Below are 143,735 nucleotides of genomic sequence, written 5' to 3'. Positions count from 1 at the left end.
ACAGGCCTTCGCCAGCCAGGGTGCCCTACTGGGCCTACACGATCAGCTGCTCAGAGACGTCATGGAGAACCTCCGTGCCCTGTCCGAGAATGTAAAGAAGGTCAGTGAGCAGGCCGACCGAGTATCCGCTCCTCTTACTCCGTCCTTTCCGAGGACCCGGTCTGACCAGCTTGCACAGCCTGGGATGGCAACGCCCGATGGGTCAGCAACACGATCAGCAAGACAGTCGCACGTACCCAAACTGTACATCATGGGGTTGTTGCGAGGGAATGCCTTAGCATGGGCCACTGCGATTTGGGACAACCAGCCAGAGACCGGCTCTTCTTTTCCCACCTTCATCTCTGAAATGAGGAAGTTTTTTGAACATCCCATTCTCGGTAAGGATGCTGGTAAGCGCCTACTGACTCTCCGTCAGGGCTCACAAAGTGTAGCCGAATACTCCATAGAGTTCCGGATATTAGCAGCCAACTCGGGGTGGAATGATGAGGCAATCCGGGGAGTATTTCGACAAGGCCTCTGTGACAGGATAAAAGCTGAATTGGCAGCAAAGGATGACACAAACAGCTTGGACTCTTTGGTCTCTCTAGCCACCAGGCCAGATAACCGACTTCCAGAATGTCAGAGAGAGAAAACCGGTCGCCCCACTCCTCAAGTCACCCCACGGCCCATCCTCGACCAGCCCTAACCCCTCTCTTCCTTCCGTCCTAGCATAGCTCCCGCTCCAACCGTTCCCACAACCCTGGTGAGCCAGACGACTCTCCCTTCAGTTCCCCAAACCTGGATGCAGATCCAAGCTACTGTGAACTATTGCCAACAATCTCTGTCTCTATCCACCTTGGTGAACTCCGGTGCTGAGGGAAATCTGTTGGATGAGGTCATAGCCTCCCAGGCCAGAATTCCTCGGGAACCATTAAATACCCCTCTGGAAGCCCGGGCGCTGTTCGGAAGACTTCTGGCCCGAGTCACCCACTGTACGCCACCCCTGACTTTGATTCTGTCTGGAAACCATTGGGAGCAGGTACAATTTAATCTAATCCATTCTCTTCAAGCCCCCGTAGTTCCAGGGATACCCCTGGTTGAGCCACCATTATCCCCACATGGACTGGTCTACTGGGAGGATAGCCAGCTGGAGACCATCTTGTCACTGCACCTGTCTTCAGTCAGCCCTTTCCCCTGGGGAGGTCAATAGACAATAGACAATAGGTGCAGAAGTAGACCATTCGGCCCCTCGAGTCTGCACTGCCATTCTGAGATCATGGCTGATCATTCACTATCAATACCCAGTCCCTGCCTTGTCCCCGTATCCCTTGATTCCCCTATCCATCAGATATCTATCTAGCTCCTTCTTGAAAGCATCCAGAGAATTGGCCTCCACCGTCTTCCGAGGCAGTGCATTCCACACCTCCACAACTCTCTGGGAGAAGAAGCTCTTCCTCAACTCTGTTTTAAATAACTGACCTCTTATTCTCAATCCATGCCCTCTGGTACTGGACTCTCCCAACATCTGGAACATATTTCCTGCCTCAATCCTATCAAATCCTTTAATTATCTTAAACGTTTCAATCAGATCCCCTCTCAATCTCCTCAATTCCAGCGTGTACAAGCCCAATCTCTCCAATCTCTCTGCGTAAGACAGCCCTGCCATTCACCACGACCTTGCCTATCATGGAACCCCCTGACTAGTCCAGGGTTCCAGAAGAGTACCACGACCTGGGGCAGGTGTTTAGTAAACCACAGGCTCTTTCCCTGCCTCCACACTGACCATGATTGTGATACCGACCTTCTCCCCGGGCCTCATTATCCACCAGTCGGTTGTATAACTTGTCCCGGCCTGAGAGAGAAGCCATGGAGGAGTACATCAGTGAGTCTCTCACTGCAGGCATTGTTCGGCCCTCATCCTCCCTGGTGGGTGCAAGGCTCTTCTTTGTGGGGAAGAAAGATGAGTCACTACATCCCTGCATCAATTACCAAGGCCTTAACAACATTACCGTTAAAAACAAGTCCCCACTGCCCCTTATAAAATCGGCATTTGAACCGCTTCATGGAACAACCATCTTCTTAAAGTTGGACCTACAAAGTGCCCACCATCTGCTCAGATTAAGGGAGGGGTACGAGTGGAAGATGGCATTTAATACCCCTCTAGGCCACGTTGAATACTTGGTCATGCCGTTTGGCCTCACCATTTTTCAAGCCTTGATTAACGACGTGCTTTATTAACCGCTTTGTGTTTATCTATCTGGATGACATCCTGATCTTCTCCAGCAGTCTTCAGAACCACATTCATCATGTCTGTCAAGTCCTACAGAGGCTGTGGGAGAACAAATTATTTGTGAAGGCTGAGAAGTGTGAATTCCACATCCTCTTGGTCAGCTTCTTAGGTTACATCATCGAGAGCGGATCCAGAGAAGATCCGGGTGGTGGCAGAGTGGCCCAGACCCATGACCTACAAGCAATTCTAGCGATTTCTGGGGTCTATCGCCAGTTTATCAGGGGTTACAGTCGGGTGGCGGTGCCCCTTACCCAACTTACTTCCCCTGCAACACCTTTTCTTTGGGACTCCGAGGCTGACTCAGCAGTCACTGACCTGAAGAGGCATTTCATGTCAGCTGCCATCCTGGTCCAACTGGACCCCTACTGTCAGTTCATTATGGAGATCGACACCCCTGACTCCAGGGTGGGAGCGGTCCTGTCCCAACGTTCTGGATCTGATCAGAAACTTCATCCCTGTGCTTTCTTTCTCGCCGGCTGTCTCCTGCTGAACAAAATTATGGTGTGGGGAACTGGGAGCTACTGGCAGTCAAACTGGAGTTGGAAGAATGGAGGCACTGGCTGGAGGGGACGGAACACTCATTTATCGTCTGGATTATTCACAAGAACCTTGCATATATCCAAACTGCCAAACACCTGAATTCCTGCCAGGCCAGTTGAGCATTACTTTTTGGTCGGTTCAGATTTACACTCACTTATCATCCGGGGTCCAAGAACGGGAAATCTGACGTGCTCTCTCGTCAATACAATTCCAAGGAGGACTTTTTCAGCCCGAAGACCATCCTTCCGCCATCTTGTGTGGTGGCGGCCCTCACCTGGGAAATCGAGGCCATAGTGAAAAAGGCCCAATGGGCTGAACCTGACCCCGACAATCGCATTTTTGTGCCCGATTCTGTTCGATCTCAGGTTCTCCAGTGGGGACACACGTCTCATTTCGCCTGCTATCCCGGGAGTGAACAGACACTGTCTCTTCCGAAAGGACACTTTTGGTTGCCTTCCATGGACGTTGATACCTGTTCCTTTGTGTCTGCATGTTCCGTCTGTTCCTGTGGAAAAGCCTCCCACCAGCCACCTGCTGGATTACTACGTCCCCTACCTGTCCCTAGTTGTCCTTGGTCTCACATAGCACTGGATTTTGTCACGGGATTACCCCTTCACATGGGAACACCGTCATACTCACCGTGGTGGACCGTTTTTCCACGACTGTGTAATTTGTAGCCCTCCCTAAACTCCCTTCTGCTCTGGAGAGCACAGACCTTCTCGTCCACCACGTCTTCCGCATTCACGGAATTCCTTCCGGCATTATCTCCGACCGGGACCCCCAATTCATTTTGCAAGTCTGGAGATCCTTTTGGTGAGCCCTGGGTGCCTCAGTTAGCCTGTGGTCCGGCTTCATCCACTGACGAACGGGCAAACGGAACGGGTCAACCAGGATTTGGAGGCAATGCTACATTGCATCACACCCGTCTAACTGGAGCAACCACCTCGCGTAGGTAGAGTACGCCCACAACTCTCTGGTCAGCACCACTGCCGGAAGGTCTCCTTTTGAATGCTCTCTTGGTTACCACCCCCCGCTGTTTCTCACTCAGGAAGGGGATATTGCAGTGCCGTCTGTTCAGGCCCATGCCAGCTGTTGCCGCAAGGTCTGTGAAGGCACATGCATGGCCCTGCTCCTCTCAGCCAATTGCCATCGGACTCCTACACCTGAGTATTGACCTGGGCAGAAGGTGTGGCTCTCCTCTAGAGACATTCCTCTCAAGAATGAGCCCAAGTAGCTCGCTCCTTGCTTCCTGTGACCTTTCAAGTTTGAGAGTATTATCAATCCCATGGTAGTTCGATTCAAACTGCCTAAATCTATGCACATCCATCCTACATTTCATGTTTCCCAATTAAAACTGGTTTCTGTCAGCCCCTTGTGCCCTCTGTGCCCTCTGACCAAACCTCCTCCACCTGCCCGAATCATCGATGACCACCCAGCGTACACCGTCCAGCAGTTACTGGATGTGCGCCGTTGGGGCAGGGGCCCCCTGTACCTAGTCGAGTGGGAAGGATACGGCCTGGAGGAACATTCCTGGATTCCCCACTCCTTCATCCTGGACCCTTCCCTCATCCGTGACTTCCATTGGGACTGTCCAAACAAGCCTGGGCAATCGCCTGCAGACTCCCGTTGAGGGAGGGGTACTGTCATGATCCAGTCTGGCTGTCCCCCATCTCGCTCCTATCTCCTTGACTATGCCTTAGTTTCAGTCGTTAGATTCCCAGTTGCTGCTAGTTCACTTAATTACAGCACACCTGGTGTCCATCAGAGACTGCAGGGTAAGAACTCTGAAATCACAACCACAGGTTGCCAGATCGTTGGTCTATTCCCATGTAATAACTTCATTTCCCGACCGCTTAGAACCGTTAGTTCTAAATTCAGCTCTAGTTTCAAGTTATTCCATGAAAACCCCGTCTCCGTGTCAAGACTCCATATCAGAGCTCCATGTCAAGATTCCTCCTGGTTATTTGTTCCATGTTCGCAATTGTGCAAGCACCTCTCAACCCTGTCTCCATGTCTGTGTCCAGCACTTGGGTTTGCCCCCAGTTGCTGCATGTAACACTGGCAGTTCAATATTCCAGGGTTCTGCTGTTTTAGGCATGATGGAGGAGGAGTGCTGAAAGGGGAAGAGAGGTGTTAATAAACAGGGAAAATATCCAGGACAGTCTGGAGGGATCTTCCAGTGAGACTTTACGAGTAGAACAGAAGAAAAAGAAAGGTATGACCACGTTAACGGGATTATCATAGAAACCACAAAACAATCTGTGGGATTAAGAGGAGCAAATTTGTAGAGAAATAGCAGACTGTTGCAGGAAATAGACTGTAGTGTGTGGCTAGGCAGAGCTCAAATGCCTTCTATAAAATTTGCTGATGATAGACACTACTGAGCCCTAATTCAGAGTATTGTGTGCAGTTTTGGTCACCTACGTAGAGGAAAGATATCAATAAAATTGAAAGAGTGCAGGGAAACAAGTTGAATAAGTTAGAAAAAGGTTGAACAAGTTAGGTCTTTATTCTTTGGAGCATAGAAGGTTGAGGGGGGACTTGATAGAGGTATTTAAAATTATGAGGGGGATAGATAGAGTTGACATTGATAGGCTTTTTCCAGTGAGAGTAGGGGAGATTCAAACAAGAGGACATGAGTTGAGAGTTAGGGGGCAAAAGTTTACGGGTAACATGAGGGTGAATTTCTTTAGTCAGAGAGTGGTAGCTGTGTGGAGCGAGCTTCCAGTAGAAGTGGTAGAGGCAGGTTCGATATTGTCATTTAAAGTACAATTGAATAGGTATCTGGACAGGAAAGGAATGGAGGGTTATGGGCTGAGTGCAGGTCGGTGGGACTAGGTGAGAATAAGCGTTCAGCACGGACTAGAAGGGTCAAGATGCCCTGTTTCCGTGCTGTAATTGTTATATGGTTATAAATTTTACATGCTTGTTGCCAGCACTTGAGGACCTGAGGGAAAGATTGAATAGGTTAGGGCAAATGCAAGGAGGTTTTTCCCATTGAGATTGGGTGAGACTAGAACCAGAGATCATGGGTTACGGGTGCAAGGTGAGAAGTTTAGAGAGAACGTGAGGGGAACTTCTTCACTCAGAGTGCAGTGAGCATCTGGAATGGGGTGTAAATGCAAGTGGTAGATGTTGGTTCACTTTCAACTTTTAAAAGAAATGGTATTGAATTGATTTAATTGCTTACATCTTTCATATAAATGAGGAGTTAAAATCTTTATGTTATGTCTCTGTCTAAATGTGCAATGTGCAATTTATAGTAATTTATATTAAATAGTATGTACAACAATATAATATAGAAATATAATTGTATCAGCATGAATTAATCAGTCCAATAGCTTGGTGGAAGAAGCTGTCCCGGAGACTGTTGGACTTGGCTTTATACTGAGATACCATTTCCTGAATGGTAGCAGCTGGACCAGTTTGTGGAAGGGCTGACTGAGCTCTCCTGAGATCCTCTGGGCCCTTTTTACACACCTGTCACTGTAAATATCCTGAATATTGGGAATTTCACAACTATAGATGCGCTGGGCTGTCCGCACCACTCTCTGCAGAGTTCTGCGATTGAGAAAGTACAGTTCCCAAACAGGCAGTGATACAGCCAGTCAGGATACTCTCAACTGTGCCCCTGTAGAAATTTCTTGGGATTTTGGGGCCCATACCAAACTTCCTCAACCGTCTGAGGTGAAAGAAGCGTTGTACTTTTTTCACCACAGACCACTTGAGATCCTCAGTGATGTGGATGTTGAGGAACTTAAAGCTGTTCACCCTCTCAACCCCAAATTCATTGATGCCAATAGGGGTTAGCCTATCTGCATTCTTTCTGTATTCCACAACCAGCTCCTTTGTTTTTGCGACATTGAGGGGGAGGTTGCTCTCTCGACACCACTGCGTCAGGTGATGACTTCTTTGTAGGCTACCTATTTATTATTTGAGATTAGGCCAACAATGTAGCATCGTCAGCAGATTTACATGGCTTTTACATGGTACATTGATGGGGAAGGTATAGATAGCTGTGGTATGGGTGAAAGTCAATGGGACTAGGCAGATTAATGGTTCGGCAAGGAATAGATAGGCCAAAGGACTTGTTTCTGTACTGGAGTGTTCTCTCACTCTTTGACTCTGATGTAGAGAGACTGCTTATAGAATGATATCGGAACTCCAGAACAGCCCATGCTGTAATAGCTTCATGCTACACTACCATGGCATACATGATGTTGGGACCATGTTTCTGCTGGTAGAAGCATCTGGATTTCAAAAGACCCTTCTTCCTCCTTACCTAAAATGATGACAGTTTATTTCTGTCCATAATTAATGCCTGATCTATTGAGTTCCTCCAGCAGTTTGTGTGTCTTACTCTGGAATTCCAGCATCTACAGAATTTCCTGTGTTTATGATTTCAGACAATCGATGCATCGGTAAAATGCACTGTTCGGAATTCCTCAAGAGGAATGGGAAGTGGACACGCAGAATGGAGAAAACTGCCAATAGAGATGAAAAAAGCAAGAGGGGTTTGATTAAGACATCGTGTCCTAATGTCATGACAGTCTAGTCATGACCAACCTCTCAAAGCATTTCATCACTGTCGATGTGAGTGCTACCGGGTGATAGTCACTAAGGCCACTCACATTATTCTTCTTTGGCGCTGGTATAATTGTTGCCTTTTTGAAGCAACTGGGAACTTCTGACCATAGCAATGAGAGTTTGAAAATGTCCTTGAATACTCCTGCCAGCTAGTTGGCACAGGTTTTTAGAGCCGTACCAGGTACCCCATTGAGACCTTCCGCCTTGCAGGGGTTCAACCTCTTTAAAGACAGCCTAACATCGGCCTCTGTGACAGAGATCACAGGCTCACCAAGTGCAGCAGGGAGCTTCACAGCTGTAGTTATATTCTCCCTTTCAAAGCATGCATAGAAGGCGTTGAGTTCATCTGGTAGTGAAGCATCGCTGCCGTTCATGCTATCGGGTTTTGCTTTGTAGGAAGTAATATCTTGCAAAGCCTGCCAGGGTTGTTGTACATCTAATATCACCTCCAACCTTGCTCGAAATTGTCCCTTCGCCCTTGAAACAGCCCTCCGAAAATCATTCCTAGTTTTCTGGTTCAGGCCTGGGTCGCCAGACTTGAATACCACAGATTTAGCCTTCAGCTGATGATGTTTTTCCTGGTTCATCCTGGTTCCATTCCAAATGAAAGAGTCTCATCTTGAAATGCTGAAGGTTCATTCCTCTCCATGGACCTGCTGAGTTCCGCCAGTATTTTGTATGTGTGATGCCTGGCCTGTGAAAGATTCTAGTATTTTCAAAATTCTATAGAAGAACACTTTTGTACACATTAATGTTTTATACCTTTACATACAAATGTGTGCCTTACTGTCATATCCAAGAGAAAAGCATGGTTTGTGTTGCCAGCATTTGTGAAGAGCATGGTTATGTCAAGATTCCCTCAGGATAAACAAGAAATAATCATCGTTCACCAACCAATGCTGAATCAGGGTGGTTCTTGATTAAAAGAAGCCTCCCTCGTGCCCTTCTTCTTTCCTTTTCTTCTATGTCCGCTTTCTTCTATTGTCAGATTTCTTCCTGTTCAGCCCTTTAGCTCTTGTACCTGCAATCTCCCAGCTTCTCACTTCGCTCCCCACTCTCCCACTCACCATCCCCCTCACCTGGTCTCACCTACCTCATCTGCCAGCTTGTACTCCTCCCTTTCTCCCACATTTTATTCTGGCTTCTGCCTCCTTCCTTTCCAGTCCTGAAGAAGGGCCTTGGCTCAAAATATTAACTGTTCATACCCCACTGTAGATGTTGCCTGACATGTTGAGTTCCTCCAGTACTTTGTGAGTATTACTCTGGATTTCCAGCAGAATTTAATTTGTCTTTCTGTATTTTATTTGCTCTTGTCAGAAATCAAAGAGCAGTTGGTAGGTGAAGTCTTCCCATTAGCAGCAAGTAAATCACTTTGTGCTTTTTTTGATGTTAACTCAGCCCCTACAACAGAACCAAAAAGAATTTCCGTGCCTCTAACTTCAGTTCTTGTGTAACCATAGACAAATCTACATTCAGTGGCCACTTTATTAAGAACTTCCTCTACCTAATTAAGTGGCCACTCTGTGTATGTTCATGGTCATCTTCTGCTGCCATGTGGCATGCCTGGTGGTTGTCCATCGTATCCAACAATGACACAGTTTTAAGTTGAAAAGCTCCATTCTCTCACCCTCAGAGGTCTAGGTCCAGTGACATGAGCAAGTGTCACAACCTGGGCTCTTTCTCAATTGCAGTAGATGATCTTCTGTGCTCTCCACAGAGCAATGCAGTCCTGCCCTCCTGGCTGTTGGATCTCATAGAGATACCATCTGCCCGTTCCACTGGAGCCGACTTCGTATGCTAGGACAGGGATGTGTCCTATCTCGCCTGGGCATGAGGCTGCCGGCTACCCTCACCTGATTCAGGCCACCTGTCAGAGCGGTGTACCGGGGTATGGCCGCTTTCACATGCAAACAGCTACTTGGAGCCACAGGTGAGAGATGAGTGTGGGTGAGTTGCCCAAGCATGGACATGACAAACCTCTTCACCAGAGATGCTACCCTCTCCCTCGACACTCTACCTAACCTATATGAGCCCTTCAGGATGTTATAAATCACCCTACGACAAAGGCTTTTTTAAAAACCCACATGATAGATATATGCATTAAGGAGCCCGGTCTACAGGTATACTGAATAAAATAGTGGAGGTAACTAATCAACTATAATATTGTAATAAACTGGCCACTGAATGTAGATAACTAATTGACTATAATATTGCTGCTGCTGTACCTTTGACCACAGTTTGTGAACATTTTCAAAAAGAATGCCTCGAAATTAACAGCAGCAGACATCGTAGATTTATGTCACATTCAGTGTAGACCAAAAGCAAGATTAAGTGACTAGCACAGTAGTGCTGGGGTGCCACAGTAACATTGAGATGACAGAGTAATGTAGGAGTAGTGTGGAAACAGGGGTGGGGTGGTCAGATTGGGTTAGTGCGATAACGGGTGAGGTGGTCACGTTGAGGCAGTGCGGTAACAGGCATGGAGTGGTCACGTTGGGGTATTGGGGTAACGGTAGGGTGGTCACGTTGGGGTATTGGGGTAATGGTGGGGTGGTCACGCTGGGGAATTGGGACAGGTGGGTGGTCACGTTGGGGTAGTGTAGTAACAGGGGTGGGGTGGTCATGTTGGGGTATTGGGGTAAACGGGTGGTGTGGTCACGTTCGGGTAGTGTGGTGACAGTGGTGGTGTGGTCATGTTTGGGTATTGGGGTAACAGGGGTGGGGTGGTCACGTTGGGGTAGTGTGGTAAAAGTGGTGGAATAGTCACATTGGGGTATTGGGGTAACAGGGGTGGGGACTCACATTAGGAAATTGGGTAACAGCGGTGGGTTGTCACATTGGGGTAGTGTGGTAACGGGTGGGTGGTTGTGTTGGGGTATTGGGTGGGTGGTCACATGGGGGCAGTGCAGTAACAGGGGTGGAGAAGTGACATTGGGATGTTGGGGTGACGGGTGGGGTGGTCACATTGGGGTATTGGATAATGGGTGGGTGGTCACGTTGCCGTAGTGTGGTAACAGGGATGGGGTGGTCATGTTGGGGTAGTGTGGTAACTGGGTTGGGTGGTCACATTGGAGTAGTGTATTAACAGAGGTGGGGTGGTCACATTGGGGTATTGGGGTAATAGGGGTTGGGTGGTCACGTTGGGGTAATGTGGTAAAGGTGGTAGGGTAGTCACATTGGGGTATTGGGGTAACAGGTGGGTTGGTCACGTTGGGGTATTGGGGTAATGGGTGGGGTGGTCATGCTGGGGTAGTGTGGTAACAGTGGTAGTGTGGTCATGTTGAGGTATTGGGGTAACAGCGGTGGGTGGTCACTTTGAGAAATTGGGTAACAGGATGGGTAGTCTTGTTGGGGTATTGGGGTAACAGTAGTGGGGTGGTTACATTGGTGCAGTGCAGTAGCAGGGGTGGAGTAGTCACATTGGGGTATTGGGGTAATAGGTGGTGTGGTCACACTGGGTATTGGGTAGCAGGGATGGGTGGTCAAGTTGGGGTAGTGTGGTAACAGGGGTGGGGTGGTTGTGTTGGGGTATTGGGGTAACATGGGTGGGTGGTCACATTGGCACAGTGTGGTAAGAGGGATGGAGTGGTCACATTGGGGTTATGGGGGTAACAGGGGTGGGTGGTCACATTGGGGTATTACAGTAACAAGGGTGGGATGTAATTCCATGGGGTGGTCACGTTGAGGTATTGGGGTAACAGGGGTGGGGTGGTCACGTTGGGGTACTGGGTAATAGGGGCAGGGTGGTCACTTTGGGGTATTGGGGTTGTCACGTTGGGGTATTGGGTAACAGTAGTGGTGTGGTCACGTTGGGGCAGTGCAGTAGCAGGGGTGGGATAGTGTGATGATTTCTATATTTAAGAAAAATTTGGATAGGTACGTAGAAGGAGGGAGCAGGGTGGGTTAAATGAAGACAATGCTCCAGATAAAGTTTGATTGGTCTATGCAAAATAACAATTTGTCATGTATTAGATAGACCAAAGGACCTTTTTCTGTGCTGTTCTTTTCTATGGTGGTTATGAATTAAAAATTAAAAGTACTGAAACTTGCAACGGAATTTCAGCCAGCTGGGAACTACATTGGGAGTCATCCATGCTTTCGGGGATCCAGTGTAGTTGATTGTGAAAGAGACCCAAGGGTTTCCTTTGGTGTTGTGTTCCCATCAGGTTACACCTCCCACAGGTTGGTGATGTTCCAACAAACTTGCAGGAAAGAGCATGTGTGCAGATTTTTGGATTGGTCTGATGCGAACGGCAGAGGTGCCAGATGGAATCTGGCACTGTGTGATGGTGGTCTGTGGTTGGGAGACATGTGAAAATGTAAACAGGAAGAACAAAGCTCAACACACCCATTTATAGTTTATTGAAAGAAACTGGCTTCCGACAAGGATTGATGTATTTTGAAATAAACAGCGGAGGATTCAGCAGCAGAGAAGCATTTTGGGCATCTGTTTTCCTTGTGCAATAAAGATACAAGTCATAAGCTGCCTTTCCCACATCTTTAATGTGTACATTAAAGATCTGCCTGCAGATCCCGCATTGGGTAAAGTGAAAACAGTTTTCACATGGATGGGAAGTGATCTCATTTCAAGTGAATCTCTAGCTTTTTGACCCGAGCTTGACGAAGATTGGCGAAGCACTTTGAACCCATACCAAAGGAAATAGTTACAGCAGCAACACAGTGGAAGCAGATGAACAGCTATGTGTTGTCACAGCAATGGGTAACAAAACTCACTCTATTTTTTAACCATTTAAAATGTTGATGTTTTAAGTCCGGACTTTTTTTTATGTATTGCTAACTTTTTTCTGTATAACTGAGATACATTTTCTTGAAGACATTCACAACAGAGCAAAGGAACACAATAGAATCAATGAAAACTGTGCAAATACAAAAAAATATGAATAATTAAATAATACTGAGAATATAATTGTAGAGTGTTTGAAAGAGAATCTATAGATTGTGGAATCAGCTTTCAGTTGGCTTTGAGATATTTATTTACTCTGCTAAAGGTGCTATGTAAAATAAAGATGTGTTTCAAAGCTGGTTTCACCAGTGAAATGGCCACAAAAGCTGCTGTTATCTGTTTTCACTTACAAGATCTGGACAAGACTGACAATTGCAGTATTATCTTTACTTAATTAAGCTATTTTACTGCCTGTGAAAATAATTGCTCTTTGCTTTCACGTTGCTTTTTTGCCCTGAGCTCAAAAACTGAAACATGAGGTAGTCTGTTACAAAATCAGGAGATTCTGCAGATTCTGGAAATTCAGAGAAAAATAGACAAAATGCTGAAGGAAAGGGAGAGAAATAAGGAGTCAACATTTCAGACCAAAGGGCCTTGGCTCAAGGTGCCTACCGGTTCACCTATCCATTTTCCTCTCATCCTTCACTGCAGATCCTATTTCTGAATCTATCATAGTTCACGTTAGGAGTTTTGGTCACCTCTGCCTGTCACCAGTATCACCTCCCCCCTTCCCAAATTTGGGTGCAATTGACTATCTTAATTTTATCTGCCTCCGTCTATCTTCCACCTGCCTCAAACCACACCCCTCAAACAGGTCAATCAGCAAGCAGTGTGGCAGAAGCAGCTTTCGAACAGCAGGTAAGTTAAGCCTTCACATTATACGTGTTCCACTCTCCTTTCCTGTCTGATTCCTTTTGCTTCAGCCCTTTGCCACTTCCACCTATCAACTCACAGTTTCTCACTTCACTTCACCTACCTACCTTCCCCTCCCTCTACCTTCTTAATCTGGCTTCTTACCCTTTTATTTCCAGTCTTGATGAAGGGTCTCAGCCCAAAACATCAACTCTTTATTCCTTTCCAAAAATGCTGCCTGACTTGCTGAGTTCTTCCAGTATTTTGTGTGCATCACCATGAATTTTTGGTCTTTGATTGATATTCCAAAATTATATTTTGCAAACAGTAGCGAAGTCTTCAGAATGTAAGAACAGGCTCTGAAGAAGAACCTAATGTATTTCTCAGCATTTGGATAAGTGTGAGTTGTTAAACACATCCATAATCTTTTTCTGATGTAATTACTTATTCCAACCACCACGACGCTCAGCTGAGCTATGATACTCTTCCATTTGCTTCTGAAGGCCCAAAGAGCAGGAATTGTTCTTTTTGTCCATTGACCTGAAAGTGACAGCTCACTCTATACAAAGCTCTGCATACACTATATATCCCAGGATATCAACAATTTCTGAGATACGTACACCACCCTGTCTAGCATCAACAATCACTCCGTGGCCTAAGTCGCTTAGATCAGATTTCTTTTCCATTCTGACAACTGAACCTCTTGACCATGTTTGTATGCTTTTATGCTTTGAGTTGTTGCCATATGATTGGCTGATTAAATGTGTGCATTAATGAACAGCAGTAGAAGTAAATCTAATAAAGTGGCCATAGAGTGTCTAGTGAAATAGGTCGTTTATGTCAGATCAGATCAGTGAGGATTGTGCTGGGTAAACCATAAGTATCACTACGCTTCTGGCATCAACATAGTATGACCACAACTCACTCACACTAACTCGTACATCTTTGGAATGTGGGAGAGTCACCCGGAGGAAACCCACATGGTGACGGGTACAAACTCCTTGCAGACAGCAGTGGGAATTGAACCCTAATCGGTGCTTGCGCTAACGGTGCCATCCAGGAAAAATTGCTTAATGCCATTAATACTGGCACTACAACCATATGTAATTTTCAGAATTGTAGCAGCAGTATTTTCCGCACTGCAGAAGCAGATTTCCAACCCAGGACGTTCACACTGTGGTTGAGTATCCAAGCCACAGATATGGATAGCTATTTGTGAAGAAAGGTTAAGTTAATGGAAAAACAAATGCATTCCAAATATGGTAAATTAATCTATTGCAGAAACATCTTAAGACAAACATTCCAAGAATATAACTGACAATGAAGAGACCACTTGTGGGAAAATGAAGAATCCACATTAGTTATCAGCATGTATATGCAGAGAAACATTGTCACTCCATCAGCTTAGCTACAGGACAACATCACCACTATGTGGTCTAAACTCTTGGCCATCAGAGACCGTTTTGTCATGAGTAGTCATACAATCATCGAGTCGAGCATAGTGTTCTTCTGAAGGGTTATTCAAAGTGCGTGACTTTATTTAACGTGGTGAGGCTGTGGCACAAACAGTCACCATATGGTCCTTGATAGAAACATAGAAACATAGAAAACCTACAGCACAATACAGGCCCTTCGGCCCACAATGCTGTGCCAAACAAGTCCTTAACTTAGAAATTACCTAGGCTTACCCATAGCCCTCTATTTTTCTAAGCTCCATGTACCTATCCAGGAGTCTCTTAAAAGACCCTATCGTATCCACCTCCACCACTGTCACCAGCAGCCCATTCCACACACTCATCATTCTCTGCATAAAATAACTTACCCCTGACATCTCCTCTGTACCTACCTCCAAGCACCTTAAAACTATGCCCTCGTGTTAGCCATTTCAGCCCTGGGAGAAAGCCTCTGACTATCCACATGATCAATGCCTCTCATCATCTTATACACCTCTATCAGGTAACCCTCCATCACTCCAAGGAGAAAATGCCGAGTTCACTGAGCCTATTGTCATAAGGCATGCTCCCCAATCCAAGCAACATCCTTGTAAATCTCTGATAGATCAGAGCCAGGGTCAAATAACAAGGAATGCAAAATGACTGGAGGTCCCTTCATTGCTGCAGCTTCCCTCTGCCTTTCACCAACTCCACCGTTGAGATTTTGGTTGGATCACTCTTTGTCTGGAACCTCTCCCTTGACCTTACCACCATCTGTGACCCTACCAGGAGCTGAACTTCACACGGCACCATTCTCAGGATTTCAGGAACACAGAAGCCTCTCCATCATGACAAGCTGATGATCGTCAGAGTAGTAGATTACCAGTGGCTGGGTGTAGGTGACTCCGCATGTCACCACTGCTCTGTACCAAGCACTCCTGTGCCACCCCAATCTCAGTTGCAGGACACCTTCTCTGGAGAGTCTAGTGGACTTCAAGTGACAGTGAAGAGGAAACTGACAGACATTCAAAAGAAAGCAACACATAGCAGTTTAGAAAATAAACACATCAGATTCAGATTTGTTTGTCAGCGAAACAGAGTGAAATGTGTCACTTGCTTTAACGGCCTACATACCCAAAGGAAGCCACAAGTGGTGTCACATATCACAGCTCCAAAATTGTACAGTGGCCTTCTTGCTTCTCCTGAAATACTCCGTTTATGAGATTCCCCACCCCCAAATCACAACCATCTCCCATTACTGACATATACACTCTCACTTCATTAGTTCCTGTACACATGCCCCAGCTTTGTATGTGCTTTGCAACTGTTACATCTCTGACAATTTCATCCAATAATGACGGAAGTGTATCAACCTAAAGCTTGTCTCACACTCTCAAGAAGCAGCAACCTGTTGGGTATTCCCAGCAATGGGTTTTGCTCATGATTGCTTTGCAAAGAGTAAGTTAGATTGTATTTAGTTTCCTTTCCTGACAGCTTCGGCTTGCTCATTGTTTCGACTTGAGGTTTATTTCTCTGAGTGTTGTTTGTATGAGGATGGGAGGAGCATGTTCTAGGTGTTAGTCAGTGGGACAAGGCTGAAGAACAGTTCAGCATGGACTTGATGGGGCCAAAGAGCCTGCAGTGCTCCATGACTCTATAATATTTCAAAAAATATTTGTAATTATAGTTTCTCCTGTAGCTGCTTTACCCTTTGTGTCTATTCTATCTATTTCTACAATTGTCTAGTCTTTAGCTTCTTGGAGGTCAATGAAACATTGTGCATGTCACCACATGAAAAGCACCAACCAGGATAATAATAGAAACAGAAAATGCTGGAAATACTCAGCAGATCAAGGAACACCTCTGCTTCTCCCTCCACGGATGCTGCCTGACCCATTGAGTATGTTCAGCAACTTGAGTTTTGATTTCCCATTTCCAACCCCTACTACTGGGGTAGCATGATCATGTAACGATCTGCAAAGTGCTGTTACAGCACCAGCCATAAGATAGAGTTTCATTCCCACTGCTGACTGTAAGGGGTTTGTACATTCTCCTCGTGACTGTGTGCATTTCCTCCATTTGCTCCACTTCTCTCCCTCATTCCAAAGATGAAGGGGTTAAGACTAGTAAGTTGTGGGAACGCGATGTTGGTGCTGGAAATATGGTGACACTTCCCAGGTGTCTCGGTGATTTGATTTGATGGAAATGCTGCACTTTGCTGTGTGTTTCAATGTACATGTGACGAATAAAGTTAATCTTTAACACAAGAGATTCTACAGATGCTGAAAATCCAGAATAACACGCTGGAGGAACTCAGTAGGTCAGGCGACATCTATGAAAATGAACAAACAGTTGATGTTTCAGGCCAAGATCCTTCTTCAGGACTGAAGGAACATGGCTGGAATATAAGTTGGTGTTACAAGTGTTCTCAAATGCATAGTGAGCTAGGACTTGACTCTTTGGAGGGAAGGGGGATGAGAGGTGACTTGATGGAGGTGTACAGGATGATAAGAAAGATAGATTGACTGGACAGCCAGAGACCTTTTGCAGGATGGAAATGACTAATACGAAAGGACATAATTTTAAGGTGTATGGAGAAAAATATAGGGGGATGTCAGAGGCAAGCTTTCAGTGATTGCTTGGAACATGCTGCAAGGGATGACAGTAGAGACAGATACATTAGGGGCATTTAAGAGAGTCTTACATAAACACATGGATGCTAGAAAAATGTGGGTTATATGGGATGGAAGGCTTAAATTGATCTGCAGAATATCTTGCATCTAAGGAGCCAATTTTAGTTCCATGTTGCTGATGCACCATCAATAACTCACTCTGAGACGTAAAGGTGAGATATCGGCTTTTATTGACTGGAAGAAGGAACCAGCAGTGAGTGAGCACCATACCACATCCTGGAGACTGAGAGGCCGGGCTCAGGCCTCAATCGCCTTTATACAGGGGTCTGTGGGAGGAGCCACAGGAGCAGTCAGCAGGGGGCGTGTCCAGACAGATATATGTAATTCACCACAATTGCCAAAATGATTGTAATGAGAGTTTATCAGAACGCATTGGACACATGTATAGTGAGGATTTTATTCCACGTGTAGATACAGAAAATAATCCAGTGACATAGTGTCACAAGTTAACTGTCAGATGAGTCAAATTGTCACATATTCTTCAAACAGACAAACATTAGCAGGAGTAAATTAGTGGGAAAGGCCCCGAAAACTGCACCTTTAATTCCTCTATATATGTAAAATAGTCTTCCAAAGAGGGAAAGCAGTGTGTCGATTTTTGTTGTGTCACAAGATAATCAGTTGTTTGGCTGATAGTAAATGTACACATACAGTATTATGAAGTGACTTTATAACTCCTGGAAACTACTGTATATGGCATTCCCAACTCTGGAAGTCTGGTTCATTCCCAATTACATGATACTGTAATACAGTGAAGAGAGATTGCAGATGAGATTAAGGATCTGTATTCTACCATGTGTTAGAATGCATATCAGACATTCCTTAAAGCCTATGACATTGATCAAGTTTCTGACCATCTGCCTAACAACTCAATTAAAATTTTGCTTGATAACATTCTTGAACTGAGGTGCTACCTGTCTATAACTTCAAAACTGATGCCCGGTGAAGAGTTTACTGCCTGGCTACATCAGAGCCTGAAACAGAAACACCAATGCCCTTGAATGGAAAGGCTTGAAAAATGTAATAGATACAGCCCAGTCCGTCACAGGCAACACCCTCCCCACCACAGAGTACATTTCTAAAGAGTGCTGTCTCAGGAAAACAGGGCCCCCACGCTCTCTTCACCACTGCCACCAGGAAGAAAGTGCAGGTCTCACACCACCAGCTTCAGAAACAGTTCTTACCTCTCAACCATCAGGCTCCTGAACCAGCATGGATAACTTTACTCACCTTAACCTTGAACTGATTCTATAATCTATGGACTCACTTTTAAGGACTCTTCAACTAGTCTCTTTGATATTTATGGCTTTATTTATTTATTATTTATTTTTTTATTTGTTTCTTGTCTTTTGCACATTGGTTGTTTTTCTGTCTTTGTTGTCTGCAGTTTTTCATAGTTTCTATTGTGCTTCTGTATTTATTGTGGATGGCCACAAGAAAATTAATCTCAGGAAGTACATGAGAACTCCGGCTGCTGCCTGCAAGGTGTTTGTTCCTTCTCTCTGTGTCCCCTTGGTGCCCTGGTTTCCTCTCACAGTCCACAGTTAGTAGGTGAATTGGTCATTAGCAATTGTCCCATGATTATGCGAGGATTAAGTCGGTGTTGGCCAGGCAGAGTAGCTCAAAGGGCTGGGAGGGCCTGAATGTCAATAAACAATAAATAAATATTACACAGTACTATGCAAAATTCTTCAGTGTCTATAAAAAGTATTCACTCCCTCTCTGAAGTTTTCATGTTTTATTGTTTTACAACATTGCTTAACAGTGATTTAATTTAGATTTTTTTTTGACAGAAACAGAATCTTTTGTGTCAAAGTGAAAAACACAGTGGATTTAATTTGGCTTTTTTTTGACACTGATCAACAGAAAAGACTCTTTCGACAAATTGGTCTATATTGATTGCATAGTTTCTCATCCCCTTCAAGTCAGTATTCAGTAGATTCACCTTTGGCAACAATTACAGCCTGGAGTCTGTGTGGATAGGTCTCTATCAGCTTTGCACATCTGGGCACTGCAATTTTTCCCCATTCTTCTGTACAAAACTGCTCAAGCTCTGTCAGATTGCACAGGGATCATGAGTGAACAGTCATTTTCAAATCCAGACACAAATTGAGGTCTGGATTGAGGTCTGGAATCTGACTTGACCCATCCAGCACATTGGGTTAGTTGTTCTTAAGCCATTCCTGTGCAGCTTGGGCTTTATGCTTGGGGTCATTGTCTTGCTGGAAAACAAATTATCTTACGAGTCACAGTTCTTTTGCGGACTGCATTAGGTTTTACTCCAGGATTTCCCTGTATTTTGCTGCATTCATTTTACCCTCTCCCTTCACAAGCCTCCCAGGGCCTGCTGCAGTGAAGCATCCCCACAGCATGATGCAGCCACTACCATGCTCCATGGCTTACATCAAAAACAGCATTCAGTCTGATGGCAAAAAAAGCTGAATTTTGTTTTCATCAGACTACAGAGCCTTCTTCCAGCTGACTTCTGAATCTCCCTCTTGCCTTCTGGAAAACTCAGGCTGAGATTCCATGGGAGTTTTTTTCAACAGTGGTTTTCTCTTTGCCACCCTCCCATAAAGCTGCATCTGGTGAATCACCCGGGCAACAGTTGTTGTATGCGCAGTCTCTTCCATCTCAGCCACTGAAGCTTCGAGTTGTCATAGATCTCTTGCTGGTCTCCCTCACTAGCCCCCTTCTTGTGCAGTTACTCAGTTTTTGAGGACAGCCTGCTCGAGGCAGATTTACAGCAGATCCAGGCCATTCTGCCCATCGTGTTGCTCCACTATGCCATCATGGCAGATTTATCAACCCTCTCCAGAGCTTTCTGCCTTCTCCCCTTAATCTTTTTGACACTGGACCATTAGACCATAGTTTTCAAGCAGCAGCATATATTCCCTCCCTTTTGCCAACTGCACCAACACAAGGGTCTGGATGTGCCTGTGGAGGTTTGAGTGGAGGTGGTCACAGTTACATTGAAACACAGTATGACACGGTTACAGCTCTGGAAATCGGAGTTTGTTGTTCAATCCCAGACAGTAAGTTCGTATGTTCCTCCCCCGACCATGTGGGTTTCCTCCCACAGTCCAAAGACGTACTGGTTAGCAGGTTAATTAGTTGTTGTGAATTGTCCTGTAATTAGGCAGTGGGTTGTTGGGCTCAAAGGCCTGTTGCGTGTTGTAACTCTTTTTAAAAATGAGAAAATACAGTGAAATGGATCATTTGCATCAAATCGGATCAGCAAGAATTGTGCTGGGCAAGTATCACCAGATGAACAGCACCCAAGGTCAGGGTTTAAGCTGAGTGTTTGAAACAATGAGGTAGCAGCAACACCACTGTGTTACACACCCATTATTTCATTGTCAGCATGTGGGATTTAATGTATTGTCGTATTAGAGATTCGCTTGATCTGTCATATGTAAATCAAAATATATCAGCGAAGACTCTGCCTTGTGTGTCACCATACTTTCAGTGCCAACGTAGTGGACCCGCAGCTCATTCACCGTAACGCTACGTCTTTGTAATGTAGGAGGAAATCCGAGCACCCAGAAGAAACACACAAAGTCATGGGGAGAGAACAGGCAGCAGTGGGAACTGTGAAGCAATGCACTAACCACCTCGCTACCCTAGACAATCAAGACAAGTTCGTTGTTTTTAATGCACAGGTGCAATGACAACTGTTACTAGCAGCCCCATCACAGGCACATAGCATCACATAAGCTGCATTGACAAGAAAAGTATTAACATCAATTCTATTCAATTTTAACAAGTAATAGCAAAAATAGAACAGAAAGAAGAGAGTGTTTATTCCAGTAAAAGTGATGGCATTGCCTCGCTGTAGTGATTAGGGTTGTGCCAATGGTTGAAGGAACATGGCCAGGTGGGTTTAGGCTGATGACACCAGCTTGGTGGGCACTATGACGGGCTTATTCCATGTTGGGTTATGCTGTGACTCAATCACTCTATTCTTTCTTAAGTGAGAAATCAAGTATTGTCTCACCAAGGCCCTGTAAGATGACATCCTTTGTTGTGTAAGCGAAACTTCTTACAATGAAGGTCAAAATATCATTTGCCTTCTTCACTGCTTGCTGCCCAACAGTTGGTACCCTATTGGAGAGTAGTCGAACACCTCAGAAAAAGGCCTTGATCCTGGCAAAGTAACAGCTTGGAACAGTGGTCATGATAGCTGATGAGGGGGAAATGGGGGAGGGAAGGAGATGAAGGGGATAGGTGGAAGAAGCAAAGGGCTAAAGAAGGAGGCATCTGATAGGAAAGGAAAGTGGACCATGGGACAAAGGGAATGAGGAGGGGCACCGGAGGGAGGTGACAGGCAGCTGAGGAGAAGAGAAGGGAAGTAAGTGAGGTGCCTGAATAGGGAATGGAATAAAAGAGAAGGGGGAAGCTGGAGAAATTACCAGAAGTTAAAGAAATTGATGTTAAACCCATCAAACAATCATATTCCCCGGATCATAATAACAGTGACCTCTTTCTCAGGGCCGACCAACTTTCCTTCAACTGCCAATTTTCCCAGAGATCTTGGATTGCCAGTGTTAGCAAAGCAATCTACCAATTCATATTTAAATGAGGAAGGTGGGTCAAATTGAAGGTGCACAGCCTCATTAAAATATTTAAATGAGAGACACATCCTCTTGGAGCTGATTCATTCCCCACACCCTTCGTTGTCCTGCTGCTAAAGACAAAGATGATATACAGTAAGTTGATTTGTCACATGTTCTTCAAAAGTACAGCAGAATATGTTGTCAGAGGTGGTGGATTTCAAAAGTTTAAAGTAAATCTATTATCAAAGGATGTATATGTCACCATATACTACCCTGAGATTCATTTTCATACAGGCATTCACAGTAGAACAAACAAATAAAACTGAATCTATGAGAAACTCCACAGAAACAAAAACAAACAAACAACCAATGTGCAAAATAAAGACAAAACTGTGCAAAAACAAAAAGAATCAATCAATAAATAGATGGATGGATGGATATTTTGATAAATAAATAAATCAGTCAATAGGTAAATACAAACTTTGTATATAGATATGTAAATAAATAAATAGAAGGATAGATAAATATGTATACATTTATAAATTTATTGTTGTCGCGCTGATACGCAATGAGTGAAAGCAACACAATGAGTCAAGCAGGGTCTGGTTGAACTGTTTCAATCCGCATGCGCTTAAGCATCCCCCGCTCTTTGCGGGGCAGAAGTGACGTCGGTTTCCAGGCCGAGGTCTTTTCCGCACTCAGAGCTGGCTGTGGACTTGCCCACAACTACTGGAGCCGGTTCGCTTGCCACGTGGGCGAGCTGCCACATGACACCCCCCCCCCGCCCCCAGAACCAGCGCTAGGAGGTGCAGAGTCCACAGCCTGCACACTGTTGGTTCTTTCAGGCGGCTGGCCTCATCGCCGGAGGGGTGGCACCGCAGCCGGGCATTCAAGGTCTAGATGCGCCAGTTTCTTCGATGGTAAAAGTCTCTTCATGACTGCCGATGTCGAGAACGCAGGTCGTCCCATTATTTCGCACCACCTTGTAGGGTCCTTCGTATGGTCGCTGCAGGGGTGGTCGGTGCGCACCTTGGCAAATGAAAACATACTTGCTCTGTTGTAGGTCCTTGGACATGAAAGAGGGTGTTGTTCCGTGAGGGGACGTCGGGACTAGGACAAGTGTTCCAAGCCGCTCCCGGAGTTTAGTTAGGACCGCCATAGGTGTGTCCTCCTGGCCACAGGGTGCCGGCAGAAACTCACCAGGAACTGTGAGCGGGGAACCATAAACAAGTTCAGCCGATGATGCAGCCAGGTCGTCTTTGGGTGCCGTGCGGATGCCAAGCAGCACCCAGGGGAGTTTGTCAACCCAGTCTGGCCCTCAGAGGCGTGCCATCAGGGCTGACTTCAAGTGCCCGTGGAAATGTTCCACCAGGCCATTGGACTATGGGTGGTAAGCAGTCGTTTGGTGGAGCTGGGTTCCGAGGAGTTGTGCCAGTGCAGATCACAAAGCCGATGCGAACTGCCCACCCCTGTCTGAAGTGACATGGGCTGGGAGTCCGAACCACGCCACCCAGGTGGTAATCAGGGCTCTGGTGCATGTCTCCATGGCCCTGTCAGCGAGTGGGACAGCTTCCGGCCACCTCGTGAACCCGTCCACCGTGGTGAACAGGTATCCTGCTCCTCTCGAAACCGGCAGTGGGCCGACGATGTCCACGTGGACATGTTCAAACCTCCTGTGTGCCAGCTGGAAGGGTTGCAGCGGGGCCCTCACATGCCTCTGGATTTTGGAGGTTTGACAGTGCGTGCGTGTCCTGGCCCAGTGCCCGACCTGCTTGCATAGGCTGTGCCACACAAACCTGTCTGCAATCAGCCGGATGGTTGCCCGGATGGAAGGGTGGGCTAAACCATGCAAGGCGTTGAAAACGCGCCACCTCCAAGCGGTTGGACACATCGCAAAGGAGCTCATTACCTTCGGGCCCAATGGGTATGTCTTCGAGGCGGAGTCCTGAGACTGTGGTTCGGTATGCCGGCATCTCGCTGTCCAATCGTTGTGCCTTAGCTAACGCCGCATAATTCACCCCCAGAGACAGAGAGTGCACTGATTGGGCAGTTTCCACTGGCCTTCAATGAGCTGCTCGAGCAGACTTCCTGCTGCTGTGTCGGAGGCATCCACAGTGAGGGCAGTGGGGACATCGACCCGGGGGCAGACCAGGAGCGTGGCGTTTGCTAGCATGTTCTTGGCTTGTTCGATAGCTGCCGTCGCCTCCTCTGTCCAGGTGACCTCTTTGACCTTGCCAGACATCAAGCCGTAAAGGGGCTGCATGATCTTGGCCGCTGAGGGCAGGAAACAGTGGTAAAAGTTAACTGTCCCAACAAATTCCTGCAGGCCTTTAACAGTGCTGGGTCTGGTGAATTGGTGGATGGCTTCAACTTTTGCCAGCAGGGACACAGCTCCATGGTGGTCGATCTGGTGTCCCAAGAAGTCAATGGCGGGTACACTGAACTGGCACTTGGCGGGGTTGATAGCCAGGAGTAGTCGCTCAAGCGTAAATGTGCTAGATGTACTTGGCAGGAGTGGCTGGTGGTAAGTATGTCATCCAGGTAGATGAACAGAAAGTCCAGATCTCTCCCTACTGCATCGATCAGGTGCTGGAACGTCTGCGCCACGTTTTTAAGCCCGAACGGCATCCTGAGGAGCTCGAACAGGCCAAAGGGGGTAATGAGGGCCATCTTGGGTACATCATCTGGGTGGACTGGGATCTGGTGATATCGTCGGACCAGGTCAATCTTTAAAAAGATGCACTCCCCGTGCAGGTTGGCCAAAAAGTCCTGGATGTGTGGTACCAGATAGCAATCGGGTGTAGTGGCATCATTTAGCCTCCTATAGTCACCGCACAGTCTTCACCCTCCCACGGACTTGGGCACCTTATGGAGTGGGGAGGCCCACGGGCTTTCGGAACGCCACACAATCCCCATCTCCCCCGTCTTCTTGAATTCCTCTCACGAGGCGGAGCTTGTCGGGCGGTAGCCTGCGGGCCTGGACATGAAGGGGAGGTCCCTGTGTGGGGATGTGGTGTGGTGCATCATGCTGTGCTTGGGGTCTGTTGAGCAAAAATACGGCGTGATGATAGGTGGGAACCGGATCCGATAACACTCTGGCGAACTCGTTGTCTGAATACGTGACGGAGTCCAGGTGCGGGACGGGTAACCTGAGGGAGAAAGTCTGGAACGTCTTTGCATCAACCAATCGTCGTCCCTTCAAGTCCACGAGCAGGCAGTGCGCGCGGAGGAAGTCCACACCCAGCAATGGCTGTGATACTGTGGCCAGCATAAACGTCCATGTAAAGAACTGCAAGGGGATGGTTCTTGTGCCGTAGGTGCGGATGGCGCTGCTGTTGGCTGCCGTAAGTTCCAATCCTGTTCTTCTAGTTCGGGTATCGTGGTTCGAGGGGGGTAGGACACTGACTTTGCCCCCTTTTTCACCAGGAATCTATGCCTGGGGTGCTTGTCCCAAACGTAGAGGAGGCTATCACAGTGACCAGCCGCCGTTGCCATCAGCAACGGCTGGTCCTGGTGTTTCCCTGGAACGAGTGTGGCGGTTGGCAGTGGCGGGCCCCGGAACCCCACCTTTGATGATAAAAACACCAAGACTCAGACGTGGTGCCGTCCCTTGGTGTGGGTGTTACGTGCTCCACTGCTGGGGTGTGGGAGGGCTGGGCTGTTGGACGTGCTGCAGCACATATTCCGATGGTGGTTCTGCCATTTTGTTTGGCCAAAGCACGTCCGCGCGGGCAGCCACCCTGCGTGGGTCTTTGAAGTCTTCATCTGCCAGCAGGAGGTGGATGTCTTCTGGCATTTGCTCCAAGAAGATCTGTTCAAACAGGAGGCAAGGCTTATGGCTGTCTGCCAGTGCTAGCATGTCGCTCATCAGGGCTGATGGTGCGCGGTCGCCCAGGCCGTCCATATGCAGTAACCAGGCATGGTTCATGGCGGGAGAGCCCAAATGTGAGGATTAATAGGGCCTTGAGTGCCTTGTACCTGTCTGTTGCCAGGGGCTGATGCAGAATGTCGATAACGTGGCCCGCTATCTCCTGGTTGAGGGTGCCCACCACGTAGTAATACCTGGTGGCGTCTGAGACTATTTGCCTGACCTGGAACTGGGCCTCTGCTTGCTTGAACCAGACCAGGGGTTGAGTGGTCCAGAAGGTTGGCAGTTCAGGGGAAACTGCATTCTGCAGAGCCCAGTCGTTCATGCTGGGTCCAAATGCCGTTGGACCGTTGGGGTCACCAATGTGGTCGCACTGATACGCGGCAAGTGAAATCAACATACTGAGTCGAGTAGGGTCTGGTTGAACTGTTTACTGTTTCAATCCACGCACGCTTAAGTGCCCGCTCCCAGCATCCTCTGCTCTTTGCGGGGCGGAAGTGACATCGATTTCCAGGCCACGGTCTGCCCTGCACTCAGAGCCCTCTGAGTTGCCACTGGCTGCGGACTCGCCTGCGACTGCTGGGCGAGCCACCACAATATATAAATGATAAATAAATAGATAAATAAATGGATTGATGGGCTGATAGGTAAATAAATAAACAGAGAGATAGTAGATAGATAGATTCCTTTGAGAACAGGAGGTGTAGAGTCCTTGAAAAAGAGTCTATAGATAGTGAAATCAGTTCAGCATTGAGATGAGTGAAGTTATCTGTCAGAAACACACTGAGTCTCAGCAATTTGCAGAACGGTAAACTTTATTTTTCGAGTCTGCAGAGTCGGACCCAACCAGCTCCTGCTAGATTGAGTGCCGAATTACACTTTGCACAGTTTTTTTATACCCTAGTTGTTTACGACTTTGTGAGTTGCACCCATGTGAGGTGCAGACATTCTTCCTTAATCTCATTACAAAATTACAAATGTGACTACCCTTTGGCCCACTTATCAGCCTCAGCGCATTAACACCGTTATTGTTCAACCGTTAAGCATGTCTTCCCGTTACCTGTATCGCTTCTTTAATCAGCAAGCTATTGTTTCATCCTGATTTTGCAAATTGGTTTATACGTTGCCCTGCAAGTTGCTTTGCACGTTCTTTCTGTGTCAGCACATTCTAAATGGACTCCTTAAGAATCATTTCTCTCAATCCACCCTTTTTCTTTTTAGAATGTGCTATCAGTTGGGCTTTTGCCACGGGTTTACATAGGCTTCTTCCTCTAGCTCTACTTCCCTTTGTAGGAGTACCTGAACAGGATCAGCTGGGGCCCCTGGTTGCATGACTTGTCTTGCCACCCTAGCTACTAGCTCCCGCAAGCAGGGGATCAGACATGGTAGCAGAAGGAGGACCATCAATCCCCCTCCTATAACCCCTAAAGCGGTTCGCCACCAGCCTCCTGTCAACCATCCGTCCAGCCAGTCCCAATACCCCAGCGGCTTCCAGGTCTGTACCGGCACGTGGGCCAGTTTCCTTATTTTATCTGATATTTTTTGAACCACCTTTCCGTTGTCATCTATCTTTAAGCAGCAGTTGGTTAGATTAAACTTTCCACATACTCCTCCTTTTTGTTGTAGTCATAACATTTCTCGTTAACATGCGAGTGTGATACAAAGGACCCTGGAAAAACCGTCATGCCCACCCTTACCGTCGTCCTGCACTTATCACATCCCCCTTCAGCGCTTCTCAACAATAGCAGTATATACATTACAGTCCCAAAGTTCATTCTGTCCGTCTTTTGAGCTTTAGCACCATCGGGTCTTCTCCCTGGACGCAAGTCCATTCTGCACCTTCTTCGGGCTTTACGGGTCCCTTGATTCTCGCGGCGTGGGTCCACCCTTTTTCTTTTGTCCTTACTGCGGCTTCGGTGGTCAGTAGCACCTGGAATGGGCCTTCCCACTGCGGCTGTAACTTCTCTGGCTTCCAAGTCTTAATCAGGACCCAGTCACCGGGCTGAGTTCGGTGGAGTGCGAAGTCCAGAGGTGGGGTTTGTGCGAGTAACCCCTTCCTGCGCAATTCTGCAAAAGAACGAGATAGTGCCTGTAAATAGTCCCTTACAAAGACATCTCCCCCTTGCAGGGAAGGATAGCCCTCCACCTTGTTCCAATATGGAAGGCCAAACAACATTTCATAAGGGGATACTCCTATATCTTTTCGAGGAGCCGTGCGGATTCTTAGTAGGGCCAGGGGTAGACACTTGGTCCAGGGTAGCTTGGTTTCCATCATTAGTTTTGTCAATTGCGTCTTCAAAGTACTGTTCATCCTCTCAACTCTTCCTGAGCTCTGAGGGTGCCAGGGGGTGTGCAGCTTCCACTGGATTCCTAAGGCGTCACAGATTAGATGGTGTGTTTTTGAGGCAAAGTGTGTTCCCCTATCTGAATCAATAGACCCCATTATTCCATATCTTGGGACTATATTTTCTAATAGGATCCGTGCCACTGTAGGGGCGTCCGCTTTAGTGGTTGGGAATGCTTCCACCCACCGAGTGAAGTGATCCACAATTACTAACAGGTACTTCCATCTCTGAACTTGTGGTAGTTCCGTAAAGTCTATTTGGATCCGATGGAACGGTCGGACGGCTAGTGTTTGTCCCCCCTTATGGGTGGCACGCATCATTTTCTTGATTACCTTTTGGCAGGTGTAACAGCCCCACACCTCCTGTTGAGCTAGTGTGAATATCGCTTTACAAACATAGTCCCTTAGGATAGTGTCGCACATAGCTTGCACTCCCCAATGGCTTTGTTGGTGTAGTTGTTGCAGTATATGACGAGTTACTTCCTTATTCAGTACTTGCCGTCCGTCGGGGGTCTTCCACTCGCCTTCTGATGTTTGTCGGGCTCCCCTATTGATTCCCCGTATAAGAACTGTGCCGGGTTACAACTATTGTTCCTTTCAAAGCTTACATCATCCCCGACCATCAGAATGGTTTCGTATTTCAGTATGCGAGAGTCCGTCAACCACCGCTGAGTTTTTTGGGCTAAGAGGGTGCTAACGGAGTGCGGGGTATACACCGTCATTCTTCCCCCAAAGGTTAATTTCCGTGCTTCTACTAGTACGGCTGCTGCCGCTACGGCTTGTATGCACGTCGGCCATCCCCGGGATACCGGGTCTAACATTTTTGATAAAAAGGCCACAGGTTGCCGCTTTCCTCCTTTTTCTTGGGTTAGTACTCCTAACGCAGTTCCTTCATTGTTTGTTGCATACAGCTGAAAGGGCTTTTCCAGTGCTGGCAGTGTTAATACCGGGGCCCGAATTAGTTGCCCTTTTATTTTCCTGAACTTCTGTTCTTCTTCTTCGGTCCAGCTGATTATTCCCCGGTCTTCCTTTGCCAATTTGTCGTACATAAACTTCACCAGGGAGGTATAATTCTCTATCCAAATCCGGCAATAGCCCACTAAGCCCAGAAATTGTCTTATTTCCTTCTTTGTTCTGGGAAGCGGTATTTTAGTTATTCCCGCTATTCTTTCTGGGGTTATTTGGCGGTGCCCTTTACTGACTCTGTGTCCGAGATATGTTATTTCCTTCTCGACAAATTGCAGTTTCTTCTTGGACACCCGCAATCCTTTTTCTCCTAGGTAATTCAGGAGTCTTATAGTATCGTCTCGCACTACCTCCTCTGCTGGTCCCGATAGTAGTAGGTCATCGACATACTGTAATAGTTGGTTCTTTTCGGTACAATGGAATCCAGCCAATACTTGCTCCAGTACCTGTTCGAATAGGTTTGGGGACTCCGTGAACCCTTGGGGCAAGACGGTCCACCGGAGTTGCTTCTTCCGCCCAGTGAATGGATTTTCCCATTCAAATGCGAACATATCTCGGCTACCTTCCTCCAACGGGCAACTCCAAAAGGCATCTTTTAGATCTATCACACTGAACCATTCATGTTCAGGAGGTATTTTGCTCATTAATGTATAGGGGTTAGGCACTACCGGGTATCGTGTTTGGACTACCGCATTTAAGCCTCTCAGATCTTGAACCATTCGATACGTGCCGTCGGGCTTTCGGACCGGTAGGATGGGGGTATTAAAGGGTGACATACATTCTTCCAGGAGTCCATCTGATACTAATGTCTCAATTACAGGTTGTAATCGTTGTAATCCCCTCCTCCCTTCCATGGCAATGGGATATTGCCGTCTTCTCACCGGGCGGCTGTTTGGCAACAGGGTGATTTTCAGTGGGGTGATGTCCAGGCCGCCCCGATTACCTTCTTGATACCAGACACTGGCCTTTATTTCCTGATCATCCTTTTCAGTCATTACGAACAGTTTCACCTGAATTTCACCTTGATATGGCACCGTCCCGATCCCTAGCAGTGCCTGCAAATCTCTTCCCAATAAGTTGAATCCGGCTGACGGAAGTAATAACACATCCTGGATACCTTCCCGGTCGTCGCATTTTATCTGTACATCTTCTATTATTGGGACCTGCATAGTTTTTCCTCCTATTCCGGAAACCCCAATGGTTTTGGTCCCAATCTTGGTTCCCGGAGGGGCTTGGATTATACTAGTTCTTTCAGCTCCTGAGTCGACCATGAAGGTTACTTCTGACCCTTGAGGACCTAATTTTAAATTTACCAGGGGTTCCTGCTTGTATCTCGTCCCCAAGGGTTGGGACCCCTGACACCCCTATTCTTCTTCCATGAGGGCATAAGCTCGGACTTCTTTTCGATATCTTGGGCACTCCCTCTTAAAGTGGCCTTCCTTGCTTTTGCTTTTTCCCTAACATCCCTCTCTTCCCTCTCCGGGTCTATTTCTTCTGTTTTTTCACTTTCTTCACGTCCTCCCTCTGCTCCCGCAAGGGGCGCAGAAGGCTGGACATAGGGAGGGGGTAAATGATCGAGTGGGTCCCACTTCCGCTCCCCTTTAATGCCCAATTTAAAACTCTTTGTTGTTACTCCTGGCCAGGGAGCCCAACAAAAAGCATAAGCAATTTCTTCCGGTTTTACATTTGGTTTTGAATTAACGTAAATGTTTAAGGTTTGTCGTACCCAATCCTCCTCAGACCCAAGCCGCGGCCACCAGACCGCAGGTTTTTCTATCGGCCGTTTCGACCAAATTAAACAGTACTGTATCATTTTTTTCTTTTGTTTCCCTTTTAGTCTTCCACATCCCCAATTCTCAAACATTCTACCGAGGGGGCTATCAGGAGGAACCCCCGGGTATGGTCCCGGTCTTCTCCGTCTCCTCTTTCTTTTTAGAGCCACCCCCTCCCATCTTATTCCGCTCTTACTTAATCAGGAGGACCCCCGGGTAGCGATCCCGGTCTTCTCCGTCCTTACTTATTCCCGCACCTTTCTACTATAATAGTAGGCACTTACCCGGTGCGTCCTGGGGACTTCCAGTACCAGGTACTGTCCCCTTCTCCCCGTTTACCGCTCTGCGCTGTCCGGATATCACTCGCTCAAGCCGCGTTGGAGCGACGAGCAAGGAGTCAGGGACCGCCAAACTCGGCGGGGTGCACCGTCTCCGATGTCCTTCCTCGTGTCCATCGCGGCCGGAGTGTGGATCCCGGACGAGCCCCCACGTTGTCAGAAACACACTGAGTCTCAGCAATTTGCAGAACGGTAAACTTTATTTTTCGAGTCTGCAGAGTCGGACCCAACCAGCTCCTGCTAGATTGAGTGCCGAATTACACTTTGCACAGTTTTTTTATACCCTAGTTGTTTACGACTTTGTGAGTTGCACCCATGTGAGGTGCAGACATTCTTCCTTAATCTCATTACAAAATTACAAATGTGACTACCCTTTGGCCCACTTATCAGCCTCAGCGCATTAACACCGTTATTGTTCAACCGTTAAGCATGTCTTCCCGTTACCTGTATCGCTTCTTTAATCAGCAAGCTATTGTTTCATCCTGATTTTGCAAATTGGTTTATACGTTGCCCTGCAAGTTGCTTTGCACGTTCTTTCTGTGTCAGCACATTCTAAATGGACTCCTTAAGAATCATTTCTCTCATTATCTATGCTTGGATAGAAGATAGTAGTTTTAAACTTAACCTCGCCCAGCCCACCCCTACCACATGTCAACCTAGTTCTTGCCCCTTACAGATGGAATTATTGTGTGTACATTGAAACATAATGAATTGCGTTATTTGCGTTAACAACCACTATACCCGGAGTGGTGCTGGGGCCACAATTCCCACAGAGCTCGGCAGAAGACAAGAAAACAAAGCAGACCAAGCAACAAAATGACAAGAGCAAAAAAAGCCTCATTTCTCCCTCCCATGTACCTATACAGTCCTCTAAACCTCCTTGATCACTTCTTTCTTTTTCATATTTCTATTCCTTCCAGAATTACTTCAGGAAGTCATGAGATGGTACCACTGAAATATGTGATTGAAGTTATTTTTCGTGTCAGCAGAGGCCCAATAAGTTATGCCTGCATCTTAGATCACAGAGGAGTGGTGAGTGGAAGAGAAATAAGTGACTATTAATTGTGCTGCTTGAACCCAGCTCGCTCATGTGATGAGTGATGTTATAACTCATGTCATAACTCTCCACTGCTAGTCTGTGGAATAACTTAGTCCCAAATGCGCAGAGCTTTCACCTCACGTTGGTCAGATTCATTTCTATTTGTTCCATTTAGAAAGAGCCCGTACCTGTGACTCTTTTAAAGGTCTGGTATGCACAGTGGGGTAAAAGAACATACATTATATTAGGGATGGCCGTGCTATGGCCATGCGCCAAAAGTGACACATTGCACCCCAGTGATAATAATAAAAAAGTAAGCCTAATGCAAAAACGGATTTGTAGAAAATAATCCGTAACAGGAATTCAAGTAGCTTAGAGCTAGAAGTAGGTTTTACTGAGAATAAATCTAAAACTTAGCAATTATTTTTAGTGATTTTATTATTTCATGCGCATCTTTTGGTGAATGTTATCTTCTTTCACATTAATCTGTTTTCAATTTTTTTAAATGATCAATGAGTCAAACTAGGAAAGGACTTGTTCTGCAGTCGTTCCGTAACTGTTCAATACACGTTTGGTACTTGTTTGACCCTGAGGTGCCGGGCGTCTGCACCAGCGGTGCGTCGCAGGTTTTTGCCAGTCAGTTTACAATTGACACTCGTGCTCTACGGAGTTGTGCTTTGTTCGTCCTTTGCAGTTTTGTACTTTTTCGAAAATTAAGCCTTGTTTTTACATTCAGTTACCAATCACAGTGCAAAAGAAAATATGCAAAAGAAATGCAGAAAGTGATAGTAAGCGTGAATTCAATGAACAGTGGGAAAATGAGTCCTTATTTATAGCAGGCCTTTCTCACATAATAGAAGACATGATCTTAATAGACACTATAAAACACAACATCAGACTGAAATAGAAGGAAAACTGAAGCTAGTGCTTGGGTCTGAGTTATGGAAAGAATATGTGATTAAGAAAAAGGAAGAAATCAAAAGAAGACAAAATATATTTGTTAGAAGTCTCATTAAGGTAAGTAATGTTTCCCTTGTTTTTATTTTAAATCAATATATCATGTAAAAATGCTAACTGTGTCTATATTAACGTATTTTTGCAAGAATTGAATGGGGGTACAAGAGTTGTATGGCGCATCTGAACTCGTGCGTGAAAAATTTGACGCATGGAATGTAAAAGGTTGGCCACCCCTGCATTATAGTGTCAATGCCTAGGCTTTCTGATTGTGTGGATGGCTGAGTGTCTCTTAGTGCATCTCTCTTCTCTCCCACTGCACCCTGAGCAGTCAGGTACCACACCTTGTGATGTACGAAGCAACAATCTTTGTTGATCAGTGTTCAAAGTGCAAAGTAAGTTTATAAGCAAAGTACCATATACTTCCCTGGAATTTATTTTCTTGCAGGCATTTCGAGGAAAATAAAGGCATATTTAACAAAGATTGACACACATCCAATATGATAAGGAGGACAAATCATGTAAATGATGAATTTTTAAAACGTAATAAATAACACCAAGTTGTAGTCCTTGAAAATTAGTTCATAGATTGTGGAATCAGTTTAGTGTTGAAGTGAGAGAAGATGTTCACACTGGTACTGAAATCTGATGGCTGAAGAGTAAATAACTGTTCTGAACCTTTTGGTGTGGAACCAAAGTTACCTTCTACCTGATGATAGTAATGAGAAGAGAGCATGGCCTAGATGTCAGGGGTCTTATTTATTCCTTATCTGTTTATTATTATTATTATTATTATTATTATTATTATTATTATTATTACTGTTGTTGTTATTATTATATCTTTTAGTACTTACACAACTTGTCTTTTGCACATTGGTTGTTTGTCTGACCTGTTGGGTGTGGTCTCTCATTGATTCCATTGTGTTTTTTTGTATTTACTGTGAATGCCTGCAAGAAAATGAACCTCATGACATATATGTACTCTGATAATAAATTTACCTTGAACTTTGATGATATGCTGCTTTCTTGTAAATGCGCTCAATGATGAGGATCGCTTTGCCTGTGATGGACTGGGCTGTCTGCACCACTTTTTGTAAGCTTTTCTGTTTAGGGGCATTGGTGTTTCCATAGCAGACTGTGATACAGCCAGTCAGAATAATTTCCACTGAGCATCTATAGAAGAGTATACAGGCACTGCCATGCCTTCTTTGTAATGGCACTTACGTGCTGGTCTCAGGACAGATACTCTGACATAATAATGCCAAGGAATTTAAAGTTACTGATCCTTTCCACTTCCGATTCCCTAATGTGGACTGGCTCATGAATCTCCAGTTTCTTCCTCCTGTTGTCAATAATCTGCTTTTTGTTTTGGTTGGGAGATTGTTGCTGTGGCACCATCCAACCATATTTTTGATCTCCATCCTATACGCTGATCCATCACCAATTTTGATTCGACCAACAGTGTCAGCACTTCCGCCATACATTTCACTTCTCCCTCACAGAGCAGCTCTGAACCCAGAAACTGCAGCCAACTGTTCACCCCAGGTTACTATCAAGTCTCCCTGCTTTTAGATAGCAAGGATCTACAGCTTGACCAGGTTAAGACCATAAGGCTATAATGCAGGAGCAGAATTAGACTATTCAACCATAGAATCTGCTCCGATATTCCTTTATAGTTGATTTATTAACTCTCAACCCCATTCTTCTACCTTCTCTCCACAACTTATGACTCCCTGACTAACAAGAATCTATCAACCTCTGGCTTAAACATATCCAGTGACTTAGCCTCCACAGCTGTCTGTGGCAATGAATTCCACCGATTCATCACTCTATGATGAAAGAAATTCCTCCTCAACTCTAGACTAAATGGACATCCTTCTATTCTGAGGCTACGCCCTCTGGTCCTAGAATCTTAGGCCTTTCAATATTGAATAGGTTTCTATGGACCCCCTCCAATATCAGTACATCCTTTCTTAGATAAGTCGCACAAAGTCACTCACAATACTCCCTGCACCAGTATCTCAGCCACTCATTCATCTGCAAATCTTCAATAGACAATAGACAATAGGTGCAGGAGTAGGCCATTCGGCCCTTCTAGCCAGCACTGCCATTCACTGTGATCATGGCTGATCATACACAATCAATACCCTGTTCCTGCCCTCTCCCCACATCCCTTGACCCCGCTATCTATAAGAGCTCTATCTAACTCTCTCTTGAATGCATCCAGAGACTTGGCCTCCACTGCCTTCTGGGGCAGAGCATTCCACATATCTACCACTCTCTGGGTGAGAAAGTTTTTCCGCATCTCAGTTCTAAATGGCCTATCCCTTATTCTTAAACTGTGGCCTCTAGTTCTAGACTCACCCATCAGCGGGAACATGCTTCCTGCCTCCAGCGTGTCCATTCCCTTAATAATCTTATATGTCTCAATCAGATCCCCTCTCATCCTTCTAAATTCCAGTGTACACAACCCCAGTCGCTCCAATCTTTCAACATATGACAGTGCCGCCATTCCGGGAATTAACCTTGTGAACCTACGCTGCACTCCCTCAATAGCAAGAATGTCCTTCCTCAAATTTGGAGACGAAAACTGCACACAATACTCCAGGTGGGGTCTCACCAGGGCCCTGTACAGTTGCAGAAGGACCTCTTTACTCCTATACTCAATTCCTCTTGTTATAAAGGCCAGCATGCCATTAGCTTTCTTCACTGCCTGCTGTACCTGCATGCTTGCTTTCATTGACTAATGTACAAGAACACTTAGATCTCGTTGTACTTCCCCTTTTCCTAACTTGACTCCATTTAGATAGTAATCTGCCTTCCTGTTCTTTCCACCAAAGTGGATAACCTCACATTTATCCACATTAAACTGCATCTGCCATACATTTGCCCACTCACCCAACCTGTCCAAGTCACCCTGCATTCTCATAACATCCTCCTGACATTTCACACTGCCGCCCAGCTTTGTGTCATCAGCAAATTTGCTAATGTTACTTCTAATCTCTTCATCTAAATCATTAATGTATATTGTAAACAGCTGCGGTCCCAGCACTGAACCTTGCGGTACCCCACTGGTCACAGCCTGCCATTCCGAAAGGGACCCGTTAATCACTACTCTTTGTTTCCTGTCAGCCAGCCAATTTTCAATCCATGTCAGTGCTCTGCCCCCAATACCATGTGCCCTAATTTTGCCTACTAATCTCCTATGTGGGACTTTATCAAAAGCTCTCTGGAAGTCCAGGTACACTACATCCACTGGCTCTCCCTCGTCCATTTTCATAGTTACATCCTCAAAAAACTCCAGAAGATTAGTCAAGCATGCTTTTCCCTTCATAAGTCCATGCTGACTCGGACTGATCCTTCAACTGCTATCCAAGTGTGTCGTAATTTCCTCTTTTATAATTGACTCCAGCAACTTTCCCACCACTGACATCAGGCTAACCAGTCTATAAGTCCCTGTTTTCTCTCTCCCTCCTTTCTTGAAAAGTGGGACAACATTAGCCACCCTCCAGTCAGCAGGAACTGTTCCTGAATCTATAGAACATTGGAAAATGATTACCAATGCATCCACAATTTCTAGAGCCACCTCTTTAAGTACCCTGGGATGCAGACCATCAGGTCCCGGGGACTTATCAGCCTTCAGACTCAACAGTCTATCCAACACCGTTTCTTGCCTAATATAAATTTCCTTCAGCTCATCCTTTACCCTAGTTCCTTTGACCACTATTACATCTGGGAGATTGTTTGTGTCTTCCCTAGTGAAGACAGATCCAAAGTACTTGTTCAACTCATCTGCCATTCCCTTGTTCCCCATAATAAATTCACCCGTTTCTGTCTTCAATGGTCCAATTCTGGTCTTAACTATTTTTTTGCTATTCACATACCTAAAGAAGCTTTTACTATCCTCCTTTATATTCTTGGTTAGTTTACCTTTGTACCTCATTTTTCTTGGCGTATTGCCTTTTTTGTTATCTTCTGTTGCTCTTTAAAAGCTTCCCAGTCCTCTGGTTTCCCGCTCATCTTTGCTATGTTATACTTCTTCTCTTTTATTTTTATACTGCCCTTTACTTCCCTCATCAGCCACGGCTGCCCCTTACTCCCCTTAGGATCTTTCTTCCTCTTTGGAATGAACCGATCCTGCACCTTCTGCATTATTCCCAGAAATACCTGCCATTGTTGTTCCACTGTCTTCCCTGCTAGGGTATTGTTCCCTTGAACTTTGGCCAGTGACTCCCTCATAGCTCCATAGTTCCCTTTGTTCAACTGTAATACTGACACATCCGATTTTCCCTTTTCCTTCTAAAATTGTAGGTTAAAACATATCATATTATTGTCACTACCTCCTAATGGTTCCTTTACCTCCAGATCCCTGATCAAATCTGGTTCATTGCACAACACTAAATCTAGAATTGCCTTCTCCCTGGTAGGCTCCAGTACAAGCTGTTCTAAGAATCCATCTCGGAGACACTCCACAAACTCCCTTTCTTGGGTTCCAGTACCATTCTGATTCTCCCAGTCTACCTGCATGTTGAAATCTCCCATGACAACTGTTTCATTACCTTTGCGACATGCCAATTTTCACTCTTCATTCAACTTACACCTTACATCCAGACTGCTGTTTGGGGGTCTGTAGATAACTCCCATTAGGGTCTTTCTAACCTTAGAATTTCCCAGTTCTATCCATACTGATTCTACATCCCCAGATTCTATGTCCCCCCTCGCAAGGGACTGAATATCATTCCTAACCAACAGAGCCACCCCACCCCCTCTGTCAGTCAGTCTGTCCTTTCGATAAGATGTATATTCTTGAATATTCATTTCCCAGGCCCTGTCCGCTTGAAGCCATGACTCTGTTATTCCCACAACATCATACTTGCCAATTTCCAACTGAGCCTCAAGCTCATCTACATTATTCCTTATACTTCATGCATTCATATATAATACTTTTAATCCGTTATTCCCCTCTCCTTTCATATCAATTCCTATTTCACTTGGCCATACTGTATGATCTCTTCTTGAGCTCTCTACTCCATTGATACTGTGGTCCTTTGTAACTTCTCTTATTTTCACTTTCCCTTTAACTCCATCCTTATATTTCCAGTTCATCCCCTCCCCCCCACTACTTAGTTTAAACACATCCATGTTGCAGTGACAAACCTGTCTGCCAGAATGCTGGTCCCCCGCCTATTAAGGTGCAACCCATCCCTCTTGTACAATTCATCACTACCCCAAAACAGATCCCAGTGGTCCAAGAATGTAAATCCTTGCTTCCTGCACCAGTTCCTCAGCCACACATTCAGATCCATTATCTCCCTGTTCCTGCTCTCTCCAGCATGAGGAACTGGAAGCAAACCAGAGATAACCACCCTGGAAGTCCTGCTTTTCAGCCTTCTTCTGAGTTCTCTGAAGTCCCGCTGCAGAATGTCCTTCCTCTTCTTCCCGATGTCATTTGTGCCGACATGCACTACCACTTCCGGCTGTTCACCTTCACCCTTGAGGATTCCCTGCAATCGGTCCGTGATGTCCGGATCCTGGCACCAGGGAGGCAACACACCATCCTTAAATCTCGCCTGTTGCCGCAGAAACCTCTTTCCGTATCTCTCACTATGGACTACCACGGCTCTTCCTGACGTCTGACTCCTCGGCTCTGCTTCTGCACCAATTTTCGGCTCGCAGACCTGTCCGCCTCTCAGACTGGCAGTATTTTCTGCCCTGATAGCTTCCAAGAGGGTGAACCTGTTTACTAGATGTACATCCCCTGGGGTCTCCTGTACTTCAACTATCCTTTCTGTCCTCATCATCGCCCCCTTTCTCTCTTCTGGTATCCTCAGTGTAACGACCTCACTGTAGGTCCTGTCCAGAAAACTCTCATTTTCGCAAATGAACCTGAGGTCATCTAGTTCTTTCTTCAGTGCTGCAACATGCTCCTTCAGAAGCTGAATCTGGACACATTTTCCACAGCTGTAGCAGTTGGGAGCACCATCGGTGTTCCTGACCTCCCACATCATGCACGTAGCACACTGAATCAGCTTAGCGGTCATGTCTTCACCCTCTCCAATTGTGCCTGACTTAGTCTCCTCCCTCAGCCTCCTCGCTGAAGACTCTCGAGCCAAAGACTAGCACTTCTCACACCAGGCACTTCCTTTGACCATGCCGCTTTCGAACAGATGTTCGAATGAAGTCAAATGCTAAGATATCGTTTTTTATCAGTAACAGCTCATCCAATAGGGTCCTCATGCATGGTTCCCAAGTGTCTGTGCATCTTTCTGCTACACAGCCCACCCACTGCACTCTGAGCTATCAGGCACCATACCCTGTGATTCACAAAGTGGCAGTCTCTGTCGATCAAAGTAAACAAAAGGTTAACTTGTAGGTTCGTTTCTGGTGAGGGAGAGAAATACAATGCTAGCATTCATTTCAAGAGGACTAGAATATAAAAGCAAGAATGTGACGAGGCTTTATTAGGCATTGGTCAGATCACACTTGGAGTGTTGTGAGCAGATCCGGGCCCCTTATCTAAGAAAGGACGTGCCGGTGTTGCAGAGGGTCCAAGGAAGGTTCACAAGGATGATCCCAGGAATGGAAGGGTTACTGCATGAGGAATGTTGGATGACTCTGGATCTGTACTCATTTTACTTTAATAGATTGAGGGTAAATCGCATTAAAACCTCTTGATTTTGAAATAGAGTTGATGAAGAGAGGATGTTTCCTATAATGGGAGTGTCTGGAAATATAAGTATGTCCCTTTAGAGCAGAGATGAGGAAATTCTTGAGCCAGAGGGTGGTGAATTTATGGGATTCATTGCCACAGATGGCTGTGGAAACTTACTGGTAGTCATCAGTCAAAGGTCATGGCGAGCAAGCAGGAGAATAGGCCGGAAAGGGATAATAAATCAGCCAAGAGGGAGTGATACAGCAGCTCAGTGAGTCAAATGGCTAATTCCACTCCTATCTTATAGTCTGAAAATGCATACATCAGGATGCTCTTCAGTGATGATAGTTCAGCATTCAACATACCATTCGTTCAAAACTAATCACTAAGCTCCAAGACCCAAACCTCGATACCTCCCTGCGCAACTGGATCTTTGACATCCTCACTTGCACAACTCAACGCTGTATGCTTACCCCCTGCTCTATCCACCTAATAGCTCGCTTTGTGTGGCTAAGCACAGCTCCAATACCATATTTAAAATTGTTGATGATGCTATTGTTATTGGACGAATCAAAAGTGGAGACAAATTGGTGAATAAGCGGGAGGTAAGAGGTTTGGTTAAATGGTGCCACAACAATAATTGCTGTTTGATAATAAATTGACTTTGCTTTCACACGTGCATCACTCAGCTCAAATAATGGAAAAGCACTAAGTTTTAGGACTTGGCCAGTGGCGGAATCTGTAAGTGATCCACCCGGCACAAGGGGTTTGCAAACTACAGAGCTCCCACCCCAGCAACCAATCCATGTATGGACTAGGACTCAGTTGAGAACTTCAGCGCGACTCAGCCCTTAGGTTCAGAGTCAGATTTATTTATCACCTGTACCTCGAAACTTACAATCAATTTGTCATTTGAACGACCAACACACCCAAGGATGTTCTCGAGGAGCCCGTAAATGTCACCACACATTCAGGCACCAACACAACATGCCCACAATGTTCAGCAGAAGAACACAGACACTATAAGCAACAAGCTCCTTTCCTCCATCTCTCTCTCTCTCTCTCTCTCTCTCTCTCTCTCTCACACTCACACAAACACACACACACACACACACACACACACACACACACACACACACTTTATTATCACCAGCACGTGACATGAGATTTGTTAACTTAGCTGCAGCAGTTCAATGCAATACATAATATAGAAGAAAAAATAATAATAATAAATAAATTACAGTATACATATATTGAATAGATTTTAAATTGTGCAAAGAACAGAAATACTGCATATGAAAAAAAAGTGAGATAGCGTCCAAGGGTTCAATGTCCATTTAGGAATCGAATGGCAGAGGGGAAGAAGCTGTTCCTGAATCACTGAGTGTGTGCCTTCAGGCTTCTGTACCTCCTGCCTGATGGCAACAGTGGACGCTGCCTTTCTGATACACGGCTCCCAGAAGATGTCCTGGGTACATTGTAGGCTAGTGCCCAAGATGGAGTTGACTAGATTTACACACACATGAGAGTCCTGATACTCCAGTCTCCAGCCTCCAACCTTCGGTGTCGAATCCCGGACTAGCTGATGATGGGAACCTGATCTCTAGGCTCAAACTGCAGACTCGCTGACTTACTGGCCCTGGTACCTCCTGCTGACGTGGACATCTGATGCAGGGAGCCGCCGACCAGACTGAAAGCCTGGACTCTGGACGGTTTTTGCTCCATATCCATATCACAGGATGCAGACTGTAGAGCGGGGGCCTAGAATCGTGACAGCCTTCACCACCCGTCCACACTGCTGCCCTTTCAATACAGAGCAGAAGCCTGATCTCTTACTCCTCCACATCTCTGTTCCTAAACCCTAATCTGGCCACTAACTTCCCTCTCTGATCCCAGAACAATCCCTACGGGCTTAAAAACCAATGGCATAATAATCAAACAAAAAACAATGAACACCAGGGATACAAAATGAAAACACAGAAACTTTAGCAAGTCCAGCACCATTTATGGAATAGGAAACACACTATATTTCCAGTTTTGGACCCCTCACTGGGATGACTGCTACATGATAGACCAAAAGCAAGCATGCATTGCTGGGCAACTTAGTGACCATGGAGGAAAACTTTACTTCCAGAGTCGTCGCCATGAAGTGGTGCCTCAAGAAGATAATGCCACCATCAAGGTAATGCCTTCTTTTCTCTGCTACCATCAGGCAGGAGGTACAGATGTCTGAACTCCCACATAACCAGACTCAGGCATTACACACTCAAAATGCTGGAGGAACTCATCAGGTCAAGCATGGAGAGGAATAAACAGTTGATATTTTGGGCTGAGACCCTTCAGCTCAATTGAAAACGCTGACAGTTTATTCACCTCCATAGATGTTGCCTGACCTGCTGAGTTCCTCCAGCATTCTATGTGCTCCTCTGGATTTCCAGCATCTGCAGAATCTCTTGTGTTTATGATCAGGTTACATCTCATGTTCTAAGTGAAAACAAGAGGTTCTGCAGATGCTGTAAATCCCGAGCAACAAAATGCTGGAGAAGCACAACAGCAGAATCTATACAGAAGAATAAAGAGTCAAAGTTCTGGGCTGAAACCCTAGAGTCCAATGGCCGAAGCCTGGAGAGTGCAAAAGCCTGACCTGCTGAGCTCCTCCAGCACCAGTGTGTGTTATGTTTTGAGGGTTACTCTCTGAATCTGAATGATTGTGACATTGCTGCAAGCGGATTTTTCATTGTGCTTGTACCTCATTCAACCTAAGTTCACATTAACATCCAACCATGATGGTGCATCTTATGATCCAAGTCGCAACTTCCACTGCAACGCAGGCAGGATCCAGCCAGTTAACACCTGAGTCCTGCATCGCACCTTTAGGCTGCTGTTGACTTCAGAGGACGTGAGCATGTTACAGCAGTCCTGTAACTTACGATGAAATCAGGCTGAGTGTCACTGGCATGTGTCGTGAAATTTGTTGTGCAGCACCAGTACGGTACACTACATAAAAAGCACAATAAGTTACAACAATAAATATATAAAAATAAGTAAGTGTTTATTTATTGCCTGTTCATATTTTATCTATTGAGATACAGCGCAGAATAGACCCTTCTGGCCCTCGAGCCGTGCTGCCCAGCAACCTTCGATTTACTGCTAGCCTAATCATAAGACAATTTACAATGACCATTTAATCTTCTTACCAGTACACCTTTGGACTGCGAGAGGAAACAGGAGGAAACCCACATGGTCATGGAGAGGACATACAAACTCCTTACAGATTGTGGCTGAAATTGAGCCGGATCACTGGTACTGTAAGGCATTGTGTTAACCACTACCATGCAGTCCCCAAGTAGTGCAAATAGTGAGGTAGTGTTCATGGATCATTCAGAAATCTAATAGCGGAGGGAAAGAAGCTGTTCCTAAAATGTTGAGTATGGGTCTTCAGTCTCCTGTACCTTCTCCCTAATGATAGCAATGAGAAGAGGACATATCCTGGGTGGTGAGGATCTTTAGTGATGGATACTGCGCTCTTGAGGCACTGGCTATTAAAGAAGTTCTTGATGGTGGTGAGGCTAGTATCTATGATAGAGATGACTGAGTATACAATCCTCTGCAGATTCTTTGGTCCCTCGATACCATTTGATGGTGCAACCAGTTAAAATGCTTTCCATAATACATCTGAAGAAATTTACCAGAGTCTTTGATGACATACCAAATCTCCTCAAACTCCCAATGAAGTAGATCCACTGGTGTGCCTTCTTCATAATTGCATCAGTATGTTGGGCCCAGGATAAACCTTCAGCGATGTTGGCATTCAAGAAGAACTGACACAATTGGCTCTTGGGTGATCTATGCTGAGGATGTGGAACCTCAGTTTATCCCATTTTAGGACAAATTTGACTGAAATGAAAGAAATGAATGTACAGACAGTGAGAGCCAGCACTATGGAGAAGCATGCAAGAACAGGCTGGCTGCTGCAAGAGTGAGATGCATTTATGGTCTCTGAGAAAGGAAAGACCATAAGACAAAGAACAAAGATCAATTCAGCAAAGTACAGGCCATTCGGTCCATTATGTTGTGCTGACTCTTAAACCCTGCCCCCTCATATAACCCTCCACCTTAAATTCCTCCATATACCTGTCTCTTAAATTTCACTAGTGTATCTGCCTCCACCACTGACTCAGGCAGTGCATTCCACACACCAACCACTCTCTGAGTGAAAAACCTTCCTCTGATAGTCCATCATAGGAAATGCCCTCCCACCATTGAGCATGTGTACATGAAGCACTGACACAAGAAAGCAGCATTCATTGTAAAGGACCCCACCATCCAGATTTGCTCTTCTCACTGCTGCCATCTGAAAGAAGATACTGGAGCCTTGGGTCCCACACCACTGGGCTCAGGATTAGTTATTTACCTTCAATCATCAGGGTTCTGAACCAACATGGATAACTTCACTCTCCTCTCACTGAACACAACATATGGATTCACTCTCAAGGAATCTACAACTCATGCTCTGTATTATTTAATTATTATTGGATTTTACACACTGACTCTTTGTCTTTGTACATTTGTTTATTGATTCTATTGTACTTCTTAGTTCTACTGTGAATTCCTGCAAGAAAATTAATCTCATGGTGGCATCTGGTGGCATACAGTATATGTACTTTGATAATAAATTTACTTTGAACTTTGAACATTGATCTGTTGAGTGTTTCCAGCATTTTTTGTTTTTATTTTAGATTTCTAACATCTGCAATCTTATTTTTTTGCAAGGCAGAAATACACACGAGCTCAATTTTGGTTTTCTTGGACCAGCAGAACTGATCCAAATTTCCTCTCCAAAGTTTGGGGAAGCAAGGAAACCAGGCAATTTAGTGGGAGAGCATTTCTATTTGAGGAAGAGGAATTTAATGTTTAAACATTTCCTTTTAAGTCTTGAGACTGACTTTTTTTTAAATCCAGATTGAATGCAGACATTATTGTAAAATAACTTGAAATAACAGTCATTTTGAAATGAATTTGAGGGTTTGATTACAGTGTGGGGTAAGAATGTACTAACACTATCACTAAGCTGCAGCCCCAACTGTAGAACATACAGTACAAGCAAATCAGGAAGCAGCTCTCAAACCACTTACATGAATCGTATCCAAGCAGCCATTGCACACAAAGATAAGAGAATCTTTTCCCTTTTTATTACACTAAAAGGCATAATTTAAAATGTCCTATTGCCTCACACTTTCCCCCTTTTAATGTCCTAATGGTATCAGAATAGACTGTATGCAATTAACTGCCCACTCAGTCTGTTCATATTCAACTGGGCTTCCATTGTATGAGTGCTCCATTGTACAAAGAAAAATAAACAAACAATGAGAACTTTTTCTCCAGCACAAATTTTTTTAACAACCAATTAACAAAGGGTCTTGGCCCAAAAACCTGAGATCCTATAGTACCAGGCTTAGGAACAGTTCATCAATCAGGCTCCTGAACCAAGTGAATAACTTCACTCACCTTAAAACTGAACTGATTCCACAAACTACAAACTCACTTTCAAGAACTCGACAACTCATATAGTCAGTTCTATTTATTTATATGTTTGTTTATTTATTACTATTTCTTTGTATTTACATATTTTATCTTTTTTTGCAGATTGGTTGTCAGTCTTTGTGTATAGCTTTTAATTGATTTCATTTTTTTATTCAACTATGAATGCCTGCAAGAAAACAAATCTCAAGGTAGTATATGGTGACATATACGTACTTTGGTAATAAATTACTTTGAACTTTGATGGACAGTTAATTGGCCACTGGGTTTGTTTATATTTAACTGGGGCTTCAATTGTGCAAGTGCCCAATTGTGCAACTAGAAGTGAAAAACAGTACAACCTCTTGTTTTTTAAGCAACCAGTTTAAAGATGACTTTTCACCAAAGGTTAACTGATCAAGACTGACAAATGTTAAAATCACTTAGAGAGAGAAATAACTGTATTAATGAACTGTATTTACATAATTTCTTTGACATAACAAAAGCTTCCTTCGTAAAATCATCAGCAAGCTTACTTTTCACTGACCCTTATAAAGCAGTTTACAAGTGAGCAGGCTGGAAGGAGTATCTCAAAGGTAATGATGAAGGGTTTCAGCCAGAAATGTTAACTGGTCATTCCACTCCCTAGATGCTGCCTGATCTGCTGAGTTCCTCCAGCATTTTGGGTTTGTTGATCTCAAAGATAAAGCATCTTAGAGAATATAAAAAAGAAGAGGAAAGGAATTCCATAGTCAGCCACCTCTCCAGTGTTAAGGCTTATTTGTCATGAATGGTGTAGTTTGGAAAAGACCAAATATTGAAAGACCAAGTTAGAGTGGACATGGATAGGTGTCTCCTATAACTGGGAAGTCTCGGATCACAGGGAACAGCCTCAGAATACAAGGATGACCCTCTAGAACATAAATGAGAAGGAATTTCATTAGCCAGAGAGTGGTGAATCTGTGGAATTCATTGCCACAGATGGCTGTGGAGGCCAAGCGATTGGGTATATTTAAAACAGACAGTGATAGGTTCTTGATAGTCAGAGCATCAAAGATAATGAAAGAAAGCAGGAGAATGGCAATGAGAGAGAAAATAATTCAGCCATGATGGAATGGCAGAGTAGACTCAATTAGCCCAGTAGCCTAATTCTGCTCCTATGTCTTGTGGTCTTATGAGCTAAAAGGTGGAACTAAAGGAATTCAAGAACTTCATGGGGTTTTCAGATTGAATTTAATAAACATGAGAAATTCTGTAGGTGCTGGAAACCCAAAGCAACAGACACAAAATGCTAGAGGAACTCAGCAGGTCAGGCAGCATCGATGGAAATGAATAAACAGTTGACGTTTTGGCCAAGACCCTTCTTCACGACTTTCCATTAATGCTAGCTGGGCCACTGAGTAATTCTGTTCTCCTGTGCATCCTTCTTTGTCTAAAGTTGCTGAGGTGGGACAAGTTCATTACCAATTCATGTTCACCGAGTCCTGATAAAGGGTCTCGACCCAAAACCTTGGACCTTGAAGGAGACTAGTGTTGAAATTGCATGGGCCCTAGCAGATATATTTAAAATATTAGTATCTACAGGTGAGGTGCCGGAGGATTGGATGATAGCTCATGTTGTTCCGTTGTTTAAAAAAGGCTCTAAAAGTAATCCGGGAAATTATAGGCCGGTAAGTTTGACGTCAGTAGTAGGTAAATTATTGGAAGGAATACGAAGAGATAGGATCTACAACTATTTGGATAGACAGGGACTTATTAGGGAGAGTCAACACAGCTTTGTGCATGGTAGGTCATGTTTAACAAATCTATTAGCGTTTTTCAAGGAGGTTACAAGGAAAGTGGATGAAGGGAAGGCAGTGGATGTTGTCTACATGGACTTCAGTAAGGCCTTTGACAAGGTCCCGCATGGGAGGCTAGTTAGGAAGATTCAGTCACTAGGTATACATGGAGAGGTAGTAAATTGGATAAGACATTGGCTCAATGGGAGAAGCCAGAGAATGGTAGTGGAGGATTGCTACTCTGAGTGGAGGCCTGTGACTAGTGGTGTGCCACAGGGATCAGTGCTGAGTCCATTGTTATTTGTCATCTATATCAATGATCTGGATGATAATGTGGCAAATTGGATCAGCAAATTTGCTGATGATACAAAGATTGGAGGTGTAGTGGACAGTTAGGAAGGTTTTCAAAGCTTGCAGAGGGATCTGGACCAGCTGGAAAAATGGGCTGAAAAATGGCAGATGGAGTTTAGTATAGACAAGTGTGAGGTATTGCACTTTGGAAGGAAAAACCAAAGTAGAATACACAAGTTAAATGGTAGGACACTGAGGAGTGCAGTAGAACAGAGGGATCTAGGAATACAGATACAAAATTCCCTAAAAGTGGCATCACAGGTAGATAGGGTAGTAAAGAGAGCCTTTGGTACATTGGCTTTTATAAATCAAAGTATTGAGTATAAGAGTTGGAATGTTATGGTAGGGTTGTATAAGGCATTGGTGAGACCAAATTTGGAGTATTGTGTGCAGTTTTGGTCACTGAATTACAGGAGGGATATTAATAAGGTTGAAAGAAGGCAGAGAAGGATGTTGCCGGGACTTGAGAAACTGAGTTACAGAGAAAGGTTGAATAGGTTAGGACTTTATTCCCTGGAGTGTAGAAGAATGAGGGGAGATTTGATAGAGGTATATAAAATTATGATGGGTATAGATAGAGTGAATACAAGCAGGTTTTTTCCACTGAGGCAAAGGGAGAAAAAAACCAGAAGACATGGGTTAAGGGTGAAGGGGGAAAAGTTTAAAGAGAACATTGTGGGGGGGGTTCTTCACACAGAGAGTGGTGGGAGTGTGGAATGAGCTGCCAGACGAAGTGGTAAATGTGGGCTCACTTTTAACATTTAAGAAAAACTTGGACAGGTACATGGATGAGAGGGATATGGGCCAGGCGCAGGTCAGTGGGACTGCAGAAAAATGGTTTGGCACAGCCAAGCAGGGCCAAAAGGCCTGTTTCTGTGCTGTAATGCTCTGTGGTTCTATGGTTCTAAAACAACATCTGTTTATTCTTTTCCACAGATGCTGCCTGACCTGCTGAGTTCTTCCAGCAATTGGCGTGCATTGCTCTGGATTCCAGCATCTGCAGTATCTCTTGTGTTTAGTATATTCATTTCGTCCTGTGTCAAATAATTGTTCTTCATGCAAGAGGCAAGGGAAACAGAAAAAAAAGAAGACTGTCAGATTTCAGAAACATTTAGTTATCACATGTATGTGGAAACATGCAGTGAAATGTGTTGTTTGCAGTAACAACCAACACAACCTAACGATGTATTGGGGACAGCCCACAATTGTCATCACACGTTCGGGTGTCAGGTGCTCAGCAGAACACAACAACAGCAAAGTTAACCCCGTTCCTCCCTCCCACCCACACCCATAGAACAGGCTATCCTTGGCCTTCAGCAGACTCTTGGATTCACAGACATTGTCTTTGACTTGCTCATCAGACTCACAGAAACTCACAAACCCTGGCTGCATATATCTTCTTAAGTATTCCCTTGGAATCAATTTGTACAATGGCCATTTGCATATCTGAACTTCTGGGAGCTCCAAAGTGCTGCACAGCCGATTAGATATGTAATCAGCAATTTTATGTGGGGACCACATCTATTTGCACACCAGAAACTCCCAGCACCATGATGGTGACCAGATGTTTAGTTAAAGTTGATTGAGGGATTTATATTGGCCAGGACACTGGGGATAATTGCCGAATACTTCTTTGAAATAGTCAGTGATTTTTTTATATCCATATTAGAGACAAAACAGAGCCTTGATTTTGCAACTCATGCAACAGATGGTAATAGATAACAGATTATTGAACAGAGGCAATCATAACAATCTCTTTCCTAAATGCTAAATATATCTGTGGGTTCCTGTCTTCAACTGACATCACTTCACTGAGATTAAGAGCATAAACTTTTGTGATTTTACTCTTTTCTAATGCAAGTCCTCCGCTGGCAAAAGAAGCCCAGCTCACATTGGATCATTTACATCAATGCATAGTCAGTCATGTACTCTCTGGTACTACATAAGCCCATAAGATATAGGTGGCTGTAGAGCCAAGTCATTGGGTATATTTAAAGCGGAGTTTGATAGTTCTTGATGAGTAAGGGTGTCAAAGTTTATGGGGAGAGTGCTGGAAAACGAGGGTAAGAGGGATAATAGATCAGGCATGACAGTATGCTGATTCAATGGACCGAATGGTCTAGTTCTGCTCTTATGTCATATGGTCACAGTCATTGACTCTGTTTATGTAAAATATTTGTAAGCACACATACACAATATAGATGTGTATATTAGGATGTTCTTTAGCAGTTACAGACACCCCTCAGAGATCTGCAGCATTCTCGACAGCATGTGGCAGAATAAATGAGATCACTGTCTTTGAAGTGAAGGCTGAGGTTGCAAAGCAGAGTTGAGGACACAAGTGTGACCAGCATAAATTGTTTTTCACCAGAGCCCATCCACACATGTACATATGTCAGTTCAAAAAGGGGTGTAGTATGTGCACAACATGCATGTTTCATGACATGGGAGCTAGACAAAAAGTCACAGACTTTACACAGTACTGACAGTGATAAGGACAATGGGGAATTGGGCTCACGTCTCATGTACAACACCTGCAGTAATACTGGAAAAAAGAACAACTTCAAGACCAACATTGTTAAACGGTCTGTATGAACTTGAGCATTAACAGGGCACAAATGTTATCTGACTGTACAATATAGTAACCAATGAGAACAGTGCAGAACTGGGCTTACCAAAGTCAAAGTCAAATAAATGTATAATCAAAGAACATATACACTCAGAGGGAACTTAATTAGGTACTGTTATCTTGTAGGTACCCCACTGAGTGTATCTTGGTGGTAATCTGCTGCAGTAGCACATCCACTTCAAGGTTTGACAAGTTGTGCATTCAGAGATGCTCTTCTGCACACCACTGTTGTAACGTGTGGTTATTTGAGTTACTGTCACCTTCATGTCAGCTTGAACCAGTCTGGCCATTTTCCTCTGACCCCTCTCATTAACAAGGCATCTTTATCCACAGAACTGAGTTTTACTGTGTTTTTTTGTTTTTCACACCACTCTCTGTAAACTCTGTGAATGACAGTTGTGCATGAAAATCCCAGAAGATCGGTCTCTGAGATACTCAAGCCACCCCGACTGGCACCAACAATCCTTTCATGGTCAAAGTCACTCGGAGCACTTCTCTTCTCCGTTCTGATGTTTGGTCGGAACAACTGAACCTCTTGACCATGCCTGCATGTGTTTATGCATTGAGTTGCTGCCACATGGCTGGCTGATTAGATATTTGCATTAACAAGCAGGTGTACATAATAAAGTGGCCACAGAGTGTATTTTTAAATAGCACAGTAACAAGCCCTTCCAGCCCAACGAGCCCGCTCCACTCAGTTTCACCCTGTTACTCTACTAACTATTCACCTTTGGAATGTGGGAGCAATCTGGAGCACCCCGAGGAAACTCATGCAGTCATAGAGAGAACACAGAGGCTCCTTACAGGTGGCAGTGGGAATTGAACCCCAGTCGCAGGAACTGTAATAGTTCTGTTTATTCATTTACAGGATGTGGGCGTTGCCAGCTAAGCCAGCAGGTATTGCCCATCCCTAGTTGCCCTTGAGAAGGTGGTGATGAGCTGCCTTCTTGAACCACTGCAATACCTGAGGTGTAGGTACACCCACAGTGCTGTAAGGGAGGGAATTGCATGATTGTGACCCAGTGGCAATGAAGGAATGGCACGATGGTGGAGGAGAATCTCCAGACCTGAGCCTGGTAGATGGTGAACAGGCTTTGGGGAGTCAGGAGGTGAGTTACACACTGCAGGATTCCAAGCCTTTGACCTGCTCTGGTAGCCATGGTGTTTATATGGCTAGACCAGTTCAGTTACCTGTCAATGGTAACCCCCAGGATGTTGATGGTAGGGGATTCAGTGATAGTAATGCCACTGAATGTCAAGGGACGATGGTTAGAGCCTCTCTTGTTGAAGATGTCCATTGCCTGGTACTTGCATGGCTCGAATGTTACTTGCTACGTGTCAGCCCAAGCCTGGACATTGTCCAAGTCCTGCTGCATTTGGCTATGAACTGCTTTACTATCTGTGGATCACGAATGGTGCAGAACCTTGTGCAGTCATCTGCAAACATGACTGACCTTATGACAGAAGGAAGATCATGGATGAAGCAGCTGAAGCTGGTTGGTCCTGGGACGCTTCTCCGACCAACTCCTGCAGTGATACCCTGAGGATGAGATGATTGACCTCTAGCCACCATAACTATTTTCCTTTGTATCAGGTATGATCCCAACCAGTGCAGGGTTTTCCCCCATTGACTCCATTTTAGCTAGGGCATCTCGATGCCATACTCGGTCAAATGCTGCCTTGATGTCGAGGGATATCACTCTCACCTCACCTCTGGAATTTAGCTCTTTGTTTCATGTTTGGACCAAGGAGGTGATAGGGTCAGCAGCTGAGTGGCCTTGACAGAAACCAAACTGGGCATCCGTAAACAGGCTTTTGATAAGTAGGTGCTGCATGATAGCACTGTTGATAACCCCTTCCATTACTTTGCTGATAATTGAGACTAGTCTGTTAGGGTTGGACTTGTCCTGTTTCTTGTGTACCTGGGCAATTTTCCACATTGCTGGCTAGATGTTGGTGTTGTAGCTGTACTGGAACAGCTTGGCTAGTGGTGTGGCAAGTTCTGGAGCACAAGTCTTCAGGACAATTGCTGAGATTTTGTCTGGACCCATAGCCTTCACAGTATCCCGAGCTTTCAGCTGTTTCCTGATATCATGTGGAGTGAATTGGATTGGCTGCATACTGGCATCTGGGATGCTGGCGACTTCTGGAAGAGGCCGAGCTGTTTCATCTACTCAGCTCTTCTGACTGTTGCAAATGCCTCCACCTTATCTTTTGTGCATGTCTGCTGTGCCCCTTTATCATTGAGGATGGGATATTTGTGGAGCCTCCTCCTCCAGTGAGTTGTTTGATTGTCCACCACCATTCACAGCTGGATGTGGCAGGACTACAGATCTTAGATCTAATCTGTTGGTTGTTAGACCACTGAGCTCTGTCTATTACTTGCTGTTTATGGTGTTTGGCATGCAAGTCGTCCTGCATTGTGGCTTCACCAGGGTGACACCTCATATTGAGGTATGACTAGTGTTGATCTTGGCTTGCCCTCCTGCACTCTTCATTGAACCAGGGTTGATCATCTGCCTGGGTGGTAATGTTAGAGTGGTGGATATGATGAGGTTACAGATTGATGGCCCACAGCACCTCATAGATGCCCACAACGCGGTGGAGGGTCTCTTCAATGTGGAGACGGTATATAGTCTCCACGAATACTGCACTGTGGTCACTTCTATCAACGCTGTCATGGACAGAAGCTTCCACGGCAGGCAGGTTGGTGAGAATGAGGTCACGTGTGTTTTTCCCTCTTGTTGGTTCCCTCACCATCGGCTGTAGTCCCAGTCTAGTGCCTATGTCCAGTAGGACCAGACCAGCTCGGACATTGAAGCCCCCACCCAGTGTACATTCTGTGCCCCTGCCACCCTCAGTGCCTCCTCCAAGTGCTGCTCAACATGGAGAAGTACTGATTCATCAGCTGAGGGAGAACGGTAGGTGGTAATCAGTAGGAGGTTTCCTTGCCCGTGATTAACCTGGTGCCATTAGACTTCATGGGGGCCAGAGTCAATTTTGAGAGTTGCCAAGGCACCTCCCTCTCTACTGGACCATCACCTCTGTTAGGTCTGTGCTGTCGGTGAGACAGTACATACCCAGGAATGGCGATGGTGGAGTCCAGAATGTTAACTGTAAGGTTTGATTCTGTCAGGTTCCTTGACTAGTCTGTAAGGAGGCTTTGCTGGGTCGACAGGGCTGGTTTGCTGTTGGTTCCAGTGCCTGGGTCGATGCCGGGTTATCCATTTGGGTTCATTCCTTATTATTTTCTTTTTAGCAGTTGGATGCAAACTGCTTGAATGGATTGCTAGGCCACTTCAGAGGACATTTAAGAGTCAACCATGTTGCTGTGGGGCCTGGAGTCATATATAGGCCAGATTAGTGAACCAGGTGGGTTTTTACAACAATCAACATGGTTTCATGTCATCAGATATCTTTATTTAATTCAAATCCACTATAGTGGAATTCGAACATGTCCCCAACATATAACTGGGTCTCTGGATTACTGATCCAGTGGTAATTACCACTATGCAAAATCTCCCCATTAGTGTTATGCTGACCATTATGCTGTCGTGCCTTGCTAACCTAGCACCGATGATGGGACTGATGATTGATGGGCTGAAGGGCCCGTTTTTGTGCAATGTGACCCTATGTGACCCTGTGCCAGAGAGACATGGGTGAATATGTTTATGTGACTTATGTCCTGCTATAATGTGTATTAAACAACAAGAACGTCATTCATGAATGGGTCTATTTAGCACTGGAACTCTGTTTGTATTATCAACCTTTGTCAAGTCCAAGCAAGGATGGCATTGTGTAATGTGTAGTTCAGTAATTAAAGATAAAGATTAGCTTAATTTGTCACACGTATATCAGAAGAATTGAAAACATACAGTAAAATGCGCCATTTTTGTCAAATGAAATCAACAAGGATTGTGCTGGGCAGCCCGCAAGTGTCACCATCCTTCTGGCTCCCACATAGTATGCCCAAAAATCATTAATCCTAACTGTACACTTTTGCAAAGTGGGAGGAAACCGGAGCACTGGAAGGAAACCCCTGCAATCACAGCAAGAACGTACAAATTCCTCACAGACAGCATCAGGAATTCGCTGGCACTGCAATAACATAAGACTAGCTGCCACACTTCAGTGGCACAAATAATTCTGACATTAACCAAAAATCAGAATGACCCTAGTCACTAAGGGCTCTAGACATTCACACATAGAGTTGATGTATACTTGAGAAGTCAGATTTTTGTGCCAAGTTTTGATTTTAAAAATATTAGGACAAAGCTTGAACCTTTAAAACACACTTGGCACTAGGTAAAAAAAAATGACATCCAAATGTTGATTGAATAAAGTAGTTACAGGCATGGAAATGTCAGAGTTTCCCCCAAAGTCTTGCTACATTTCAAGGGACGGCAGTCAGAGTCTCTGGCTAAAAATGGCACAAAAATGGCTGTTTGTGGTGTTTATCTTGGATGGCTGCTGGTTAGAGATTCGGAGATTTCCTGGTTAGCAATCTGTTGCTGTAATTGTCAATCACACCTGTTCATGCACAGCTGTTCCCCCGTGCTAGCAAGCAATTGGCCCTTTTAAGGAACATTGCAGAAATTCCTTTGGCTGCTGTTTGGCACCCTGGCACCAGCTGATGATGTCAGAGCCCTGGTAGAGTATAAATCTAGTGTGCTGAAAGGACCCGGTCTTGTTTGCTCACTAACAGACTGGATCACAACCAGAGCTACGGGAAGAGTGGAAGTGGGCTGCCATGAGAGAAGGCACACTTTAGATAAGTATTTGTATCTGGGTGTAACTTGGAGAGTTTACTGAATGTTTAGTGTCTGTCTTGTCTTCTAAATAAATAATTAATTTACCAGTAGTCAGTGTCTTCTGTCCCCTTTCACCAAAACTACGGATCTCATTTCACACAACACATTCTAATGCTGCTCTTTTTCACTTTATCAAATCATAAATTTGTTACATTTAGGTTGGAACACAGGTCAGCGCTGCGCAATGACAGTTCAATCCCACTGTTGTCTGTAAGGAGTTTGTATTTTCTATCGGTGACCACATTGGTTTCCTCCCACCATCCAAAGATGTATCGGCATTAGTAGGTGTTAGTAGGTTAATTGGCGATTGTAACTTGTCCTGTGATTATTCTACTGTTACATAGGTAGGTTGGGCTGGAGGGGCTATCCACACTTTACCTCAAAATTAAAAAAAAAATTATTAAAGGAACAAAAGGGGCCAATTTGCCCATCCAGTCAATACTTGTCTATAGCACAATCCTGTGACTTCCATTTCCTCATAGCCCTTCAATCATTCTCTGTAAATACCTACTCACTGCCCTCTTGCAAGCACTAATATTTTTTCCTACCTCCATGATCATCTGTGGCTTGCTGACAAAGCAGCTAAAACACTGCTGTCTACGTAACGTACACCATTCTTTATAACTTCTGCCTGCTGCAATATGGCCCACGACCAGCCACATCTTCCCCTCCACACCTCTTTCTGCTTTCTACGGAGATCACTCTCTGTGATTCCCTGCTCTGCTCATCCAAATCCTCCACCCATCCTCCTCTGTGACCTGTTTCAAATCCCTAGGATCGACATCTGTGAAGATCTATCCTGAGACTAACATATTGACACAATTACGAAGAAGGCTTGACAGCGGCAGCTATATTTCGTGAGGAGTTTGAGGAGATTTAGTATGTCACCATAGTCTCCAGAGATGTACTGTGGAGAGCGTCCTCTCTGGTGTTATCACCATCCGGTATGGAGGGGCCACTGTACAGGATTGGAAACTCAGCTAGCTCCATCATGGGCACTAATCAACCCACCTTTGAGAACATCTTCAAAAGGCAATGCCTCAAAAAGATGGCATTCATCGTGAAGGACCCTCACCATTCTGCAGATGGCCTCTTCTCATTTTGTTTTGCATGCCATTCTGCAAGTAATTTGAAAATCTGGTAGCTCTAAGGTAGTGCAAGGGAAAAGCAGAAACAGAAGGTGGCATTCCCCTCCATTGATGCTGTCTGCCATGCTAAGTTCCTCCAGCATTTTACGTTGCTCAAGATTTCCGACATCTGCAGAATTTCTTGAGTGCAGAGTATACTGCTCACGTTAGAGGAAGTTGTACTGCAGGTAGGCAATAAAGTGAGTCATTCTTAAAGTCTTAGCATTCAAGTTTGAAGGCATAGAATGATTATAATTGATGTAATGAATAGATCTGCAGGGAGAAGTTGGATACAGTCCTGTCCATCTCAGGCAAAGGCCTCCATTTCATTGAGCACAGTAACAAGGAGTGCGCCCAGAAGAAAGCAGCATCCATCATCAAAGACTCCACCGTCCAGGACATGCTCTCTTCTCACTACTGCAATCGGGCAAGAGGTCGCACACCACCAGGTTATTACCCTTCAAACAAGAGGCTCCTCAACTGGTGTGGATAACTTCACTCATCCTAACTGAGAACTGACTTTCAAGGACTCTGCAACTCATCTTTTCAATATTATTTATTTACTTTTTTTTTGTATTTGCTCAGTTTATCTTCTTTTGCAGATTGATGTTTGTCAGTCTTTGTGTGCAGATTTTCATTGATTCTGCTGTACCTCTTTGTTCTACTGTGAAGAAAATCTGTTATTTTGTTGTATAGTAGAAATTTGTTCTATTGTAAATGCCTGCAAAAAAATTAATCCCAGGGTAGTGTGTGGTGAGATATACATACTTGGAAAATAAACTCACGTTGAAGAGATGCCACACTTTGGCACCATTTTGGAACAGGAAATTTGAAGTGTACCATACAATGAAACTGACCAGCAACACTGCAAATTTCTCCCTTCACAAAAGTTTGTTGTTAACCATATAACCATATAACAATTACAGCATGGAAACAGGCCATCTCGGCCCTTCTAGTCAGTGCTGAATGCTTATTCTCAACTAGTCCCACCTACCTGAACTCAGCCCATAACCCTCCATTCCTTTCCTGTTCAGATACCTATCCAATTTTACTTTAAATGACAATATCAAAACTGCCTTTACTACTTCTACTGGAAGCTCATTCCACACCACTCTCTGAATAAAGAAATTCCTCCTCGTGTTACTCCTAAACTTTTGCCCCCTAACTCTCAACTCATGTCCTCTTGTTTGAATCTCCCTTACTCTCAATGGAAAAAGCCTATCAACATCAACTCTTTCTATCCCCCTCATAATTTTAAATACCTCTATCAAATCCCCCCTCAACCTTCTACGCTCATCTACGCTAAGGATTTAACCTTAATATTTATTTATGGGCATCATCAGCAAGGCTATGTTGGCTGCTGCCCCTAATTACTCTGGAATGCTGGTGACCTATTCTCTTTGAATTGGTAGAGCTCATGCGAAACCTCTCTAAATGCTAACAGCATGGCCACTGTTACTACCAACAGGGGAGGAAGAGGTATAGGAATCCCTTGACACACCCACAATATCTTAGGAACAACTTCCTCCCCTCCACCAACAAATTTCTGAACAGATAATGAACATGTGAACACTACCTCACTAGTTTTGCTCTTTGTACACACTACTTATTTATTTTAATATATATTTCTTATTTTTTAGGTATTGCACTGTACTGCTGCCGCAAAACAACAAATTTCTCAACGTGCAGTGATAGTAAATCTGATTCTGATTATGCAGCATTTTGACCCAATTGTTTTCCTCTCCACAGATGCTGCTCAGTCCATTGAATTGCTCAATAGATTGTTTGTTGCCTCAGATCTCAGGATCTATATTTTCTGTGTCTGCTCATAAATCAAAAATCCTGCCCCTTTGTAACGTGGATGTACCAGATTGACGCCTGATCTGAAAGAATTACTTTGCACATCAGGATTGCATTCCTTGGAATTCAAGAATAAGGAAGTTGTTTGAGCCTTTCAAAATTTGTAACTGATATTGCAAAATTTATTTGTGGCACTGCGACTAAAGAGCAGATTCTGATTTAATTATTACATATATGTTGAAACATACAGTGAAATGTGTATTTTTTGTTCACAACCACTACATGTGCTGCCAAAATGTAACAAGACAACAATGCTCAGCAGAACAACACAGAACACAACAAGCAACAAAACAACAACAGCTAAAGAAGTCCTTTCCTCCCAACCACACACGTGGACAGTCCTCCTACTAAAGGACAAGGTGGAGTCTCTCCAGACAGTTATATGGTTAAAGGATAGGCCTCCAGTCTCTGCAGACTTTGGTCATCAGTCTTCAACTTCCAGACTACTGATTGAACTTTGGGCTTCGACCTTCAACATCTACCTGCAGACCAGCACTCCAAAACTCCAGGCTTGAACACCAAGCATGCCGACTGAGCGACCCTCATGCCTCTTTGTGCCTCCTGCTTACACTGACTCCTTGCTACTGGCATAACTAAAAATCATAGCAAGAAGCACTTTGACAATTTGGAATTCTCTGCTTGGAGCAGAGATCATTGTTGGATCAATTGTTTTCTTAAAGTCTCTGGAAAATTTTTGTTTATTTATAGTAATGAGAGATATGTTCAATCAATGGAGTTAAGTCATTGCTCAGCATTGATTTCACTGAACAACACAACAGGTTTGGGAGGTTTGGGAAAAATGATGTGGATCACACACCAGTCCTAATCGAGGAGTCAGCAACGGGAAGGGTGAGCTGTTTCACGTTCCTGAGTACCAACATCTCGAAAGATCTCTCCTGGGCCCAACATACTGATGCAATTACAAAGAAGGCACATCAGGGACTATATCTCAGTAGGTGTCTGAGGAGATTTATTACATCACCAAAGACTCAAGCATGTATATTTATATGGTGGTGAGTATTCTAACTGGCTGCATCACTGTTTGGTATGCAGGAACCACTGCACAGGATTTGCAGAGGGTTGTAAACTCAGACAATTCCATTATGGGCATTGGCCTTCCCAACATAGAGGACACCTTCAAAAGGAGATGCTTCATGAAGGGAGCATCCCTCATGAAGGAACTTCACCATGGTGACTTGCTGTCTTCTCATTACTACCATCAGGGAGGAGGTACAGGAGCCTGAAGACACACACAGTTTCCGAGCAGCTTCTTCCCCTCGACCGTCATATTTCTGAATGGTCCATGGGTCCATGAACACCAATCACTATTTTTCTCTCTTTTCGACAATGTGGTCAACAGCCCACCCCAGCGTTCCCAGCAGCCAGTGTTACTTCTTCTATTAAAGTGCGCTCATGGAATAATGATGGGATGTTTAAGTCCATTTATTGTTATATTTTAGCTTGGGTTATACAGTTATTGCTTGTGTATTTGTGGGTCACCCTGTCTGTAACCGGGGTGTGTGATGGTCATCTCCCCATCTGAATATGCCTGAACTGGTTCTCACTGAGCGATTACACTCTGTCTGTTACTCTGCTTGTGGCAATTAAAACGACAGTTGAGGTAAATGAGCTTTTCCCATCATGGATCAAATGCTCACCACATTGGTGTCCAGAGTGGGATTAGAAATTGACTGTAATATTGAAGAGCTATGACCTTAAAACCTGGAGGAATAAGTTGAGGGACTGAGCAGTATGCCAGGCCAGGCTCCCGAAGACAGGACGCCAACCTGGAGGAGAACCTGGGAACTAACATCGTGCCTTCCCAGGGAACCCTAATGGGGGCTCCCCAAACCAGGGTACAGAGCGGAACGCATCACCCACCCCCAAATCCTGAGGCTACATCCCCTGGTGAGCAGGTGAGACTAGAACTAGGGGACATAGCCTCAAGATTTGGAGGAGAAAATTTAGAATGGAGATGAGCAGGGACTGCTTTTTCCCAAAGAGTGGTGAATCTGTGGAATTCTCTGCCCAATGAAGCAGTGGAGGTTACCTCAGCAAATATATGTAAGACAAGGTTGGATAGATTTTTGCATAGCAGGGGAATTAAGAGTTATGGAGAAAAGGCAGGTAGGTGGAGATGAGTCCATGGCCAGATCAGCCACGATCTTATTGAACGGGCCAGATGGCCGACTCCTGCTCCTGCTTCTTATGTTCTTGAGTTATTAAGTTCTCCCTCATGAGCCACAGCAGGGAAGCCAAGGCGTTACAGCCATGGGAGTACGGGCAACGTGGCAGGCACCACCAACACTGCCAGAGAAAGAGGAGGCCAAATGCCACAAAGTCCACCGTGACGAAGCGGAGTCTGACCATGCTCTGTGCCAGCCCCACCGTATGCCACGGAGTGATGGGTGTGGTGAGGCAGGCCACGTGGCCTAGAACTGCCCCACACTAGTGTCCTGCTACAGCCCAGTGCTGCCATCGGGAGATGCCACCCGAGATTTCCAGCAGAAGCTCTCCGTTGGCACCCCTCCGGGTGGGCCAATTAGGTGAAGAGCAGGCTTATACGTGGCGGAGGGCATCAGATGCCGGGTGTTGGTGGACACGGGGTCAACCATCTCTGTGTCCTCCCCAATGTGGGCCAGACATCCCCTTCAGGATGGACAGCCACAACAGTCCAGCTGGCTACGGGTCACCAGTGACTGGGAGGTGATCATAGGGAAGAGGTAGCTGTGCTTCACAATGAAGACAGACACAAGACACAACATTCAGGAGTCCTGCTTCGTTGGCTGGGTCCTGCTGCCCCGTGTGGGTGTGCCGGAGGCAACACTCTACGTCAGTGCTGAAGCAGCGGCTCTCTAGCAGGGCAACTTCAGGAAGCAAACCAGGCGTAGCAACGTCGGTCTCACAGCAGCCCACGACGGTGGCCCAGCATAGCACAGCGGAGCCAGGGGCAAACCGGTGTCAGTGCTGCAGGTGACTGTCGGCAGTGAGGTAGACCAGCGGCTGCACCGTGAGCTGGAGCACCCTACCCTAAGATCAATCTAGCCCTTCCCTCCAACACTGCCCTCTATTTTGTCAGGTGAGGAGAAGAGAAGAGGGGAGAGGGGAGCCAGAATGGGAAATAGAAAAAGAGAGAAGGGGAGAAATTACCAGAAGTTAGAGAAAGCAATGAGGCTGGAAGCTACCGAGATCATTAAACTGTCCTACAAAAAGGAATTAAAAACACACAATTCAGTAAAAGAAACATTATATTTGGGCGGCTGAGTGGAGATCACTAAGGAAGGTATAAGGTGCTCCTTCCCTCCACTAGCCTGCTGTCACCCTTGGGTGAGGTGTAGCACCTGCTTATACTCTGATCAGTGACACGTAAAGTAATAGGAGCAGATGCTGAATGGCCTGGTGAGCATATCACAAGTCCTGATTATGCAACCACTGACGCCAGGCAGACAATCTCTGAAGAGTATTAATAATGGCTGGGGTCACCTATCTTGTAAAGACACTGCCCAGAAGGAGCCAACGGAAAACCACTTGATTGCCAAGAACAATCATAGTCATGGAAAGACCATGATCACGTACCGCACAGAATGAATGATGATTATGTTATAGCTGGGCCACTCTTCGTTGCTACTTTGTGAATAAATGTTCTACAAATTATATCACTGCGTCTTTTTGACAATATATTGGCCTCGTGAATCTAAATCATCTTTATATCTGGATATTCTTACTATTTTTGATTGAATCGGGTATTGTTCATTTGTAGCCCAATTATGCTTACTCAAACCAGAAAGAGCAAGGGTAAATTTATCAGGCTCTAGTGTGGGTGTGGAAGTGGAAGTGTGGGTTTGTATATGACACAAAGGTTGGTGGATATCTTCGGTTACAAAGCGGCATACTCAGGAAGCAGAGCTGGGCTGGGAAGTAGCAGATGGACCTCAATCTGAAACAGTGGTTCACTTTGGAAGGTTGAATTTAAAGATAGAATCTAGGATTCTTGGCAATGTGGAGGAACAAAGGGTTCTTGGAGTCCATGTGCATGGATCCCTCAAAGGTGAAAATGATCACACAACATCCTGGGCCAAAGGGCCTTTACTGTGCTGTAATGTTCTAAGTTCTATTTTGTATTAACCTTACGTCAAGTGGAAGCAATTGAACTATTTGATAAACTGGGTCCTTCTTTAGATCTGGTAAGCAGCAGCCAGTTGTAAAACTTTGAACTTTGAAATTAGGAGACTGCGTCACAACAAGACAGTAGCTCCTAAAAGTCTACAGCTCACCAGATTTCTGTTTCTTTTTATAAAAGGAAAGACGTCAACAAACTCGGGACACCATGGGTGGCACGATAGTGTAGCAGTTAGCATAACACCATTAAGTGCCAGCAACTTGGGTCCAATTCCCACCACTGTCTGTAAGGAGTTTGTATGTTCTCTCTGTAACTGCATGATTTCCTTGGGGTGCTCCGGTTTCCTCCCACATCCCAAACCTGGACAGGTGAATAGTGTAATTTGTCACATGCTTGTTGGGTCCGTTACTGTGTTGTCTCCATGTAAAAATTAAAAATAAGATCAAATAAACATCCAAAGTGGGCTCGATGGCCAATGAAGTCTCCCGCTGTAATTCAGGAAATGTGATTATCAGTGTATCATTGATATAAAAAGCAAGCGACTGCAACGACAATGTGGTAATTGACCAGTTAAATCACCTTAGTGCCTTGGTCGAATGTGAAATTTGGTCAGGAGATTGTGGAGAAATTTCCTCTTCAAAGCAAATAGGGGAACATTTTATTCACTGACAAATAAGGCGTTAGTGCACATGGTGGTTAGCGCAATGCTTTACAGCATGCCAGTAATCACCGATTGGGGTTCAATTGCAAATGCCGTCTGTAAGGAATTTGTACATTGTCCCATCGGTTTCCTCTGCGTGCTCCATATTCCTCCCACCATCCAAAGACATACAGTTACGGTTAGTAAGCTGCAGGCATGCTATCTTGTCGTCATTAGTGTGATGACACTTGTATGCTGACTCCATCACATCCTCAATGCAAGAAATACATTTGTAATGGAGGAGTTGTGGGTGAGGGCTGCATCAATAGTGGAGGGAGGGAAATCCAGTTCTTTAAAGATGGAGGATATCTCTGATGTGCTGAAGTGGAAAGCCGCTTCCATTGGAGATGAAGAAACTGAGAAAAGGGAATCACATTTTTACAGGAGACAGGGTGGGAAGCGGTATAGTTGAGATAACCATGGGAAGCAGTAGGTTTTTAAAAGATGTCAGCTGACAGTTTGTCTCAAGAGGTGGAAACAGAGAGACTGAGAAAGGGGAGGGAGGTGTCAGAGACGGGAGAATTTAAGGGCTTTATGGAAGTTAGAGGCAAAGTTGATGAAATCAACAAGCTCAGCATGGGTGCATGAAGTAGAACAAATGCAGTTATCACTGCAGCACAGGAAGAGTGAGAAAGCATTACTGAGGAAGACTCGAAACATGGAATGTTCCACATAGACATGAGACAGGCAGGCCTGGATGGGACCTTGTGGGTGCCTGCAGCTACAGTTGAGTCAGGAGAAAGTGGGAGGAACTAAAGGGAAAATTGTGGAGAGTGAAGACCAGTTCAGCCAGATGGAGGAGGTGGTGGGGAAGGGGGGATGTAGCTGATTCTTTTATTGAGAGAGAAGTGGAGATGATGATGAGAGATTATAGAGGGTGAACATCCATGGTGAAAATGAGGTGTTCAGGGCCAAAGAATTGAAAGTTAATGACAAGATCGGGATCCTAAGATGTATAACGACTGTAGGTGGGGAGGGACTTAACCAAGGGGGACAGAACTGAGTCAAGGTATGAGGTCATGAGGTCAGCAGGGCTGCAACAGGCTGAAACAATAGGCCTACCTGGACAGTCAAGTTTGAGGACCTTGGGCAGGAGGTAGAAACGAGCAGTGCTGGGTAAGGGAATTACAAGTTTGGTGACAAAGGATGGGAGTTCTCCAGAGTGGATGAGGTCAGTGATGTTGTCGCAGACAGGTCTCTGATGGTCTCGAGTGGGGTCCTCCTCAAGGGACAGAAACAAAAAGGTGTCTTAGAGTTGCTGCCCAGCCTCAGCAAGGCAGAGGTCACTGTGTTAGACTACAACATTTGTCTATGGGTTTCAGGGTAAGGTTGCGACTGGTGCAGAGGCAGTGGAGGAAGTAAGTTCTTAGGGGTAAGGTTCAAGAAGGACAGAGAAGTGGTGAAGTCGAGACAATTAATGGCTCGTCAACAATTTGAAATGAAACAATCCAGAGTGAACAGAGGACCAGAGTAGAGTGTCCAAGCAGAGAACCAGAGTGGGAAGTCCAAGCGGAGAACCAGAGTGGGATGTCCAAGCAGAGAACCAGAGTGGGGTGTTCAAACAGAGAACCAGAGTGGGGTGTCCAAGCAGAGAACCAGAGTGGGATGTCCAAGCAGAGAACCAGAGTGGGATGTCCAAGAAGAGAACCAGAGTGGGGTGTCCAAGCAGAGAACCAGAGTGGGGTGTCCAAGCAGAGAAGCAGAGTTGTGTGACCAAGCAGAGAACCAGAGTTGTGTGACCAAGCAGAGAACCAGAGTGGGGTGTCCAAGCAGAGAACCAGAGTGGGGTGTCCAAGCAGAGAACCAGAGTGGGGTAACCAAACAGAGCACCAAAGTGGGGTGTCCAAGCAGAGAACCAGAGTTGTGTGACCAAGCAGAGAAACAGAGTGGGGTGTCCAAGCAGAGAACCAGAGTGGGATGTCCAAGCAGAGAACCAGAGTGGGGTGTCCAAGCAGAGAAGCAGAGTTGTGTGACCAAGCAGAGAACCAGAGTTGTGTGAACAAGCAGAGAACCAGAGTGGGGTGTCCAAGCAGAGAACCAGAGTGGGGTGTCCAAGCAGAGAACCAGAGTGGGATGTCCAAGCAGAGAACCAAAGTGGGGTGTCCAAGCAGAGAACCAGAGTTGTGTGACCAAGCAGAGAACCAGAGTGGGGTGTCCAAGCAGAGAACCAGAGTGGGATGTCCAAGCAGAGAACCAGAGTGGGGTGTCCAAGCAGAGAAGCAGAGTTGTGTGACCAAGCAGAGAACCAGAGTGGGGTGTCCAAGCAGAGAACCAGAGTGGGGTGTCCAAGCAGAGAACCAGAGTGGGATGTCCAAGCAGAGAACCAGAGTGGGGTGTCCAAGCAGAGAAGCAGAGTTGTGTGACCAAGCAGAGAACCAGAATTGTGTGTCCAAGCAGAGAACCAGAGTGGGGTGTCCAAGCAGAGAACCAGAGTGGGATGTCCAAGCAGAGAACCAGAGTGGGGTGTCCAAGCAGAGAACCAGAGTGGGGTGTCCAAGCAGAGAAGCAGAGTTGTGTGACCAAGCAGAGAACCAGAGTTGTGTGACCAAGCAGAGAACCAGAGTGGGGTATCCAAGCAGAGAACCAGAGTGGGGTGTCCAAGCAGAGAACAAGAGTGGGGTAACCAAGCAGAGCACCAAAGTGGGGTGTCCAAGCAGAGAACCAGAGTTGTGTGACCAAGCAGAGAACCAGAGTGGGGTGTCCAAGCAGAGAACCAGAGTGGGGTAACCAAGCAGAGCACCAAAGTGGGGTGTCCAAGCAGAGAACCAGAGTGGGGTAACCAAGCAGAGCACCAAAGTGGGGTGTCCAAGCAGAGAACCAAAGTGGAGTGTCCAAGCAGAGAACCAGAGTGGGGTGACCAAGCAGAGAACCAGAGTGGTGTGACCAAGCAGAGAACCAGAGTGGGACATCCAAGCAGAGAACCGGAGTGGGGTAACCAAGCAGAAAACCAGAGTGGGACATCCAAGCAGAGAACCAGAGTTGTGTGTCCAAGCAGAAAACCAGAGTTGTGTGACAAAGCAGAGAACCAGAGTGGAGTGTCCAAGCAGAGAACCAGAGTGGAATGTCCAAGCAGAGAACCAGAGAGGGATGTCCAAGCAGAGAACCAGAGTGGGATGTCCAAACAGAGAACCAGAGTGGGGTGTCCAAGCAGAGAACCAGAGTGGGATGTCCAAGCAGATAACCAGAGTGGGACGTCCAAGCAGATAACCAGAGAGGGACGTCCTTGCAGAGAACCAGAGGTGTGTGTCCAAGCAGAAAACCAGAGTGGGATGTCCCAGCAAAGAACCAGAGTGGGGTGTCTAAGAGGAGAACCAGAGTGGGGTGTCCAAGCAGAGAACCAGAGTTGTGTGTCCAAACAGAGAACCAGAGTTGTGTGTCCAAGCAGAGAACCAGAGTGGGACGTCCAAGCAGATAACAGGAGTGGGATGTCCAAGCAGAGAACCAGAGTGGGAGGTCCAAGCAGAGGACCAGAGTGGGATGTCCAAGCAGAGAACCAGAGTGGAGTGTCCAAGCAGAGACCCAGAGTTGGGTGTCCAAGCAGAGAACCAGAGTGGGGTGTCCAAGCACAGAACCAGAGTTGTGTGTCCAAGCAGAGAACCAGAGTGGGGTGTCCAAGCAGAGAACCAGTGGGGTGTCCAAGCAAAGAACCAGAGTTGTGTGTCCAAGCAGAGAACCAGAGTTGTGTGTCCAAGCAGAGAACCAGAGTGGGACATCCAAGCAGATAACCAGAGTGGGACTTCATTGCAGAGAACCAGAGGTGTGTGTACAAGCAGAAAACCAGAGTGGCATGTCCAAGCAAAGAACCAGAGTGGGGTGTCCAAGCAGAGAACCAGAGTGGGGTGTCCAAGCAGAGAACCAGAGTGGGATGTCCAAGCAGAGAACCAGAGTGGGAGGTCCAAGCAGAGGACCAGAGTGGGATGTCCAAGCAGAGAACCAGAGTGGAGTGTCCAAGCAGAGAACCAGAGTTGGGTGTCCAAGCAGAGAACCAGAGTGGGATGTCCAAGCAGAGAACCAGAGCAGGATGTCCAACCAGAGAACCAGAGTTGTGTGTCCAAGCAGAAAACCAGAGTTGTGTGACAAAGCAGAGAACCAGAGTGGGATGTCCAAGCAGAGAACCAGAGTGGGGTGTCCAAGCAGAGAACCAGAGTGGGATGTCCAAGCAGAAAACCAGAGTTGTGTGACAAAGCAGAGAACCAGAGTGGGAGGTCCAAGCAGAGGACCAGAGTGGGATGTCCAAGCAGAGAACCAGAGTGGAGTGTCCAAGCAGAGAACCAGAGTTGGGTGTCCAAGCAGAGAACCAGAGTGGGACGTCCAAACAGAGGACCAGAGTGGGGTGTCCAAGCAGAGAACCAGAGTGGGGTGACCAAGCAGAGAAACAGAGTTGTGTGTCCAAGCAGAAAATCAGAGTTGTGTGACAAAGCAGAGAACCAGAGTGGAGTGTCCAAGCAGAGAACCAGAGTGGGATGTCCAAGCAGAGAACCAGAGAGGGATGTCCAAGCAGAGAACCAGAGTGAGGTGTCCAAGCAGAGAACCAGAGTGGGATGTCCAAGCAGAGAACCAGAGTGGGGTGTCCAAGCAGAGAACCAGAGTGGGATGTCCAAGCAGAGAACCAGAGAGGGGTGAGCAAGCAGAAAACCAGAGTGGGATGTCCCAGCAAAGAACCAGAGTGGGGTGTCTAAGCAGAGAACCAGAGTGGGGTATCCAAGAAGAGAACCAGAGTTGTGTGTCCAAACAGAGAACCAGAGTAGTGTGTCCAAGCAGAGAACCAGAGTGGGACGTCCAAGCAGTTAACCAGAGTGAGATGTCCAAGCAGAGAACCAGAGTGGGAGGTCAAAGCAGAGCACCAGAGTGGGATGTCCAAGCAGAGAACCAGAGTGGAGTGTCCAAGCACAGAACCAGAGTTGGGTGTCCAAGCAGAGAACCAGAGTGGGATGTCCAAGCAGAGAACCAGAGCGGTATGTCCAACCAGAGAACCAGAGTTGTGTGTCCAAGCAGAAAACTAGAGTTGTGTGACAAAGCAGAGAACCAGAGCGGGATGTCCAAGCAGATAACCAGAGTGGGATGTTCAAGCAGAGAACCAGAGTGGGAGGTCCAAGCAGAGGACCAGAGTGGGATGTCCAAGCAGAGAACCAGAGTGGAGTGTCCAAGCAGAGAACCAGAGTTGGGTGTCCAAGCAGAGAACCAGAGTGGGGTAACCATCCCGAAAACCAGAGTGGGACGTCCAAGCAGAGAACCAGAGTGGGACGTCCAGGCAGAGAACCAGAACTGTGTGTCCAAGCAGAGAACCAGAGTTGTGTGTCCAAGCAGAGAACCAGAGTGGGACGTCCAAGCAGATAACCAGAGTGGGACTTCATTGCAGAGAACCAGAGGTGTGTGTACAAGCAGAAAACCAGAGTGGCATGTCCAAGCAAAGAACCAGAGTGGGGTGTCCAAGCAGAGAACTAGAGTGGGGTGTCCAAGCAGAGAACCAGAGTGGGATGTCCAAGCAGAGAACCAGAGTGGGAGGTACAAGCAGAGAACCAGAGTTGGGTGTCCAAGCAGAGAACCAGAGTGGGATGTCCAAGCAGAGAACCAGAGCGGTATGTCCAACCAGAGAACCAGAGTTGTGTGTCCAAGCAGAAAACTAGAGTTGTGTGACAAAGCAGAGAACCAGAGCGGGATGTCCAAGCAGATAACCAGAGTGGGATGTCCAAGCAGAGAACCAGAGTGGGAGGTCCAAGCAGAGGACCAGAGTGGGATGTCCAAGCAGAGAACCAGAGTGGAGTGTCCAAGCAGAGAACCAGAGTTGGGTGTCCAAGCAGAGAACCAGAGTGGGGTAACCATCCCGAAAACCAGAGTGGGACGTCCAAGCAGAGAACCAGAGTGGGACGTCCAGGCAGAGAACCAGAACTGTGTGTCCAAGCAGAGAACCAGAGTTGTGTGTCCAAGCAGAGAACCAGAGTGGGACGTCCAAGCAGATAACCAGAGTGGGGTGTCCAAGCAGGGAACCAGAGTGGGATGTCCAAGCAGAGAACCAGAGTGGGGTGTCCAAGCAGAGAACCAGAGAGGGATGTCCAAGCAGAGATACAGAGTGGGGTAACCAAGCAGAGATCCAGAGTGGGACGTCCAAGCAGATAACCAGAGAGGGACGTCCTTGCAGAGAACCAGAGGTGTGTGTCCAAGCAGAAAACCAGAGGGGGATGTCCCAGCAAAGAACCAGAGTGGGGTGTCCAAGCAGAGAACCAGAGTGGGATGTCCAAGCAGTGAACGAGAGTGGGAGGTCCAAGCAGAGGACCAGAGAGGGATGTCCAAACAGAGAACCAGAGTGGGGTGTCCAAGCAGAGAACCAGATTTGGATGTCCAAGCAGAGAACCAGATTGGGGTAACCATCCCGAGAACCAGAGTGGGACTTCCAAGCAGAGAACCAGAGTGGGACGTGCAGGCAGAGAACCAAAGTTGTGTGACCAAGCAGAGAACCAGAGTGGGGTGTCCAAGCAGAGAACCAGAGTTGTGTGTCCAAACAGAGAATCAGAGTTGTGTGTCCAAGCAGAGAACCAGAGTGGGACTTTCAAGCAGATAACCAGAGTGAGACTTCATTGCAGAGAACCAGAGGTGTGTGTCCAAGCAGAAAACCAGAGTGGCATGTCCAAGCAGATAACAGGAGTGGGATGTCCAAGCAGAGAACCAGAGTGGGAGGTCCAAGCAGAGGACCAGAGTGGGATGTCCAAGCAGAGAACCAGAGTGGAGTGTCCAAGCAGAGAACCAGAGTGGGATGTCCAAGCAGAGAACCAAAGTGGGGTGTCCAAGCAGAGAACCAGAGTTGTGTGACCAAGCAGAGAACCAGAGTGGGGTGTCCAAGCAGAGAACCAGAGTGGGATGTCCAAGCAGAGAACCAGAGTGGGGTGTCCAAGCAGAGAAGCAGAGTTGTGTGACCAAGCAGAGAACCAGAGTGGGGTGTCCAAGCAGAGAACCAGAGTGGGGTGTCCAAGCAGAGAACCAGAGTGGGATGTCCAAGCAGAGAACCAGAGTGGGGTGTCCAAGCAGAGAAGCAGAGTTGTGTGACCAAGCAGAGAACCAGAATTGTGTGTCCAAGCAGAGAACCAGAGTGGGGTGTCCAAGCAGAGAACCAGAGTGGGATGTCCAAGCAGAGAACCAGAGTGGGGTGTCCAAGCAGAGAACCAGAGTGGGGTGTCCAAGCAGAGAAGCAGAGTTGTGTGACCAAGCAGAGAACCAGAGTTGTGTGACCAAGCAGAGAACCAGAGTGGGGTATCCAAGCAGAGAACCAGAGTGGGGTGTCCAAGCAGAGAACAAGAGTGGGGTAACCAAGCAGAGCACCAAAGTGGGGTGTCCAAGCAGAGAACCAGAGTTGTGTGACCAAGCAGAGAACCAGAGTGGGGTGTCCAAGCAGAGAACCAGAGTGGGGTAACCAAGCAGAGCACCAAAGTGGGGTGTCCAAGCAGAGAACCAGAGTGGGGTAACCAAGCAGAGCACCAAAGTGGGGTGTCCAAGCAGAGAACCAAAGTGGAGTGTCCAAGCAGAGAACCAGAGTGGGGTGACCAAGCAGAGAACCAGAGTGGTGTGACCAAGCAGAGAACCAGAGTGGGACATCCAAGCAGAGAACCGGAGTGGGGTAACCAAGCAGAAAACCAGAGTGGGACATCCAAGCAGAGAACCAGAGTTGTGTGTCCAAGCAGAAAACCAGAGTTGTGTGACAAAGCAGAGAACCAGAGTGGAGTGTCCAAGCAGAGAACCAGAGTGGAATGTCCAAGCAGAGAACCAGAGAGGGATGTCCAAGCAGAGAACCAGAGTGGGATGTCCAAACAGAGAACCAGAGTGGGGTGTCCAAGCAGAGAACCAGAGTGGGATGTCCAAGCAGATAACCAGAGTGGGACGTCCAAGCAGATAACCAGAGAGGGACGTCCTTGCAGAGAACCAGAGGTGTGTGTCCAAGCAGAAAACCAGAGTGGGATGTCCCAGCAAAGAACCAGAGTGGGGTGTCTAAGAGGAGAACCAGAGTGGGGTGTCCAAGCAGAGAACCAGAGTTGTGTGTCCAAACAGAGAACCAGAGTTGTGTGTCCAAGCAGAGAACCAGAGTGGGACGTCCAAGCAGATAACAGGAGTGGGATGTCCAAGCAGAGAACCAGAGTGGGAGGTCCAAGCAGAGGACCAGAGTGGGATGTCCAAGCAGAGAACCAGAGTGGAGTGTCCAAGCAGAGACCCAGAGTTGGGTGTCCAAGCAGAGAACCAGAGTGGGGTGTCCAAGCACAGAACCAGAGTTGTGTGTCCAAGCAGAGAACCAGAGTGGGGTGTCCAAGCAGAGAACCAGTGGGGTGTCCAAGCAAAGAACCAGAGTTGTGTGTCCAAGCAGAGAACCAGAGTTGTGTGTCCAAGCAGAGAACCAGAGTGGGACATCCAAGCAGATAACCAGAGTGGGACTTCATTGCAGAGAACCAGAGGTGTGTGTACAAGCAGAAAACCAGAGTGGCATGTCCAAGCAAAGAACCAGAGTGGGGTGTCCAAGCAGAGAACCAGAGTGGGGTGTCCAAGCAGAGAACCAGAGTGGGATGTCCAAGCAGAGAACCAGAGTGGGAGGTCCAAGCAGAGGACCAGAGTGGGATGTCCAAGCAGAGAACCAGAGTGGAGTGTCCAAGCAGAGAACCAGAGTTGGGTGTCCAAGCAGAGAACCAGAGTGGGATGTCCAAGCAGAGAACCAGAGCAGGATGTCCAACCAGAGAACCAGAGTTGTGTGTCCAAGCAGAAAACCAGAGTTGTGTGACAAAGCAGAGAACCAGAGTGGGATGTCCAAGCAGAGAACCAGAGTGGGGTGTCCAAGCAGAGAACCAGAGTGGGATGTCCAAGCAGAAAACCAGAGTTGTGTGACAAAGCAGAGAACCAGAGTGGGAGGTCCAAGCAGAGGACCAGAGTGGGATGTCCAAGCAGAGAACCAGAGTGGAGTGTCCAAGCAGAGAACCAGAGTTGGGTGTCCAAGCAGAGAACCAGAGTGGGACGTCCAAACAGAGGACCAGAGTGGGGTGTCCAAGCAGAGAACCAGAGTGGGGTGACCAAGCAGAGAAACAGAGTTGTGTGTCCAAGCAGAAAATCAGAGTTGTGTGACAAAGCAGAGAACCAGAGTGGAGTGTCCAAGCAGAGAACCAGAGTGGGATGTCCAAGCAGAGAACCAGAGAGGGATGTCCAAGCAGAGAACCAGAGTGAGGTGTCCAAGCAGAGAACCAGAGTGGGATGTCCAAGCAGAGAACCAGAGTGGGGTGTCCAAGCAGAGAACCAGAGTGGGATGTCCAAGCAGAGAACCAGAGAGGGGTGAGCAAGCAGAAAACCAGAGTGGGATGTCCCAGCAAAGAACCAGAGTGGGGTGTCTAAGCAGAGAACCAGAGTGGGGTATCCAAGAAGAGAACCAGAGTTGTGTGTCCAAACAGAGAACCAGAGTAGTGTGTCCAAGCAGAGAACCAGAGTGGGACGTCCAAGCAGTTAACCAGAGTGAGATGTCCAAGCAGAGAACCAGAGTGGGAGGTCAAAGCAGAGCACCAGAGTGGGATGTCCAAGCAGAGAACCAGAGTGGAGTGTCCAAGCACAGAACCAGAGTTGGGTGTCCAAGCAGAGAACCAGAGTGGGATGTCCAAGCAGAGAACCAGAGCGGTATGTCCAACCAGAGAACCAGAGTTGTGTGTCCAAGCAGAAAACTAGAGTTGTGTGACAAAGCAGAGAACCAGAGCGGGATGTCCAAGCAGATAACCAGAGTGGGATGTCCAAGCAGAGAACCAGAGTGGGAGGTCCAAGCAGAGGACCAGAGTGGGATGTCCAAGCAGAGAACCAGAGTGGAGTGTCCAAGCAGAGAACCAGAGTTGGGTGTCCAAGCAGAGAACCAGAGTGGGGTAACCATCCCGAAAACCAGAGTGGGACGTCCAAGCAGAGAACCAGAGTGGGACGTCCAGGCAGAGAACCAGAACTGTGTGTCCAAGCAGAGAACCAGAGTTGTGTGTCCAAGCAGAGAACCAGAGTGGGACGTCCAAGCAGATAACCAGAGTGGGACTTCATTGCAGAGAACCAGAGGTGTGTGTACAAGCAGAAAACCAGAGTGGCATGTCCAAGCAAAGAACCAGAGTGGGGTGTCCAAGCAGAGAACTAGAGTGGGGTGTCCAAGCAGAGAACCAGAGTGGGATGTCCAAGCAGAGAACCAGAGTGGGAGGTACAAGCAGAGAACCAGAGTTGGGTGTCCAAGCAGAGAACCAGAGTGGGATGTCCAAGCAGAGAACCAGAGCGGTATGTCCAACCAGAGAACCAGAGTTGTGTGTCCAAGCAGAAAACTAGAGTTGTGTGACAAAGCAGAGAACCAGAGCGGGATGTCCAAGCAGATAACCAGAGTGGGATGTCCAAGCAGAGAACCAGAGTGGGAGGTCCAAGCAGAGGACCAGAGTGGGATGTCCAAGCAGAGAACCAGAGTGGAGTGTCCAAGCAGAGAACCAGAGTTGGGTGTCCAAGCAGAGAACCAGAGTGGGGTAACCATCCCGAAAACCAGAGTGGGACGTCCAAGCAGAGAACCAGAGTGGGACGTCCAGGCAGAGAACCAGAACTGTGTGTCCAAGCAGAGAACCAGAGTTGTGTGTCCAAGCAGAGAACCAGAGTGGGACGTCCAAGCAGATAACCAGAGTGGGGTGTCCAAGCAGGGAACCAGAGTGGGATGTCCAAGCAGAGAACCAGAGTGGGGTGTCCAAGCAGAGAACCAGAGAGGGATGTCCAAGCAGAGATACAGAGTGGGGTAACCAAGCAGAGATCCAGAGTGGGACGTCCAAGCAGATAACCAGAGAGGGACGTCCTTGCAGAGAACCAGAGGTGTGTGTCCAAGCAGAAAACCAGAGGGGGATGTCCCAGCAAAGAACCAGAGTGGGGTGTCCAAGCAGAGAACCAGAGTGGGATGTCCAAGCAGTGAACGAGAGTGGGAGGTCCAAGCAGAGGACCAGAGAGGGATGTCCAAACAGAGAACCAGAGTGGGGTGTCCAAGCAGAGAACCAGATTTGGATGTCCAAGCAGAGAACCAGATTGGGGTAACCATCCCGAGAACCAGAGTGGGACTTCCAAGCAGAGAACCAGAGTGGGACGTGCAGGCAGAGAACCAAAGTTGTGTGACCAAGCAGAGAACCAGAGTGGGGTGTCCAAGCAGAGAACCAGAGTTGTGTGTCCAAACAGAGAATCAGAGTTGTGTGTCCAAGCAGAGAACCAGAGTGGGACTTTCAAGCAGATAACCAGAGTGAGACTTCATTGCAGAGAACCAGAGGTGTGTGTCCAAGCAGAAAACCAGAGTGGCATGTCCAAGCAAAGAACCAGAGTGGGGTGTCCAAGCAGAGAACCAGAGTGGGGTGTCCAAGCAGAGAACCAGAGTGGGATGTCCAAGCAGAGAACCAGAGTGGGAGGTCCAAGCAGAGGACCAGAGTGGGATGTCCAAGCAGAGAACCAGAGTGGAGTGTCCAAGCAGAGAACCAGAGTTGGGTGTCCAAACAGAGAACCAGAGTGGGATGTCCAAGCAGAGAACCAGAGTGGGACGTCCAAGCAGATAACCAGAGTGGCAGGTCCAAGCAGAGGACCAGAGTGGGATTTCCAAGCAGAGAACCAGAGTGGAGTGTCCAAGCAGAGAACCAGAGTTGGGTGTCCAAGCAGAGAACCAGAGTGGGGAAACCATCACGAGAACCAGAGTGGGACGTCCAGGCAGAGAACCAGAGTTGTGTGTCCAAGCAGAGAACCAGAGTGGGGTGTCCAAGCAGAGAACCAGAGTTGTGTGTCCAAGCAGAGAACCAGAGTGGGACGTCCAAGCAGATAACCAGAGTGGGACTTCATTGCAGAGAACCAGAGGTGTGTGTCCAAGCAGAAAACCAGAGTGGCATGTCCAAGCAAAGAACCAGAGTGGGGTGTCCAGGCAGAGAACTAGAGTGGGGTGTCCAAGCAGAGAGCCAGAGTGGGATGTCCAAGCAGAGAACCAGAGTGGGAGGTCCAAGCAGAGGACCAGAGTGGGATGTCCAAGCAGAGAACCAGAGTGGAGTGTCCAAGCAGAGAACCAGAGTTGGGTGTCCAAGCAGAGAACCAGAGTGGGATGTCCAAGCAGAGAACCAGAGCGGGATGTCCAAGCAGAGAACCAGAGTGGGGTGTCCAAGCAGAGAACCAGAGTGGGATGTCCAAGCAGAGATACAGAGTGGGGTAACCAAGCAGAGATCCAGAGTGGGACGTCCAAGCAGATAACCAGAGAGGGACGTCCTTGCAGAGAACCAGAGGTGTGTGTCCAAGCAGAAAACCAGAGGGGGATGTCCCAGCAAAGAACCAGAGTGGGGTGTCCAAGCAGAGAACCAGAGTGGGATGTCCAAGCAGTGAACGAGAGTGGGAGGTCCAAGCAGAGGACCAGAGAGGGATGTCCAAACAGAGAACCAGAGTGGGGTGTCCAAGCAGAGAACCAGATTTGGATGTCCAAGCAGAGAACCAGATTGGGGTAACCATCCCGAGAACCAGAGTGGGACTTCCAAGCAGAGAACCAGAGTGGGACGTGCAGGCAGAGAACCAAAGTTGTGTGACCAAGCAGAGAACCAGAGTGGGGTGTCCAAGCAGAGAACCAGAGTTGTCTGTCCAAACAGAGAACCAGAGTGGGACTTTCAAGCAGATAACCAGAGTGAGACTTCATTGCAGAGAACCAGAGGTGTGTGTCCAAGCAGAAAACCAGAGTGGCATGTCCAAGCAAAGAACCAGAGTGGGGTGTCCAAGCAGAGAACCAGAGTGGGGTGTCCAAGCAGAGAACCAGAGTGGGATGTCCAAGCAGAGAACCAGAGTGGGAGGTCCAAGCAGAGGACCAGAGTGGGATGTCCAAGCAGGGAACCAGAGTTGGGTGTCCAAGCAGAGAACCAGAGTGGGATGTCCAAGCAGAGAACCAGAGCGGTATGTCCAACCAGAGAACGAGAGTTGTGTGTCCAAGCAGAAAACCAGAGTTGTGTGACAAAGCAGAGAACCAGAGTGGGATGTCCAAGCAGAGAACCAGAGCGGGATGTCCAAGCAGAGAACCAGAGTTGTGTGACCAAGCAGAGAACCAGTGTTGTGTGACCAAGCAGAGAACCAGAGTGGGACATCCAAGCAGAGAACCGGAGTAAGGTAACCAAGCAGAGAACCAGAGTGGGACATCCAAGCAGAGAACCGGAGTGGGACGTCCATGCACAGAACCAGAGTTGTGTGTCCAAGCAGAAAACCAGAGTGGGGTGTCCAAGCAGAGAACCAGAGTGGGGTGTCCAAGCAGAGAACCAGAGTTGGGTGTCCAAGCAGAGAACCAGAGTGGGAGGTCCAAGCAGTGAACGAGAGTGGGAGGTCCAAGCAGAGGACCAGAGAGGGATGTCCAAACAGAGAACCAGAGTGTGGTGTCCAAGCAGAGAACCAGATTTGGATGTCCAAGCAGAGAATCAGATTTGGATGTCCAAGCAGAGAACCAGATTGGGGTAACCATCCCGAGAACGAGAGTGGGACTTCCAAGCAGAGAACCAGTGTGGGACGTCCATGCAGAGAACCAGAGTTGTGTGACCAAGCAGAGAACCAGAGTGGGGTGTCCAAGCAGAGAACCAGAGTTCTGTGTCCAAGCAGAGAACCAGAGTTGTGTGTCCAAGCAGAGAACCAGAGTGGGACGTCCAAGCAGATAACCAGAGTGAGACTTCATTGCAGAGAACCAGAGGTGTGTGTCCAAGCAGAAAACCAGAATGGGTTGTCCAAGCAAAGAACCAGAGGGGGTGTCCAAGCAGAGAACCAGAGTGGGGTGTCCAAGCAGAGAACCAGAGTTCGGTGTCCAAGCAGAGAACCAGAGTGGGATGTCCAAGCAGAGAACCAGAGTTGGGTGTCCAAGCAGAGAACCAGTGGGATGTCCAGGCAGTGAACCAGAGTGGGATGTCCAAGCAGGGAACCACAGTTGTGTGACCAATCAGAGAACCAGAGTGGGAAGTCCAAGCAGAGTACCAGAGTGGGCTGTCCAAGCAGAGAACCAGAGTGGGATGTCCAAGCAGAGAACGAGAGTGGGGTGTCCAAGCAGATAACCAGAGAGGGACGTCCTTGCAGAGAACCAGAGGTGTGTGTCCAACCAGAGGGGGATGTCCCAGCAAAGAACCAGAGTGGGGTTTCCAAGCAGAGAACCAGAGTGGGATGTCCAAGCAGTAAACGAGAGTGGGAGGTCCAAGCAGAGGACCAGAGAGGGATGTCCAAACAGAGAACCAGAGTGTGGTGTCCAAGCAGAGAACCAGATTTGGATGTCCAAGCAGAGAATCAGATTTGGATGTCCAAGCAGAGAACCAGATTGGGGTAACCATCCCGAGAACGAGAGTGGGACTTCCAAGCAGAGAACCAGTGTGGGACGTCCAGGCAGAGAACCAGAGTTGTGTGACCAAGCAGAGAACCAGAGTGGGGTGTCCAAGCAGAGAACCAGAGTTCTGTGTCCAAGCAGAGAACCAGAGTTGTCTGTCCAAGCAGAGAACCAGAGTGGGACGTCCAAGCAGAGAACCAGAGTGGGATGTCCAAGCAGAGAACCAGAGTGGGAGGTCCAAGCAGAGGACCAGAGTGGGATGTCCAACGGAGAACCAGAGTGGAGTGTCCAAGCAGAGAACCAGAGTTCGGTGTCCAAGCAGAGAACCAGAGTGGGATGTCCAAGCAGAGAACCAGAGTTGGGTGTATAAGCAGAGAACCAGTGGGATGTCCAGGCAGTGAACCAGAGTGGGATGTCCAAGCAGGGAACCACAGTTGTGTGACCAATCAGAGAACCAGAGTGGGAAGTCCAAGCAGAGTACCAGAGTGGGCTGTCCAAGCAGAGAACCAGAGTGGGATGTCCAAGCAGAGAACGAGAGTGGGGTGTCCAAGCAGAGAACCAGAGTGGGATGTCCAAGCAGAGAACCAGAGTGGGAGGTCCAAGCAGAGAGCAAGTGTGGGGTGTACAAGCAGAGAACCAGAGTGGGATGTCCAAGCAGTGAACCTGAGTGGGACGTCCAAACCGAGGACCAGAGTGGGATGTCCAAGCAGAGAACCAGAGTGGGGTGTCCAAGCAGAGAACCAGAGTGGGATGTCCAAGCAGAGAACCAGAGTGGGGTGTCCAAGCAGAGAACCAGAGTGGGATGTCCAAGCAGAGAACCAGAGTGGGGTGTCCAAGCAGAGAACCAGAGTGGGATGTCCAAGCAGAGAAACAGAGTGGGGTAACCAAGCAGAGATCCAGAGTGGGACGTCCAAGCAGATAACCAGAGAGGGACGTCCTTGCAGAGAACCAGAGATGTGCATCCAAGCAGAAAACCAGAGGGGGATGTCCCAGCAAAGAACCAGAGCGGGATGTACAACCAGAGAACCAGAGTGGGAGGTCCAAGCAGAGGACCAGAGTGGGATGTCCAAGCAGAGAACCAGAGTGGAGTGTCCAAGCAGAGAACCAGAGCTGGGTGTCCAAGCAGAGAACCAGAGTGGGGTAACCATCCCGAGAACCAGAGTGGGACGTCCAAGCAGAGAACCAGAGTTGTGTGTCCAAGCAGAGAACCAGAGTTGTGTGTCCAAGCAGAGAACCAGAGTTGTGTGTCCAAGCAGAGAACCAGAGTTGTGTGTCCAAGCAGAGAACCAGAGTGGGACGTCCAAGCAGATAACCAGAGTGGGGTGTCCAAGCAGAGAACCAGAGTGGGATGTCCAAGCAGCGAACCAGAGTGGGAGGTCCAAACAGAGGACCAGAGTGGGATGTCCAAGCAGAGAACCAGAGTGGAGTGTCCAAGCAGAGAACCAGAGTTGGGTGTCCAAGCAGAGAACCAGAGTGGGATGTCCAAGCAGAGAACCAGAGCTGGATGTCCAACCAGAGAATCAGAGTTGTGTGTCCAAGCAGAAAACCAGAGTTGTGTGACAAAGCAGAGAACCAGAGTGGGATGTCCAAGCAGAGAACCAGAGTGGGGAGTCCAAGCAGAAAACCAGAGGGGGATGTCCCAGCAAAGAACCAGAGTGGGGTGTCCAAGCAGAGAACCAGAGTGGGATGTCCAAGCAGTGAACGAGAGTGGGAGGTCCAAGCTGAGGACCAGAGAGTGATGTCCAAACAGAGAACCAGAGTGTGGTGTCCAAGCAGAGAACCAGATTTGGATGTCCAAGCAGAGAACCAGATTTGGATGTCCAAGCAGAGAACCAGATTGGGGTAACCATCCCGAGAACGAGAGTGGGACTTCCAAGCAGAGAACCAGTGTGGGACGTCCAGGCAGACAACCAGAGTTGTGTGACCAAGCAGAGAACCAGAGTGGGGTGTCCAAGCAGAGAACCAGAGTTCTGTGTCCAAGCAGAGAACCAGAGTTGTGTGTCCAAGCAGAGAACCAGAGTGGGACGTCCAAGCAGATAACCAGAGTGAGACTTCATGGAGGAGAACCAGAGGTGTGTCCTAACAGAAAGCCAGAGTGGCTTCTCCAAGCAAAGAACCAGAGTGGGGTGTCCAAGCAGAGAACCAGAGTGGGGTGTCCAAGCAGAGAGCCAGAGTGGGATGTCCAAGCAGAGGGCCAGAGTGGGATGTCCAACAGAGAACCAGAGTGGAGTGTCCAAGCTGAGAACCATAGTTGGGTGTCGAAGCAGAGAACCAGAGTGGGATGTCCAAGCAGAGTACCAAAGCGGGATGTCCAACCAGTGAACCAGAGTGGGGTGTCCAAGCAGAGAACCAGAGTTGTGTGTCCAAGCAGAGAACCAGTGGGATGTCCAGGCAGTGAACCAGAGTGGGATGTCCAAGCTGGGAACAACAGTTGTGTGACCAATCAGAGAACCAGAGTGGGATGTCCAAGCAGAGAACGAGAGTGGGGTGTCCAAGCAGAGAAACAGAGTTGTGTGTCCAAGCAGAAAACCAGAGTTGTGTGACAAAGCAGAGAACCAGAGTGGGATTTCCAAGCAGAGAACCAGAGTGGGGTGTCCAAGCAGAGAACCAGAGTGGGATGTCCAAGCAGAGAACCAGAGTGGGGTGTCCAAGCAGAGAACCAGAGTGGGATGTCCAAGCAGAGAAACAGAGTGGGGTAACCAAGCAGAGATCCAGAGTGGGACGTCCAAGCAGATAACCAGAGAGGGACGTCCTTGCAGAGAACCAGAGATGTGTGTCCAAGCAGAAAACCAGAGGGGGATGTCCCAGCAAAGAACCAGAGTGGGGTGTCCAAGCAGTGAACGAGAGTGGGAGGTCCAAGCAGAGGATCAGAGAGGGATGTCCAAACAGAGAACCAGAGTGGGACTTCCAAGCAGACAACCAGAGTCGGATGTCCAGGCAGAGAACCAGAGTTGTGTGTCCAAGCAGAGAACCAGAGTGGGACGTCCAAGCAGATAACCAGAGTGGGACTTCATTGCAGAGAACCAGAGGTGTGTGTCCAAGCAGAAAACCAGAGTGGCATGTCCAAGCAAAGAACCAGAGTGGGGTGTCCAAGCAGAGAACCAGAGCGGGATGTACAACCAGAGAACCAGAGTTGTGTGTCCAAGCAGAGAACCAGAGTGGGGTGACCAAGCAGAGAAACAGAGTTGTGTGTCCAAGCAGAAAACCAGAGTTGTGTGACAAAGCAGAGAAGCAGAGTGGGATGTCCAAGCAGAGAATCAGAGTGGGATGTCCAAGCAGAGAACCAGAGCGGGATGTCCAACCAGTGAACCAGAGTGGGGTGTCCAAGCAGAGAACCAGAGTTGGGTGTCCAAGCTGAGAACCAGTGGGATGTCCAGGCAGTGAACCAGAGTGGGATATCCAAGCAGGGAACCACAGTTGTGTGACCAATCAGAGAACCAGAGTGGGAAGTCCAAGCAGTGTACCAGAGTGGGCTGTCCAAGCAGAGAACCAGAGTGGGATGTCCTAGCAGAGAACGAGAGTGGGGTGTCCAAGCAGAGAACCAGAGTGGGATGTCCAAGCAGAGAACCAGAGTGGGAGGTCCAAGCAGAGAACAAGTGTGGGGTGTACAAGCAGAGAACCAGACTGGGATGTCCAAGCAGTGAACCTGAGTGGGACGTCCAAGCAGAGAACCAGAGTTGGGTGTCCAAGCAGAGAACCAGTGGGATGTCCAGGCAGTGAACCAGAGTGGGATGTCCAAGCAGGGAACCACAGTTGTGTGACCAATCAGAGAACCAGAGTGGGAAGTCCAAGCAGAGTACCAGAGTGGCTGTCCAAGCAGAGAACCAGAGTGGGATGTCCAAGCAGAGAACGAGAGTGGGGTGTCCAAGCAGAGAACCAGAGTGGGATGTCCAAGCAGAGAACCAGAGTGGGAGGTCCAAGCAGAGAACAAGTGTGGGATGTCCAAGCAGAGAACGAGAGTGGGGTGTCCAAGCAGAGAACCAGAGTGGGGTGACCAAGCAGAGAAACAGAGTTGTGTGTCCAAGCAGAAAACCAGAGTTGTGTGACAAAGCAGAGAACCAGAGTGGGATTTCCAAGCAGAGAACCAGAGTGGGGTGTCCAAGCAGAGAACCAGAGTGGGATGTCCAAGCAGAGAACCAGAGTGGGGTGTCCAAGCAGAGAACCAGAGTGGGATGTCCAAGCAGAGAAACAGAGTGGGGTAACCAAGCAGAGATCCAGAGTGGGACGTCCAAGCAGATAACCAGAGAGGGACGTCCTTGCAGAGAACCAGAGATGTGTGTCCAAGCAGAAAACCAGAGGGGGATGTCCCAGCAAAGAACCAGAATGTGGTGTCCAAGCAGTGAACGAGAGTGGGAGGTCCAAGCAGAGGATCAGAGAGGGATGTCCAAACAGAGAACCAGAGTGGGACTTCCAAGCAGACAACCAGAGTGGGATGTCCAGGCAGAGAACCAGAGTTGTGTGTCCAAGCAGAGAACCAGAGTGGGACGTCCAAGCAGATAACCAGAGTGGGACTTCATTGCAGAGAACCAGAGGTGTGTGTCCAAGCAGAAAACCAGAGTGGCATGTCCAAGCAAAGAACCAGAGTGGTGTGTCCAAGCAGAGAACCAGAGTGGGGTGTCCAAGCAGAGAACCAGAGTGGCATGTCCAAGCAGAGAACCAGAGTGGGAGGTCCAAGCAGAGGACCAGAGTGGGATGTCCAAGCAGAGAACCAGAGTGGAGTGTCCAAGCAGAGAACCAGAGTTGGGTGTCCAAGCAGAGAACCAGAGTGGGATGTCCAAGCAGAGAACCAGAGCGGGATGTACAACCAGAGAACCAGAGTGGGGTGTCCAAGCAGAGAACCAGAGTTGGGTGTCCAAGCAGAGAACCAGTGGGATGTCCAGGCAGTGAACCAGAGTGGGTTGTCGAAGCAGGGAACCAGAGTTGTGTGACCAATCAGAGAACCAGAGTGGGAAGTCCAAGCAGAGTACCTGAGTGGGGTGTCCAAGCAGAGAACCAGAGTGGGATGTCCAAGCAGAGAACGAGAGTGGGGTGTACAAGCAGAGAACCAGACTGGGATGTCCATGCAGTGAACCTGAGTGGGACGTCCAAGCAGAGAACCAGAGTTGTGTGTCCAAGCAGAGAACCAGTGGGATGTCCAGGCAGTGAACCAGAGTGGGATGTCCAAGCAGGGAACCACAGTTGTGTGACCAATCAGAGAACCAGAGTGGGAAGTCCAAGCAGAGTACCAGAGTGGCTGTCCAAGCAGAGAACCAGAGTGGGATGTCCAAGCAGAGAACCAGAGTGGGATGTCCAAGCAGAGAACCAGAGTGGAGTGTCCAAGCAGAGAACCAGACTTGGGTGTCCAAGCAGAGAACCAGAGTGGGATGTCCAAGCAGAGAACCAGAGCGGGATGTCCAAGCAGAGAACCAGAGTGGGAGGTCCAAGCAGAGAACAAGTGTGGGGTGTACAAGCAGAGAACCAGACTGGGATGTCCAAGCAGTGAACCTGAGTGGGACGTCCAAGCAGAGAACCAGAGTTGGGTGTCCAAGCAGAGAACCAGTGGGATGTCCAGGCAGTGAACCAGAGTGGGATGTCCAAGCAGGGAACCACAGTTGTGTGACCAATCAGAGAACCAGAGTGGGAAGTCCAAGCAGAGAACCAGAGTGGGATGTCCAAGCAGAGAACGAGAGTAGGGTGTCCAAGCAGATAACCAGAGTGGGACTTCATTGCAGAGAACCAGAGGTGTGTGTCCAAGCAGAAAACCAGAGTGGCATGTCCAAGCAAAGAACCAGAGTGGGTTGTTCAAGCAGAGAACTAGAGTGGCATGTCCAAGCAGAGAACCAGAGTGGGAGGTCCAAGCAGAGGACCAGAGTGGGATGTCCAAGCAGTGAACCAGAGTGGAGTGTCCAAGCAGAGAACCAGAGTTGGGTGTCCAAGCAGAGAACCAGAGTGGGATGTCCAAGCAGAGAACCAGAGCGGGATGTACAACCAGAGAACCAGAGTGGGGTGTCCAAGCAGAGAACCAGAGTTGCGTGTCCAAGCAGAGAACCAGTGGGATGTCCAGGCAGTGAACCAGAGTGGGATGTTGAAGCAGGGAACCAGAGTTGTGTGACCAATCAGAGAACCAGAGTGAGAAGTCCAAGCAGAGTACCTGAGTGGGGTGTCCAAGCAGAGAACCAGAGTGGGATTTCCAAGCAGAGAACGAGAGTGGGGTGTCCAAGCAGAGAACCAGAGTGGGATGTCCAAACAGAGAACCAGAGTGGGAGGTCCAAGCAGAGAACAAGTGTGGGGTGTAGAAGCAGAGAACAAGACTGGGATGTCCAAGCAGTGAACCTGAGTGGGACGTCCAAACAGAGGACCAGAGTGGGGTGTCCAAGCAGAGAACCAGAGTTGTGTGTCCAAGCAGAGAACCAGAGTGGGGTGACCAAGCAGAGAAACAGAGTTGTGTGTCCAAGCAGAAAACCAGAGTTGTGTGACAAAGCAGAGAACCAGAGTGGGATATCCAAGCAGAGAATCAGAGTGGGATGTCCAAGCAGAGAACCAGAGCGGGATGTCCAACCAGTGAACCAGAGTGGGGTGTCCAAGCAGAGAACCAGAGTTGGGTGTCCAAGCAGAGAACCAGTGGGATGTCCAGGCAGTGAACCAGAGTGGGATATCCAAGCAGGGAACCACAGTTGTGTGACCAATCAGAGAACCAGAGTGGGAAGTCCAAGCAGAGTACCAGAGTGGGCTGTCCAAGCAGAGAACCAGAGTGGGATGTCCTAGCAGAGAACGAGAGTGGGGTGTCCAAGCAGAGAACCAGAGTGGGATGTCCAAGCAGAGAACCAGAGTGGGAGGTCCAAGCAGAGAACAAGTGTGGGGTGTACAAGCAGAGAACCAGACTGGGATGTCCAAGCAGTGAACCTGAGTGGGATGTCCAAGCAGAGAACCAGAGTGGGAGGTCCAAGCAGAGAACAAGTGTGGGGTGTACAAGCAGAGAACCAGACTGGGATGTCCAAGCAGTGAACCTGAGTGGGACGTCCAAGCAGAGAACCAGAGTTGGGTGTCCAAGCAGAGAACCAGTGGGATGTCCAGCAGTGAACCAGAGTGGGATGTCCAAGCAGGGAACCACAGTTGTGTGACCAATCAGAGAACCAGAGTGGGAAGTCCAAGCAGAGTACCAGAGTGGCTGTCCAAGCAGAGAACCAGAGTGGGATGTCCAAGCAGAGAACGAGAGTGGGGTGTCCAACCAGAGAACCAGAGTGGGATGTCCAAGCAGAGAACCAGAGGGGAGGTCCAAGCAGAGAACAAGTGTGGGATGTCCAAGCAGAGAACGAGAGTGGGGTGTCCAAGCAGAGAACCAGAGTGGGGTGACCAAGCAGAGAAACAGAGTTGTGTGTCCAAGCAGAAAACCAGAGTTGTGTGACAAAGCAGAGAACCAGAGTGGGATGTCCAAGCAGAGAACCAGAGCGGGATGTCCAACCAGTGAACCAGAGTGGGGTGTCCAAGCAGACAACCAGAGTTGGGTGTCCAAGCAGAGAACCAGTGGGATGTCCAGGCAGTGAACCGGAGTGGGATGTCCAAGCAGGGAACCACAGTTGTGTGACCAATCAGAGAACCAGAGTGGGAAGTCCAAGCAGAGTACCAGAGTGGGCTGTCCAAGCAGAGAACCAGAGTGGGATGTCCAAGCAGAGTACCAGAGTGGCTGTCCAAGCAGAGAACCAGAGTGGGATGTCCAAGCAGAGAACGAGAGTGGGGTGTTCAAGCAGATAACCAGAGTGGGGTGTCCAAGCAGAGAACCAGAGTGGCATGTCCAAGCAGAGAACCAGAGTGGGAGGTCCAAGCAGAGAACAAGTGTGGGGTGTAGAAGCAGAGAACAAGACTGGGATGTCCAAGCAGTGAACCTGAGTGGGACGTCCAAACAGTGGACCAGAGTGGGGTGACCAAGCAGAGAAACAGAGTTGTGTGTCCAAGCAGAAAACCAGAGTTGTGTGACAAAGCAGAGAACCAGAGTGGGATGTCCAAGCAGAGAATCAGAGTGGGATGTCCAAGCAGAGAACCAGAGCGGGGTGTCCAACCAGTGAACCAGAGTGGGGTGTCCAAGCAGAGAACCAGAGTTGGGTGTCCAAGCAGAGAACCAGTGGGATGTCCAGGCAGTGAACCAGAGTGGGATGTCCAAACAGAGGACCAGAGTGGGGTGTCCAAGCAGAGAACCAGAGTGGGAGGTCCAAGCAGAGGACCAGAGTGGGATGTCCAAGCGGAGAACCAGACTTGGGTGTCCAAGCAGAGAACCAGAGTGGGATGTCCAAGCGGAGAACCAGACTTGGGTGTCCAAGCAGAGAACCAGAGTGGGATGTCCAAGCAGAGAACCAGAGTGGGGTGTCCAAGCAGAGAACCAGAGTTGGGTGTCCAAGCAGAGAACCAGTGGGATGTCCAGGCAGTGAACCAGAGTGGGATGTCCAAGCAGAGAACGAGAGTGTGGTGTCCAAGCAGATAACCAGAGTGGGAATTCATTGCAGAGAACCAGAGGTGTGTGTCCAAGCAGAAAACCAGAGTGGCATGTAAAAGCAAAGAACCAGAGTGGGTTGTTCAAGCAGAGAACCAGAGTGGCCTGTCCAAGCAGAGAACCAGAGTGGGAGGTCCAAGCAGAGGACCAGAGTGGGATGTCCAAGCAGAGAACCAGAGTGGAGTGTCCAAGCAGAGAACCAGAGTTGGGTGTCCAAGCAGAGAACCAGTGTGGGATGTCCAAGCAGAGAACCAGAGCGGGATGTACAACCAGAGAACCAGAGTGGGGTGTCCAAGCAGAGAACCAGAGTTGGGTGTCCAAGCAGAGAACCAGTGGGATGTCCAGGCAGTGAACCAGAGTGGGATGTCGAAGCAGGGAACCAGAGTTGTGTGACCAATCAGAGAACCAGAGTGGGAAGTCCAAGCAGAGTACCTGAGTGGGGTGTCCAAGCAGAGAACCAGAGTGGGATGTCCAAGCAGAGAACGAGAGTGGGGTGTCCAAGCAGAGAACCAGAGTGGGATGTCCAAACAGAGAACCAGAGTGGGAGGTCCAAGCAGAGAACAAGAGTGGGGTGTAGAAGCAGAGAACAAGACTGGGATGTCCAAGCAGTGAACCTGAGTGGGACGTCCAAACAGAGGACCAGAGTGGGGTGTCCAAGCAGAGAACCAGAGTTGTGTGTCCAAGCAGAGAACCAGAGTGGGGTGACCAAGCAGAGAAACAGAGTTGTGTGTCCAAGCAGAAAACCAGAGTTGTGTGACAAAGCAGAGAACCAGAGTGGGATGTCCAAGCAGAGAATCAGAGTGGGATGTCCAAGCAGAGAACCAGAGCGGGATGTCCAACCAGTGAACCAGAGTGGGGTGTCCAAGCAGAGAACCAGAGTTGGGTGTCCAAGCAGAGAACCAGTGGGATGTCCAGGCAGTGAACCAGAGTGGGATGTCCAAGCAGGGAACCACAGTTGTGTGACCAATCAGAGAACCAGAGTGGGAAGTCCAAGCAGAGTACCAGAGTGGGGTGTCCAAGCAGAGAACCAGAGTGGGATGTCCAAGCAGAGAACGAGAGTGGGGTGTCCAAGCAGAGAACCAGAGTGGGATGTCCAAGCAGAGAACCAGAGTGGGAGGTCCAAGCAGAGAACAAGTGTGGGGTGTAGAAGCAGAGAACAAGACTGGGATGTCCAAGCAGTGAACCTGAGTGGGACGTCCAAACAGAGGACCAGAGTGGTGTGTCCAAGCAGAGAACCAGAGTTGTGTATCCAAGCAGAGAACCAGAGTGGGGTGACCAAGCAGAGAAACAGAGTTGTGTGTCCAAGCAGAAAACCAGAGTTGTGTGACAAAGCAGAGAACCAGAGTGGGATGTCCAAGCAGAGAATCAGAGTGGGATGTCAAAGCAGAGAACCAGAGCGTGATGTCCAACCAGTGAACCAGAGTGGGGTGTCCAAGCAGAGAACCAGAGTTGGGTGTCCAAGCAGAGAACCAGTGGGATGTCCAGGCAGTGAACCAGAGTGGGATGTCCAAGCATGGAACCACAGTTGTGTGACCAATCAGAGAACCAGAGTGGGAAGTCCAAGCAGAGTACCAGAGTGGGCTGTCCATGCAGAGAACCAGAGTGGGATGTCCAAGCAGAGAACGAGAGTGGGGTGTCCAAGCAGAGAACCAGAGTGGGATGTCCAAGCAGAGAAACAGAGTGGGAGGTCCAAGCAGAGAACAAGTGTGGGGTGTACAAGCAGAGAACCAGACTGTGATGTCCAAGCAGTGAACCTGAGTGGGACGTCCAAACAGAGGACCAGAGTGGTGTGTCCAAGCAGAGAACCAGAGTTGTGTATCCAAGCAGAGAACCAGAGTGGGGTGACCAAGCAGAGAAACAGAGTTGTGTGTCCAAGCAGAAAACCAGAGTTGTGTGACAAAGCAGAGAACCAGAGTGGGATGTCCAAGCAGAGAATCAGAGTGGGATGTCAAAGCAGAGAACCAGAGCGTGATGTCCAACCAGTGAACCAGAGTGGGGTGTCCAAGCAGAGAACCAGAGTTGGGTGTCCAAGCAGAGAACCAGTGGGATGTCCAGGCAGTGAACCAGAGTGGGATGTCCAAGCATGGAACCACAGTTGTGTGACCAATCAGAGAACCAGAGTGGGAAGTCCAAGCAGAGTACCAGAGTGGGCTGTCCATGCAGAGAACCAGAGTGGGATGTCCAAGCAGAGAACGAGAGTGGGGTGTCCAAGCAGAGAACCAGAGTGGGATGTCCAAGCAGAGAAACAGAGTGGGAGGTCCAAGCAGAGAACAAGTGTGGGGTGTACAAGCAGAGAACCAGACTGGGATGTCCAAGCAGTGAACCTGAGTGGGACGTCCAAGCAGAGAACCAGAGTTGTGTGACGAATCAGAGAACCAGAGTGGGAAGTCCAAGCAGAGAACCAGAGTGTGATGTCCAAGCAGAGAACGAGAGTGTGGTGTCCAAGCAGATAACCAGAGTGGGAATTCATTGCAGAGAACCAGAGGTGTGTGTCCAAGCAGAAAACCAGAGTGGCATCTCCAAGCAAAGAACCAGAGTGGGTTGTTCAAGCAGAGAACCAGAGTGGCATGTCCAAGCAGAGAACCAGTGTGGGATGTCCAAGCAGAGAACGAGAGTTGGGTGTCCAAGCAGAGAACCAGAGTGGGATGTCCAAGCAGAGAACCAGAGTGGGAGGTCCAAGCAGAGAACAAGTGTGGTATGTCCAAGCAGAGAACGAGAGTGGGGTGTCCAAGCAGAGAACCAGAGTGGGGTGACCAAGCAGAGAAACAGAGTTGTGTGTCCAAGCAGTAAACCAGAGTTGTGTGACAAAGCAGAGAACCAGAGTGGGATGTCCAAGCAGAGAACCAGAGCGGGATGTCCAACCAGTGAACCAGAGTGGGGTGTCCAAGCAGAGAACAAGAGTTGGGTGTCCAAGCAGAGAACCAGTGGGATGTCCAGGCAGTGAACCGGAGTGGGATGTCCAAGCAGGGAACCACAGTTGTGTGACAAATCAGAGAACCAGAGTGGGAAGTCCAAGCAGAGTACCAGAGTGGGCTGACCAAGCAGAGAACCAGAGTGGGATGTCCAAGCAGAGAACGAGAGTGGGGTGTCCAAGCAGAGAACCAGAGTGGGATGTCCAAGCAGAGAACCAGAGTGGGAGGTCCAAGCAGAGAACAAGTGTGGGGTGTACAAGCAGAGAACCAGACTGGGATGTCCAAGCAGTGAACCTGAATGGGACGTCCAAACCGAGGACCAGAGAGGGATGTCCAAGCAGAGAACCAGAGTTCTGTGTCCAAGCAAAAAACCAGAGTTGTGTGACAAAGCAGAGTACCAGAGTGGGATTTCCAAGCAGAGAACCAGAGTGGGGTGTCCAAGCAGAGAACCAGAGTGGGATGTCCAAGCAGAGAACCAGAGTCGGGTGTCCAAGCAGAGAACCAGAGTGGGATGTCCAAGCAGGGAACCACAGTTGTGTGACCAATCAGAGAACCAGAGTGGGAAGTCCAAGCAGAGTACCAGAGTGGGCTGTCCAAGCAGAGAACCAGAGTGGGATGTCCAAGCAGAGAACGAGAGTGGGGTGTCCAAGCAGAGAACCAGAGTGGGATGTCCAAGCAGAGAACCAGAGTGGGAGGTCCAAGCAGAGAACAAGTGTGGGGTGTGCAAGCAGAGAACCAGACTGGGATGTCCAAGCAGTGAACCTGAATGGGACGTCCAAACCGAGGACCAGAGTGGGATGTCCAAGCAGAGAACGAGAGTGGGGTGTCCAAGCAGAGAACCAGAGTGGGATGTCCAAGCAGAGAACCAGAGTGGGGTGACCAAGCAGAGAAACAGAGTTGTGTGTCCAAGCAGAGAACCAGAGTGGGGTGTCCAAGCAGAGAACCAGAGTGGTATGTACAAGCAGAGAGCCAGAGTTGGGTGTCCAAGCAGAGAACCAGAGTGGGATGTCCAAGCAGTGAACGAGAGTGCGAGGTCCAAGCAGAGGACCAGAGAGGGATGTCCAAACAGAGAACCAGAGTGTGGTGTCCAAGCAGAGAACCAGATTTGGATGTCCAAGCAGAGAACCAGATTTGGATGTCCAAGCAGAGAACCAGATTGGGGTAACCATCCCGAGAACGAGAGTGGGACTTCCAAGCAGAGAACCAGTGTGGGACGTCCAGGCAGAGAACCAGAGTTGTGTGACCAAGCAGAGAACCAGAGTTCTGTGTCCAAGCAGAGAACCAGAGTTGTGTGCCCAAGCAGAGAACCAGAGTGGGACGTTCTAGCAGATAACAAGAGTGAGACTTCATTGCAGAGAAACAGAGGTGTGTGTCCAAGCAGAAAACCAGAGTGGCTTGTCCAAGCAAAGAACCAGAGTGGGGTGTCCAAGCAGAGAACCAGAGTGGGGTTTCCAAGCAGAGAACCAGAGTGGGATGTCCAAGCAGAGAACCAGAGTGGGGTGTCCAAGTAGAGAACCAGAGTGGGATGTGCAACAGAGAACCAGAGTGGAGTGTCCAAGCAGAGAACCAGAGTTGGGTGTCCAAGCAGAGAACCAGAGTGGGATGTCCAAGCAGAGAACCAGAGCGGGATGTCCAACCAGTGAACCAGAGTGGGGTGTCCATGCAGAGAACCAGAGTTGGGTGTCCAAGCAGAGAACCAATGGGATGTCCAGGCAGTGAACCAGAGTGGGATGTCCAAGCAGGGAACCACAGTTGTGTGACCAATCAGAGAACCAGAGTGGGAAGTCCAAGCAGAGTACCAGAGTGGGCTGTCCAAGCAGAGAACCAGAGTGGGATGTCCAAGCAGAGAACGAGAGTGGGGCGTCCAAGCAGAGAACCAGAGTGGGATGTCCAAGCAGAGAACCAGAGTGGGAGGTCCAAGCAGAGAACAAGTGTGGGGTGTCCAAGCAGAGAACCAGAATGGGATGTCCAAGCAGTGAACCTGAGTGGGACGTCCAAACCGAGGACCAGAGTGGGATGTCCAAGCAGAGAGCCAGAGTTGTGTGTCCAAGCAGAAAACCAGAGTTGTGTGACAAAGCAGAGAACCAGAGTGGGATTTCCAAGCAGAGAACCAGAGTGGGGTGTCCAAGCAGAGAACCAGAGTGGGATGTCCAAGCAGAGAACCAGATTGGGGTGTCCAAGCAGAGAACCAGAGTGAGATGTCCAAGCAGAGAAACAGAGTGGGGTAACCAAGCAGAGATCCAGAGTGGGACGTCCAAGCAGATAACCAGAGAGGGACATCCTTGCAGAGAACCAGAGGTGTGTGTCCAAGCAGAAAATCAGAGGGGGATGTCCCAGCAAAGAACCAGAGTGGGGTGTCCAAGCAGAGAACCAGAGTGGGGTGTCCAAGCAGAGAACCAGAGTGGGATGTCCAAGCAGAGAACCAGAGTGGGAGGTCCAAGCAGAGGACCAGAGTGGGATGTCCAACAGAGAACCAGAGTGGTGTGTCCAAGCAGAGAACCAGAGTTGGGTGTCCAAGCAGAGAACCAGAGTGGGATGTCCAAGCAGAGAACCAGAGTGGGATGTCCAAGCAGAGAACGAGAGTGGGGCGTCCAAGCAGAGAACCAGAGTGGGATGTCCAAGCAGAGAACCAGAGTGGGAGGTCCAAGCAGAGAACAAGTGTGGGGTGTATAAGCAGAGAACCAGAATGGGATGTCCAAGCAGTGAACCTGAGTGGGACGTCCAAACCGAGGACCAGAGTGGGATGTCCAAGCAGAGAACCAGAGCGGGATGTCCAACCAGTGAACCAGAGTGGGGTGTCCAAGCAGAGAACCAGAGTTGGGTGTCCAAGCAGAGAACCAGTGGGATGTCCAGGCAGTGAACCAGAGTGGGATGTCCAAGCATGGAACCACAGTTGTGTGACCAATCAGAGAACCAGAGTGGGAAGTCCAAGCAGAGTACCAGAGTGGGCTGTCCATGCAGAGAACCAGAGTGGGATGTCCAAGCAGAGAACGAGAGTGGGGTGTCCAAGCAGAGAACCAGAGTGGGATGTCCAAGCAGAGAACCAGAGTGGGAGGTCCAAGCAGAGAACAAGTGTGGGGTGTACAAGCAGAGAACCAGACTGGGATGTCCAAGAAGTGAACCTGAGTGGGACGTCCAAGCAGAGAACCAGAGTTGGGTGTCTAAGCAGAGAACCAGTGGGATGTCCAAGCAGTGAACCTGAGTGGGACGTCCAAGCAGGGAACCACAGTTGTGTGACCAATCAGAGAACCAGAGTGGGAAGTCCAAGCAGAGAACCAGAGTGTGATGTCCAAGCAGAGAACGAGAGTGTGATGTCCAAGCAGATAACCAGAGTGGGAATTCATTGCAGAGAACCAGAGGTGTGTGTCCAAGCAGAAAACCAGAGTGGCATCTCCAAGCAAAGAACCAGAGTGGGTTGTTCAAGCAGAGAACCAGAGTGGCATGTCCAAGCAGAGAACCAGTGTGGGATGTCCAAGCAGAGAACGAGAGTTGGGTGTCCAAGCAGAGAACCAGAGTGGGATGTCCAAGCAGAGAACCAGAGTGGGAGGTCCAAGCAGAGAACAAGTGAGGGATGTCCAAGCAGAGAACGAGAGTGGGGTGTCCAAGCAGAGAACCAGAGTGGGGTGACCAAGCAGAGAAACAGAGTTGTGTGTCCAAGCAGTAAACCAGAGTTGTGTGACAAAGCAGAGAACCAGAGTGGGATGTCCAAGCAGAGAACCAGAGCGGGATGTCCAACCAGTGAACCAGAGTGGGGTGTCCAAGCAGAGAACCAGAGTTGGGTGTCCAAGCTGAGAACCAGTGGGATGTCCAGGCAGTGAACCGGAGTGGGATGTCCAAGCAGGGAACCACAGTTGTGTGACCAATCAGAGAACCAGAGTGGGAAGTCCAAGCAGAGTACCAGAGTGGGCTGTCCAAGCAGAGAACCAGAGTGGGATGTCCAAGCAGAGAACGAGAGTGGGGTGTCCAAGCAGAGAACCAGAGTGGGATGTCCAAGCAGAGAACCAGAGTGGGAGGTCCAAGCAGAGAACAAGTGTGGGGTGTACAAGCAGAGAACCAGACTGGGATGTCCAAGCAGTGAACCTGAATAGGACGTCCAAACCGAGGACCAGAGTGGGATGTCCAAGCAGAGAACCAGAGTTCTGTGTCCAAGCAGTAAACCAGAGTTGTGTGACAAAGCAGAGTACCAGAGTGGGATTTCCAAGCAGAGAACCAGAGTGGGGTGTCCAAGCAGAGAACCAGAGTGTGATGTCCAAGCAGAGAACCAGAGTCGGGTGTCCAAGCAGAGAACCAGAGTGGGATGTCCAAGCAGGGAACCACAGTTGTGTGACCAATCAGAGAACCAGAGTGGGAAGTCCAAGCAGAGTACCAGAGTGGGCTGTCCAAGCAGAGAACCAGAGTGGGATGTCCAAGCAGAGAACAAGTGTGGGGTGTACAAGCAGAGAACCAGACTGGGATGTCCAAGCAGTGAACCTGAATGGGACGTCCAAACCGAGGACCAGAGTGGGATGTCCAAGCAGAGAACGAGAGTGGGGTGTCCAAGCAGTGAACCAGAGTGGGATGTCCAAGCAGAGAACCAGAGTGGGGTGACCAAGCAGAGAAACAGAGTTGTGTGTCCAAGCAGAGAACCAGAGTGGGGTGTCCAAGCAGCGAACCAGAGTGGTATGTACAAGCAGAGAGCCAGAGTTGGGTGTCCAAGCAGAGAACCAGAGTGGGATGTCCAAGCAGAGAAACAGAGTGGGGTAACCAAGCAGTGATCCAGAGTGGGACATCCAAGCAGATAACCAGAGAGGGATGTCCAAGCAGTGAACGAGAGTGCGAGGTCCAAGCAGAGGACCAGAGAGGGATGTCCAAACAGAGAACCAGAGTGTGGTGTCCAAGCAGAGAACCAGATTTGGATGTCCAAGCAGAGAACCAGATTTGGATGTCCAAGCAGAGAACCAGATTTGGGTAACCATCCCGAGAACGAGAGTGGGACTTCCAAGCAGAGAACCAGTGTGGGACGTCCAGGCAGAGAACCAGAGTTGTGTGACCAAGCAGAGAACCAGAGTTCTGTGTCCAAGCAGAGAACCAGAGTTGTGTGCCCAAGCAGAGTACCAGAGTGGGCTGTCCAAGCAGAGAACCAGAGTGGGATGTCCAAGCAGAGAACGAGAGTGGGGCGTCCAAGCAGAGAACCAGAGTGGGATGTCCAAGCAGAGAACCAGAGTGGGAGGTCCAAGCAGAGAACAAGTGTGGGGTGTCCAAGCAGAGAACCAGAATGGGATGTCCAAGCAGTGAACCTGAGTGGGACGTCCAAACCGAGGACCAGAGTGGGATGTCCAAGCAGAGAGCCAGAGTTGTGTGTCCAAGCAGAAAACCAGAGTTGTGTGACAAAGCAGAGAACCAGAGTGGGATTTCCAAGCAGAGAACCAGAGTGGGGTGTCCAAGCAGAGAACCAGAGTGGGATGTCCAAGCAGAGAACCAGAGTGGGGTGTCCAAGCAGAGAACCAGAGTGAGATGTCCAAGCAGAGAAACAGAGTGGGGTAACCAAGCAGAGATCCAGAGTGGGACGTCCAAGCAGATAACCAGAGAGGGACATCCTTGCAGAGAACCAGAGGTGTGTGTCCAAGCAGAAAATCAGAGGGGGATGTCCCAGCAAAGAACCAGAGTGGGGTGTCCAAGCAGAGAACCAGAGTGGGGTGTCCAAGCAGAGAACCAGAGTGGGATGTCCAAGCAGAGAACCAGAGTGGGAGGTCCAAGCAGAGGACCAGAGTGGGATGTCCAACAGAGAACCAGAGTGGAGTGTCCAAGCAGAGAACCAGAGTTGGGTGTCCAAGCAGAGAACCAGAGTGGGATGTCCAAGCAGAGAACCAGAGTGGGATGTCCAAGCAGAGAACGAGAGTGGGGCGTCCAAGCAGAGAACCAGAGTGGGATGTCCAAGCAGAGAACCAGAGTGGGAGGTCCAAGCAGAGAACAAGTGTGGGGTGTATAAGCAGAGAACCAGAATGGGATGTCCAAGCAGTGAACCTGAGTGGGACGTCCAAACCGAGGACCAGAGTGGGATGTCCAAGCAGAGAACCAGAGCGGGATGTCCAACCAGTGAACCAGAGTGGGGTGTCCAAGCAGAGAACCAGAGTTGGGTGTCCAAGCAGAGAACCAGTGGGATGTCCAGGCAGTGAACCAGAGTGGGATGTCCAAGCATGGAACCACAGTTGTGTGACCAATCAGAGAACCAGAGTGGGAAGTCCAAGCAGAGTACCAGAGTGGGCTGTCCATGCAGAGAACCAGAGTGGGATGTCCAAGCAGAGAACGAGAGTGGGGTGTCCAAGCAGAGAACCAGAGTGGGATGTCCAAGCAGAGAACCAGAGTGGGAGGTCCAAGCAGAGAACAAGTGTGGGGTGTACAAGCAGAGAACCAGACTGGGATGTCCAAGCAGTGAACCTGAGTGGGACGTCCAAGCAGAGAACCAGAGTTGGGTGTCTAAGCAGAGAACCAGTGGGATGTCCAAGCAGTGAACCTGAGTGGGACGTCCAAGCAGGGAACCACAGTTGTGTGACCAATCAGAGAACCAGAGTGGGAAGTCCAAGCAGAGAACCAGAGTGTGATGTCCAAGCAGAGAACGAGAGTGTGATGTCCAAGCAGATAACCAGAGTGGGAATTCATTGCAGAGAACCAGAGGTGTGTGTCCAAGCAGAAAACCAGAGTGGCATCTCCAAGCAAAGAACCAGAGTGGGTTGTTCAAGCAGAGAACCAGAGTGGCATGTCCAAGCAGAGAACCAGAGTGGGATGTCCAAGCAGAGAACCAGAGTGGGAGGTCCAAGCAGAGAACAAGTGAGCGATGTCCAAGCAGAGAACGAGAGTGGGGTGTCCAAGCAGAGAACCAGAGTGGGGTGACCAAGCAGAGAAACAGAGTTGTGTGTCCAAGCAGTAAACCAGAGTTGTGTGACAAAGCAGAGAACCAGAGTGGGATGTCCAAGCAGAGAACCAGAGCGGGATGTCCAACCAGTGAACCAGAGTGGGGTGTCCAAGCAGAGAACCAGAGTTGGGTGTCCAAGCTGAGAACCAGTGGGATGTCCAGGCAGTGAACCGGAGTGGGATGTCCAAGCAGGGAACCACAGTTGTGTGACCAATCAGAGAACCAGAGTGGGAAGTCCAAGCAGAGTACCAGAGTGGGCTGTCCAAGCAGAGAACCAGAGTGGGATGTCCAAGCAGAGAACGAGAGTGGGGTGTCCAAGCAGAGAACCAGAGTGGGATGTCCAAGCAGAGAACCAGAGTGGGAGGTCCAAGCAGAGAACAAGTGTGGGGTGTACAAGCAGAGAACCAGACTGGGATGTCCAAGCAGTGAACCTCAATAGGACGTCCAAACCGAGGACCAGAGTGGGATGTCCAAGCAGAGAACCAGAGTTCTGTGTCCAAGCAGTAAACCAGAGTTGTGTGACAAAGCAGAGTACCAGAGTGGGATTTCCAAGCAGAGAACCAGAGTGGGGTGTCCAAGCAGAGAACCAGAGTGTGATGTCCAAGCAGAGAACCAGAGTCGGGTGTCCAAGCAGAGAACCAGAGTGGGATGTCCAAGCAGGGAACCACAGTTGTGTGACCAATCAGAGAACCAGAGTGGGAAGTCCAAGCAGAGTACCAGAGTGGGCTGTCCAAGCAGAGAACCAGAGTGGGATGTCCAAGCAGAGAACAAGTGTGGGGTGTACAAGCAGAGAACCAGACTGGGATGTCCAAGCAGTGAACCTGAATGGGACGTCCAAACCGAGGACCAGAGTGGGATGTCCAAGCAGAGAACGAGAGTGGGGTGTCCAAGCAGAGAACCAGAGTGGGATGTCCAAGCAGAGAACCAGAGTGGGGTGACCAAGCAGAGAAACAGAGTTGTGTGTCCAAGCAGAGAACCAGAGTGGGGTGTCCAAGCAGAGAACCAGAGTGGTATGTACAAGCAGAGAGCCAGAGTTGGGTGTCCAAGCAGAGAACCAGAGTGGGATGTCCAAGCAGAGAAACAGAGTGGGGTAACCAAGCAGTGATCCAGAGTGGGACATCCAAGCAGATAACCAGAGAGGGATGTCCAAGCAGTGAACGAGAGTGCGAGGTCCAAGCAGAGGACCAGAGAGGGATGTCCAAACAGAGAACCAGAGTGTGGTGTCCAAGCAGAGAACCAGATTTGGATGTCCAAGCAGAGAACCAGATTTGGATGTCCAAGCAGAGAACCAGATTTGGGTAACCATCCCGAGAACGAGAGTGGGACTTCCAAGCAGAGAACCAGTGTGGGACGTCCAGGCAGAGAACCAGAGTTGTGTGACCAAGCAGAGAACCAGAGTTCTGTGTCCAAGCAGAGAACCAGAGTTGTGTGCCCAAGCAGAGTACCAGAGTGGGCTGTCCAAGCAGAGAACCAGAGTGGGATGTCCAAGCAGAGAACGAGAGTGGGGCGTCCAAGCAGAGAACCAGAGTGGGATGTCCAAGCAGAGAACCAGAGTGGGAGGTCCAAGCAGAGAACAAGTGTGGGGTGTCCAAGCAGAGAACCAGAATGGGATGTCCAAGCAGTGAACCTGAGTGGGACGTCCAAACCGAGGACCAGAGTGGGATGTCCAAGCAGAGAGCCAGAGTTGTGTGTCCAAGCAGAAAACCAGAGTTGTGTGACAAAGCAGAGAACCAGAGTGGGATTTCCAAGCAGAGAACCAGAGTGGGGTGTCCAAGCAGAGAACCAGAGTGGGATGTCCAAGCAGAGAACCAGAGTGGGGTGTCCAAGCAGAGAACCAGAGTGAGATGTCCAAGCAGAGAAACAGAGTGGGGTAACCAAGCAGAGATCCAGAGTGGGACGTCCAAGCAGATAACCAGAGAGGGACATCCTTGCAGAGAACCAGAGGTGTGTGTCCAAGCAGAAAATCAGAGGGGGATGTCCCAGCAAAGAACCAGAGTGGGGTGTCCAAGCAGAGAACCAGAGTGGGGTGTCCAAGCAGAGAACCAGAGTGGGATGTCCAAGCAGAGAACCAGAGTGGGAGGTCCAAGCAGAGGACCAGAGTGGGATGTCCAACAGAGAACCAGAGTGGAGTGTCCAAGCAGAGAACCAGAGTTGGGTGTCCAAGCAGAGAACCAGAGTGGGATGTCCAAGCAGAGAACCAGAGTGGGATGTCCAAGCAGAGAACGAGAGTGGGGCGTCCAAGCAGAGAACCAGAGTGGGATGTCCAAGCAGAGAACCAGAGTGGGAGGTCCAAGCAGAGAACAAGTGTGGGGTGTATAAGCAGAGAACCAGAATGGGATGTCCAAGCAGTGAACCTGAGTGGGACGTCCAAACCGAGGACCAGAGTGGGATGTCCAAGCAGAGAACCAGAGCGGGATGACCAACCAGTGAACCAGCGTGGGGTGTCCAAGCAGAGAACCAGAGTTGGGTGTCCAAGCAGAGAACCAGTGGGATGTCCATGCAGTGAACCAGAGTGGGATGTCCAAGCATGGAACCACAGTTGTGTGACCAATCAGAGAACCCGAGTGGGAAGTCCAAGCAGAGTACCAGAGTGGGCTGTCCATGCAGAGAACCAGAGTGGGATGTCCAAGCAGAGAACGAGAGTGGGGTGTCCAAGCAGAGAACCAGAGTGGGATGTCCAAGCAGAGAACCAGAGTGGGAGGTCCAAGCAGAGAACAAGTGTGGGGTGTACAAGCAGAGAACCAGACTGGGATGTCAAAGCAGTGAACCTGAGTGGGACGTCCAAGCAGAGAACCAGAGTTGGGTGTCTAAGCAGAGAACCAGTGGGATGTCCAAGCAGTGAACCTGAGTGGGACGTCCAAGCAGGGAACCACAGTTGTGTGACCAATCAGAGAACCAGAGTGGGATGTCCAAGCAGTGAACCTGAATGGGACGTCCAAACCGAGGACCAGAGTGGGATGTCCAAGCAGAGAACGAGAGTGGGGTGTCCAAGCAGAGAACCAGAGTGGGATGTCCAAGCAGAGAACCAGAGTGGGGTGACCAAGCAGAGAAACAGAGTTGTGTGTCCAAGCAGAGAACCAGAGTGGGGTGTCCAAGCAGCGAACCAGAGTGGTATGTACAAGCAGAGAGCCAGAGTTGGGTGTCCAAGCAGAGAACCAGAGTGGGATGTCCAAGCAGAGAAACAGAGTGGGGTAACCAAGCAGTGATCCAGAGTGGGACATCCAAGCAGATAACCAGAGAGGGATGTCCAAGCAGTGAACGAGAGTGCGAGGTCCAAGCAGAGGACCAGAGAGGGATGTCCAAACAGAGAACCAGAGTGTGGTGTCCAAGCAGAGAACCAGATTTGGATGTCCAAGCAGAGAACCAGATTTGGATGTCCAAGCAGAGAACCAGATTTGGGTAACCATCCCGAGAACGAGAGTGGGACTTCCAAGCAGAGAACCAGTGTGGGACGTCCAGGCAGAGAACCAGAGTTGTGTGACCAAGCAGAGAACCAGAGTTCTGTGTCCAAGCAGAGAACCAGAGTTGTGTGCCCAAGCAGAGTACCAGAGTGGGCTGTCCAAGCAGAGAACCAGAGTGGGATGTCCAAGCAGGGAACGAGAGTGGGTCGTCCAAGCAGAGAACCAGAGTGGGATTTCCAAGCAGAGAACCAGAGTAGGAGGTCCAAGCAGAGAACAAGTGTGGGGTGTCCAAGCAGAGAACCAGAATGGGATGTCCAAGCAGTGAACCTGAGTGGGACGTCCAAACCGAGGACCAGAGTGGGATGTCCAAGCAGAGAGCCAGAGTTGTGTGTCCAAGCAGAAAACCAGAGTTGTGTGACAAAGCAGAGAACCAGAGTGGGATTTCCAAGCAGAGAACCAGAGTGGGGTGTCCAAGCAGAGAACCAGAGTGGGATGTCCAAGCAGAGAACCAGAGTGGGGTGTCCAAGCAGAGAACCAGAGTGAGATGTCCAAGCAGAGAAACAGAGTGGGGTAACCAAGCAGAGATCCAGAGTGGGACGTCCAAGCAGATAACCAGAGAGGGACATCCTTGCAGAGAACCAGAGGTGTGTGTCCAAGCAGAAAATCAGAGGGGGATGTCCCAGCAAAGAACCAGAGTGGGGTGTCCAAGCAGAGAACCAGAGTGGGGTGTCCAAGCAGAGAACCAGAGTGGGATGTCCAAGCAGAGAACCAGAGTGGGAGGTCCAAGCAGAGGACCAGAGTGGGATGTCCAACAGAGAACCAGAGTGGAGTGTCCAAGCAGAGAACCAGAGTTGGGTGTCCAAGCAGAGAACCAGAGTGGGATGTCCAAGCAGAGAACCAGAGTGGGATGTCCAAGCAGAGAACGAGAGTGGGGCGTCCAAGCAGAGAACCAGAGTGGGATGTCCAAGCAGAGAACCAGAGTGGGAGGTCCAAGCAGAGAACAAGTGTGGGGTGTATAAGCAGAGAACCAGAATGGGATGTCCAAGCAGTGAACCTGAGTGGGACGTCCAAACCGAGGACCAGAGTGGGATGTCCAAGCAGAGAACCAGAGCGGGATGTCCAACCAGTGAACCAGAGTGGGGTGTCCAAGCAGAGAACCAGAGTTGGGTGTCCAAGCAGAGAACCAGTGGGATGTCCAGGCAGTGAACCAGAGTGGGATGTCCAAGCATGGAACCACAGTTGTGTGACCAATCAGAGAACCAGAGTGGGAAGTCCAAGCAGAGTACCAGAGTGGGCTGTCCATGCAGAGAACCAGAGTGGGATGTCCAAGCAGAGAACGAGAGTGGGGTGTCCAAGCAGAGAACCAGAGTGGGATGTCCAAGCAGAGAACCAGAGTGGGAGGTCCAAGCAGAGAACAAGTGTGGGGTGTACAAGCAGAGAACCAGACTGGGATGTCCAAGCAGTGAACCTGAGTGGGACGTCCAAGCAGAGAACCAGAGTTGGGTGTCTAAGCAGAGAACCAGTGGGATGTCCAAGCAGTGAACCTGAGTGGGACGTCCAAGCAGGGAACCACAGTTGTGTGACCAATCAGAGAACCAGAGTGGGAAGTCCAAGCAGAGAACCAGAGTGTGATGTCCAAGCAGAGAACGAGAGTGTGGTGTCCAAGCAGATAACCAGAGTGGGAATTCATTGCAGAGAACCAGAGGTGTGTGTCCAAGCAGAAAACCAGAGTGGCATCTCCAAGCAAAGAACCAGAGTGGGTTGTTCAAGCAGAGAACCAGAGTGGCATGTCCAAGCAGAGAACCAGTGTGGGATGTCCAAGCAGAGAACGAGAGTTGGGTGTCCAAGCAGAGAACCAGAGTGGGATGTCCAAGCAGAGAACCAGAGTGGGAGGTCCAAGCAGAGAACAAGTGAGGGATGTCCAAGCAGAGAACGAGAGTGGGGTGTCCAAGCAGAGAACCAGAGTGGGGTGACCAAGCAGAGAAACAGAGTTGTGTGTCCAAGCAGTAAACCAGAGTTGTGTGACAAAGCAGAGAACCAGAGTGGGATGTCCAAGCAGAGAACCAGAGCGGGATGTCCAACCAGTGAACCAGAGTGGGGTGTCCAAGCAGAGAACCAGAGTTGGGTGTCCAAGCTGAGAACCAGTGGGATGTCCAGGCAGTGAACCGGAGTGGGATGTCCAAGCAGGGAACCACAGTTGTGTGACCAATCAGAGAACCAGAGTGGGAAGTCCAAGCAGAGTACCAGAGTGGGCTGTCCAAGCAGAGAACCAGAGTGGGATGTCCAAGCAGAGAACGAGAGTGGGGTGTCCAAGCAGAGAACCAGAGTGGGATGTCCAAGCAGAGAACCAGAGTGGGAGGTCCAAGCAGAGAACAAGTGTGGGGTGTACAAGCAGAGAACCAGACTGGGATGTCCAAGCAGTGAACCTGAATAGGACGTTCAAACCGAGGACCAGAGTGGGATGTCCAAGCAGAGAACCAGAGTTCTGTGTCCAAGCAGAAAACCAGAGTTGTGTGACAAAGCAGAGTACCAGAGTGGGATTTCCAAGCAGAGAACCAGAGTGGGGTGTCCAAGCAGAGAACCAGAGTGGGATGTCCAAGCAGAGAACCAGAGTCGGGTGTCCAAGCAGAGAACCAGAGTGGGATGTCCAAGCAGGGAACCACAGTTGTGTGACCAATCAGAGAACCAGAGTGGGAAGTCCAAGCAGAGAACCAGAGTGGGCTGTCCAAGCAGAGAACCAGAGTGGGATGTCCAAGCAGAGAATGAGAGTGGGGTGTCCAAGCAGAGAACCAGAGTGGGATGTCCAAGCAGAGAACCAGAGTGGGAGGTCCAAGCAGAGAACAAGTGTGGGGTGTACAAGCAGAGAACCAGACAGGGATGTCCAAGCAGTGAACCTGAATGGGACGTCCAAACCGAGGACCAGAGTGGGATGTCCAAGCAGAGAACGAGAGTGGGGTGTCCAAGCAGAGAACCAGAGTGGGATGTCCAAGCAGAGAACCAGAGTGGGGTGACCAAGCAGAGAAACAGAGTTGTGTGTCCAAGCAGAGAACCAGAGTTGGGTGTCCAAGCAGAGAACCAGAGTGGGATGTCCAAGCAGAGAACCAGAGTGGGATGTCCAAGCAGAGAACGAGAGTGGGGCGTCCAAGCAGAGAACCAGAGTGGGATGTCCAAGCAGAGAACCAGAGTGGGAGGTCCAAGCAGAGAACAAGTGTGGGGTGTATAAGCAGAGAACCAGAATGGGATGTCCAAGCAGTGAACCTGAGTGGGACGTCCAAACCGAGGACCAGAGTGGGATGTCCAAGCAGAGAACCAGAGCGGGATGTCCAACCAGTGAACCAGAGTGGGGTGTCCAAGCAGAGAACCAGAGTTGGGTGTCCAAGCAGAGAACCAGTGGGATGTCCAGGCAGTGAACCAGAGTGGGATGTCCAAGCATGGAACCACAGTTGTGTGACCAATCAGAGAACCAGAGTGGGAAGTCCAAGCAGAGTACCAGAGTGGGCTGTCCATGCAGAGAACCAGAGTGGGATGTCCAAGCAGAGAACGAGAGTGGGGTGTCCAAGCAGAGAACCAGAGTGGGATGTCCAAGCAGAGAACCAGAGTGGGAGGTCCAAGCAGAGAACAAGTGTGGGGTGTACAAGCAGAGAACCAGACTGGGATGTCCAAGCAGTGAACCTGAGTGGGACGTCCAAGCAGAGAACCAGAGTTGGGTGTCTAAGCAGAGAACCAGTGGGATGTCCAAGCAGTGAACCTGAGTGGGACGTCCAAGCAGGGAACCACAGTTGTGTGACCAATCAGAGAACCAGAGTGGGAAGTCCAAGCAGAGAACCAGAGTGTGATGTCCAAGCAGAGAACGAGAGTGTGGTGTCCAAGCAGATAACCAGAGTGGGAATTCATTGCAGAGAACCAGAGGTGTGTGTCCAAGCAGAAAACCAGAGTGGCATCTCCAAGCAAAGAACCAGAGTGGGTTGTTCAAGCAGAGAACCAGAGTGGCATGTCCAAGCAGAGAACCAGTGTGGGATGTCCAAGCAGAGAACGAGAGTTGGGTGTCCAAGCAGAGAACCAGAGTGGGATGTCCAAGCAGAGAACCAGAGTGGGAGGTCCAAGCAGAGAACAAGTGAGGGATGTCCAAGCAGAGAACGAGAGTGGGGTGTCCAAGCAGAGAACCAGAGTGGGGTGACCAAGCAGAGAAACAGAGTTGTGTGTCCAAGCAGTAAACCAGAGTTGTGTGACAAAGCAGAGAACCAGAGTGGGATGTCCAAGCAGAGAACCAGAGCGGGATGTCCAACCAGTGAACCAGAGTGGGGTGTCCAAGCAGAGAACCAGAGTTGGGTGTCCAAGCTGAGAACCAGTGGGATGTCCAGGCAGTGAACCGGAGTGGGATGTCCAAGCAGGGAACCACAGTTGTGTGACCAATCAGAGAACCAGAGTGGGAAGTCCAAGCAGAGTACCAGAGTGGGCTGTCCAAGCAGAGAACCAGAGTGGGATGTCCAAGCAGAGAACGAGAGTGGGGTGTCCAAGCAGAGAACCAGAGTGGGATGTCCAAGCAGAGAACCAGAGTGGGAGGTCCAAGCAGAGAACAAGTGTGGGGTGTACAAGCAGAGAACCAGACTGGGATGTCCAAGCAGTGAACCTGAATAGGACGTTCAAACCGAGGACCAGAGTGGGATGTCCAAGCAGAGAACCAGAGTTCTGTGTCCAAGCAGAAAACCAGAGTTGTGTGACAAAGCAGAGTACCAGAGTGGGATTTCCAAGCAGAGAACCAGAGTGGGGTGTCCAAGCAGAGAACCAGAGTGGGATGTCCAAGCAGAGAACCAGAGTCGGGTGTCCAAGCAGAGAACCAGAGTGGGATGTCCAAGCAGGGAACCACAGTTGTGTGACCAATCAGAGAACCAGAGTGGGAAGTCCAAGCAGAGTACCAGAGTGGGCTGTCCAAGCAGAGAACCAGAGTGGGATGTCCAAGCAGAGAACGAGAGTGGGGTGTCCAAGCAGAGAACCAGAGTGGGATGTCCAAGCAGAGAACCAGAGTGGGAGGTCCAAGCAGAGAACAAGTGTGGGGTGTACAAGCAGAGAACCAGACTGGGATGTCCAAGCAGTGAACCTGAATGGGACGTCCAAACCGAGGACCAGAGTGGGATGTCCAAGCAGAGAACGAGAGTGGGGTGTCCAAGCAGAGAACCAGAGTGGGATGTCCAAGCAGAGAACCAGAGTGGGGTGACCAAGCAGAGAAACAGAGTTGTGTGTCCAAGCAGAGAACCAGAGTGGGGTGTCCAAGCAGCGAACCAGAGTGGTATGTACAAGCAGAGAGCCAGAGTTGGGTGTCCAAGCAGAGAACCAGAGTGGGATGTCCAAGCAGAGAAACAGAGTGGGGTAACCAAGCAGTGATCCAGAGTGGGACATCCAAGCAGATAACCAGAGAGGGATGTCCAAGCAGTGAACGAGAGTGCGAGGTCCAAGCAGAGGACCAGAGAGGGATGTCCAAACAGAGAACCAGAGTGTGGTGTCCAAGCAGAGAACCAGATTTGGATGTCCAAGCAGAGAACCAGATTTGGATGTCCAAGCAGAGAACCAGATTGGGGTAACCATCCCGAGAACGAGAGTGGGACTTCCAAGCAGAGAACCAGTGTGGGACGTCCAGGCAGAGAACCAGAGTTGTGTGACCAAGCAGAGAACCAGAGTTCTGTGTCCAAGCAGAGAACCAGAGTTGTGTGCCCAAGCAGAGTACCAGAGTGGGCTGTCCAAGCAGAGAACCAGAGTGGGACGTCCAAGCAGAGAACCAGAGTGGGACGTCCAGGCAGTGAACCAGAGTTGTGTGTCCAAGCAGAGAACCAGAGTGGGGTGTCCAAGCAGAGAACCAGAGTTGTGTGTCCAAGAAGACAACCAGAGTTGAGTGCCCATGCAGAGAACCAGAGTGGGACGTCCAAGCAGATAACCAGAGTGGGACTTCATTGCAGAGAACCAGAGGTGTGTGTCCAAGCAGAAAACCAGAGTGGCATGTCCAAGCAAAGAACCAGAGTGGGGTGTCCAAGCAGAGAACCAGAGTGGGGTGTCCAAGCAGAGATCCAGAGTGGGAGGTCAAAGCAGAGGACCAGAGTGGGATGTCCAAGCAGAAAACCAGAGTTGGGTGTCCAAGCAGAGAACCAGAGTGCAATGTCCAAGCAGAGAACCAGAGAGGGATTTCCAACCAGAGAACCAGAGTGGGGTGTCCAAGAACCTGAGTTGGGTGTCCAAGCAGAGAACCAGTGGGATGTCCAGGCAGTGAACCAGAGTGGGATGTCCAAGCAGGGAACCAGAGTTGTGTGACCAATCAGCGAACCAGAGTGGGAAGTCCAAGCAGAGAACCAGAGTGGGATGTCCAAGCAGAGAACGAGGGTTAGGTGTCCAAGCAGAGAACCAGAGTTGGGTGTCCAAGCAGAGAACCAGTGGGATGTCCAAGCAGTGAACCAGAGTTGGATGTCCAAGCAGGGAACCAGAGTTGTGTGACCAAGCAGAGAACCAGAGTGGGATGTCCAAGCAGTGAACCAGAGTGGGACGTCCAAGCCGAGGACCAGAGTGGGATGTCCAAGCAGAGAACCAGAGTTGTGTGTCCAAGCAGAAAACCAGAGTGGAATGTCCAAGCAGAGAACCAGAGTGGGGTGTCCAAGCAGAGAACCTGAGAGGGGTGTCCAAGCAGAGAACTAGAGTGGGGTGTCCAAGCAGGGAACAAGTGTAGGGTGGCCAAGCAGAGAACCAGAGTGGGATGTCCAAGCAGAGAAGCAGAATGGAGTGTCCAAGCAGAGAACCAGAGTGGGAAGTCCAAGCAGTGAACCAGAGTGGGACGTCCAAGCAGAGAACCAGAGTGGGGCGTCCAAGCAGAAGACCAGAGTGGGATGTCCAAGCAGAGAACCAGAATTGCGTGTCCAGGCAGATAAACAGAGTGCGGTGTCCAAGAACAGAAGCAGAGTTGTGTGTCTAAGCAGGGAACCTGAGTGGGATGTCCAAGCAGAGAACCAGTGTGGGGTGTACAAGCAGAGAACCATAGTGGGACGTCCTTGCAGAGAACCAGAATTGGGTGTCCAAGCAGAAAACCAGAGTGGGATGTCCAAGTAAAGAACCAGAGTGGGGTGTCCAAGCAGAGAGCCAGAGTGGGGTGTCCAAGCAGAGAACTAAGAATGGGCGGTCAAAGCAGTGAACCAGAGTGGGACGTCCAAGCAGAGGACCAGAGTGGGATGTCCAAGCAGAGAACCAGAGAGAGGTGTCCAAGCAGAGAACCAGAGAGAGGTGTCCAAGCATAGGACCAGAGGGGGATGTCCACACAGAGAACTAGAGTGGGGTAACCAAGCCGAGAACCATAGTGGGGCGTCCAAGCAGAGAACCAGATTGCTGTGTCCAAGCAGTGAACCAGAGTGGAGTGTCCAAGCAGAGAACCAGAGTGGGATGTCCAAGCAGAGAAACAGAGTGGGGTGTCCAAGCATAGATCCAGAGTGGGATGTCCACTCAGAGAACCAGAGTGGGGTAACCAAGCCGAGAACCAGAGTGGGATGTCCAAGCAGAGAACCAGAGTGGGGCGTCCAAGCAGAGAACCAGAATTGTGTGTCCAGGCAGAGAACCAGAGTGCGGTGTCCAAGAAGAGAACCAGAGTTGTGTGTCCAAGCAGAGAACCAGAATGGGCGGTCAAAGCAGAGGACCAGAGTGGGATGTCCAAGCAGAGGACCAGAGTGGGATGTCCAAGCAGAGAACCAGAGTGGAGTGTACAAGCAGAGAACCAGAGGGAGGTGTCCAAGCAGAGAACCAGAGTGGTTTGTCCAAGTGAAGAACCAGAGTGGGCTATCCAAGCAGAGAAACAGAGTGGGATATCCAAGCAGAGAACCAGAGAGAGGTGTCCAAGCATAGAACCAGAGTGGGATGTCCACACAGAGATCCAGAGTGGGGTAACCAAGCCGAGAACCAGAGTGGGACATCCAAGCAGAGAACCAGAATTGTGTGTCCAAGAGAACAGGAGTGGGAAGTCCAAGCAGAGAACTAAGAATGGGCGGTCAAAGCAGTGAACCAGAGTGGGACGTCCAAGCAGAGGACCAGAGTGGGATGTCCAAGCAGAGAACCAGAGTGGAGTGTCCAAGCAGAGAACCAGGGAGAGGTGTCCAAGCATAGAACCAGAGTGGGATGTCCACACAGAGAACCAGAGTGGGGTAATTAAGCCGAGAACCAGAGTGGGACATCCAAGCAGAGAACCAGAGTGGGGCGTCCAAGCAGAGAACCAGAGAGTGGTGTCCAAACAGAGAACCAGAGTGCGGTGTCCAAGCAGAGAACCAGAGGTGTGTGTCCAAGCAGAAAACCAGAGTGGCATGTCCAAGCAAAGAACCAGAGTGGGGTGTCCAAGCAGAGAACCAGAGTGGGGTGTCCAAGCAGAGAATCAGAGTGGGAGGTCAAAGCAGAGGACCAGAGTGGGATGTCCAAGCAGAGAACCAGAGTGGAGTGTCCAAGCAGAGAACCAGAGTTGGGTGTCCAAGCAGAGAACCAGAGTGCGATGTCCAAGCAGAGAACCAGAGCGGGATGTCCAACCAGAGAACAAGAGTGGGGTGTCCAAGAACCTGAGTTGGGTGTCCAAGCAGAGAACCAGTGGGATGTCCAGGCAGTGAACCAGAGTGGGATGTCCACACAGAGAACCAACCAAGCCGAGAACCAGAGTGGGACATCCAAGCAGAGAACCAGAGTGGGGCGTCCAAGCAGAGAACCAGAGAGTGGTGTCCAAACAGAGAACCAGAGTGCGGTGTCCAAGCAGAGAACCAGAGGTGTGTGTCCAAGCAGAAAACCAGAGTGGCATGTCCAAGCAAAGAACCAGAGTGGGGTGTCCAAGCAGAGAACCAGAGTGGGGTGTTCAAGCAGAGAACCAGACTGGGAGGTCAAAGCAGAGGACCAGAGTGGGATGTCCAAGCAGAGAACCAGAGTGGAGTGTCCAAGCAGAGAACCAGAGTTGGGTGTCCAAGCAGAGAACCAGAGTGGCATGTCCAAGCAGAGGACCAGAGTGGGATGTCCAAGCAGAGAACCAGAGTGGAGTGTACAAGCAGAGAACCAGAGGGAGGTGTCCAAGCAAAGAACCAGAGTGGTTTGTCCAAGTGAAGAACCAGAGTGGGCTATCCAAGCAGAGAAACAGAGTGGGATATCCAAGCAGAGAACCAGAGAGAGGTGTCCAAGCATAGAACCAGAGTGGGATGTCCACACAGAGATCCAGAGTGGGGTAACCAAGCCGAGAACCAGAGTGGGACATCCAAGCAGAGAACCAGAATTGTGTGTCCAAGAGAACAGGAGTGGGAAGTCCAAGCAGAGAACTAAGAATGGGCGGTCAAAGCAGTGAACCAGAGTGGGACGTCCAAGCAGAGGACCAGAGTGGGATGTCCAAGCAGAGAACCAGAGTGGAGTGTCCAAGCAGAGAACCAGGGAGAGGTGTCCAAGCATAGAGCCAGAGTGGGATGTCCACACAGAGAACCAGAGTGGGGTAATTAAGCCGAGAACCAGAGTGGGACATCCAAGCAGAGAACCAGAGTGGGGCGTCCAAGCAGAGAACCAGAGAGTGGTGTCCAAACAGAGAACCAGAGTGCGGTGTCCAAGCAGAGAACCAGAGGTGTGTGTCCCAGCAGAAAACCAGAGTGGCATGTCCAAGCAAAGAACCAGAGTGGGGTGTCCAAGCAGAGAACCAGAGTGGGGTGTCCAAGCAGAGAATCAGAGTGGGAGGTCAAAGCAGAGGACCAGAGTGGGATGTCCAAGCAGAGAACCAGAGTGGAGTGTCCAAGCAGAGAACCAGAGTTGGGTGTCCAAGCAGAGAACCAGAGTGCGATGTCCAAGCAGAGAACCAGAGCGGGATGTCCAACCAGAGAACAAGAGTGGGGTGTCCAAGATCCTGAGTTGGGTGTCCAAGCAGAGAACCAGTGGGATGTCCAGGCAGTGAACCAGAGTGGGATGTCCACACAGAGAACCAACCAAGCCGAGAACCAGAGTGGGACATCCAAGCAGAGAACCAGAGTGGGGCGTCCAAGCAGAGAACCAGAGAGTGGTGTCCAAACAGAGAACCAGAGTGCGGTGTCCAAGCAGAGAACCAGAGGTGTGTGTCCAAGCAGAAAACCAGAGTGGCATGTCCAAGCAAAGAACCAGAGTGGGGTGTCCAAGCAGAGAACCAGAGTGGGGTGTCCAAGCAGAGAACCAGACTGGGAGGTCAAAGCAGAGGACCAGAGTGGTATGTCCAAGCAGAGAACCAGAGTGGAGTGTCCAAGCAGAGAACCAGAGTTGGGTGTCCAAGCAGAGAACCAGAGTGGCATGTCCAAGCAGAGAACCAGAGTGGGATGTCCAAGCAGGGAACCAGAGTTGTGTGACCAATCAGAGAACCAGAGTGGGAAGTCCAAGCAGAGTACCAGAGTGGGTTGTCAAAGCAGAGAACCAGAGTGGGTAGTCCAAGCAGAGAAGCAAATTGGGGTGTCCAAGCAGAGAACCAGTGTGGGGTGTCCAAGCAGAGAACCAGAGAGTGGTTTCCACACAGAGAACCAGAGTGAGCTGTCCACGCAGAGAACCAATGTGTGGTGTCCAAGTAGAGAACCAGAGTGGAGTGTCCAAGCAGAGAACCAGAGTTGGGTGTCCAAGCAGAGAACCAGAGTGCGATGTCCAAGCAGAGAACCAGAGCGGGATGTCCAACCAGAGAACAAGAGTGGGGTGTCCAAGAACCTGAGTTGGGTGTCCAAGCAGAGAACCAGTGTGGGGTGTCCAAGCAGAGAACCAGAGAGTGGTTTCCACACAGAGAACCAGAGTGAGGTGTCCACGCAGAGAACCAATGTGTGGTGTCCAAGTAGAGAACCGGAGTGGGGTGTCCAAGCAGAGAACCAGAATGGGCGGTCAAAGCAGTGAACCAGAGTGGGACGTCCAAGCAGAGGACCAGAGTGGGATGTCCAAGCAGAGAACCAGAGTGGAGTGTCCAAGCAGAGAACAGGAGTGGGAAGTCCAAGCAGAGAACCAGAGTGGGATGTCCAAGCAGAGAACCAGAGTGGGATGTCCACACAGAGAACCAGAGTGGGGTAACCAAGCCGAGAACCAGAGTGGGACATCCAAGCAGAGAACCAGAGTGCGGTGTCCAAGCAGAGAACCAGAATTGTGTGTCCAAGCAGAGAACCAGAGTGGGATGTCCAAGCAGAGAACCAGAGTGGGACATCCAAGCAGAGAACCAGAGTGGGGCGTCCAAGCAGAGAACCAGAGTGCGGTGTCCAAGCAGAGAACCAGAATTGTGTGTCCAAGCAGAGAACAGGAGTGGGAAGTCCAAGCAGAGAACCAGAGTGGGGCGTCCAAGCAGAGAACCAGAGTGCGGTGTCCAAGCAGAGAACCAGAATTGTGTGTCCAGGCAGAGAACCAGAGTGCGGTGTCCAAGAAGAGAACCAGAGTTGTGTGTCCAAGCAGAGAACCAGAATGGGCGGTCAAAGCACTGAACCAGAGTGGGACGTCCAAGCAGAGGACCAGAGTGGGATGTCCAAGCAGAGAACCAGAATTGTGTGTCCAAGCAGAGAACAGGAGTGGGAAGTCCAAGCAGAGAACCAGAGTGGGATGTCCAAGCAGAGGACCAGAGTGGGATGTCCAAGCAGAGAACCAGAATTGTGTGTCCAAGCAGAGAACAGGAGTGGGAAGTCCAAGCAGAGAACCAGAGTGGGATGTCCAAGCAGAGAACCAGAGTGGGGCGTCCAAGCAGAGATCCAGAGTGTGGTGTCCAAGCAAAGAACCAGAATTGTGTGTCCAGGCAGAGAACCAGAGTGCGGTGTCCAAGAAGAGAACCAGAGTTGTGTGTCCAAGCAGAGAACCAGAATGGGCGGTCAAAGCAGTGAACCAGAGTGGGACGTCCAAGCAGAGGACCAGAGTGGGATGTCCAAGCAGAGAACCAGAGTGGAGTGTCCAAGCAGAGAACAGGAGTGAGAAGTCCAAGCAGAGAACCAGAGAGAGGTGTCCAAGCATAGAACCAGAGTGGGATGTCCAAGCAGAGAACCAGAGTGGGTAGTCCAATCAGAGAAGCAAATTGGGGTGTCCAAGCAGAGAACCAGAGTGGGGTGTCAAAGCACAGAACCAGAGTGGGATGTCCAAGCAGAGAACCAGAGTGGGGTATCCAAGCAGAGAACCTGAGTGGGATGTCCAAGCAGATAACCAGAGTGTGGTGTCCAAGCTTAGAACCAGAGTGGGTAGTCCAATCAGAGAAGCAAATTGGGGTGTCCAAGCAGAGAACCAGAGTGGGGTGACCAAGCAGAGAACCAGAGAGTGGTGTCCAAACAGAGAACCAGAGTGCGGTGTCCAAGCAGAGAACCAGAGGTGTGTGTCCAAGCAGAAATCCAGAGTGGCATGTCCAAGCAAAGAACCAGAGTGGGGTGTCCAAGCAGAGAACCAGAGTGGGGTGTCCAAGCAGAGAACCAGACTGGGAGGTCAAAGCAGAGGACCAGAGTGGGATGTCCAAGCAGAGAACCAGAGTGGAGTGTCCAAGCAGAGAACCAGAGTGGGATGTCCAAGCAGAGAACCAGAGTGGGTAGTCCAATCAGAGAAGCAAATTGGGGTGTCCAAGCAGAGAACCAGAGTGCGATGTCCAAGCAGAGAACCAGAGCGGGATGTCCAACCAGAGAACCAGAGTGAGGTGTCCAAGAACCTGAGTTGGGTGTCCAAGCAGAGAACCAGTGGGATGTCCAGGCAGTGAACCAGAGTGGGATGTCCAAGCAGGGAACCAGAGTTGTGTGACCAATCAGAGAACCAGAGTGGGAAGTCCAAGCAGAATACCAGAGTGGGGTGTCCAAGCAGAGAACTAGAGTGGGTAGTCCAAGCAGAGAAGCAAATTGGGGTGTCCACGCAGAGAACCAGTGTGGGGTGTCCAAGCAGAGAACCAGAGAGTGGTGTCCACACAGAGAACCAGAGTGAGGTGTCCACGCAGAGAACCAATGTGTGGTGTCCAAGTAGAGAACCAGAGTGGGGTGTCCAAGCAGAGAGCCAGAGTGGGGTGTCCAAGCAGAGAACCAGAATGGGCGGTCAAAGCAGTGAACCAGAGTGGGACGTCCAAGCAGAGGACCAGAGTGGGATGTCCAAGCAGAGAACCAGAGAGAGGTGTCCAAGCATAGAACCAGAGTGGGATGTCCACACAGAGAACCAGAGTGGGGTAACCAAGCCGAGAACCAGAGTGGGACATCCAAGCAGAGAACCAGAGTGTGGTGTCCCAGTAGAGAACCAGAGTGCGGTGTCCAAGCAGAGAACCAGAATTGTGTGTCCAGGCAGAGAACCGGAGTGCGGTGTCCAAGAAGAGAACCAGAATGGGCGGTCAAAGCAGTGAACCAGAGTGGGACGTCCAAGCAGAGGACCAGAGTGGGATGTCCAAGCAGAGAACCAGAGTGGAGTGTCCAAGCAGAGAACAGGAGTGAGAAGTGCAAGCAGAGAACCAGAGAGTGGTGTCCAAACAGAGAACCAGAGTGCGGTGTCCAAGCAGAGAACCAGAGGTGTGTGTCCAAGCAGAAAACCAGAGTGGCATGTCCAAGCAAAGAACCAGAGTGGGGTGTCCAAGCAGAGAACCAGAGTGGGGTGTCCAAGCAGAGAACCAGAGTGGGAGGTCAAAGCAGAGGACCAGAGTGGGATGTCCAAGCAGAGAACCAGAGTGGAGTGTCCAAGCAGAGAACCAGAGTTGGGTGTCCAAGCAGAGAACCAGAGTGCGATGTCCAAGCAGTGAACCAGAGCGGGATGTCCAACCAGAGAACCAGAGTGGGGTGTCCAAGAACCTGAGTTGGGTGTCCAAGCAGAGAACCAGTGGGATGTCCAGGCAGTGAACCAGAGTGGGATGTCCAAGCAGGGAACCAGAGTTGTGTGACCAATCAGAGAACCAGAGTGGGAAGTCCAAGCAGAGTACCAGAATGGGGTGTCCAAGCAGAGAACCAGAGTGGGTAGTCCAAGCAGAGAAGCAAATTGGGGTGTCCAATCAGAGAACCAGTGTGGGGTGTCCAAGCAGAGAACCAGAGTGAGGTGTCCACGCAGAGAACCAATGTGTGGTGTCCAAGTAGAGAACCAGAGTGGGGTGTCCAAGCAGAGAGCCAGAGTGGGGTGTCCAAGCAGAGAACCAGAATGGGCGGTCAAAGCAGTGAACCAGAGAGAGGTGTCCAAGCATAGAACCAGAGTGGGATGTCCACACAGAGAACCAGAGTGGGGTAACCAAGCCGAGAACCAGAGTGGGACATCCAAGCAGAGAACCAGAATTGTGTGTCCAAGCAGAGAACAGGAGTGGGATGTCCAAGCAGATAACCAGAGTGTGGTGTCCAAGCTTAGAACCAGAGTGGGTAGTCCAATCAGAGAAGCAAATTGGGGTGTCCAAGCAGAGAACCAGAGTGGGGTGACCAAGCAGAGAACCAGAGAGTCGTGTCCAAACAGAGAACCAGAGTGCGGTGTCCAAGCAGAGAACCAGAGGTGTGTGTCCAAGCAGAAATCCAGAGTGGCATGTCCAAGCAAAGAACCAGAGTGGGGTGTCCAAGCAGAGAACCAGAGTGGGGTGTCCAAGCAGAGAACCAGACTGGGAGGTCAAAGCAGAGGACCAGAGTGGGATGTCCAAGCAGAGAACCAGAGTGGAGTGTCCAAGCAGAGAACCAGAGTGGGATGTCCAAGCAGAGAACCAGAGTGGGTAGTCCAATCAGAGAAGCAAATTGGGGTGTCCAAGCAGAGAACCAGAGTGCGGTGACCAAGCAGAGAACCAGAGAGTGGTGTCCAAACAGAGAACCAGAGTGCGGTGTCCAAGCAGAGAACCAGAGGTGTGTGTCCAAGCAGAAAACCAGAGTGGCATGTCCAAGCAAAGAACCAGAGTGGGGTGTCCAAGCAGAGAACCAGAGTGGGGTGTCCAAGCAGAGAACCAGAGTGGGAGGTCAAAGCAGAGGACCAGAGTGGGATGTCCAAGCAGAGAACCAGAGTGGAGTGTCCAAGCAGAGAACCAGAGTTGGGTGTCCAAGCAGAGAACCAGAGTGCGATGTCCAAGCAGAGAACCAGAGCGGGATGTCCAACCAGAGAACCAGAGTGAGGTGTCCAAGAACCTGAGTTGGGTGTCCAAGCAGAGAACCAGTGGGATGTCCAAGCAGAGAACCAGAGCGGGATGTCCAACCAGAGAACCAGAGTGAGGTGTCCAATAACCTGAGTTGGGTGTCCAAGCAGAGAACCAGTGGGATGTCCAGGCAGTGAACCAGAGTGGGATGTCCAAGCAGGGAACCAGAGTTGTGTGACCAATCAGAGAACCAGAGTGGGAAGTCCAAGCAGAATACCAGAGTGGGGTGTCCAAGCAGAGAACTAGAGTGGGTAGTCCAAGCAGAGAAGCAAATTGGGGTGTCCACGCAGAGAACCAGTGTGGGGTGTCCAAGCAGAGAACCAGAGAGTGGTGTCCACACAGAGAACCAGAGTGAGGTGTCCACGCAGAGAACCAATGTGTGGTGTCCAAGTAGAGAACCAGAGTGGGGTGTCCAAGCAGAGAGCCAGAGTGGGGTGTCCAAGCAGAGAACCAGAATGGGCGGTCAAAGCAGTGAACCAGAGTGGGACGTCCAAGCAGAGGACCAGAGTGGGATGTCCAAGCAGAGAACCAGAGAGAGGTGTCCAAGCATAGAACCAGAGTGGGATGTCCACACAGAGAACCAGAGTGGGGTAACCAAGCCGAGAACCAGAGTGGGACATCCAAGCAGAGAACCAGAGTGTGGTGTCCCAGTAGAGAACCAGAGTGCGGTGTCCAAGCAGAGAACCAGAATTGTGTGTCCAGGCAGAGAACCGGAGTGCGGTGTCCAAGAAGAGAACCAGAATGGGCGGTCAAAGCAGTGAACCAGAGTGGGACGTCCAAGCAGAGGACCAGAGTGGGATGTCCAAGCAGAGAACCAGAGTGGAGTGTCCAAGCAGAGAACAGGAGTGAGAAGTGCAAGCAGAGAACCAGAGAGTGGTGTCCAAACAGAGAACCAGAGTGCGGTGTCCAAGCAGAGAACCAGAGGTGTGTGTCCAAGCAGAAAACCAGAGTGGCATGTCCAAGCAAAGAACCAGAGTGGGGTGTCCAAGCAGAGAACCAGAGTGGGGTGTCCAAGCAGAGAACCAGAGTGGGAGGTCAAAGCAGAGGACCAGAGTGGGATGTCCAAGCAGAGAACCAGAGTGGAGTGTCCAAGCAGAGAACCAGAGTTGGGTGTCCAAGCAGAGAACCAGAGTGCGATGTCCAAGCAGTGAACCAGAGCGGGATGTCCCACCAGAGAACCAGAGTGGGGTGTCCAAGAACCTGAGTTGGGTGTCCAAGCAGAGAACCAGTGGGATGTCCAGGCAGTGAACCAGAGTGGGATGTCCAAGCAGGGAACCAGAGTTGTGTGACCAATCAGAGAACCAGAGTGGGAAGTCCAAGCAGAGTACCAGAATGGGGTGTCCAAGCAGAGAACCAGAGTGGGTAGTCCAAGCAGAGAAGCAAATTGGGGTGTCCAATCAGAGAACCAGTGTGGGGTGTCCAAGCAGAGAACCAGAGTGAGGTGTCCACGCAGAGAACCAATGTGTGGTGTCCAAGTAGAGAACCAGAGTGGGGTGTCCAAGCAGAGAGCCAGAGTGGGGTGTCCAAGCAGAGAACCAGAATGGGCGGTCAAAGCAGTGAACCAGAGAGAGGTGTCCAAGCATAGAACCAGAGTGGGATGTCCACACAGAGAACCAGAGTGGGGTAACCAAGCCGAGAACCAGAGTGGGACATCCAAGCAGAGAACCAGAATTGTGTGTCCAAGCAGAGAACAGGAGTGGGAAGTCCAAGCAGAGAACCAGAGTGGGATGTCCAAGCAGAGAAACAGAGTGGGATGTCCACACAGAGAACCAACCAAGCCGAGAACCAGAGTGTGGTGTCCCAGTAGAGAACCAGAGTGCGGTGTCCAAGCAGAGAACCAGAATTGTGTGTCCAGGCAGAGAACCAGAGTGCGGTGTCCAAGAAGAGAACCAGAGTTGTGTGTCCAAGCAGAGAACCAGAATGGGCGGTCAAAGCAGTGAACCAGAGTGGGACGTCCAAGCAGAGGACCAGAGTGGGATGTCCAAGCAGAGAACCAGAATTGTGTGTCCAAGCAGAGAACAGGAGTGAGAAGTCCAAGCAGAGAACCAGAGTGGGATGTCCAAGCAGAGAACCAGAGTGGGGCGTCCAAGCAGAGATCCAGAGTGTGGTGTCCAAGCAAAGAACCAGAATTGTGTGTCCAGGCAGAGAACCAGAGTGCGGTGTCCAAGAAGAGAACCAGAGTTGTGTGTCCAAGCAGAGAACCAGAATGGGCGGTCAAAGCAGTGAACCAGAGTGGGACGTCCAAGCAGAGGACCAGAGTGGGATGTCCAAGCAGAGAACCAGAGTGGAGTGTCCAAGCAGAGAACAGGAGTGAGAAGTCCAAGCAGAGAACCAGAGAGAGGTGTCCAAGCATAGAACCAGAGTGGGATGTCCAAGCAGAGAACCAGAGTGGGTAGTCCAATCAGAGAAGCAAATTGGGGTGTCCAAGCAGAGAACCAGAGTGGGGTGTCAAAGCACAGAACCAGAGTGGGATGTCCAAGCAGAGAACCAGAGTGGGGTATCCAAGCAGAGAACCTGAGTGGGATGTCCAAGCAGATAACCAGAGTGTGGTGTCCAAGCTTAGAACCAGAGTGGGTAGTCCAATCAGAGAAGCAAATTGGGGTGTCCAAGCAGAGAACCAGAGTGGGGTGACCAAGCAGAGAACCAGAGAGTGGTGTCCAAACAGAGAACCAGAGTGCGGTGTCCAAGCAGAGAACCAGAGGTGTGTGTCCAAGCAGAAATCCAGAGTGGCATGTCCAAGCAAAGAACCAGAGTGGGGTGTCCAAGCAGAGAACCAGAGTGGGGTGTCCAAGCAGAGAACCAGACTGGGAGGTCAAAGCAGAGGACCAGAGTGGGATGTCCAAGCAGAGAACCAGAGTGGAGTGTCCAAGCAGAGAACCAGAGTGGGATGTCCAAGCAGAGAACCAGAGTGGGTAGTCCAATCAGAGAAGCAAATTGGGGTGTCCAAGCAGAGAACCAGAGTGCGGTGACCAAGCAGAGAACCAGAGAGTGGTGTCCAAACAGAGAACCAGAGTGCGGTGTCCAAGCAGAGAACCAGAGGTGTGTGTCCAAGCAGAAAACCAGAGTGGCATGTCCAAGCAAAGAACCAGAGTGGGGTGTCCAAGCAGAGAACCAGAGTGGGGTGTCCAAGCAGAGAACCAGAGTGGGAGGTCAAAGCAGAGGACCAGAGTGGGATGTCCAAGCAGAGAACCAGAGTGGAGTGTCCAAGCAGAGAACCAGAGTTGGGTGTCCAAGCAGAGAACCAGAGTGCGATGTCCAAGCAGAGAACCAGAGCGGGATGTCCAACCAGAGAACCAGAGTGAGGTGTCCAAGAACCTGAGTTGGGTGTCCAAGCAGAGAACCAGTGGGATGTCCAGGCAGTGAACCAGAGTGGGATGTCCAAGCAGGGAACCAGAGTTGTGTGACCAATCAGAGAACCAGAGTGGGAAGTCCAAGCAGAATACCAGAGTGGGGTGTCCAAGCAGAGAACTAGAGTGGGTAGTCCAAGCAGAGAAGCAAATTGGGGTGTCCACGCAGAGAACCAGTGTGGGGTGTCCAAGCAGAGAACCAGAGAGTGGTGTCCACACAGAGAACCAGAGTGAGGTGTCCACGCAGAGAACCAATGTGTGGTGTCCAAGTAGAGAACCAGAGTGGGGTGTCCAAGCAGAGAGCCAGAGTGGGGTGTCCAAGCAGAGAACCAGAATGGGCGGTCAAAGCAGTGAACCAGAGTGGGACGTCCAAGCAGAGGACCAGAGTGGGATGTCCAAGCAGAGAACCAGAGAGAGGTGTCCAAGCATAGAACCAGAGTGGGATGTCCACACAGAGAACCAGAGTGGGGTAACCAAGCCGAGAACCAGAGTGGGACATCCAAGCAGAGAACCAGAGTGTGGTGTCCCAGTAGAGAACCAGAGTGCGGTGTCCAAGCAGAGAACCAGAATTGTGTGTCCAGGCAGAGAACCGGAGTGCGGTGTCCAAGAAGAGAACCAGAATGGGCGGTCAAAGCAGTGAACCAGAGTGGGACGTCCAAGCAGAGGACCAGAGTGGGATGTCCAAGCAGAGAACCAGAGTGGAGTGTCCAAGCAGAGAACAGGAGTGAGAAGTGCAAGCAGAGAACCAGAGAGTGGTGTCCAAACAGAGAACCAGAGTGCGGTGTCCAAGCAGAGAACCAGAGGTGTGTGTCCAAGCAGAAAACCAGAGTGGCATGTCCAAGCAAAGAACCAGAGTGGGGTGTCCAAGCAGAGAACCAGAGTGGGGTGTCCAAGCAGAGAACCAGAGTGGGAGGTCAAAGCAGAGGACCAGAGTGGGATGTCCAAGCAGAGAACCAGAGTGGAGTGTCCAAGCAGAGAACCAGAGTTGGGTGTCCAAGCAGAGAACCAGAGTGCGATGTCCAAGCAGTGAACCAGAGCGGGATGTCCAACCAGAGAACCAGAGTGGGGTGTCCAAGAACCTGAGTTGGGTGTCCAAGCAGAGAACCAGTGGGATGTCCAGGCAGTGAACCAGAGTGGGATGTCCAAGCAGGGAACCAGAGTTGTGTGACCAATCAGAGAACCAGAGTGGGAAGTCCAAGCAGAGTACCAGAATGGGGTGTCCAAGCAGAGAACCAGAGTGGGTAGTCCAAGCAGAGAAGCAAATTGGGGTGTCCAATCAGAGAACCAGTGTGGGGTGTCCAAGCAGAGAACCAGAGTGAGGTGTCCACGCAGAGAACCAATGTGTGGTGTCCAAGTAGAGAACCAGAGTGGGGTGTCCAAGCAGAGAGCCAGAGTGGGGTGTCCAAGCAGAGAACCAGAATGGGCGGTCAAAGCAGTGAACCAGAGAGAGGTGTCCAAGCATAGAACCAGAGTGGGATGTCCACACAGAGAACCAGAGTGGGGTAACCAAGCCGAGAACCAGAGTGGGACATCCAAGCAGAGAACCAGAATTGTGTGTCCAAGCAGAGAACAGGAGTGGGAAGTCCAAGCAGAGAACCAGAGTGGGATGTCCAAGCAGAGAAACAGAGTGGGATGTCCACACAGAGAACCAACCAAGCCGAGAACCAGAGTGTGGTGTCCCAGTAGAGAACCAGAGTGCGGTGTCCAAGCAGAGAACCAGAATTGTGTGTCCAGGCAGAGAACCAGAGTGCGGTGTCCAAGAAGAGAACCAGAGTTGTGTGTCCAAGCAGAGAACCAGAATGGGCGGTCAAAGCAGTGAACCAGAGTGGGACGTCCAAGCAGAGGACCAGAGTGGGATGTCCAAGCAGAGAACCAGAATTGTGTGTCCAAGCAGAGAACAGGAGTGAGAAGTCCAAGCAGAGAACCAGAGTGGGATGTCCAAGCAGAGAACCAGAGTGGGGCGTCCAAGCAGAGATCCAGAGTGTGGTGTCCAAGCAAAGAACCAGAATTGTGTGTCCAGGCAGAGAACCAGAGTGCGGTGTCCAAGAAGAGAACCAGAGTTGTGTGTCCAAGCAGAGAACCAGAATGGGCGGTCAAAGCAGTGAACCAGAGTGGGACGTCCAAGCAGAGGACCAGAGTGGGATGTCCAAGCAGAGAACCAGAGTGGAGTGTCCAAGCAGAGAACAGGAGTGAGAAGTCCAAGCAGAGAACCAGAGAGAGGTGTCCAAGCATAGAACCAGAGTGGGATGTCCAAGCAGAGAACCAGAGTGGGTAGTCCAATCAGAGAAGCAAATTGGGGTGTCCAAGCAGAGAACCAGAGTGGGGTGTCAAAGCACAGAACCAGAGTGGGATGTCCAAGCAGAGAACCAGAGTGGGGTATCCAAGCAGAGAACCTGAGTGGGATGTCCAAGCAGATAACCAGAGTGTGGTGTCCAAGCTTAGAACCAGAGTGGGTAGTCCAATCAGAGAAGCAAATTGGGGTGTCCAAGCAGAGAACCAGAGTGGGGTGACCAAGCAGAGAACCAGAGAGTGGTGTCCAAACAGAGAACCAGAGTGCGGTGTCCAAGCAGAGAACCAGAGGTGTGTGTCCAAGCAGAAATCCAGAGTGGCATGTCCAAGCAAAGAACCAGAGTGGGGTGTCCAAGCAGAGAACCAGAGTGGGGTGTCCAAGCAGAGAACCAGACTGGGAGGTCAAAGCAGAGGACCAGAGTGGGATGTCCAAGCAGAGAACCAGAGTGGAGTGTCCAAGCAGAGAACCAGAGTGGGATGTCCAAGCAGAGAACCAGAGTGGGTAGTCCAATCAGAGAAGCAAATTGGGGTGTCCAAGCAGAGAACCAGAGTGCGTTGTCCAAGCAGAGAACCAGAATTGTGTGTCCAAGCAGAGAACAGGAGTGGGAAGTCCAAGCAGAGAACCAGAGTGGGATGTCCAAGCAGAGAAACAGAGTGGGATGTCCACACAGAGAACCAACCAAGCCGAGAACCAGAGTGTGGTGTCCCAGTAGAGAACCAAAGTGCGGTGTCCAAGCAGAGAACCAGAATTGTGTGTCCAGGCAGAGAACCAGAGTGCGGTGTCCAAGAAGAGAACCAGAGTTGTGTGTCCAAGCAGAGAACCAGAATGGGCGGTCAAAGCAGTGAACCAGAGTGGGACGTCCAAGCAGAGGACCAGAGTGGGATGTCCAAGCAGAGAACCAGAGTGGTGTGTCCAAGCAGAGAACAGGAGTGAGAAGTCCAAGCAGAGAACCAGAGAGAGGTGTCCAAGCATAGAACCAGAGTGGGATGTCCAAGCAGAGAACCAGAGTGGGTAGTCCAATCAGTGAAGCAAATTGGGGTGTCCAAGCAGAGAACCAGAGTGGGGTGACCAAGCAGAGAACCAGAGAGTGGTGTCCAAACAGAGAACCAGAGTGAGGTGTCCACGCAAAGAACCAATGTGTGGTGTCCAAGTAGAGAACCAGAGTGCGGTGTCCAAGCAGAGAACCAGAATCATGTGTCCAGTCAGAGAACCAGAGTGCGGTGTCCAAGCAGAGAACCAGAATGGGCGGTCAAAGCAGTGAACCAGAGTGGGACGTCCAAGCAGAGAGCCAGAGTGGGATGTCCAAGCAGAGAACCAGAGTGGGATGTCCAACCAGAGAACCAGAGTGGGAGGTCAAAGCAGAGGACCAGAGTGGGATGTCCAAGCAGAGAACCAGAGTGGAGTGTCCAAGCAGAGAACCAGAGTTGGGTGTCCAAGCAGAGAACCAGAGTGCGATGTCCAAGCAGAGAACCAGAGCGGGATGTCCAACCAGAGAACCAGAGTGGGGTGTCCAAGAACCTGAGTTGGGTGTCCAAGCAGAGAACCAGTGGGATGTCCATGCAGTGAACCAGAGTGGGATGTCCAAGCAGGGAACCAGAGTTGTGTTACCAATCAGAGAACCAGAGTGGGAAGTCCAAGCAGAGTACCAGAGTTGGGTGTCCAAGCAGAGAACCAGAGTGGGTAGTCCAAGCAGAGAAGCAAATTGGGGTGTCCAAGCAGAGAACCAGTGTGGGGTGTCCAAGCAGAGAACCAGAGAGTGGTGTCCACACAGAGAACCAGAGTGAGGTGTCCACGCGGAGAACCAATGTGTGGTGTCCAAGTAGAGAACCAGAGTGGGGTGTCCAAGCAGAGAGCCAGAGTGGGGTGTCCAAGCAGAGAACCAGAATGGGCGGTCAAAGCAGTGAACCAGAGTGGGACGTCCAAGCAGAGGACCAGAGTGGGATGTCCAAGCAGAGAACCAGAGAGAGGTGTCCAAGCATAGAACCAGAGTGGGATGTCCACACAGAGAACCAGAGTGGGGTAACCAAGCCGAGAACCAGAGTGGGACATCCAAGCAGAGAACAGGAGTGGGGCGTCCAAGCAGAGAACCAGAGTGCGTTGTCCAAGCAGAGAACCAGAATTGTGTGTCCAAGCAGAGAACAGGAGTGGGAAGTCCAAGCAGAGAACAGGAGTGGGATGTCCAAGCCGAGAACCAGAGTGGGACATCCAATCAGAGAACCAGAGTGTGGTGTCCCAGTAGAGAACCAGAGTGCGGTGTCCAAGCATAGAACCAGAATTGTGTGTCCAGGCAGAGAACCAGAGTGCGGTGTCCAAGAAGAGAACCAGAGTTGTGTGTCCAAGCAGAGAACCAGAATGGACGGTCAAAGCAGTGAACCAGAGTGGGACGTCCAAGCAGAGGACCAGAGTGGGAGGTCCAAGCGGAGAACCAGAATGGGCGGTCCAAGCAGAGGACCAGAGTGGGATGTCCAAGCAGAGAACCAGAGTGGAGTGTCCAAGCAGAGAACAGGAGTGAGAAGTCCAAGCAGAGAACCAGAGAGAGGTGTCCAAGCATAGTGGGATGTCCAAGCAGAGAACCAGAGTGGGTAGTCCAATCAGAGAAGCAAATTGGGGTGTCCAAGCAGAGAACCAGAGTGGGGTGACCAAGCAGAGAACCAGAGAGTTGTGTCCAAACAGAGAACCAGAGTGAGGTGTCCACGCAAAGAACCAATGTGTGGTGTCCAAGTAGAGAACCAGAGTGCGGTGTCCAAGCAGAGAACCAGAATCATGTGTCCAGGCAAAGAACCAGAGTGCGGTGTCCAAGAAGAGAACCAGAGTTGTGTGTCCAAGCAGAGAACCAGAATGGGCGGTCAAAGCAGTGAACCAGAGTGGGACGTCCAAGCAGAGAGCCAGAGTGGGATGTCCAAGCAGAGAACCAGAGTGGGATGTCCAAGCAGAGAACCAGAGTGGGAGGTCAAAGCAGAGGACCAGAGTGGGATGTCCAAGCAGAGAACCAGAGTGGAGTGTCCAAGCAGAGAACCAGAGTTGGGTGTCCAAGCAGAGAACCAGAGTGCGATGTCCAAGCAGAGAACCAGAGCGGGATGTCCAACCAGAGAACCAGAGTGGGGTGTCCAAGAACCTGAGTTGGGTGTCCAAGCAGAGAACCAGTGGGATGTCCATGCAGTGAACCAGAGTGGGATGTCCAAGCAGGGAACCAGAGTTGTGTTACCAATCAGAGAACCAGAGTGGGAAGTCCAAGCAGAGTACCAGAGTTGGGTGTCCAAGCAGAGAAGCAAATTGTGGTGTCCAAGCAGAGAACCAGTGTGGGGTGTCCAAGCAGAGAACCAGAGAGTGGTGTCCACACAGAGAACCAGAGTGAGGTGTCCACGCAGAGAACCAATGTGTGGTGTCCAAGTAGAGAACCAGAGTGGGGTGTCCAAGCAGAGAGCCAGAGTGGGGTGTCCAAGCAGAGAACCAGAATGGGCGGTCAAAGCAGTGAACCAGAGTGGGACGTCCAAGCAGAGGACCAGAGTGGGATGTCCAAGCAGAGAACCAGAGAGAGGAGTCCAAGCATAGAACCAGAGTGGGATGTCCACACAGAGAACCAGAGTGGGGTAACCAAGCCGAGAACCAGAGTGGGACATCCAAGCAGAGAACAGGAGTGGGGCGTCCAAGCAGAGAACCAGAGTGCGTTGTCCAAGCAGAGAACCAGAATTGTGTGTCCAAGCAGAGAACAGGAGTGGGAAGTCCAAGCAGAGAACAGGAATGGGATGTCCAAGCCGAGAACCAGAGTGGGACATCCAATCAGAGAACCAGAGTGTGGTGTCCCAGTAGAGAACCAGAGTGCGGTGTCCAAGCATAGAACCAGAATTGTGTGTCCAGGCAGAGAACCAGAGTGCGGTGTCCAAGAAGAGAACCAGAGTTGTGTGTCCAAGCAGAGAACCAGAATGGGCGGTCAAAGCAGTGAACCAGAGTGGGACGTCCAAGCAGAGGACCAGAGTGGGAGGTCCAAGCGGAGAACCAGAATGGGCGGTCCAAGCAGAGGACCAGAGTGGGATGTCCAAGCAGAGAACCAGAGTGGAGTGTCCAAGCAGAGAACAGGAGTGAGAAGTCCAAGCAGAGAACCAGAGAGAGGTGTCCAAGCATAGTGGGATGTCCAAGCAGAGAACCAGAGTGGGTAGTCCAATCAGAGAAGCAAATTGGGGTGTCCAAGCAGAGAACCAGAGTGGGGTGACCAAGCAGAGAACCAGAGAGTGGTGTCCAAACAGAGAACCAGAGTGAGGTGTCCACGCAAAGAACCAATGTGTGGTGTCCAAGTAGAGAACCAGAGTGCGGTGTCCATGCAGAGAACCAGAATCGTGTGTCCAGGCAGAGAACCAGAGTGCGGTGTCCAAGAAGAGAACCAGAGTTGTGTGTCCAAGCAGAGAACCAGAATGGGCGGTCAAAGCAGTGAACCAGAGTGGGACGTCCAAGCAGAGGGCCAGAGAGAGGTGTGCAAGCATGAAGCAGAGTGGGATGTTCAAGCAGAGAACCAGAGTGGTTTGTCCAAGTTGAGAACCAGAGTGGGGTATCCAAGCAGAGAACCAGAGTGGGATGTCCAAGCAGAGAACCAGAGTGGGGTGTCCAAGCAGAAAACCAGAGTGGGATGTCCAAAAAGAGAACCAGAGTGGGGTATCCAAGCAGAGAACCAGAGTGGGATGTCCAAGCAGAGAACCAGAGTGGGAGGTCCAAGCAGATAACCAGAGTGGGGTGTCCAAGCTTAGAACCAGAGTGGTGTGTCCATGCTGAGAACCATAGTGGTGTCTCCAAGCAGAGAACCAGATTGGGGGTGTCCAAGCAGAGAACCAGAGTGGTGTGTCCAAGCAGAGAACCAGAGTGGGATGTCCACGCAGAGAAGCAGTGTGGGGTAACCAAGCAGAGAACCAGAGTGGGGTGTCCAAGCAGAGAACCAGAGTGGGGTGTCCAAACAGAGAACCAGAGTGGGGTGTCCAAGCAGAGAACCAGAATGGGATGTCCAAGCAGACAACCAGAGTGGGGTGTCCAAGCAGAGAACCAGAGTGTGGTGTCCAAGCAGAGAACCAGAGTGGGGTGTCCAAGCAGAGAAGCAGAGTGTTGTGTCCAAGCAGAGAACCAGAGTGGGGTGTCCAAGCAGAGAAGCAGAGTGGGGTGTCCAAGCAGAGAACCAGAGTTGTGTGTCCAAGCAGAAAACCAGAGTTGTGTGTACAAGCAGAGAACCAGAGTGGAGTGTCCAAGCAGAGAACCAGAGTGGAGTGTCCAAGCAGAGAACCAGAATGGGATGTCCAAGCAGAGAACTAGAATGGGGTTAACCAAGCAGAGAACCAGAGTGGGATGTCCAAGCAGAGAACCAGAGTTGTGTGTCCAAGCAGAGAACCAGAGTGGTGTGTCCAAGCAGAGAACCAGAGTGGGGTGTCCAAGCAGAGAACTAGAGTGGCGTAACCAAGCAGTGAACCAGAGTGGGACGTCCAAGCAGAGAACCAGATTGGGACGTCCATGCAGAGAACCAGAGTGCGGTGTCCAAGCAGAGAACCAGAGTGGGGTGTCCAAGCAGAGAACCAGAGTGGGGTGTCCAAGCAGAGAACCAGAGTGGGGTGTCCAAGCAGAGAACTAGAGTGGGGTAACCAAGCAGTGAACCAGAGTGGGACGTCCAAGCAGAGAACCAGATTGGGACGTCCAAGCAGAGAACCAGAGTTGTGTTTCCAAGCAGAAAACCAGAGTGGGATGTCTAAGCAGAGAACCAGAGTGGGGTGTCCAAGCAGAGAAGCGGAGTTGGGTGTCCAAGCAGGGAAGATGGGTTGGAGATGGGAGAAAGGGTCCCAGTGCAGGGTGTGAAATTCTTTCCAACAATATGGGCACTTTATGCTTTGATGTATATGTAACAAATAAAGCTCATCTAATATATTCTAACACACATGTTGTGTATAAATTGGTGTTGTTCTCTGCTGTTGGCTAGAAAGAAAAGATAATAAAAAATCTGGAAGAGATGCTAATCTGCAAGATTGAATCTACAGAACATCATGTGCTACCATCTCTTGGGTGGTTGTGCTCTCAACAGGGAGAAAAAAGGAACTTTCAAGAGTCTGTGGAAGGCATTACAAAGTTGTGTTCTTTGTGCTAATGGTTGTTATCTAAATCACAAAATACTAATTGCTTGAGAACCCAGTAAATATGTTACTAATTAGGGGCAATAACTGCTCAACATTGTGAAAATGGATGCTGACAGAGAAATTAAAATGCAAAAGTCACATGCTACATTGTAAAACTAATTGCTGTATTCAAGAATAAACAGAAAATATTTTTGTTAATTTTGTAAATTTCCAATTTATCTAAAACGGTCAGACAAAAATTAATACTTGCATTTGAAAGTTATATTTAAAGGTTTTTTCTCTCTAATCTTCAGCATATTGATAATTTACTAATGAAGTGTTTCAGCCCAAAAAGTTGACAGTTTATTCTTTTCCATCGATGCAGCCTGACCTGCTGAGTTCATCCAGCACTGTGTGTGTGTTACTCTGGATGTCCAGCATCTGCAGAATCTCTTGTGTTTAAAATCTGTTATTTTATTTGCCTTAACTGCTTGCTCTGGTAACTTTTTCTATAAATGTGGCATTTCAGTGTAGCGATGCAGAATCTCTTACGCCTTTGATTACACCTCTGATTTGTTTACTTATGACTGAACCAGCTGTCTGGTTTCTCGTCTTCTACCAATAAACAACTAACAAAAGCAATGGTGGCTGGAGTTGCAAAATTCCAGTGGAAAGGAGGAATTAATGGTGTGAAAGTTTGTTCAGACAACAGGACTCTGTAACAATAACAAGCAGATTTTTGTGGAAAGTTATGCATTGACGTACACTCTTTCAGTGGTCACTTGGTGGTATAAAGTGGATGCTGAGTCTATGTTTGGGAGCTTCTGCTGTTGTAGCCCCTCCACTTCGGTTTGACATGTTCTGCTTTCAGAGATGCTCTTCTGCACACCACAGTGTAATGAGTGGGTGGGTTCACCATCACCTTCTTGTCAGCTCGAGCCAGTCTGGCCACTCTCCTCTGACTTCTCCCTTCTCCAATCCCACAGAGAGGTACTGCCGCCCTTCTTGTCAGCTCGAGCCAGTCTGGCCACTCTCCTCTGACTTCTCCCTTCTCCAATCCCACAGAGATGTTGCTCAATTGAGGTACTGCCGCCCTTCTTGTCAGCTCGAGCCAGTCTGGCCACTCTCCTCTGACTTCTCCCTTCTCCAATCCCACAGAGAGGTACTGCCGCCCTTCTTGTCAGCTCGAGCCAGTCTGGCCACTCTCCTCTGACTTCTCCCATTAACAACATTTTTTTTCCACACAGAACTGCTGCTCACTGGACATAATTACTTGCTCAGTAAGCTCCAGATATTGTTGTGTGTGAAAACTTTAGTAGATCAGCAGTTTCTGAGATACTCAAACCACCAGGCCTGACAGCAACAATCATTTCATGGTCAAAATCACTTAGATATCATTTCTTCCCCATTCTGATGTTTGGTCTGATCAACAAGTGAGCCTTTTGACCATGTCTGCACCCTTCTCTGAGCTGCAGGTGAGATATCTGCAGGTACGCATGTGTATCTAATGAAGAGACAAATGAGTATATGTAGTGATTATAACACAGGCTTTTTGATAGTGTCAAGTTCCAAATGAGGTCCATTAAAAATCTGATGATTGTATCTCAGATCATTTTGAGCCCTAATTATTCATTATCTGTGCATTTTCTGACCTGAAATGATTTCTAGTAAAAACCACAGTGCATTTTAAATTCCTTCCTTTTCCTTCAGTTCTTTCCATCAATTTCTCTCTCCCTTCATCAGCACCTCCTCCACCTTGCATCTCTCTCTACCTCAGAAACCTCTTCCTGCCTTGCATCTCTCCCTCCCTCAGTAACTTCCTCCAGCCCTGCATCTCTCCATACGTCAGTAACATCCTCCAGCCCTGCATCTCTCCCTACCTCAGTAACATCCTCCGGCCCTGCGTCACTCCCTACCTCAGTAACATCCTCCGGCCCTGTGTCACTCCCTAACTCAGTAACATCCTCCAGCCCTGCATCTCTCCCTACCACAGTAACATCCTCCGGCCCTGCATCTCTCCCTACCTCAGTAACATACTCCGTCCCTGCATCTCTCCCTACCTCAGTAACATCATCCAGCCCTGCATCTCTCCCTACCTCAGTAACATCCTCCAGCCCTGCGTCACTCACTACCTCAGTAACATCCTCCGGCCCTGCATCTCTCCCTACCTCAGTAACATCCTCGAGCCCTGCATATCTCCCTACCTCAGTAACATACTCCAGCCCTGCATCTCTCCCTACCTCAGTAACATCCTCCGGCCCTGCGTCACTCCCTCTCTCAGTAATGGCCTCCGGCCCTGCATCTCTCTCTCCCTAAGAAAACTCTGTCAGCCCTGCATCCTACCCTACCTCAGTAACATCCTCCGACCCTGCTTCACTCCCTACCTCAGTAACATCCTCCAGCCCTGCATCTCTCCCTACCTCAGTAACAACCTCTGGCACTGCATCTCTCCCTACCTCAGTAACATCCTCCGGCACTGCTTCACTCCCTACCTCAGTAACGTCCTCCGGGCCTGCATCTCTCCCTACCTCAATAACATCCTCCAGCCCTGCGTCACTCACTACCTCAGTAACATCCTCCGGCCCTGCATCTCTCCCTACCTCAGTAACATCCTCGAGCCCTGCATATCTCCCTACCTCAGTAACATCCTCCGGCCCTGCGTCACTCGCTACCTCAGTAACATCCTCCGGCCCTGCGTCACTCCCTACCTCAGTAACATCCTCCGGCCCTGCGTCACTCCCTACCTCAGTAATGTCCTCCGGCCCTGCATTTCTGCCTCCCTCAGTAATCTCCTCTGACCCTGCGTCACACCCTCGCTCAGTAATGGCCTCCGGCCCTGCATCTCTCTCTCCCTAAGAAAACTCTGTCAGCCCTGCATCCTACCCTACCTCAGTAACATCCTCCGACCCTGCTTCACTCCCTACCTCAGTAACATCCTCCAGCCCTGCATCTCTCCCTACCTCAGTAACAACCTCTGGCACTGCATCTCTCCCTACCTCAGTAACATCCTCCGGCACTGCTTCACTCCCTACCTCAGTAACGTCCTCCGGGCCTGCATCTCTCCATACCTCAGTAACATCCTACAGCCCTGCATCTCTCCCTACCTCAGTAACATCCTCCGGCCCTGCATCAATCCCTACCTCAGTAACATCCTCTGGCCCTGTGTCTCTCCCTACCTCAGTAACATCCTCCAGCCCTGCATCTCTCCCTACCTCAGTAACATCCTCCGGCTCTGCATCACTCGCTACCTCAGTAACATCCTCCGGCCCTGCATCTCTCCGTACATCAGTAACATACTCCGGCCCTGCATCTCTCCCTACCACAATAAACTCTGTCAGCCCTGCAACTCTCCCTACCTCAGTAACATCCTCCAGCCCTGAACACTCCGTACCTCAGTAACATACTACGGCCCTGCATCTCTCCCTACCTCAGTAACATCCTCCAGCCCTGCGTCATTCCCTACCTCAGTGACATCCTCCGGCCCTGCATCTCTCCCTACCTCAGTAACATCCTCACCACTGCATCACTCACTACCTCAGTAACATCCTCCGGCCCTGCGTCACTCCCTCCCTCAGTAACATCTTCCGGCACTGCATCCCTCCCTACCTCAGTAACATCCTCTGGCCCTGCGTCTCTCCCTACATCAGTAACATCCTCCAGCCCTGCTTCTCTCCCTACCTCAGTAACATCCTCCGGCCCTGCATCGCTCCCTACCGCAGTAACATCCACCGGCCCTGCGTCACTCCCTACCTCAGTAACATCCTCCGGCCCTGCATCACTCCCTACGTCAGTACCATCCTCTGGCCCTGCGTCACTCCCTACCTCAGTAACATCATCCGGCCCTGCATCTCTCCCTACCACAATAAACTCTGTCAGCCCTGCATCACTCCCTACCTCAGTAACATCCTCCAGCCCTGCGTCACTCCCTACCTCAGTAACATCCTCCAGCCCTGCATCACTACCTACCTCAGTAACATCCTCCAGCCCTGCGTCACTCCCAACCTCAGTAACATCCTCCGGCCCTGCATCTCACCCTACCACAATAAACTCTGTCAGCCCGGCATCTCTCCCTACCTCAGGAACATCCTCCGGCCCTGCATCTCTCACTACCACAATAAACTCTGTCAGCCCTGCATCTCTCCCTACCTCAGTAACATCCTCCAGCCCTGCATCTCTCCCTACCTCAGTAACATCCTCCAGCCCTGCATCCCTCCCTACTTCTGTAACATCCTCCGGCCCTGCGTAACTCCCTACCTCAGTAACATCCTCCGGCCCTGCATCTCTCCCTACCTCAGTAACATCCTCCGGCCCTGCATCTCTCCCTACCTCAGTAGCATCCTCTGGCCCTGCGTCACTCCCTACCTCAGTAACATCCTCTGGCCCTGCATCTCTCCCTACCACAATAAACTCTGTCAGCCCTGCATCACTCCCTACCTCAGTAACATCCTCCGGCCCTGCGTCACTCCCTACCTCAGTAACATCATCCAGCCCTGCATCTCTCCCTACCTCAGTAACATCCTCCGGCCCTGCATCTCTCCCTCCCTCAGTAACATCCTCCGGCCCTGCGTCACTCTCTACCTCAGTAATGTCCTCCGGACCTGCATCTCTCCCTACCTCAGTAACATCCTCCGGCCCTGCATCAATCCCTACCTCAGTAACATCCTCTGGCCCTGTGTCTCTCCCTACCTCAGTAACATCCTCCAGCCCTGCATCTCTCCCTACCTCAGTAACATCCTCCGGCCCTGCGTCACTCGCTACCTCAGTAACATCCTCCGGCCCTGCATCTCTCCCTACATCAGTAACATACTCCGGCCCTGCATCTCTCCCTACCACAATAAACTCTGTCAGCCCTGCAACTCTCCCTACCTCAGTAACATCCTCCAGCCCTGCGACACTCCCTACCTCAGTAACATACTACGGCCCTGCATCTCTCCCTACCTCAGTAACATCCTCACCACTGCATCACTCACTACCTCAGTAACATCCTCCGGCCCTGCGTCACTCCCTACCTCAGTAACATCTTCCGGCACTGCATCCCTCCCTACCTCAGTAACATCCTCTGGCCCTGCGTCTCTCCCTACATCAGTAACATCCTCCAGCCCTGCTTCTCTCCCTACCTCAGTAACATCCTCCGGCCCTGCATCGCTCCCTACCGCAGTAACATCCACCGGCCCTGCGTCACTCCCTACCTCAGTAACATCCTCCGGCCCTGCATCACTCCCTACGTCAGTACCATCCTCTGGCCCTGCGTCACTCCCTACCTCAGTAACATCCTCCGGCCCTGCATCTCTCCCTACCACAATAAACTCTGTCAGCCCTGCATCACTCCCTACCTCAGTAACATCCTCCAGCCCTGCGTCACTCCCTACCTCAGTAACATCCTCCAGCCCGGCGTCACTACCTACCTCAGTAACATCCTCCAGCCCTGCATCACTACCTACCTCAGTAACATCCTCCAGCCCTGCGTCACTCCCAACCTCAGTAACATCCTCCGGCCCTGCATCTCACCCTACCACAATAAACTCTGTCAGCCCGGCATCTCTGCCTACCTCAGGAACAACCTCCGGCCCTGCAACTCTCACTACCACAATAAACTCTGTCAGCCCTGCATCTCTCCCTACCTCAGTAACATCCTCCAGCCCTGCATCTCTCCCTACCTCAGTAACATCCTCCAGCCCTGCATCCCTCCCTACTTCTGTAACATCTCCCGGCCCTGCGTAACTCCCTACCTCAGTAACATCCTCCGGCCCTGCATCTCTCCCTACCTCAGTAACATCCTCCGGCCCTGCATCTCTCCCTACCTCAGTAGCATCCTCTGGCCCTGCGTCACTCCCTACCTCAGTAACATCCTCTGGCCCTGCATCTCTCCCTACCACAATAAACTCTGTCAGCCCTGCATCACTCCCTACCTCAGTAACATCCTCCGGCCCTGCGTCACTCCCTACCTCAGTAACATCATCCAGCCCTGCATCTCTCCCTACCTCAGTAACATCCTCCGGCCCTGCATCTCTCCCTACCTCAGTAACATCCTCCGGCCCTGCGTCGCTCTCTACCTCAGTAATGTCCTCCGGACCTGCATCTCTCCCTACCTCAGTAACATCCACCAGCCCTGCATCTCTCCCGACCTCAGTAACATCCTCCGGACCTGCGTCACTCCCTACCTCAGTAACATCCTCCAGCCCTGCGTCACTCCCTACCTCAGTAACATCCTCCAGCCCTGCGTCACTCCCTAACTCTGTAACATCCTCCAGCCCTGCATCTCTCCCTACCTCAGTAACATCCTCCAGCCCTGCGTCACTCCCTACCTCAGTAATGTCCTCCGGCCCGGCATCTCTCCCTACCTCAGTAACATCCTCCACCCCTGCATCTCTCCCTACCTCAGTAAAATCCTACAGCCCTGCATCTCTCCCGACCTCAGTAACATCCTCCAGCCCTGCGTCACTCCCTACCTCAGTAACATCCTTCAGCCCTGCATCTCTCCCTACCTCAGTAACATCCTCCAGCCCTGCATCTCTCCCTACCTAAGTAACATCGTCCGGCCCTGCATCTCTCCCTAGCACAATAAACTCTGTCAGCCCTGAATCTCTCCCCACCTCAGTAACATCCTCCGGCCCTGCATCTCTCCCTACCTCAGTAACATCTTCCAGCCCTGCGTCACTACCTACCTCAGTAACATAATCCAGCCCTGCATCTCTCCCTACCTCCGTAACATCCTCCGGCCCTGCATCTCTCCCTACCACAATAAACTCTGTCAGCCCTGCATCACTCCCTACCTCAGTAACATCCTCCAGCCCTGCGTCACTCCCTACCTCAGTAACATCCTCCAGCCCTGCGTCACTACCTACCTCAGTAACATCCTCCAGCCCTGCATCTCTCCCTACATCAGTAACATCCTCCGGCCCTGCATCTCTCCCTACCTCAGTAACATCCTCCAGCCCTGCGTCACTCCCTACCTCAGTATTGTCCTCCCGCCCTGCATCTGTCCCTACCTCAGTAACATCCTCCGGCCCTGCATCTCTCCCTACCTCAGTAACGTCCTCCAGCCCTGCATCTCTCCATAACACAATAAACTCTGTCAGCCCTGCATCACTCCCTACCTCAGTAACATCCTCCAGCCCTGCGTCACTCCCTACCTCAGTGACATCGTCCAGCCCTGCATCTCTCCCTACCACAATAAAATCTGTCAGCCCTGCATCACTCCCTACCTCAGTTACATCCTCCAGCCCTGCGTCACTCCCTACCTCAGTAACGTCCTCCGGCCCTGCATCTCTCCATAACACAATAAACTCTGTCAGCCCTGCGTCACTCCCTACCTCAGTAACGTCCTCCGGCCCTGCATCTCTCCATAACACAATAAAATCTGTCAGCCCTGCATAACTCCCTACCTCAGTAACATCCTCCGGCCCTGCGTCACTCCCTACCTCAGTAACATCCTCCGGCCCTGCGTCACTCCCTACCTCAGTAACATCCTCCGGCCCTGCGTCACTCCCTACCTCAGTGACATCCTCCGGCCCTGCGTCACTCCCTACCTCAGTAACATCCTCCTGCCCTGCATCTCTCCCTACCTCAGTGACATCCTCCAGCCCTTCATCTCTCCCTACCTCAGTAACATCCTCCGGCCCTGCATCTCTCCCTACCTCAGTAACATCCTCCGGCCCTGCATCTCTCCCTACCACAATAAACTCTGTCAGCCCTGCATCACTCCCTACCTCAGTAACATCCTCTGGCCCTGCGTCACTCCCTAACTCAGTAACATTCTCCGGCCCTGCGTCACTCACTAGCTCAGTAAAATCCTCCAGCCCTGCATCTCTCCCTACCTCAGTAACATCCTCCAGCCCTGCATCTCTCCCTACCTCAGTAACATCCTCCGGCCCTGCATCTCTCTTTGCCACAATAAATTCAGTCAGCCCTGCATCTCTCACTACCTCAGTAACATCCTCCAGCCCTGCGTCACTCCCTACCTCAGTAACATCCTCCAGCACTGCATCTCTCCCTACCTCAGGAACATCCTCCGACCCTGCATCTCTCCCTATCTCAGTAACATCCTCTGGCCCTGCATCTCTCTCTACCACAATAAAATCTGTCAGCCCTGCATCACTCCCTACCTCAGTAACATCCTCCAGCCCTGCGTCACTCCCTACCTCAGTAACGTCCTCCGGCCCTACATCTCTCCATAACACAATAAACTCTGTCAGCCCTGCATAACTCCCTACCTCAGTAACATCCTCCGGCCCTGCATCACTCCCTACCTCAGTAACATCCTCCAGCCCTGCATCTCTCCCTACATCAGTAACATCCTCCGGCCCTGCATCTCTCCCTACATCAGTAACATCCTCCGGCCCTGCATCTCTCCCTACCTCAGTAACATCCTCCAGCCCTGCGTCACTCCCTACCTCAGTATTGTCCTCCCGCCCTGCATCTGTCCCTACCTCAGTAACATCCTCCGGCCCTGCATCTCTCCCTACCTCAGTAACGTCCTCCAGCCCTGCATCTCTCCATAACACAATAAACTCTGTCAGCCCTGCATCACTCCCTACCTCAGTAACATCCTCCAGCCCTGCGTCACTCCCTAACTCAGTGACATCGTCCAGCCCTGCATCTCTCCCTACCACAATAAAATCTGTCAGCCCTGCATCACTCCCTACCTCAGTTACATCCTCCAGCCCTGCGTCACTCCCTACCTCAGTAACGTCCTCCAGCCCTGCATCTCTCCATAACACAATAAAATCTGTCAGCCCTGCATAACTCCCTACCTCAGTAACATCCTCCGGCCCTGCGTCACTCCCTACCTCAGTAGCATCCTCCGGCCCTGCGTCACTCCCTACCTCAGTAACATCCTCCGGCCCTGCGTCACTCCCTACATCAGTGACATCCTCCGGCCCTGCGTCACTCCCTACCTCAGTAACATCCTCCTGCCCTGCATCTCTCCCTACCTCAGTGACATCCTCCAGCCCTTCATCTCTCCCTACCTCAGTAACATCCTCCGGCCCTGCATCTCTCCCTACCTCAGTAACATCCTCCGGCCCTGCATCTCTCCCTACCACAATAAACGCTGTCAGCCCTGCATCACTCCCTACCTCAGTAACATCCTCTGGCCCTGCGTCACTCCCTAACTCAGTAACATTCTCCGGCCCTGCGTCACTCACTAGCTCAGTAAAATCCTCCAGCCCTGCGTCACTCCCTACCTCAGTAACGTCCTCCGGCCCTGCATCTCTCCATAACACAATAAAATCTGTCAGCCCTGCATAACTCCCTACCTCAGTAACATCCTCCGGCCCTGCGTCACTCCCTACCTCAGTAACATCCTCCGGCCCTGCGTCACTCCCTACCTCAGTAACATCCTCCGGCCCTGCGTCACTCCCTACCTCAGTGACATCCTCCGGCCCTGCGTCACTCCCTACCTCAGTAACATCCTCCTGCCCTGCATCTCTCCCTACCTCAGTGACATCCTCCAGCCCTTCATCTCTCCCTACCTCAGTAACATCCTCCGGCCCTGCATCTCTCCCTACCTCAGTAACATCCTCCGGCCCTGCATCTCTCCCTACCACAATAAACTCTGTCAGCCCTGCATCACTCCCTACCTCAGTAACATCCTCTGGCCCTGCGTCACTCCCTAACTCAGTAACATTCTCCGGCCCTGCGTCACTCACTAGCTCAGTAAAATCCTCCAGCCCTGCATCTCTCCCTACCTCAGTAACATCCTCCAGCCCTGCATCTCTCCCTACCTCAGTAACATCCTCCGGCCCTGCATCTCTCTTTGCCACAATAAATTCAGTCAGCCCTGCATCTCTCACTACCTCAGTAACATCCTCCAGCCCTGCGTCACTCCCTACCTCAGTAACATCCTCCGGCACTGCATCTCTCCCTACCTCAGGAACATCCTCCGACCCTGCATCTCTCCCTATCTCAGTAACATCCTCTGGCCCTGCATCTCTCTCTACCACAATAAAATCTGTCAGCCCTGCATCACTCCCTACCTCAGTAACATCCTCCAGCCCTGCGTCACTCCCTACCTCAGTAACGTCCTCCGGCCCTACATCTCTCCATAACACAATAAACTCTGTCAGCCCTGCATAACTCCCTACCTCAGTAACATCCTCCGGCCCTGCATCACTCCCTACCTCAGTAACATCCTCCAGCCCTGCATCTCTCCCTACATCAGTAACATCCTCCGGCCCTGCATCTCTCCCTACATCAGTAACATCCTCCGGCCCTGCATCTCTCCCTACCTCAGTAACATCCTCCAGCCCTGCGTCACTCCCTACCTCAGTATTGTCCTCCCGCCCTGCATCTGTCCCTACCTCAGTAACATCCTCCGGCCCTGCATCTCTCCCTACCTCAGTAACGTCCTCCAGCCCTGCATCTCTCCATAACACAATAAACTCTGTCAGCCCTGCATCACTCCCTACCTCAGTAACATCCTCCAGCCCTGCGTCACTCCCTAACTCAGTGACATCGTCCAGCCCTGCATCTCTCCCTACCACAATAAAATCTGTCAGCCCTGCATCACTCCCTACCTCAGTTACATCCTCCAGCCCTGCGTCACTCCCTACCTCAGTAACGTCCTCCAGCCCTGCATCTCTCCATAACACAATAAAATCTGTCAGCCCTGCATAACTCCCTACCTCAGTAACATCCTCCGGCCCTGCGTCACTCCCTACCTCAGTAGCATCCTCCGGCCCTGCGTCACTCCCTACCTCAGTAACATCCTCCGGCCCTGCGTCACTCCCTACATCAGTGACATCCTCCGGCCCTGCGTCACTCCCTACCTCAGTAACATCCTCCTGCCCTGCATCTCTCCCTACCTCAGTGACATCCTCCAGCCCTTCATCTCTCCCTACCTCAGTAACATCCTCCGGCCCTGCATCTCTCCCTACCTCAGTAACATCCTCCGGCCCTGCATCTCTCCCTACCACAATAAACGCTGTCAGCCCTGCATCACTCCCTACCTCAGTAACATCCTCTGGCCCTGCGTCACTCCCTAACTCAGTAACATTCTCCGGCCCTGCGTCACTCACTAGCTCAGTAAAATCCTCCAGCCCTGCATCTCTCCCTACCTCAGTAACATCCTCCAGCCCTGCATCTCTCCCTACCTCAGTAACATCCTCCGGCCCTGCATCTCTCCCTACCTCAGTAACATCCTCCAGCCCTGCGTCACTCCCTACCTCAGTATTGACCTCCCGCCCTGCATCGGTCCCTACCTCAGTAACATCCTCCGGCCCTGCATCTCTCCCTACCTCAGTAACATCCTCCAGCCCTGCGTCACTCCCTACCTCAGTAACATCCTCCGGCACTGCATCTCTCCCTACCTCAGTAACATCCTCCGGCCCGGCGTCACTACCTACCTCAGTAACATCCTCCAGCCCTGCATCACTACCTACCTCAGTAACATCCTCCAGCCCTGCGTCACTCCCAACCTCAGTAACATCCTCCGGCCCTGCATCTCACCCTACCACAATAAACTCTGTCAGCCCGGCATCTCTGCCTACCTCAGGAACAACCTCCGGCCCTGCAACTCTCACTACCACAATAAACTCTGTCAGCCCTGCATCTCTCCCTACCTCAGTAACATCCTCCAGCCCTGCATCTCTCCCTACCTCAGTAACATCCTCCAGCCCTGCATCCCTCCCTACTTCTGTAACATCTCCCGGCCCTGCGTAACTCCCTACCTCAGTAACATCCTCCGGCCCTGCATCTCTCCCTACCTCAGTAACATCCTCCGGCCCTGCATCTCTCCCTACCTCAGTAGCATCCTCTGGCCCTGCGTCACTCCCTACCTCAGTAACATCCTCTGGCCCTGCATCTCTCCCTACCACAATAAACTCTGTCAGCCCTGCATCACTCCCTACCTCAGTAACATCCTCCGGCCCTGCGTCACTCCCTACCTCAGTAACATCATCCAGCCCTGCATCTCTCCCTACCTCAGTAACATCCTCCGGCCCTGCATCTCTCCCTACCTCAGTAACATCCTCCGGCCCTGCGTCGCTCTCTACCTCAGTAATGTCCTCCGGACCTGCATCTCTCCCTACCTCAGTAACATCCACCAGCCCTGCATCTCTCCCGACCTCAGTAACATCCTCCGGACCTGCGTCACTCCCTACCTCAGTAACATCCTCCAGCCCTGCGTCACTCCCTACCTCAGTAACATCCTCCAGCCCTGCGTCACTCCCTAACTCTGTAACATCCTCCAGCCCTGCATCTCTCCCTACCTCAGTAACATCCTCCAGCCCTGCGTCACTCCCTACCTCAGTAATGTCCTCCGGCCCGGCATCTCTCCCTACCTCAGTAACATCCTCCACCCCTGCATCTCTCCCTACCTCAGTAAAATCCTACAGCCCTGCATCTCTCCCGACCTCAGTAACATCCTCCAGCCCTGCGTCACTCCCTACCTCAGTAACATCCTTCAGCCCTGCATCTCTCCCTACCTCAGTAACATCCTCCAGCCCTGCATCTCTCCCTACCTAAGTAACATCGTCCGGCCCTGCATCTCTCCCTAGCACAATAAACTCTGTCAGCCCTGAATCTCTCCCCACCTCAGTAACATCCTCCGGCCCTGCATCTCTCCCTACCTCAGTAACATCTTCCAGCCCTGCGTCACTACCTACCTCAGTAACATAATCCAGCCCTGCATCTCTCCCTACCTCCGTAACATCCTCCGGCCCTGCATCTCTCCCTACCACAATAAACTCTGTCAGCCCTGCATCACTCCCTACCTCAGTAACATCCTCCAGCCCTGCGTCACTCCCTACCTCAGTAACATCCTCCAGCCCTGCGTCACTACCTACCTCAGTAACATCCTCCAGCCCTGCATCTCTCCCTACATCAGTAACATCCTCCGGCCCTGCATCTCTCCCTACCTCAGTAACATCCTCCAGCCCTGCGTCACTCCCTACCTCAGTATTGTCCTCCCGCCCTGCATCTGTCCCTACCTCAGTAACATCCTCCGGCCCTGCATCTCTCCCTACCTCAGTAACGTCCTCCAGCCCTGCATCTCTCCATAACACAATAAACTCTGTCAGCCCTGCATCACTCCCTACCTCAGTAACATCCTCCAGCCCTGCGTCACTCCCTACCTCAGTGACATCGTCCAGCCCTGCATCTCTCCCTACCACAATAAAATCTGTCAGCCCTGCATCACTCCCTACCTCAGTTACATCCTCCAGCCCTGCGTCACTCCCTACCTCAGTAACGTCCTCCGGCCCTGCATCTCTCCATAACACAATAAACTCTGTCAGCCCTGCGTCACTCCCTACCTCAGTAACGTCCTCCGGCCCTGCATCTCTCCATAACACAATAAAATCTGTCAGCCCTGCATAACTCCCTACCTCAGTAACATCCTCCGGCCCTGCGTCACTCCCTACCTCAGTAACATCCTCCGGCCCTGCGTCACTCCCTACCTCAGTAACATCCTCCGGCCCTGCGTCACTCCCTACCTCAGTGACATCCTCCGGCCCTGCGTCACTCCCTACCTCAGTAACATCCTCCTGCCCTGCATCTCTCCCTACCTCAGTGACATCCTCCAGCCCTTCATCTCTCCCTACCTCAGTAACATCCTCCGGCCCTGCATCTCTCCCTACCTCAGTAACATCCTCCGGCCCTGCATCTCTCCCTACCACAATAAACTCTGTCAGCCCTGCATCACTCCCTACCTCAGTAACATCCTCTGGCCCTGCGTCACTCCCTAACTCAGTAACATTCTCCGGCCCTGCGTCACTCACTAGCTCAGTAAAATCCTCCAGCCCTGCATCTCTCCCTACCTCAGTAACATCCTCCAGCCCTGCATCTCTCCCTACCTCAGTAACATCCTCCGGCCCTGCATCTCTCTTTGCCACAATAAATTCAGTCAGCCCTGCATCTCTCACTACCTCAGTAACATCCTCCAGCCCTGCGTCACTCCCTACCTCAGTAACATCCTCCAGCACTGCATCTCTCCCTACCTCAGGAACATCCTCCGACCCTGCATCTCTCCCTATCTCAGTAACATCCTCTGGCCCTGCATCTCTCTCTACCACAATAAAATCTGTCAGCCCTGCATCACTCCCTACCTCAGTAACATCCTCCAGCCCTGCGTCACTCCCTACCTCAGTAACGTCCTCCGGCCCTACATCTCTCCATAACACAATAAACTCTGTCAGCCCTGCATAACTCCCTACCTCAGTAACATCCTCCGGCCCTGCATCACTCCCTACCTCAGTAACATCCTCCAGCCCTGCATCTCTCCCTACATCAGTAACATCCTCCGGCCCTGCATCTCTCCCTACATCAGTAACATCCTCCGGCCCTGCATCTCTCCCTACCTCAGTAACATCCTCCAGCCCTGCGTCACTCCCTACCTCAGTATTGTCCTCCCGCCCTGCATCTGTCCCTACCTCAGTAACATCCTCCGGCCCTGCATCTCTCCCTACCTCAGTAACGTCCTCCAGCCCTGCATCTCTCCATAACACAATAAACTCTGTCAGCCCTGCATCACTCCCTACCTCAGTAACATCCTCCAGCCCTGCGTCACTCCCTAACTCAGTGACATCGTCCAGCCCTGCATCTCTCCCTACCACAATAAAATCTGTCAGCCCTGCATCACTCCCTACCTCAGTTACATCCTCCAGCCCTGCGTCACTCCCTACCTCAGTAACGTCCTCCAGCCCTGCATCTCTCCATAACACAATAAAATCTGTCAGCCCTGCATAACTCCCTACCTCAGTAACATCCTCCGGCCCTGCGTCACTCCCTACCTCAGTAGCATCCTCCGGCCCTGCGTCACTCCCTACCTCAGTAACATCCTCCGGCCCTGCGTCACTCCCTACATCAGTGACATCCTCCGGCCCTGCGTCACTCCCTACCTCAGTAACATCCTCCTGCCCTGCATCTCTCCCTACCTCAGTGACATCCTCCAGCCCTTCATCTCTCCCTACCTCAGTAACATCCTCCGGCCCTGCATCTCTCCCTACCTCAGTAACATCCTCCGGCCCTGCATCTCTCCCTACCACAATAAACGCTGTCAGCCCTGCATCACTCCCTACCTCAGTAACATCCTCTGGCCCTGCGTCACTCCCTAACTCAGTAACATTCTCCGGCCCTGCGTCACTCACTAGCTCAGTAAAATCCTCCAGCCCTGCGTCACTCCCTACCTCAGTAACGTCCTCCGGCCCTGCATCTCTCCATAACACAATAAAATCTGTCAGCCCTGCATAACTCCCTACCTCAGTAACATCCTCCGGCCCTGCGTCACTCCCTACCTCAGTAACATCCTCCGGCCCTGCGTCACTCCCTACCTCAGTAACATCCTCCGGCCCTGCGTCACTCCCTACCTCAGTGACATCCTCCGGCCCTGCGTCACTCCCTACCTCAGTAACATCCTCCTGCCCTGCATCTCTCCCTACCTCAGTGACATCCTCCAGCCCTTCATCTCTCCCTACCTCAGTAACATCCTCCGGCCCTGCATCTCTCCCTACCTCAGTAACATCCTCCGGCCCTGCATCTCTCCCTACCACAATAAACTCTGTCAGCCCTGCATCACTCCCTACCTCAGTAACATCCTCTGGCCCTGCGTCACTCCCTAACTCAGTAACATTCTCCGGCCCTGCGTCACTCACTAGCTCAGTAAAATCCTCCAGCCCTGCATCTCTCCCTACCTCAGTAACATCCTCCAGCCCTGCATCTCTCCCTACCTCAGTAACATCCTCCGGCCCTGCATCTCTCTTTGCCACAATAAATTCAGTCAGCCCTGCATCTCTCACTACCTCAGTAACATCCTCCAGCCCTGCGTCACTCCCTACCTCAGTAACATCCTCCGGCACTGCATCTCTCCCTACCTCAGGAACATCCTCCGACCCTGCATCTCTCCCTATCTCAGTAACATCCTCTGGCCCTGCATCTCTCTCTACCACAATAAAATCTGTCAGCCCTGCATCACTCCCTACCTCAGTAACATCCTCCAGCCCTGCGTCACTCCCTACCTCAGTAACGTCCTCCGGCCCTACATCTCTCCATAACACAATAAACTCTGTCAGCCCTGCATAACTCCCTACCTCAGTAACATCCTCCGGCCCTGCATCACTCCCTACCTCAGTAACATCCTCCAGCCCTGCATCTCTCCCTACATCAGTAACATCCTCCGGCCCTGCATCTCTCCCTACATCAGTAACATCCTCCGGCCCTGCATCTCTCCCTACCTCAGTAACATCCTCCAGCCCTGCGTCACTCCCTACCTCAGTATTGTCCTCCCGCCCTGCATCTGTCCCTACCTCAGTAACATCCTCCGGCCCTGCATCTCTCCCTACCTCAGTAACGTCCTCCAGCCCTGCATCTCTCCATAACACAATAAACTCTGTCAGCCCTGCATCACTCCCTACCTCAGTAACATCCTCCAGCCCTGCGTCACTCCCTAACTCAGTGACATCGTCCAGCCCTGCATCTCTCCCTACCACAATAAAATCTGTCAGCCCTGCATCACTCCCTACCTCAGTTACATCCTCCAGCCCTGCGTCACTCCCTACCTCAGTAACGTCCTCCAGCCCTGCATCTCTCCATAACACAATAAAATCTGTCAGCCCTGCATAACTCCCTACCTCAGTAACATCCTCCGGCCCTGCGTCACTCCCTACCTCAGTAGCATCCTCCGGCCCTGCGTCACTCCCTACCTCAGTAACATCCTCCGGCCCTGCGTCACTCCCTACATCAGTGACATCCTCCGGCCCTGCGTCACTCCCTACCTCAGTAACATCCTCCTGCCCTGCATCTCTCCCTACCTCAGTGACATCCTCCAGCCCTTCATCTCTCCCTACCTCAGTAACATCCTCCGGCCCTGCATCTCTCCCTACCTCAGTAACATCCTCCGGCCCTGCATCTCTCCCTACCACAATAAACGCTGTCAGCCCTGCATCACTCCCTACCTCAGTAACATCCTCTGGCCCTGCGTCACTCCCTAACTCAGTAACATTCTCCGGCCCTGCGTCACTCACTAGCTCAGTAAAATCCTCCAGCCCTGCATCTCTCCCTACCTCAGTAACATCCTCCAGCCCTGCATCTCTCCCTACCTCAGTAACATCCTCCGGCCCTGCATCTCTCCCTACCTCAGTAACATCCTCCAGCCCTGCGTCACTCCCTACCTCAGTATTGACCTCCCGCCCTGCATCGGTCCCTACCTCAGTAACATCCTCCGGCCCTGCATCTCTCCCTACCTCAGTAACATCCTCCAGCCCTGCGTCACTCCCTACCTCAGTAACATCCTCCGGCACTGCATCTCTCCCTACCTCAGTAACATCCTCCGGCCCTGCATCTCTCCCTAACTCAGTAACATCCTCTGGCCCTGCATCTCTCCCTACCACAATAAAATCTGTCAGCCCTGCATCACTCCCTACCTCAGTAACACGCACCAGCCCTGCGTCACTCCCTACCTCAGTAACGTCCTCCGGCCCTGCATCTCTCCATAACACAATAAACTCTGTCAGCCCTGCATAACTCCCTACCTCAGTAACATCCTCCAGCCCTGCATCTCTCCCTACCTCAGTAACATCCTCCGGCCCTGCATCTCTCCCTACCTCAGTGACATCCTCCGGCACTGCATCACTCCCTACCTCAGTAACATCCTCCAGCCCTGCATCTCTCCCTACTTCAGTAACATCCTCCGGCCCTGCGTCACTCCCTACCTCAGTAACATCCTCCAGCCCTGCATCTCTCCCTACCTCAGTAACATCCTCCGGCCCTGCATCTCTCCCTACCTCAGTGACATCCTCCGGCACTGCATCACTCCCTACCTCAGTAACATCCTCCGGCCCTGCGTCACTCCCTACCTCAGTAACATCCTCCAGCCCTGCATCTCTCCCTACCTCAGTAACATCCTCCAGCCCTGCATCTCTCCCTACCTCAGTAACATCCTCCGGCCCTGCATCTCTCCCTACCTCAGTGACATCCTCCGGCCCTGCATCACTCACAACCTCAGTAACATCCTCCTGCCCTGCATCTCTCCCCACCTCAGTGACATCCTCCAGCCCTGCATCTCTCCCTACCTCAGTAACATCCTCCAGCCCTGCATCACTCCCTACTTCAGTAACATCCTCCAGCCCTGCATCTCTCCCTACATCAGTAACATCCTCCGGCCCTGCATCTCTCCCTACCTCAGTGACATCCTCCGGCCCTGCATCTCTCCCTACCTCAGTAACATCCTCCAGCCCTGCGTCACTCCCTACCTCAGTATTGTCCTCCCGCCCTGCATCTGTCCCTACCTCAGTAACATCCTCCGGCCCTGCATCTCTCCCTACCTCAGTAACGTCCTCCAGCCCTGCATCTCTCCATAACACAATAAACTCTGTCAGCCCTGCATCACTCCCTACCTCAGTAACATCCTCCAGCCCTGCGTCACTCCCTAACTCAGTGACATCGTCCAGCCCTGCATCTCTCCCTACCACAATAAAATCTGTCAGCCCTGCATCACTCCCTACCTCAGTTACATCCTCCAGCCCTGCGTCACTCCCTACCTCAGTAACGTCCTCCGGCCCT

The sequence above is a fragment of the Hypanus sabinus genome, chromosome 1, assembly GCF_030144855.1.
Source record: "Hypanus sabinus isolate sHypSab1 chromosome 1, sHypSab1.hap1, whole genome shotgun sequence".
Taxonomy (NCBI): Eukaryota; Metazoa; Chordata; class Chondrichthyes; order Myliobatiformes; family Dasyatidae; genus Hypanus; species Hypanus sabinus.
The sequence above is the reverse complement of the archived record's forward strand: the minus strand, read 5'-3'. Positions refer to the sequence as shown.